Source organism: Pholcus phalangioides, unplaced genomic scaffold, assembly GCF_987345545.1.
Source record: "Pholcus phalangioides strain wild (caught in Gottingen) unplaced genomic scaffold, Ppha-v1.0 ptg000007l_1, whole genome shotgun sequence".
NCBI classification, from domain to species: domain Eukaryota; kingdom Metazoa; phylum Arthropoda; class Arachnida; order Araneae; family Pholcidae; genus Pholcus; species Pholcus phalangioides.
Genome location: NW_028301600.1, coordinates 46,042,125 through 46,164,020, shown reverse-complemented (window position 1 = coordinate 46,164,020; position 121,896 = coordinate 46,042,125). Strand labels below are relative to the sequence as shown.

Here is a 121,896-nt window from a genome sequence, read left to right as displayed (position 1 = left end):
GAAGTTGGGAACCACAGAAAACCACCTTCAGCCGACTACCAACTGTGCGACTGATGGGGTAATTTGTTGAATTTGGTAACTCTATACATACGGGAAAGTACGAAAGACCACGGTAATCCTCACTAGTGTGACCATATGACTCATACTTTTCTGTAGTTGTGTGCCTATCCCGTTTTTTCCGTAGCTACTTTCAACGAAGTCTATTTAATTTTTTTTCCCTTACTGAAAACAAGTTTTAAAATTATTCTCCCACCTTATAAATTATATTATGACTATAAATATGGATATTCATCACAAATTTTTGTCATGTTGAATGTTTTTGATTTATTTATTTTTTTGGTGAATTCATTTTATAATCTACATACTACGATTTGCAGTAGTGGTTTGTTTTCTGTCATTGGCAATTTTTCAGTGATTTAGCAACTTTGTTTACCTTTGGCATCATTTTTGATTATAACTACCGATATTTCTCTTATATTCTTTCACGTATTTAGAACTTGGAGAAGGTAGAGGACCCTCTTTTGTACTCCTCTAATATTTAGGATCCCAATTTCTTCCAGAGAAATATGGTCAGCCTCAACATGTCAAATATGTGAGATGGACATTTATAGTGAATGTGACAATTATCATAACGTAATTTACAAGAAATAAAAATTATCTTTATTCGTAAACTCTCTGACCATATTTCTTCGAGAAAACTGCGATAAATTGGGATCCCAAAAACAAGAAAAATTCCCAGTTGTCACCAAAAATCATGCGAAAGGTAAACAAAGTTTGAGTGAACTCTTACAACGTTGTAAAAGTTCACATTAGACATCTTCGAGGTCCCGGGAACGGATTTACTCATTCTACATTGAATACAATGGGAGAAATTAAACTGAGGGTCGACTATATAAATGTATATTCATATTCATAGTCGTACCATAAAACATGAAACAAATTACAGTATGACACTGTCATTAATGCATTAAACGTGTGCGGAATTTGTTATATATATGCGACTTTTTTCCCTATTTTCTACACGTTTCACACGCATAATTCAATTTTTTAGATAGTTGAAAGAGGATAATTTCTAAATTATTTCGTAGAAATAACAAGGCAAGAAAAAATGAGTAGTATTAGTTAAAAGCAAAGTTTGAAAATAATGATTTGGCATTTATAATATGGATATGGATTGCACTCGTACTTTGTTTCGCGTATACATTTAATATTAAACGAAGATACGTTGCTATAGAAACGAAACTCGGACATTAGGTCATCATCGACCGGTATCTGATGAAACAACAAAAATTCCACAGCTGTTGAAATTCAATTTTCAAGCAAAGATCGTTTTATCAAGGTGAGTTCTTAATCAATTTGTCTGATTCTTCCTATTTGAGAAGGTTCAAAATATTGTGTCACATGTATAAGTTTTATAAATTAAATTATTTTTTTTTGTCATTTACTATAAACTTAAGTACAGTGTTTGATACTACTCCTTAAAATAGTTTTACTGGAATAATTTTGTAAATAGAAGAGAATGAGAAGTACCATATATTCTCCGTCTATATTACCATAAAACGTATATACCATACCCATATTACCCATACCGTATATTACTGTAAGTATCGTTTTTCTCAGAAATCGTTATCATTACTATTATAATCGTCCATGTAAAAACACTTCCAAAAAAAAGTCGTTTCACTCAGTTTAAGAAGTGTAAAATATCATTTACTTTCAAACAAAAAATAATGACATATCCCATACTTGAAATCCTTTACCCAGTGCTATATTATGAATTTTCGAGAGATTCTGCCATTCATCCAAATCTAAATTTATTTATTATTCAACCAAAGATTCCAACGAATGCTCAAGTAAATATAGGCTACTAGTGAGCGGGAATTTTTTCAAGTAAAAAAAAAGTAATTGAAGTAAATAATTAATTCTAAAGTGTATAAGATTGTTTTTGGGGTGGACTCTCAATATACTGTAATAGAGTATAACACATAAATAACATAATTTTTTTTTAAATTACCTATTAGTGGAACAATGACCCATATACTATTATAGAATAGCAGAAAATTATGTAGTTTTATTTAACACTCTAAGATAACGTTTCAACCAGGACTACTATCTCAAACACTGTAATAAATTTTTAGGTTCTCACCAAAGTGACCTTGTACGTATGTGAAAAAATTCTTAGATAACCGTTTATGAATATTATTTTTCTTAGTGCAAAATGGAAAAAGTCCGTGAATTCTGCTTAGCACGTGGAGCACGTGGCATTATAGGTCTTTCTAGGTAAGTTGCGCGACATTTAAAGCATAGAATTAAAACTTACTGTTCAATGTTTAGATGATTAGTTTCCAATCCGAAACATATATGAATAAACAATAATACAAATACAAATACAAGACCACAACAGGCTGAATGCCCAACGAGGTGGCTAAGAAAAAGATGCCCATAACAAGTATGGATGTCATATATTACTAAAATACAGCAATCCAATTAAAAATTCAATCACAAAAATTATAAACAATATATATACATGATAAAATATTATACAATACAATTATTATTGTAATGTTATTTATGGTTGTCTTATTCTAAGTATGGATAGCTCCTCGATTTACCTCAACACGTTTGTCGTATTTCTTTTTAAGCGTGTCAATTGTGTTAGAATTTACTACCTCCGAGGGTAAGCTATTCCATTTATTAACAACCCTATTAGAGAAAAATTCCCTGCGACACCATAACCTTGCATTGTCCCTCACCAATCGATACTGGTGTCCCCTTGTAAAAGCAGTCGATTGGCGGTGTACTAAAAGTTCATGGTCCATCCTATCCATCCCATTGAAAATTTTGAACACTTCGATCATATCTCCCCGACATTTGCGTTCATCCAATGTAAACATATTCAAAAAATGAAGTCTCTCTTCATAACTCAAGCTGCATGTGCCAACGAGGACACACCTAGCTCTTCTCTGCACCCCTTCAACCAAGTCTATGTCCCTCCGTGGGTATTGTCTCTAAAACCTTACAGCATATTCCAGTCCAGGACGAACTAAGCCTCAGAAAAGCGGAAGAATGACTTTAAGAGAACGCGAAGACACCTTTTGAAAAATGAAACCAAGCATTCTCTCTATTCGATTTTTTACCACCGCTGAACGATGTTCAGAAAACCTAAGCCGCTCGTCAATGAGAATTCTCAAATCGGTCACCCTATAGTTGCATCCAGGATAGTGACACCATTAAACTCGTAAGAGAAACGTGGGTTGTTCGAACCAAAATGAGCGACCATGCAGTTGTCAACGATAAAAGACATGCTCCATACTGTCCCCTTACATTCATTATTGACGTACCTAAAAATGATTTTGGGTTAGAGCCAATGTTATCTGCCAACCTAGATTCTACTCCCCTTTTTACTAACCTTTATCGCTTTCTTCAATGCCTTTCTTTTTTCAGTAAACAATACATCACCTGGTACACTTTTATGCTCTCTGAATGTTCTTTTCTTTTCAAGATAAAGGTGACGCTATCCGTGAACCATACATGATGTACAAACACGCTTTTTTTGAACAAAGAGTATATATAATGAGATAGATGAGTAAATTTCTCTTAACTTCAGCCCGAGATATCAAGGAAACAGTTATTTTCCGGATATTATGCTGAGGTGAACTCGGAAAGAAACGTCATCACGTCTCCGCCGGGACTCGAGCTCAGGCCCTCTTACATAACGGGCAAGCATGCTACCATCTACACCACTGGAGACATGACCCCGCCTTCCTTATTTCACGCCCTGTGGCGTGAGGCGCTGAAGTGGAGGCGCAGTAGCCTCTCTTAACTTCAGGAAATGGCCCCCGGGTGGGACGGTTTAGAGTGAGATATAGATGGCTTTTTTCTCAACCCGAGATATCAAGGAAACAGTTATTTTCCGGATATTATGCTGAGGCTACTAATGCCTCTACTTCAGCGCCTCATGCCACAGGGCGTGAAATAAGGAAGGCAGGGTCATGTCTCCAGTGGCGTAGATGGTAGCATGCTTGCCCGGTATGTAAAAGGGCCTGGGTTCGAGTCCCGGCGGAGACGTGATGACTTTTCTTTCCGAGTTCACCTCCGCATAATATCCGGAAAATAACTGTTTCCTTGAAAGAGTATGATGTCGTGCAAAACAGAGGACAGCTTCGTACTAAATTCTTACCATTGACTTATCACCCCGACTGATTCCAACCGATCTCTTTGAAACTTCTGCTAACTTTTCTCTCAAAACATCAAAGGTAGTTCTCCGAAAACAAGGAACCATTCTTTTGATATCAACCTTACCCGAAGAAAACGTATAGAAAAAACTGACGACCCGATGACTATACTGGAAGGAAATTCGTTCTCCACCCAAACATATTCAATAAGATCTTCTTAACTAGTGAGAACTAAATCCAAAATAGCCGTATCCCTAGTGGCTTCTGATACACACATGCTGATACAAAACATTATCGAGCACCAACTTAAGGAAGTCCCCTCCATATTGATCTCTAGCTGAAAGATTCTCCCATTCCATACCCGGGTAATTGAAATCCCTTAGTATTACAACCCTTTTACGCTTACACATATAGGAAATTTCATCATAAAGTTTGGCGATGTAGTTTGGATCCCTATTCGGTGGATTGCAACAAACCCCAACAATAAGTTTACGACGTCTTTAGTTTTCAAGCTCAACCCACATGTAGTTGCAATATCACTTCTTTGCACATCACACTCTCTAGCCTTCACAAACATGATTTCACGTATATCAACACTTCACACTCTTTCCTATCTGATCTATTTCTTAAAAAAGTATCGCATTCTGAGGTGTGTAAGAAAGATTCATCTCCATCGTTTTTCCAAGATTCTGTAATGGCTATAAGATCTAGGCCCTCCACAGCTATCAGTTTCTAAAAAATCTTTCTTATTACCCAAGCTCCTGGCATTTATTAGCACACACTTTAATTTGCCCTGTGATTTAGTGTCAATCGAGAAGCCTTCCAAGTCAGAGGTGGATAATTCCCCGTTAATACTGTTGTTATTATTATTAAATAACCCACACGCATATTTATTGCTCTTTACAAAGTTTCATGCTTTCGTGGCAGTTTTTGCCCCTCGGTAATGATGATATGTTTTTAATTAACATTTAATTAAAAATAACAGTAGCCTATTATGAAATAATAAAGCAGTGATACTTTTATAATCACTCCCCGCGTTGTGTAGGACTTTCAAGTTTCTCGATGAAAATGAAGATAGAAAACTGAGTAAGCAAGAATTGAAAGATGGTTTAACACAATATGGTGTGGATATCGAAGATGAAGAAGTTGACGAAATTTTCGAAACATTCGATAGAGATGAAAATGGCACTATCATCTTTGATGAATTTCTGACTGGAATACGGGTGTGAGAATATGCTTTAATATTAATTTTATTATATTTCAGAATAATTGGGATTTTTTTCAATGTTGTCGTCTACTGATTAATTTTTTTTGCAGCCTCCTATGTCACAGGTGAGGTTGGATTGGATTGATCAAGCATTTTCTAAAATGGATAAGACAGGGGAAGGGATAGTGACGACTGATGACCTTAGAGATGTATACTCTGCGGCACAACACCCAAAGTTCCTTAGTGGCGAAATGACAGAGGAAGAGATTTTCGAAAAGTTTCTTCGAAATTTCGACAGCCCCACAGAGCACGATGGAACAGTAACGAAAAACTTTTTCTTAAATATTCTATTTATACCGGAGGTGTAAAACTTTTTGGACTTCCTGGGGTACATTAGAAAAAAAGGTTGTTTTGAGCCTCATTGGGAGAAAAAAAGGTGTTTGAGCTACACTCAAATACACACCGCAGCAGATGAAAGACACTTTAAAGCAAAACTTACTGTTCCGAGTCGAAAAGTAACCGAGCTTAAATCTCTTTTCCTTTTCTTCGTGGCAAAAGTTCTAGCTAAAACACACAACATTGAAATCTAGGTAAAATACAGGGGTTGGACAAAATAATGTGACACCTGTGCAAAAAACAACACTCTAGGGAACCTGTCGTATACGCCCGCCCTTTAGTGTGGAAGAATTCCACTTAGTGGGCGATAATGTGCACACATCAGTTTAGTCGTAGCAGTGCTAGCGTTCGGATGGGATGCATATTGGAGCGTTAAAACTTCGTTATGGCTGACCTCACAGATTTCGAAAGAGGCATGATTGTTGGATCCCGTCTTGCCGGGGCCACAGTAATGGAAACGGTCACCCTTGTTGGTGTCGGGAGAAGTACTGTGTCGATGGTAATGACAGCCTATAGCAAACAGGGAAAGACATCATCTACCAAGCATAACAGTGGCCGAAAGTCGAAGATGACTGATAGACCCAGAAGGGTTTTGAAGCGAATTGTGGCCAGAAAGCACAAGATAACAGCATCCCAGATAATATCTGAGATGAACACACATCTACAGGAAGGTGTATCGACAAAAACTATCCACCGTGAACTGCATGCAGCAAACATACAAGGTAGAGCGACTATTTAAAAATCATTGGTGACACCATGCAATGCCTTGAAACGACAAACATGGTGTCACGAACATAAGAATTGGACACAACAACTATGGTAGAATGTCATCTGGTCAGACGAATCGTCGTTCACATTATTCCAGATTAACGGATGTGTTTACGTTTGGAGAACGCCAGCGCAAGCTTATGATGTTGACCGTCTCCTTTCTACTGTTAAGCATGGAGGGGGATCAGTGATGCTGTGGGGCGTCATGTCTTACCATGGTATCATCCCACTTGTTGTCCTGGATGGGCGGGTTAAAGCATTGGTTTATGTCAGTATTCTGGCCAACCATCTACATTCAATGGTGCAATATTAGTTCCCTGATTCTCGACCCGCGTTCCAAGATGTAATTCGCCGGTTCACACTGCTGGAATTGTCAAAGACTGGCTTGATGAACACGATGATGAACTGCAACACCTCGTGTGGCCTGCTCAGTTCCCTGATCTTAAGATAATTGAACCTTTGTGGGGTATTTTGGAGGCCAAACTGCACAGTAGGTTTCAACCTCCAAAGACACGTTCTGAATTAGTGACCTTTTTGCAGGAGGAGTGACTACGTATCCCCGTGACTGTGGTGCATGACTTGTATTTGTCCATCCCACGACGGATACAAGCTGTAATTAATGCAAAAGGAGGGCCAACAGCCTATTAATAAAAACTTTGTCTCATTTCACAGGTGCCCATATCATTTTGTCCAACCCCTGTATATACAGTATACAATTTTTAATATATATATAAAAACAGTATATTAAAAAAAACAAAAAACATGATAATCACTTATTCCAAAGAGATCGTTAAGATCTGTCCACGGAATTTGTTAGTAGTTTGTTAGTAGGCAGAACCCAGACCTGCAGAGTCAGTGACTCCCAAGTGGGAAGTCCAGTGTTTCGAGTTATTTGGACGTTTAAAATTGCTTGTCGGGCTGCATACGGCCTATGGGCATCCACATAGGCACCCCTGATTTAGAAAATTATATTTTATCCTGACTCTTTATCATCCAGGATGGAAATAAGTAGCCCATTTTTGTAAAATATTTGATGGCTCAAACATTTCCATTCATTTGATCATTTTTGTCACACCACGGTCATTTTCTGCGCACGAGGGATAATCAGACCAAGACCTACAATTTATTGCCGATTCCGAACGGCAGCCTATTTTTTATACTCATCGAAATGATGGTGCGATAACCCCTCGATGAGGGACTCCCTGCGGTAGCAATTTTTTATGCGGTCGTGCTAGCGTTTCTGTTGTACCCCTGTGTTAGGAAAGTTTTCTGACAAGGACGAACCGGGTATCGAACTCGCGACACCTCTAAACATCCTTTGGTACTCGAGGCGAGTATCTTATCGACCTGGGCTACCACGCCCCCAAACATTTCCGTACTGCAAGGATTCCCAAATTTTTGAAGCGGGACCCCCTTTTGACAAAAATTTTATAGGCAACCTCCTACATCCCGTGACCTTGTGTCCCGTATTTATGGGACATTCCTTACTTTTTGTTAATAAAAGTGCTTTAATTTCCGTAATCAATGTTGCAAAATCAAATTATTTTTTAATATTCAATTGGCAGAACTGTTTTATTATGAAATTTGAAATAGCCCATACGTTTTTTAGCTTTGAATCCTGCGGACGGTGTCATCAACACAGTCGCAAATTAGAATGGAATGAGTATTTTTTGCATTGTAAAAGTGTGAAGTGGATAACTTGGTAGCCAAACTCAGTGTTACCATTATGCAGGGCCCAGTGCAAAAATATTCGCGGGTTCTTTTGTAGGAAGATTAATTTTAGTTGATTTTTTATATTAGTTTTGAATATTCATAACATTTTCATGGTTGTGGCATAGATATCCTTGCTTTATTACATGCAAAATTATTGTTCAACTACAGCAATATCTTCATAGCGAGTACCCGGTTGTACTCCCAAAAATATATTCAACCTTACCCCCTCCTTCTTTCCGATATTTTGTGTGAGCCCTCAATATTTTCAGTAATTTCACTTCATCAAAAGAGCTTCATAAACGATACCCCAGAGTTGTTAAACATAAGTTCATAATTTAAAATGTAGAGAAATTACCCTTATACATTCACTTATTATTCATCATTATGTGTTTTTAATTTTCTTTCTGAATCCCCCTGTTCAAATATTAACTTGATGTATTGGTTATTATACCAATGTAAAATACATTGTTGATATACATGTAGCATTAGATAAAATTACATTGTATGGTATGTTATATGTATGGTATATGGTATGGCTGTTCACAGTTGAGTTGATTTATTTTGACATATTTTTACTTTCGTTGAGAAAAATAAAAATAAATTTTATTTGAACATTTTTTTGAGAATCTCTCGTAATCCTCCTAGTTCATCATTGTGGTGGATTACGAATATGGTGGATGAATGTGGGTGTCGCGATGATGATGTAGGTCACGACTCACAATTTGGAAACCACTGAAGTACTATACCTTTTCAAAATAATGCTGTGGAGAAAAAAGTTTGGAGTAAGAAGGAAAAATATTTTATTTTCAAATTAAAGGAAGTTTTTTGTTTCAAAGTAACTGAAACTTTTGAAATAAATGATTTTAGAATCAATAAATGTTTCGTTCTTAACAGAACCACATACAGTGAAAGCTCGTCTGGCACACTAGAGATAATATGGCGGTGTCTATCTGTAGTATTGTGTTGCTTTGGCCCGGTAGCCACTAACCAGGGTCGTAAATCGCCTATGAAAAATAATATTTTTCTATAAAAATAGAGTTTTTATTCCTTTGAAACGTTCTTCTTGAAACATTTCGCATACTTTGGCTAAATTTGATAAAAATCCACATCAAAATACATCCCAGATCCTTGACGGAACCCCCTTTACAGTTAATTTATGGTGTAAAAAAACAAAAAATAATAATAACAATCGTCCCAGGCCTGGAGGCCTGCCAGTGAGCTCCCCTTCCCGTGGGGGCCCCGAATACAGAATACTGAGTTGGTTTTCCTTTGAACTCGATGTTACATTCTTCGTATGAGGCTTTTCACATAGACGTCATTATCATCATCAGCATCATTTTGAGGGACAGAACAGACCGAGCACGGCCAGGCTCTGTCACTTACGCGATATAAGCTCATTGACCCGGAGGGTATGGTTTTGCCGGAGAAAATTCTGAGTTACAAGGAGAAAAGAAAATAATTGGGGTCCCTATCATGGGATCTAACTAATCCCTAGTCATGTATGTGCATTCATATACAGTTAAAAAAAAACCAAAAAAAACCAAAAAAACATGGGTGATGTCAGACATATAACGAAGAGAACCAGATTACACAACGAGTCCATGTGTCCCTATTTCAGGATACCTAGAGGACCCATAGACTATATGCATTCAAATATGAGATTCAGTAAAAGGGACAGACACAGGATGATCCCCCATATATATATACACTGAAGAGCCAAAAAAACTGGTACACCTGCCTAATATCGTGTAGGGCCCCCGCGAGCCCGCAGAAGTGCCGCAAAATGACGTGGCATGGACTCGACTAATGTCTGAAGTAGTGCTGGAGGTAATTGACACCATGAATCCTGCAGGGCTGTCCATAAATCCGTAGGAGTAAGAGGGGGTGGAGATCTCTTCTGAACAGCACGTTGCAAGGCTTCCCAGATATGTTCAATAATGTTCATGTCTGGGGATTTAGGTGGCCAGCGGAAGTGTCTAAAGTCAGAAGAGTGTTCCTGGAGCCACTTTGTAGCAATTCTGGACGTGTGGGGTGTCGCATTGTCCTGCTGAAATTGTCCAAGTCCGTCGGAATGCACAATGGACATGAATGGGTGCAGGTGATCAGACCGGATGCTTACGTACCTGTCACCTGTCAGAGTCGTATCTAGACGTATCAGGGGTCCTATATCACGTCAACAGGGGTCCCCTGTTGACATGTAGGGTCCATGGATTCATGAGGTTGTCTCCATACCCGTACACGTCCATCAGCTCGAAGCAATTGGAACCGAGACTCGTCAGACCCGGCAACGTGTTTCCAGTCCTCAACAGTCCAATGTCGGTGTTGTCGGGCCCAGGCGAGGCGTAAAGCTTTGTGTCGTGCAGTCATCAAGGGTACACGAGTGGGCCTTCGGCTCCGAAAGCCCATATCGATGATGTTTCGTTGAATGGTTCGCACGCTGACACTTGTTGATGGCCCAGCATTGCAATCTGCAGCAATTTGTGGAAGGGTTGCACGTCTGTGACGTTTAATGATTCTCGTCAGTCGTCGTTGGTCCCGTTTTTACATGATCTTTTTCCGGCCGCATGTCGTAGATTTAATTTTTTACCGGATTCCCGATATTCACGGTACACTCGTGAAATGGTCGTACGTGAAAATCCAAATTTCATCGCTACCTCGGAGATGCTATGTCCCATCTCTAGTGCGCCGACTATAACACCACGTTCAACTCACTTAAATCTCGATAACCTGCCATTGTAGCAGCAGTAACCGATCTAACAACTAAGCCAGACACTTGTTGTGTTATATAGGCGTTGCCGACCGCAGCGCCGTACTCTGATTGGTTCCATATCTCTTTATTTGCATACTCATGCCTGTACCAGTTTTTTTGGCTCTTCAGTTTAGAACTCAATGCTAAAGTGCCGATTTTACTGTAGAAATGGCGAAAATATTAGTGAGGTTTTCCACCACATCAATAATTTTAAAAATTGAATTTTTCACTCTCGAAATATTCACACTTAGAGATATGAAGCTCAGAAAACACACAGGGCCGGATTAACCAAAGCAAAATAAACACGTGGTTAGGGCATCAGGGAAAAAAGGGGCACCACAAAAAAGTTATCGAATGCACATTTTTTTCCAGCATCAGCATCCTGCATAATCCTAGAATTTTCAATTGTATAGTTGAAGACCTTATCAAAAGGATAGCAAAAATGCACAAAAACTAATAATATTCCAAACTAGAAACCACGTTGATGCTGAGCTTTAGGAATGAGATTTCATGAAATTTTCATAAAGTAAGCTTGGGCCTTCTTAACAGATCATGGGGCCTTTGGACAAACTGATTTTTTCGAGGCCCCACCCCCCAATCAAGCTAAAATTACCTGCCCACCAATTTGTCACAAATTGTAAACAGATCTAATTCTCCTGAGGTCGTCGGGCTGTATCAACACTTTCTAGAGCAAGCCCATACGTCCAAACGCCCTTCTGCTTTAGAAGGTATTGGCTGTATCCGGATGAGACCCAAGTACTAAGAGTAATTCAAGTTCTACAGAATATAAGGACGTGAACTTAAAAATATGCAAATCTTTATGCTTAAGCGGATCCGCTGCATGGTTTCAGGGCGATGCAATGAATAACTGCGATGAATGGGGTGCGAATGGGTGATGATGAATTTAGGAGCGGTAGTGTATCATTAATTATTATTGCTTGTGCTAGTCAGTTTCGGCGCCCCTCTGGCGTGTAAAATGCACCAGTAAAATAATCCAGCAAATTCGTTGCTACTTTCCCAGCCGGATGAAATGCGTCAAAAATCATGGTTTTCACTGTGAATCATTCAGTCCACTACGTTGCCGTTAAGGTGGACGAGTGGTCATAGTGACGGACTCGCATCACGAGGACCCGGGTTCGAACCCCACCGTCGCCATAGTGGTGGTCGGATGAAGTTGGTTTTCTGTGGTTCCCAACTTCGAGGTGCGAATGCGAGCCGATCTTTCATATCTTCAAAAAGGGGTGGTTGATGACATAAGCAACCTTCAAACCCCCTTCCCCTTGTCATCAAAAGTCAGCAAATCCGAAATTCCCTCCTCGATGCTGACGTAATACTTGAATGACCCCTTACTTCTGAAATATAAGATTTCATTTTTTTTAAAATTTATATATTCAATTTAGAGTAAAATATATTTGTATGGACCGGGATGGGGGGGGTGCACCAATATTCAAGTGCTTAGGGCCTTCGAACGTCTTAATCCGGCCCTGTAAACACACCAAGTATAAAATAATAAGCCGAACTTAATTTTGAGTTGGATATCCATGCAATATACACTGCTCAAAACAATTAGGGGAGCAAGCAAAAAAGTGAAGAAAACCGTGCGAGACAGCCACGTATTGGCATACAATGGATAGTACACGCGTATCAATGCGCAATACAGAAAAAAGACGTAAAAAAATTTGGAATTAAGCTTTAATTCTTTGAAAATATGGAAAAAAACATGAAAAGATGATTTAGGGCAACAATTTGGTTACATGTAAACGATAAAAAAAAAGTACTGTTTAGACATGATGCATGAGTTTTAATAGGGCGTGTGGTCTCCTCGAACAGCTAAGACTGCTGCACACCTGTTTGCCATGGATGCGATGAGGTTATCGATCAGACTTTGGGGAATACTGTTCCACTCCTCAAGAAGTGCAACAATCTGCAAGTCTCGGACAGTAACAGGCGCCCTTGGTCGCGCAGCAATGCGTCGTCCAAACATGCTCGATTGGATTCAGGTCAGGAGAGCACGCTGGCCATTCCATACGCTGTATTGTTTCAGCTTCAAGCATGTTCTCCACCAGACGAGCTCTATGCGGTCGGGCATTATCATCCTGGAAAACAAAGGAATCTCCAATGGCTCCAGCGTAAGGGATGACTTGAGGTCTCAGTATCTCGTCTGCATACCTTCGGGCCGTCAAAGTGCCATTCCGAATGATATGCAGGTCCGTACGTCCGCCTATGCTGATTCCACCCCATACCATCCAACCAGCTCGTCTGTATTGTGACCTTTCACGAACGAATGCGGGGTTATTTCGAGTGCCCCTGTCCCTCCATACCAGAACACGTCGGGTGTCACACTCCAGACTGAATCGGGACTCGTCTGTAAACAGCACTTGGCTCCAATCATGTTGCTCCCAATCTCGATGTTCAGCAGCCCATCTTCTTCGGGCCGCACGGTGGCGTGGTGTCAACGGAATGCAGACCATTGGCTTACGTGCATAGAGCCCTCCCTCATGAAGCCAATTACGTACTGTTTGGCTGGACACCCTTCGTCCTGTTGCCAAGAGCAACCGTCTTTGCAGCTTCGTAGCATTCTCTGTTCTGTTTCGACGGGTTGTTAACCGTATATACCGGTCATCAGTTGCTGTAGTGGCGCGTGACCGACCTTGCCCTGGTCGACGTCTAACATTTCCTGTTTCTTGGAATCGATTCCACAGCCTTGCAACAACACTTCTGGCGACTCCAACAGCGTCCGCGACACTACGTTGTGTTTGCCCAGATTCCAGTCTGCCTATAACACGCCATGCCATGGATTCCGGTAAATCACGTTGTTGAGACATCCTCAAGTCACCTTGTCTCAAAAAAAAATACTGCGCAATCGAATTTCACAGTTACGGCAGTAAAACAGACGTTTCTGCAACATCCCGATTTCTGCCCTTATCTCCTTTTTCTGGTTTTTGACGTCATGAACTTTGATTTGCATATGAAGTATTCTTCTTCCGTTTCCTGCTAGGCTTTAAATTATGGATGATTCATTTTATGTTACTTATCAGTATACATCTTTGCGTAATTTTGTTAAAACCATGTGCTCCCCTAATTGTTTTGAGCAGTGTATATAACATTGATTTTTCACGTTTTTTTAATTTATTTTATTTATTTCAACTTCATTTCAACTTATTTATACCTTATCAAGTTTGAAAATGAAAATTAGGGTCTCCATATTGTCTTTTAATATTCACATGCATCAATTCATATAGTTCAAGCTGTTTTAAAATTAATAAAATGGGCCCATGAACTACATTGAGAAAATTCCACGGCTTTTTTTTTTTTTGAAGGGCATTTTTTTGAAGTAAAAACAGGCAGATTGATAACTTGAAGTTCACAAAAAATTTCCGAAATACGGTGTTTAGCACCCTCATTTCTGTTTCTTTGATCTAGATTTGTTTCTTTCATGAGCCCCGCAGGAAATCACCATGTTGGTTACTTAGGGTACGGTTTTGTATGTCCCTCAAACCCAAGGTTTCAAACCCTTCAGAGAGAAATATCAAGCCATCCAAAAAAAGCCTCTCTCATTAGAGTATTTATTTTTTATTTCAGGTGCTATGAAAAATGTAAAATCTGGTTTCGCTGTAAGTAGAAAAATTTTTGAATGGACATGAATTTATTTACGCATGTATCGTTTTTTCCCCCTGCAGATAACTAAAGAAGATTTCATCAATTATTATGCAGGAGTGAGTGCGTCTATTGATGATGATGATTATTTTGGATCAGTTATGAAGAGAGCTTGGCAGCTTTAACCACGTTAACCACTGTGTAAAACCAATATTGTATCCATTTCAGGTCGAATTCTTGTTTGCATTATGAAACTTAATGCCTGACAAACAAATGCACAATATTTTTAATATACTACTTCATTTACTGGTGGTTACACGCGAGTGATATGCTTTTTAACGTTTCGTTTTTGGAAGGTCCAGACGGTTTAAAATTACTGGAGATGAACATTTTACATGTTATAAAATATCGTTTGTGATTATTGTATTTGCTGCAGGATGTACTGAAATTAAAAAAAGAAAAAAAGAAAGTCTCTTCCTCTTAGAAAGTCATCACACTCACAAAATTAATTTTCTCATACGGCATGTTTTACGCTTATACAAAGTATGCCTACAGAAAATGTAATAGAATTCAGAGCAAGCTCCTTCAACCGTTGGCACAGTGCAGGCCACATTTTACATTTATGAGGCTTCTGAGCCAAGTTTTGCTACACAAATATTATCAAAGAATTTATCGGGCTATGTGTTGAAGGCCCCTGATGTAGAGGATACAGAAACCGGCTACTGTGAAACAAAAGAATATATATACAGTATTATTATATTACATTTTAACTGTAACTACCCAAAAAAAAAAAAAATTACACCCTTTTACCAGCGATTCCCAAACGGTGCTTAACAAGATATTTTTCAGAGGAAATAAAAAATTGAAGTGGACAATAATTATATATATATTGGATGGAATGCTGTTGCAGTTTATACAGAGTGGTAACTATCGACCGCCCAATAATTACACACGTGATTCCTTGTGAAAAACTAATAAGGAAAAGTGTTTTCCGTTTTTCGATCCGACGAATATTGAATGAGGTATAAGCTTTTCAAATTTTGTGACGTCATTTTTCTAACGGCCAGTTATATGCCAAACACCGAACCAAAGTGCATTTCTCCGCTAGCAGCGGGTTGTCACTTTTTAAAAATGAACTGAAATATTCAATCCCATTAGAAGCCAAGTTCAGCCTTCGTCCTTCACGATTGGCACTTTTTCTCTTCATGTAGTGTGATACTATAACTATAACCTTGCTATTACGTATCGCTTAAGTGTTAACTTCGTCTTCTATGTTGGCAAATTTATCGCAAGATTTGTACCATGTTAGCCAAATGAGATCTGTTTGAAAAATTTTTTAGCCAAATCAACACTTTGCCAAAATGTGAAATTTTTTTACCTTCTCTATATTAAGTCTAATTTTCTGAGGGAAGGTGCATACAGTGCGTACGTGTTTACTGCACGATCATTATTTTACGTTGTTGTTTTAATTAGATTACAATGTTGATCAATAAAAAACAGTATTTTTTTTTGGTTTTTTTGAACTTTCATCGAAACGGTCACTTGTAAAAAGCTTCAACGAGGGATGTAAAAATGGTAACTTGACGAAGGTGTGACTTAGTGGAAACATTAAAATAATAACAACGATTCAATCAGAAACTTTTAATCAAACTTATTACGTTACGAACTGACGTATTCAAAATAATTTTTGGTTTCGAAGTTTTCTGTTGATTCACACTATTCAACTCTGATTTTTTTTTCAAGGATAGTTCAGTGATTTTAGGGTGTTTTTGGAGCACTGATTCTGAATCTGACACTGGTTTTATCAGATCAGCTCTAGTTTTTGAGTGAATGAAAGTTGAATTTCGATGGTAATACCATAAGCAAAACGTATATCTATTGGGGGGGGGGGGCGAAGCAAAATGCGATAATTCATGAAATTTTCGGAACTTCTATATGATAATATTGCATTCAATCAATCCGTTGAAAATTACCTGTATCAACGTTTTTGATTAAATAACAAATTCAAGAAAACTTTGACTAAAAAATAGAAAAAACCACTACATTTTTTTAAAAAAAATTCGGGACGGAGAAAAAACAGAAATAACGAGACTATTCTGGAAAATACGAGACAAAATGAAGGAGGTATGGTCACCCTATTCACACAGTGACTGGCTCATTTTATTTATTTTTATTTTTTATATCATAAAAAATCTTATTTTTAAATCCTCCTCTCCCAACAGCGAGCTCTCGATCCGCTCAGGCCATAAGCCAGCATGCAAATCACATTGGAACTGTACTATATGTATGTGTGTGTGTGAATCATTATAAACTTAAATCATCATTTGATCATTTTTGTCGCACCACGGTCATTTTCTGCATACGAGGGCTAATTAGACCGGGCAATTTATTGCCGTTTCCGAACGGTGGCCTTTTTTTTATACTCACCGAGAGATTGGTGGGCTAACTCCTCGATGTGGGACTCCCTGCTATAGCAATCTTTTTCTGCGGTCATATGTCGCTGTTTCTGTTGTACCCCTGCGTCAGGAAAGTGTTTGACGAGAACGAACCGGGTATCGAACTCGCGACACCTTTAAATATTCTTTGGTACTTTTAGGCGAGTACCTTATCGACCTGGGCTACCGCGCCCACTAAACTTAATATCAATTCTTAAAAATCACTGATGTCTGGTAATGATATAAATGTGATAATGTGTTGAATAAAATAGGAAAGAGTGAATAAAAATTGGAAAGAAAAATTTCTACGTAAAAATTAGTGTCTGCAGACTACATTGAAATATTGATACTGTACCGAAACCATCAGCAGTTTTGAAATCAGCCGCCCTTATATACCCTAAAACCATTAAAATTCCCTTGGAAACATGAAAATGTTTTATTTTTAGGCCTAAAATTTTGATATTTTAATCACAACGTTTAATTCCCAAACGTTTAGTTTTATGGTAGTTATTAGAGCCAGTATTATTCGAAAAAGCAACTTTGAAGAATTCATCACTCTCAAAATTTTTTAAGGTCAGTTTGGTAAGAGACGTTTCTTTCTCTCAAACCGAACAAAACTTCGATCTATCGCTGTGGCCAAATTACTACCGAGTGAGTTCTGCCGGGAATGTGAGTGTGTGTGCCTGACAGTCTGATGGAGTATCTAGCGTTGTGTCTGACGTTTCAATGCTGTCATCTATATTTCAAATTGTGAGTGAAGTGTAATGATTGAATATTTGTACCGTTTTAGGTCTGTTGCTGTTATGTTTCTATGTTGTCCATCATCTGACCCCTGACCTCTTTAGCCTTTATAATGGCTATATCCATACATGACATCCCTCTCTTAAGCTTTTAGGTTACATAGTCATTCAAATATATTGGGCGTTTACAAATTCTCCCCACTCGAGTAATCTTTTGATTAACGTCTATATGCAGTGTAGGAATGTTTTGGGTATGTTCATAGTTTCCAGAGCCAATGTTCAGGTCATCAAACTCCTGTGACGCATTGTATTTGAAAGTTTGGCACTGTGATGGTCGAATATGACTTCTGTTTCTTCGCAGAATTCTACCACAGGGTGTTTTCACTATGTATGATCTTGGAGATCCATGAGCTGAAACTATCTGTGCTGGTTGCCCTTGTTTCTTATTGAAATTCCAAATTCTTACTCTTTCACCATTGTTTAGAATTCCTAAGGGGTGAGCATTTCTGTCATAATATAGTTTCTGCTTTCTTTGCTTTTCTTTCAAAAGGTGGGTCACATTCTTGTTTAACTTAGTTTTGAGCAATTCTTCTGAAATAAGTAATTTTGTTTTCAGCCGACGATTAAACATTAATTGAGCGGGAGCTAAGTTCACATCAGGAAGAGGCGTGTTCCGATATTCCATTAAACTAACCAAAATCTTCTCTTCATCGCCATTGGATTTCCTAAACATGCTCTTGGCTATTCCTACTGATTTTTCTGCCATTCGTTACTTTTGGGATACCTGGGACTTGCGAAAATGAACTCAAAATTCCATCTATCAGCAAATTGTTTGTAATGTAAGCTATTGAAAGGGTTATTGTCTGAGACAACTCGGTTTGGTACCCCGAATGTTGAAACTGAATTGTTTCAGTTTCCTCTCACTAATAGGCAGTGATCTGGAAATTTCATGTACAACATGCAACATTTCTGGATCGTCTACACCCGTGTCTTTAATGTAAGCCCTTGACAATGCATCAGCAATATGCATTTGACAGCCTGGCAAGTATTCAACAGTGAAATCATACTTAAGTAATTTGAGAAGCATTCTTTGTAATCGAGTTAAGATCTTGCCGATGGGCTTATGAACTATTGAAATCAATGGTTTGTGGTCACTTTTGACAAGTACTTTGTGGCCATAAATCAAGTTGAGAAATTTTTCAAATGCAAAGACCATGGCAAGTAATTCTTTCTCAATCTGGGCATAGTTTTTTTCAGTTTCTGACAGGCTCCTGGATGCAAAAGAAACTGGATGATCTTGCAATAAGCAAACACCGAGCCCATCTTTGGAACTGTCACACTGAATAACAATAGGCAAGGAGTCGTTAAATACTTTCAACACAGGAGTTGAACTGATCAATCTTTTCACATTCACGAAGCTTCGATCTTGCTCCTGGTTCCACTGAAGCTCAATGTCTTTCTTTAGCAGTTCTCTTAGAGGAGATGTCACAACAGACACGTTTGGAATGAACTTTGCTAAAAAATTAACCATACCAAGCAATCTCTGTATGTCATTCTTGTTGGATGGTTTTTCAAACTCCATAATTGCCTTCACGTGGCTTGGATCAGCTTTTATTCCATCCTTAGAAATTAAGAGGCCCATATACTTGACTCCATTAACCCTAAATTGAAACTTATCAGGGTTGAATTTCACATTGCTTGTTTTTGCCCTTTCTAAGACTTTCAGCAAGATTTGATCATGTTCTTTCTTGTCATTGCCTGCTACTATCAAGTCATCGAAATAGATCTCAACCCCATTTATGTCACCAAACAGTTTTTGATTGGCTTTCTGAAAAACCTCTGGAGCAGAGCTAATTCCAAATGGCAACCTGTTAAATTTAAACCGCCCAAAAGGCGAATTGAAAGTGCATAGTTCTGAACTGGCCTCGTCCAAAGGTATCTGCCAAAATCCTTCTTTCAAGTCAAGCACAGAATAAAACTGTTTACCTTCTAACTTACTGATAATTTCATCAGCTGATGGGATAATGTGATATTCCCGCTTTATGGATTTGTTGAGATGTCTGGGGTCAAGACAAATTCGTAATTTCCCATTTGGTTTTTCTATTATTACTAGGCTATTGATCCAATCAGTTGGTTTGTGAACTGGCGATATAACACCGGATTGTACCAGCTCGTCTAATGTTTTGCCCAATTTTTTATATAGCGACTGGGGTACTCTTCTGGGGGCATTTATTACAGGCACTACTTCATTCTTTACAACTATGTTATGAGGCTCTCCCGGAAATTTTCCCAAACCAGTAAATACACCTTCATATGTTTCAATGGCCTTTACTTTAGAATCAATAGTTACAAGATCTATCAACTGTATAAGATTCAATTGTTTGCATGCTTCTAAACCTAGAATAGGTTTGGCCTGAACATCTACAATTACAAAAGGGAGTTTCAGCTTAGAACATTTTTCAGTATTACAAGATAATGAAATGACTCCTTCGGGAGTTAATTTTTGATTGCCATACGAAACTAGAACAACATCAGTTGGCGATAAGTTCTGTTCACATTCGACATTTAGAGATTTGAATACTTTGAGTGGAATGATGTTGACTTGTGCCCCAGTATCAAGCTTGAATTCCACTACTTTTCCTTCAACTGATATAGCCTTGAGCCATTCATTTCTGGAACTGATCATATTAATTTCCAAGACACAATGTATAAACTTTCGATGTCGTTGTTGCTGTATGGAAGGTAGTTGTCTCTGTGGAGGACCTCATCAATCCGTCTATGATTACCAGCAGATTGTGGCTTAGGAAAACAATTTTCATTGCACATTACCGCAAAGTGATTTTTCTTTTTGCACAGATTGCACAACTTATTGAATGCAGGACAATGCCCTCTCTTGTGTTTTCGACCACAGGAATTACAGTTTTTCTCAGGCATGAATATACTTTTACCTCTGTACCTTATAGCATCAACTTCAGGACCCACATGAGGCTCATGGATTTTCTCCATCTGTCGTCGGCTAATCTCACAAGCACGTATGCTATCAACTGCTCTGCTTACTGTAAGATCAGGTTCTCGAAGCAGTCTTTCTTTGCAGATTAGAATCACGAATGTGCAAGACAATCCTATCCCGAATTAAGCTGTTTTCTTGCTCTCCAAAGTCACATGAGGCTGCCAAAGTTTTCAGTTCGGTAAGGTATACATCTATACCTTGGTTCTCTTTCTGAGAACATGAAAAGAACTTGAAACGTTCGAACACAACGTTACGTCTAGGAAGACAATATCTATCAAACTTTGCTAAGACATCATCATATTTTGTAGCACTTTCAGCAGCTGCATACTGGAATGTATTAAATACACCCACACCTTCATCACCAATGACGTTCAACAAAATTGCGATTTTAACCTCATCAGGCTTCTCAATCTTCTCCGAAGCAAGCATGAAATTCGCGAACTTTTGTTTCCATTTCACCCATTAATCAGACAGGTTTATGGAGCTGAATATCAACTCTCCAGGTGGCTTAAATGTCTCCATTGGTTCAACTTTTAACTTCTAGAACACAACAGTTCCCAGCAGCACCACACATCTAAGAAGCAATAAGAGTGGGACCTATCTCAAATCATCTTAGAAAGCTCTTCTTTCCTGACACCATGTTATGTACCTATGTTGTCCATCATCTGACCCCTGACCTCTTTAGCCTTTATAATGGCTATATCCATACATGACAGTTGCTATCTTTTGCGAGACTTTTTAACGGGAGATCGGCTCGCATTCGAAGTTGGGAACCCCAGAAAACTAACTACAGCCGACCACCACTGTGGTGACGGTGGGGTTTGAACCCGGGACCTCGTGATGCGAGTCCGTCACTATGATCACTCAACCACCACAGTGGCTAAAAGAAAGATTGCATCTTACAGTGCTCCGTCCATTGAGATGCATGAAGCACGGCGAGAGATGGAGAGCTGAACCCACTCCAGCATGGACGGTGTCACTGCCGCATGCAAGGCGGCTACGAGGTCTTCTTGCGAGTCAAGCCTATGCTTATACACAAGCGCTTTAAGATGGCCCATACAAAAATCTAAATGGTTTAGGTCAGGGGATCTAACAGGCCACTGTATTGGGCCACCGCGGCCATTCCACCGATTTGGGTATTCTTGATTTAACCGCTCATATTCGATGCGTAATGGGCCGGTGCCCCATCATGCTGCAGACAAAGATTTCGCAAGATAGCCAAGGGAAGGTCGTCAAGGAAGTCTGGGAGGCAATCTCTCAAGAAAACGAGGTCGTTTTCAGCAATCAGACGTTGTGGAAGCAGATATGGCCAAAGAATATTATTGTTTATAATGCCGCACCAAACATCAATTCCCCAACGAACCTGATGAGCATTTGGACGTGTTGCATAGGGATTTGAAAAATCCCAGATATGGCTGTCATTGGAATGCTGTTGAAGCAACCATTGACAGAATTCTTTCCTTCGCGGATAATCTTCTGATGAAAGTGCTTGCACCCGTGTGTAATGATACGGATGAAAAAACTCATCGTGCAAAACGTTTAAGACCGTTACGTGACTTGAATTTAATTCTCGTGCGATCGCTCGACTGCTGGTCGTTGGATCCGATTCAACCAACGACAACACGTTATCTTCGAAAGCCGGTGTTCTTAACGACGATACTGGCCCAGCGTCTACGTTTGGTTGTGGTAATACACACCCTGACTCGCGCAATCGGCGGTCCAGTCGCAAAATAACTTTATGGTCTGGGTGCTTTCGCGTTGGATACCGTTGACTGTATAACCTTGCTGCTTGCAAGGCTGATCCGTGGCACTCATCTAGTATAAAGTGCATGTCACAATATTCTTGTATGCTGAATGCTATCAAATTAGAGAAATTATAACAATAAATAATTAGACACAGTACTTTCTGGAGAATAAAACAAAACTACTAACACACACACACGCTTATCTATATATAACCTCTGTGAAGCTAGCTTTGTGAGATGCAAACAACCTGTTCTGGCTTGTAAAAAATTTTTTTCTCTTTCCTGAAAAGTGCGAGGGAAAAAATTTGGCCGGATTTTTAAGTGATGTCATCAATTTTTAAAGCGTTATAACTTATTAATTATAGGTCAGATCAAAAAACGGAAAACACTTTTCCATATTAGTTTTTCATAAGGAATCACGTATGTAATTATTGGGCGGTCGATAGTTACCACCCTGTATAAAGTACCTCTAGATCATTTACGAGTGCCATGAGAGAAAAAGCATAGAATTAGAATAAAATAAATTCGTAATTTTTCGCCTATATGGCAGCGAACCTAAAATGTTTGGTAATTTATTTTCTTTGATATAAACTACCAGAAAAATGCAATTATGTCTGTAACTCGTATTTTCGGAGGACACCAACATTTGCTAAGAGGATAGGCTTTAAAAAATGTCAAATCCAGAGACATACCCTTAGAATTAGAGCACAACCTTTTTGTAATGTACGGGGTAAATGTAGTTGATTATCACTCACCAAATACGAACTGGTGTACGTGTGTTATAGAGACATCTATTTTTTTACACCTTTCGTGGGTCACCCGGAGGTATATATATATATATTAGTCCGAACAAATTCTTAGTTTAATATACGAAAAGTATGACATGGATTCATATATATATATACTTTCATGTTTTTCTCCACTTCTTACTAACAGCAGATAAATTCATCAGCATAACAATGTAGTTTATAATAACAGTAAAAAAAATGTTTTAACGAATTCATTATAACATTCATTCTCAGCCACCTCGTTGGGCATCTTGCCTGTTGTAGCGTTTTATTTGTGTTTTAATATATTCACTACCGGAAAATAAAAATGCAACACCTTGAAAAAGATGCTTTTGATCTGAAATTTCAGACACCTAAGTTAAAGTGAAAGATGCAATTGATGTGGCTTTTGTCGAAATCCGTCTAAACACTTGCGAAGGGACGTTTAAGTTAGAGACATGGCAGTGGATAAAAGCGCATGCAGGATTTCGTATTTCAACTTTTGCGTCATTTCTTCTAGTCATCAATTACAATACCTTTCCAAAGAAGTAGAAGTCCCAACAATGTGCAAATAACGAAAAAGGCAGAATTAATGGCATACGTGAAAATGGTCTATTGTGCGGGGAAATTGAGCCCCGCAAACACCAAAATAAGAACACTATTCAGAGATTGTGACTGAAGAATGAGAACACTATTCACAGATTGTGACTGAAGAATGAGAACACTATTCACAGATTGTGACTGAAGAATGAGAACACTATTCACAGATTGTGACTGAAGAATGAGAACACTATTCACAGATTGTGACTGAAGAATGAGAACACTATTCACAGATTGTGACTGAAGAATGAGAACACTATTCACAGATTGTGACTGAAGAATGAGAACACTATTCACAGATTGTGACTGAAGAATGAGAACACTATTCACAGATTGTGACTGAAGAATGAGAACACTATTCACGCTATTCAGAGTTAGGTTTGCCGCTACATCCCAGCTGACAGTGTATTACACCATCGCTCGTCGCAATTAGAGATGGCTTTGGCGCACGCGGACGGTTCAAATTTTGCTACCCTTCTCACGTTATAATTTAATGTTCTTGACCGCAATTACTTAAATTTGCCGCCCCTCCTGACTTTCCGCGTTGGGATATATAGCCCTCCTATAAATACGTTATTGGACACAACCCGGATTGTACGCAATAGACTTCTGCAATTCTTGTGGCGGTATAATCGTGCATCACAGAGTTTGACTCTGCCCAGAAGCAAATTTATGGCTTTGCTGTCCTTCTACAGATCTTGTTTAATGTTCTTAATCACCAGTTGCCAAAATTTTCCTTTCTTTTGAACTTGCCACCATGGGCTGGCCATATAGACCGCTTCACAACCCTGTGAATACGCCTCTGACAGATTCCCAAACGATATCGTTTGCATTGGTGTAGAGCTAAGACATACGGAAAGATGTCTTTAATGATGAATCTCACTTTTGCCTAGTTCAAACTGAGGGTAGACAGCTGGTCATGGCCCTCATCAGGGCCGAAACTAGATGTTGGGTCAGCCGGGGCACTCACTTGTAATGTTAAAGGAGAGGTTAAACTTCGTCTCTCTGCTCCCCTCTAGTTGCGGCGCTGGCCCCCAATACTGCAACAGGGCCCCGGTATAGTAAATTCATAGGGCGGAAAATAAAAAATTGTAATAGTTGTTCCAGGGCTCCGGGCTGGATCCCTGTCAGCTCCATCTTTGTGGGGGTCATGCTTTGGGAACGACGCCTGTTCAGCAGACTCTCACGTCTGATCCATGGTGCGAGCCCAAGAACTACAATGAAACTAGAATCCATCAGCAATATTAATATAGATTTCGAGCATTGTCTTATTCAAATATAGCGTGATGCAGCCGAACAACGCATAGAAGCACTATCTCTATCACAGACTTCCGCTCAAGTGTGGATTCAAGACGATGTGTCGGCGCGGTAGCCCAGGTCGATAAGATACTCCTAAAGTACCAAAGGATGTTTAGAGGTGTCACGAGTTCGATATCCGGTTCGTCCTTGCAAGAAAACTTTCCTGACACGGGTACAACAAAAAATGGTGACATGACCGCAGCAAAAAATTACTACCGCAGGGAGTCCCCCATCGAGGGTTTAGCGCATCAACCTCTCGATGAGTATAAAAAATAAGCCTGCCGTTCGGAATCGGCAATAAATTGTTGGTCCCGGTCTAATTAGCCCTCGTGTGCAGAAAATGACCGTGGTGCGACGAAAACGATCAAGACGATGTGTCGGGAGGGACGATTTACTGTGTAGATTCGTACAAACATCTCGTATTTTACAGGACAGGCCAATATTTCCCAAATTATAAGGTCCTTGGGAAGAGCGGTCACTCCCCTCTGGATGCGTATCTGCTTTCGCTACGCACGGCAGCTCGCATTGGTGCACAACGGGGACGTCCTATAAGTTACTGATATTTTTACTATTTTTCTTTGCAAAACATGAAATAAAGCATATTAATTTTGATTTTTGCTATATATATCATTTATTCATCTACTTATGCACTTTCTCTGGTAAAAATTCCATACATACAGCGCATTGCGTTCAACCTGTTGCATTTTTATTTTCCTGTAGCGTAAATATGTATTAAAAATTTACTATATGTACAACGTGAGCATAAAATAAGTTGACCTATTTATAGCTTTCAACCTTAAAAGAGAAATAAGGAATTACAGGAGAATATTTCTTCTCAATGCCTTTCAACAGCTAAAACCAATAGTTGGATTGATAATAAAAGTTGTATTATTTTTTCTGTTATTATATTTTGTCATTAATACTTTTTTTAATGTCTCAAAAACTTTTATTCAGTGAATTTTTGATGCAGTGAAAATACTGTATAGCGATACTCAAGGGACCTTACTTACTAACCGAAACGGCGACCCACTCTACTCAAAGGACCGGAGAAAAATATCGTAGATATAATATATTTACATTGAAAGGCGTATCTGGACCAGTGATATTGTTACAAAGCATTTTCACTGTAAACTAAGCCAATATATACAGGACAGTAGCCAAAAATTTATTTCAGAGGGGGACAACTGGCATTTCGGGGGGAGGGAACAAAAGTGATAGTACAATAGATTTAATCGTTATTCCATTTTATCAGTCATTTTCTAACATTTTAAAATCGTACATCGGTTCAAATATCGTACGAGAAATTCAGAATTTGAAAGGTCAATAATGCATTTTTGAGGCTTTAAAATTAAAAACCATTTTTGTTAAAATCGTGATAAAAAAATTGCATGCTATCTCTGAAATCAGTGTCGAACAGTCGTAGTAAATTGAAAGTTTCATACAATAAAATGCTGTGATGGGGACCTTAGCCTACTTTTAGATCGCCAGCAATGTAAAAAAAAACAAATTGTAATCCACATCCATACTTGACCCAGGCCAACACCCTCTTCTTTGGGGGAGGGGGTGTTGCCGAGGCTCGTCTAAGCGCGCTTACGTTGCCTGCAGGGTGATGCCTCTAGTCAAGGCGTCTTCAACCCGTTGCTCGCGAGCGCCACGGTGCTCCCTGAAGCACTCACTCACAGCTCACGAGCACTTGATCAACTTTCCAACACCTTGTTCAAATTGCATTCAAGGACTAAATCACCGATTTAATGCATTCGTATGCCAAACTATCTATCAGGGTGCTCTTCTTTTGATGGTCACAAGGAGGGCTCGTGAGTAGAAAAAGGTTGAAGACCTCTGCTCTAGTCCCTTGGCTACAAATTACCGGGGGAACTGTTGATGCTAGAGGCATACTTTCAATTAGAAAAATTATCCAAATAACGTTATATTCATATTGCAAGGGGGTTGTATAGCTCTATTAAAATAAAAAATTAGCTTATTATTTGGTCACTCTGCCCTAAAATATCCAATTAGAAAGTTGTTCTGTTTTTTCTGAGGTTAACACAAAAAAATTCCATGTTTTCAAGGGAAAACATGGAATACATGGAAAACATTCGTTGAGATATTTTAATTCGTAAATCGCTGAAAACGAGGAAAAGCTCATTATGTTGTTCTTTCCTACCTCACATATTTTTTGAATTCAAATACCTCAGCGAATGTCAAATCGGCGTTTTAGGTGTCATTCACTTTGTAATTTACGCATTCATATCCGATTTTCGGAATTCTGGTTGTACTTTGCCCTCGTGTCACATTTTAAGAAAATCGGGAAATTTTCAAACTTTTTCAAATTCACAACCTCGTATGTTTTTGAGTTTTCAAGATACAGACTTGTAACACATACACTTCTCTTGAAAACAACACATGGTTCACTCGAATCGGATTATGTATCTGAGACGTGATCTCGTTTATGGACAAGTGTCGAATCCGGAAAGTCAAAAATCGCGAGTTCTTTCCGCGCAGTTCGCGACGTCCGGCTGTCAAACTTTCATCTCTCCTCTTTAAAAGGAGATCAAGATGGCGGCGCTATGTCTATTTTCAGCCGAATTATTGAAGTTTGAAATTACTTCGACAGAAATTGTAGCTCATTTGGGTGCGATTGCCCCCGATTTAAGACGCTTTTCACGTCAAAAACGCCACACTCAGATGATGTTCCACAACTTGAAACTTGCAGGCAATGTTGCCTCTAACTGGGTCAGTCGTATCGTTAGAACTTTTTAGCATCACATTAAATTAATTTGATTTATTAATTAAATTTATTAAAAGCTTGGTAGGCCCTCCACGACTAGTGTTTTAAGTATTGGACACCTTATAAATGTCCCCATCCAAACCAGATTTAGCACTTAAAACCTTGCTAGTATATTTTCTACACAAAAGTTAATTTTCTAACCTTTTTATATTTTTCCCTTTTGTTATTGATTTATATCTTAGAGGCATAATACAAGAGAGATTTTAAATAAAAAAAAAACCTTTATTAAAACATAACTATACATTGTTTCACATCAAATTTTTCATATACGAGAATTAATCTCCACATTATGAGATTTGAAATGGCCAAGTATAACATAAATACTAAAGCATATGCGATAAAAGAACAAACAAAAGCTAAATAAAGAATTTGAAAAAAAAAAATCATTATATAAATTAAAATACTCTTCAAATACACTGGGTTTTTTAATATCTTCTGATATTGCAACAAACAATTTTTACTAAAAACATCAAAAAGCTCTTTATAAAAATGATCCCCCATAAAAATTTAATCCCCATACACAATATACAGTAAAATTGGAGTATATTTCATCACTTATGTCTTGAAAACCAGTAATAATAATAATCATACTTGAAAAAATTCAATTGAAACGTAAAAAAATAATAACTGCACTACACCACACATGATAGTCAAACCTCGTTAAGACTCAGGTCACACAAGTTCTCTCATAAACTGAATTTTATACTGGCCAACAGCAAGTTAAGAGAATGATACTGACGGGTGCTGCATAGGTCTGAGCAGTGTCAGTATACTGAAATTACTCAGACCTATATAGCACACATTGCATTGAAACTTGGCATATTTGCTATATGGACCACGGGAAAAAGGAAAATGAAATAAAAAGTGCTACTTTTTCACCCGGTCTGGTCAAAAACTGAACTATTTTTATTGTATAAATTTCTGTTCCCTGGTCTCATTAAGATATCCTGAAAATTTGGCTGTGTTCGGATTAGTTTTTGAAAAAAACTATTACGAGTATGGGAACTTTAATTATAAACACCCTGTACATACATTTTTGAATACATTAAACAGTGGAAGAACTTATGTATTCAAATGGTGAATGGTATGTGTGTGTGTATGCATGTTCCAGAGGATAGTCTGTCTATCCACTAGGGCAGTGGTTCTCAAAGCGCGTGTTGCAGCTCCCAAGGGTGTCACCAACTGTTGCTTGGGGCATCGCGATGAGTTGGGGATATGTGTCTGTTTGGTGATTTGGAGGGTTCTTCGTTGAACTATTCTGGGGAGCCGTAGGTTAATGTTGACTAGGGCAAGGGAGTCATGGGAGACAAAATTTTGAGAACCACTGTACTAGTAGATAAAGACAGAGTGTCTGGGACATATGTAGCAGTGAAAAGAGCTCTTTTCACTGCTAAATGAGATAACCCTCAACTACAAACATTGAGTCTATATATTGTAAAGTATAAATACCCGACCTTTAGAAAACAATCCAGCTTCCCTTATTCTCAAATTTAGGAAATTAGGTAATCTAACTTAGTAATAAAGCAAAATAGGAAAAAAGTCCATGAGCACAGGACCATCTTAACAGAATCATGTCCCCCAGGCAAAGATATGTTCTGAGGCCCCTACCTAGCTGGGGAGAACCTGTCTACTTAATTACATTCGCACTCTTAAAAATCATAGTACTAAATCCCATTATCACTATAGGGTCTCCTATACATTTGAGGTCCATGACCTAAGATGCTAGAACATTGTCAAATAATAGGTAATTGACAACAAAAAAGACAAAGGTGACCACCTGTCAGCGAGAAGCTCTGTATCCTGGACTTGCTTATGAAGGAACATTTGAGAGAACTACCAGGCTTGCTTTATTTGAGTTAGAACTATCATTTTGTATTAAATGGAATATCATGGTTTACATGTTCATATTAACTTTTTTTCAGAGATTAGTGTAGAAATCCCTAAAAAAATTCCTTCAAAATGTTATCTTTTTTAATGAAGTAGGCTTTTTCTGATTTTCAGCAGGTGCAAACTAAGGGGTATAGGGAAAAAGTTTTCTATTGAGAAATCAGCTTTATAAAATATCTGGGTTTGTCAATGCTAAAATAAGAGGCTTTTAAGGAGGCAAGATATCTTGTCAATGCCACCGAGAGGGTTAAACAAAGATATTACTATTGCATCATTTGTCCCAATGACATCTGATGTGACAACTACCGTATATACTCGTGTATAAGCCGAGTTTTTTTGTGGAAAAATTCGTTCTTCAAGTGGGGGGGGGGGGGGTCGGCTTATACTCGGGTCAGTTTTTGATGAGAAAATTTCGACCCCACAATCAGTAGTCATTTTTGTAGTAGTGTTCGAGAAACCGGCATTATTGGTATGGGATATGTTTAAAACCCCGATAATGTCATAAACGAGGCAAAGAAATCGAAAACATCATTGGCTTTGATACCAGGTGGGCTAATGTCGATTGTAAAGCCTTATGTGAGCATCAACAAGTCTTTCAAAGACCATTTGAGGAATTTATGGATCCGAACGGATGAGTTCCGATGATAAAAAAACTACAAAAAGTGGTGCCTTGAAGAAACCTGACATTGTCCTAGTTGCCAATGGGTACATGAAGAGTGGAATTCTGTTTCCACCGATCCTTCAAAAAGTGTTGCATCAGCAATGCTATGGACGGAACTGAAGATGATATCCTCTTTGAAAGTGACAATGGCGATGATTAAAAATTTTGAATCGTTTACTATTGTAAATTTTCGTAAACTATTCATTTTGCATGAAAATATAAGAATTTATTTTCTCTGAAATGCATGGATTTTTTGGGGTCGGCTTATACACGGGTTTTCAATTTATTGCGATTTTGGTGGTCCTGAAGTGGGGGGGGGGGGGGTGGGCTTATATACGAGTCGGCTTATACACGAGTATATACAGTATTTAATTTTTATCAAGTAAGTTCATCTTAACCAGGTTCGACTACAAATAAAATCACTAACAAACTGGGCCATAACTAGGCGGAGGGAAACAAGAGGGGACACAGGCTCGGAATAATAATCTTAAAGCAGCTAATTCTAAGAAATAACATTGAATTATAAGATTTTTACTTTAAAAGAATACAAAAATTTATTTTAGATATATCATTTCTTATGGAATGATATAGTTTTATAGTTTGGCGGGTGGGGGGGGGGGATTGAAGAGATGACTTCCATAGATGAAATTATACCAATTTAGGAGCTTCATATTTACTTTTTCACAGTAAGAAGAAAACGTGATATAAGGCACAGATGATCGGATGACAAATACGCATTTGGCATTCCACCAATGTCCTGGATATCTTTAGAACACAGCAGCTTATATTTACTGATAAGTTTCAACTCTCCTTCCAATTTGTTAGCATGCATGGTACATTTTCCACGAAGTTTGAGACAACGCTTGTGCTTCAAAGTATAGAATATGAAATCGACTGCAGCTGTAGAATTTTTACACTGTGCTGTTACCTCATTATGGTCCGGGATTTGGTGTATGTTTCGATAAACAGACCTAAAATGAAAAGGATGTGATAAATAACACTTTTTAGGCCTATCTTGAGGTGTGTAATGAGTAATGGTATCAAAAACCATATTGGAGCGAGCACCACCATCATTTTTTGTGGCAGTTTCCACTTCAATTTTCTCAGGATTAGATGAATTTTGCTGACTTATTGAAGAGCTTGGTTGAGAAACGCTCTTATCTGAGTTATTTTCAGGCTGACTTACAGGAGGATTGACTTGACCATCAGCTGAGCTGATGAAATTAGCAGTTTTCTTTACAAATTGAGTTTCGCTGTTCACACCAATGTCCGTCAAATCCAATGAATCCATAGTCATTATCTTTCCTTTATTATACCCTTCATCTTGACCAGAAACATTGCCTGTAAGCATTCCTTCATAACGAATTTCTCCACAACTAACAAAATTGTATAAGGGTGAGAACGGCTCACAATTCATATCGCCACATAAAATGACAGGGCTGTAAACACGGAGGCCTTCTGTTGTATTAACATATGTCAGCTTTTCAATTTCTGCAATAAGCAATCGAAGCTGTGACAATTTGATGTCCCCTCGCTTTGGATTAAACAGAAGATGGGTTGTAGCAACACAAACTCGAGTGTTACAAAATGTTTCATCTTTAGGTTTTAAAAATGCAATAACTCCTACATTGTCTCTATTTAATGAAGCAACATTAGCTTTTCTGAATTCAACTGTTATGGAGGTATCAAGAGTAAAAACTTGTGACTTGAAAAATATTGCACAACCATCAGGTTTACTTCCAGATCTCTTTTTATAGATGCATTCATATCCTGTAACAAATATTAGATAAAACATACACAATTGAATATATAGATGAATCAAAATAAATATAAACAGTGAAACCTGTCTAAGATGGACACTATATGAGATGAGAACCTCCCTTGAATGGAATCAAAAGATAGTCTCATTTATGATTGATGCTTTAATGCGTCCCTATATAAAGCAGAAACCAGTCTAAAATGAATATTATTTCGTTATTTTGACATTCCGTTTCATACACAGGTTCTACTATAATTCCATATGGCGCATAACTATAATAAAAATGTTTAAAATGTGCAATTATTTTTTAGTGCTTATAGAATATCATAAAAATAAGGAAGTCAACTACTGAATTGGAAAGAAAGTAATATCTGATAATAAGACATTGTTTTTTAGATCATGTAATTCATTGGAAAACACAGATTTTGGTCCTCTCTTGAACTCACGTGTAAAACTAGACAATAAAGAACTTGAGTGTGGCGCGATAGCCAAAAAAGCTATGAACAAAGCTGAGATAACTTGCATAAATGTAAATGCAGAAAAGACAGTGCATGTTCGGCTATGTAATATTTATCTGGGAGTGTGTAAGGGGCGATATGATGGGTTAAAAACTGATAAGAAGCATAGTCTTCGTCCCAGATTTGAAAAAGAATGATTAACATAAAGTAATTAAATTTTTTATCATGGTTAAAAGACAACTTCAACAATTTTATATAGGGAAAGATAAAAATTGAGAAGAACAGAGACACAGTGTTGTGTCGAATCACCAGAGAGGTTTCAAAAACACTAAATCTTGTTTCAGATGCTATGGAGCAGATTGGCATTGCTCAGCATAACATGAAGATTATTATTTGTCCTAACTGGTGCATGGAATTGCTGTAATATGACTAGTTCGATATCAAAGAATCTCAAAACCAGTGCAGAGACAAGACTTTCCAGTTAACCCTTGATAAAAAGTTATGATGATTGGACTATATATGCATGCAAACCTGTCAGTTATAACCCTTCAACAAAACAGCATCATTGAGCCAGTTTTTAATGATGCTAAGGTCACAAGAGTAAGTAGTAACACACACTTGAAACAAGGAAAAAAAATTTTCTGATGAAAGCCACTTAATGGCTGGACTCTAGACGTAGAAAAATATTTAATTCACAATAAGCAAACATTTTTATTGAGTGAGTTCACCTTAACAAAGTTTGGCCACGGTATGCAGCAAATGCGAAAGAATGTGAGCTATATGTGACAGTACAGGAGTAGTGGTATCATCATTTGATTATTTTTGACGCACCACGGTCATTTTCTGCACACGAGGGCTAATTAGACTGGGACCTACAATTTATTGCCTATTCTGAATTGCAGGCTTGTTTTTTATACTCATCAAGAGGCTGGTGCGCTAACCCCTCGATGGGGACTCCCTGCGGTAGCAATTTTTTGCTGCGGTCAAGTCACTGTTTTTTTGTTGTACCCCTGTGCCAGGAAAGTTTTCTGACAAGGACAAACCGGGTATCGAACTCGCGACACCTCTACACATTCTTTGGTACTTTAGGCAATTACTTATCGACCGGGCTACCACGCCCGAGTAGTGGTATTGCAAGGCATCATGGTCAATTGTTGCACTGAGCTGCAGGCACTGAAATCCATTGCAACGATGGGCACGCACACTATTAAAAAGTTATGTGTCCTATTTGCTTATTTTGCGGCCACACTTTAATTTTATGGATGGCAATGTATCCATTCATCACAGTCCCTGAGATTCAGACTGAGGATATTTGGCAGATGGATTGTCCCTCATGCTCCTTAGACTTCAATTCTGTAGAACATAATCAGGATGCTGTAGATGGAGAATTTGAAAGAAAACAAACAGAGCTTCTTTATTTTTCAAGAAGAGTGGTTTGATTTGCCTCAAGAACTCATAAATCACTTGGATCAGCGTTATGATAAGACAAGGTACGATTGCTGCATATTTGTTTGAGCTGGACATATTCCATATCAATCAGTTTTCTTCAAAATCAATGTTTTTCATCCATTTCCTACTTCAAGTCAATTATGTGCCTTTAACAAAAACGCAACATCTGTGTGACATTCGCTGTAATAAACTATAACAAATGTTTGACCTCAATGAAAGTTCTCTGGGTGATTTCAAGACACAAATTTTGATTTTCCAGATATTCCAAAAAAGTAGTAAAACGTTATCTAACAATGTAGAAGAGTTAGAGATATTAGTGTAGTCCAATTAATGCGCAAGCACTTGAAAGTCAGTTGAAAATGTAGGAATTACTCGCACGAGCAGGTTCGTAACTAGAAGGAGGCAAAGGGGCCAACTGCTCTGGGTGGCAAATTTTAGAAGGTAACACAGATCATTTCCTAAAATAAAATTTTACAGTGGTGGAGGAGACAAAATCATGTTTGTCCCACCCCCTCCACCTTATAAAAATCCTAGTTACAGCCCTGAGCACAAGCATGGAAATTTACTCAGATCAAGTTGATAAAAGTGCTAAATACCTTAAAAAAAACACCTGGAAAACCCATTACCTAACAAAAGTAAATGCTGACAAAATCTGAGCTGAGAACTTCTGCTGCATAAGGCATGTGCTCAAAACATTGTCCCTATCAATAACCACCTTTTCTGGATAATAACTTTTGAGTTGAACCATCTTTTCTGGATTTAATGAACTGAAGTGATGTAGAACAAGTTTATACTGACTTCTACATTATACAAATGAAAATAAATTATATATGAAAATGAATTATTTTAAAACATCACTTTCTTTCCAACTCAATAATTTCATTCAACTTAGTCTAAGCTAAACCCTGGAAGGAAACTCAAAATTTAATTTTTCATACACTGGAAAATTAACACTGTAACATCTGAAAATAAATACTTTTCAGAGAGATGTAACCAAAAAAAACCAAAAAAATACTTCACAGAAAAAGGAAAAAATGGTAGTACAACAAAAGATCAAAATTACCTATCTCTTTCATGAATGGTTTGAAATTATCATTTAAATGATTTTCTTGCAATTCTTGGAGACAAACAACCTTAAAGAAATTGAAATTAGTATGACTAGATAGTTCTGTAACTATGGAAAATGTAATAAAAACTGGTAAAGAATGAGAAATAAATAAAATTTCTTTTTTCAAAATTTAAAGTATGCGTAACTAATGTGCCCTCTACCTGTTAACTCTGCACGCAACATTTTGACATCTGTATAGAATGACAAAACAGCATGTCTTTGCACATACTATATAGTAAATTTCTTCAGCGCAGAAAAATTTTTAGTCATGCATGGCCATATAGACACACAACTTAGAAATTTAGAGGAAACACAATGCAAGTAACCAATAGTTATATCACACATGCTTAGAGACAAAGAAAAAGCATAATGTATTAAAAAAAGTGTAATACAACTATCAACTTTATTTAAATTCTGATTTGAGTTATATTTTTGTTTTGATTGAATTTCATGTTGAAAATAAATTTAATCAAGAACATAGATAAAATCATCAAAGTGAATAATATTATTAGCAAATATGGAAAAAAAAAGTCATGAACATTAAAGGTAATCAATGCATTACTCTATACCAGTTTCTATTTTGCGAGAACATTCTTGACTTATACTTACATCTGCAGAATGGTCAGATATTTCATTTTTAAGGTTCTCAAACCTGTAATTCCACTTGAGAAATTCTTTTTTGCAATGTGGATATAAATAGAGATGATTTTCTAAGAGCTCTTGAGCAAGGATATTGTAAGACATGATGGTAAAGTCTAACCCTTTATCAAATATTTTTCCTTCAGTGTACTTTTTACCAAAAGATGACAGTTGCCATTGCCGTTTCTGAGAGATTTGATCTTTTATTTTCTCTACAAAAAAAAAATCATGAAATGAATAGGAAAAAAAAAAAAATGCCACAATTGAATCTCAAATAATATAAAACTTAATTTTATATATATTTTTCTCCCATTGCAACATTTTTTCAAAAAAATATGCAACAGTTTCTAGGTAAAATAGCAGGCAAGAGATACTTTGATAATAGACCAGACCAACAGGCTATAGACCAGCCCTACAGCTCATAGCCAATTCAGGAAGAGTAGATAAACTCACCCATACAGATAAGGTTGCATTTATAGAGTTTATTGAAGGTTACCCTTAAAGAACTATTTTGCTTTTTTCAGAAAAACAATTTATATAAAACAAGAGGATTCGCTAAGACTAACAAGACTTAACAAAAAATAACACAATTATTTTAATACTGAGGGAGGGGTACATTTCAAGATGAAACTTGGACAGTCTTAAAAAATATTTCGCAAACTCATTGATTACAGCTATGCAAAAATGTACAGACACATGTGGGAGAAAAACAGCCCGTGATTATTAGAAAACATAATGCACTGTATAAAACTGAGCTTGTTAGTCACTTAAGGTATCCGACTACGTTGAAAACACGTCATTTTGGAAGAAAATATAGATTTTCATTTTTTTTAGTTTTTATAAAAGCCCTGTTTGTTACGATATCAAAACAGACCTTGTTTTGTTTATATGATGCTTAGAATCAAAGTTACGTTCACTTTAGTGTTGCGTTTTTACATACAAGTAATACGCGAATAAAGATTTTGAACATGTTTTACGAAGAATATTATTTTTGACATTTTACTTGAATTTGTGACATGATTTGCAAAAATTGATTCATTGTATCCTTACAAAATTTTAATGTGATAATTTGCTATACATTGTTGAGGTTATGAACCCAAAATCTAAGGTCTATCACATATATTTTTTGAACTACAGTGTTTTATAGAGAAAATGTAGGATGAAATTTCAAAAAATTCACACATACATAAACATATTTTGGTGTAACTTATGAGCATATCATGCAATCCTTTAAATTTTGGTACATAACCTGTAACAGTACTGGCTAAATGCATTGTGAAAATCACAAAGCATTTCATTAACAAAATCTTTTGCAATCATGTTTCGAATATTACATGAATTTTGCCATGGATTTTGCCTAAAATTTGACATAAAAACGACGTTTTCATAGAAAATGTCATAAGTAGCGCCGCTGTGGTGGTCGAGTGGTTATAGTGCCGGACTCGTGATGCGAGGATCCGGGTTCGAACCCCACAGTGGTGGTCGGCTGAAGTTGGTTTTCTGTGGTTCCCAACTTCAAGGCGCAAATGCGAGCCGATCTCCCCGTTAAAAAGTCTCGCCACAGAGAGCAACAGTCCTACAACGGTAAATCATTCAACCATAACACTTCACTCATAGTTAGTAAAACTGGGGGCAGATGACAGCACTACACATAACAAGCATTACACAAGAAACAAAAACTTTACATCAGGTTGCACTACACGTACACGCACATTCCCGCATGTACCGATTCATTGGGGGGTTCCGTGGGGGGGGGGGTGCATGTGTGGGTGTAGCAGTAGTAGGTAGGGGCTCGGGGATCCATGATGTCTTAAGTCAGCCACCTCGTTGGGCAATTTGCCTGTTGTGGCGTTGTAATTGTATTTGTATTTGTATTAGACCAAAATTTATCACAGTTTTTCCCATTTCAAGACATTTTCTATCAAAAAATGTTATTACAGTTCACTCCAGTACCATTTTAAAGAAAAGTGACAAGAAAGGTAGTCGGATACCTTAAAAATGCAGGCTGACCAAAGAAACAGAATGGAAATGTAAATATGGATGCAGAGGTCAAAACAAATGACACTTTGTATTCAAATTTTACCCTGAATGTCTCTTATGACAAGTCCATTTTATTTGAACAAGATGTTTATTTACGTAAATATATCTTTACATAACATTTCTATATATCCCAATGTTTAAATTTTTTAGACAATTAGAGAATTTTAAAAAAAGTTCAGCATACTTCTAATTTTATGAAACAAAGGGGCAAAACTGTTTTTATAATTTTGGGAAACATGAATCAAATCTAGATTATGCAAACATTTTTATACTATTATGTTCAAAAGCCTCAAAACTATTGAAATGCAAATAGAAGACATAGGAACTAAAGTAAAATTTGATTTTTTAATTTGAGCATTGAATGAACTACACTTGCTATCTCAGATTTCGTATCTAAAAATAACGAAAAATATAACGAAAAAAAAAAATATTCCAAAAGGTTACCTTTCAAAACCGGGTCAATTAGACTAGAATCAGCAGCATCTCCGTTCATTGGAGTAGCAATTGCTTTTTCATATTTTGAAACATCGTTTTCTTCTTCATTCTTTGAAACAGTTGTTTCTTCATTTTTTGAAGCAGTTGTTTCTTCATTCTTTGAAACAGTTGTTTCTTCATTCTTTGAAACAGTTCTTTCTTCTTCGTTCTTTGAAACAGCTGTTTCTTCATTCTTAAAAATAGATGTTTCTTCTTCATTCTTTGAAACAATTGTTTCTTCATTGTTCTTTGAAACATTTGTTACTTCATTTTTTAAACTAGTAGTTTCTTCATCCATTGCAGTAACAGTTTCCTCATTTTTGGTTACAGCAATTTCTTTTTCCTCCATTAGAACATCGGTTATTTCTTTGTCATTTGGAACATTTTCTTGGTCATCAATTGAATCTGCACACTTCATCCTTTTTGATTCCCGGGACTCATCCAAGACACTTCCACACAGATACTGCTTTTTAGGATTTAGCAGCAAATCTGATCTGGAGAAACCAGTGATTGTGCCCTTTTTTTTAGGCACAGAAGTGATGCATCGCCTGATCAAAGTTAGACATTTGAATCTAGTGCTGCGAAACATTTGATACAAGTACTGGTTACTTTATTTTGACAAGACAAAAAATATTCAAGTGGTGGTGTCAGCTGTTTTTTCACTCTTCAATTACACAGAGCTCAACCCTTCAAGGCCATGTTGAGAAAATATGCAAAATCTATAAAAAAAAAAAAAAAAAAAATTAGAAGAAAACTGTTGAAAGTTGTCTTTTCGAATATAATGCAAGAGTTATGTTGGAAAATAATTACTAAAAAAAAGCATAAAGAAAGAACAAAGCTGGGATTGACTATTAATGTCTTCCATGGTTGACAAGGACTCTATGACAAATATAGTTTTAAGAAATTATTTGGTAGAAAGAGGAATAGAAAGAAAAACAAATATATGAAAATATTGCAGAATAAATTTTACTATAAATTATACAGTGAAACCTGTTTAAGGCAAGCACTGTATGAGACGGAAACCTGTTTAAAATGGAATCAAAATACAGTCAGTCATCAATGATTAGTTTTTTGATTTGAACCTTTATAAAACAAAAATGTCTACAACGAAATATTATTTCAGTTTCTTGATATTCCGTTTCGTACAGGTTTTACTGTATATTAGTAATTCCTAAAAAATTTAAAATAAACTAATAAAACAAGAAATATAAATAGCTGAAAATACACCATAAAATTCATGAAATGAGATTTGTTTTTTGGTTTCATATTTAAACAGGGTTGTTTGGTTCAAACCTTTTTTAATCACGTCGTAAAAAAAAAAGAAAAAACACAAAATTGCCCGAATGTATTTTTCTTCTTCTAAAATATATCAGTTCTTGATTGGCAGAAACTTTTCATCCTTACCGCATTTTCTGATCTTGGGGTACATTCTGATGGTATACTTTTAAGTGGTGTAAGATGGTATAAGTGTTTTTTTTCAAAAAATTGCATAAAAGCAGTCTGAAAAAAAAAATATATATATTACCGCCAAAGCTCAAAATCGCCCAATTAGTGACAGGGCGGGCCAGTTTGTGAAGTGGCCGGTGATCCCCGGCCAAAGTCGGATAACAAAAGATATGATTCTGGACCATCATCAAGTAGGCATATTTTTTTGTAATAATTATGTCCACGTTAGTTATGGCAACTCATCAAACTGCAGTCACAATGCAGTAATCATTTCTTTTCCTCTCCAAAATTTGGCAGAAAAACGATATGTTTACATAATTATTCACTCCCGCTGGAAGTGATCAGAGAATCTACATCAATGAAAATCTATCGCCTTATTACAGCAATTTGCATTGGAAATGTAGAATGTGGGCCAAGGAATCGGGATATTGCTATATGTGGACTCGGGACGGAAAACTGTTTGTTAGGAGAACTGAAAAATCTCTGGCTTTGAGAATCCGGTCAACCGAGGATTTCCTAACATTGACACTGAGAGATACTGACTTCACGCACATTTAAAGTTTTTTTTAAATAATATTTTTATCTCACGGCCAGTCAATTTACTTGTAACTACACCATTAACCATCTGAAATCCAACAATCAGTACATAATAAATAAATTCCTTGATTATACATCCACTGAAAAAAATTCTTATAATTTAATTCATGTCAACAATGGAAGTATTCAAAATAAGCATGAAATTTTCGATTGTTTTGTCCTTGATACAAAATATCATATTGATCTCTTTTGCATTACTGAGACATGGACCAAGGTCACACTCAATATAACATTAATGGCTATTACAGTTTGAATTATAATCACACAAACTGGCATGGTAGTGGCATTGCAATTTATATTAAAAATTCAATTTCTAACTTTACCATAATTTCTGATCTCTGGAAATTCTGCCAATATCAGCGTTCTTGTAATTGAAAATTCTGAATTAACCTTAGCTGTGTGTCATTGCCCTCCGTCCCTCTGGAAATGTTAATTTTAGGAGTCCCTTGAGTGCATCTTAAATCATAATAGTGATAAAATAAAAATTATAACAGGTGATTTTAATATTGATGTGTCGGTCTGTACACCAAAACGTGAATCCCTTCTAGATACTATGATTTCGTGTGGTTTCAAAAATTGTATTTCACAACCTACGTATGTAACTGAACATAGTGCAACAACAATAGATTTGTGCTTCACTAACATAAATATAGATAAATGTGGTGAGATTGATTACCACATCAGTGATAACCTTCCTATTTTTGCTTTGTGTCCCACTAAAAGTCATAAACAAATGTATAATATAGATAGATGGCTTTTTTCAGCCCAAGATATCAAGGAATCATGGGGGTGGGGGGTCTGGGTTCATGTCCTGGCGGAGACAAGATGACTTTTTCTTTCTGAGTTCACCTCAGAATATCCAGAAAATAAATGTTTCCTTAAATGTATAACTCTCTCTCTCTCTCTCTCTCTCATACTTCTACCATAAATTCAATCCTTATTTAATTTCTAGTTTTAGAGATAAAGCATTGTTTTCTGCTGATACAGTATAGGGCTTACAATAAATGGAAAAAACCATGGATGAATCTGCACATATACAAGGCAATTGGAAAGAAAAACAAACTTTTCCGTCGTTTCATTAGAACACACAGTTGTTGAAGATTTAAGGGATTTCTGCAGATTTAGAAATAAGCTGAATATTGAAATAGAACGAGCTAAACATTTTTTTCCAACTTTTGAGCATAACGACACAAACAGTTTGGACTAGTGTTAAAATTTTGACAGGTAAACTCGCCCACATGGCACCTATTACCTCTATTTCAATCAACAACAACACTACTAATGATCTTAGAGGGATAGCTGACGGTTTTAACAGTTTCTTTACTGACTCGAATCAATTTTTAAACTCTGATTCCGCTCAAAACGGTGTACATATCTAAAATTCCAATAGTCGTACTATTTATTTCCCAATGATCAGTACTCAAGAATTTGTGCAAGCATCCAAGATGGTAAGATATGACACAGGCCAGGGATATACGACGGCTTAATGCAGAAAGCCATAAAATGTGTGATTGATATTCTCTCAACCATTTTAATTGAAATTTTTAATTGCTACATCACCAATTCAGCTTTTCCAAAGGCGCTCAAGCTTGCCAAAGTTACTCCAATCTATAAGAACAAAGGTGATTCTTCAGTTATGAGTAACTATAGACCAGTATACAATCTTCTAATTTTTGCTAAAATTTTTGAAAAAATAGTTGCTCTACGACTTAATATAATTTCTTTGGAAAATTCAATCTAATTCATCACAACCAAAATGGATTTTGTGTGGGTAGATAGACTGAAACTGCCATTCATGGGCTTCTGGAAGATGTTTGGAAAAATCTTGGCAATCACCAATTTACCTTGGGGGTGTTCATTGATCTATCCAAGGCATTTTATACAGTTCAGCAGGATATATTGTTAGAAAAACTATAATTGTGGCATACGTAGACCTGCCCATAATTTGCTGAAGTCATACCTCAGCAATTGCAAACAATATGTATCTATTCAGGGCATCTCCTCAGTCTGCCTCCCTGTTAAAATTAGTGTACCTTCTTTCCCGACGTTACAATATTGATACTCTCTGCAGAAACCTTTAACTTATCTCCCATCATATATTTGATGGTTTCAAAGTTATAATTTGAAATTTAATCCCTCTGAAACCTAGTGCATGCTGTTTTATGCTGGACCACATATAAATTTTAAAGACTTGTCACTGACTCATATGCTCTCTAAATCACTAACTCTATTAAATTTCTTGCAATCACCTTGCAACATAATCTAAGTTGGACAATTTATATACATAACCTTTGGGTCAATCTCAGAAAAATATCTGGACTTTTTTATAACAAAAATTACATGAACAAAAAGATTTTCAATGCTTTACCATTCACATGTCCAATCTCACATTAATTATTGTATATCTGTGTGGGGTAATCCTAATTACAGTTGCTTTCATTGTTTTCGTAGAATCCAGCGCTGATTCATGAAACTCTATTCAGAAATGGGATCACTCTAACACAAATGAAACTAATCTTCTGGTCGTGGATAGCCTTTATGCCTGAGATATGTATAATAATGTTTCAATGAATTAAAATGAACAGATATCATGACATTATCATATGCAACAACTCTCAACAAAACTACACCACAAGGAATCGTAACATACTCATCCCACTCCAAATATATGAGATGCAGTCTATATTTTGTTGGTCCAGTGATATGGAACAAACTCCCCAATGGTCTCAGAAATCTTAATAGCCTTTCAATTTTCAGGAAACATTTGAAAACATGGTTACTCAATGGAAAAACGCTCTTACAAATTAATATAGATATCGCAAAACATATTCAATATCTATTTTGGACCTTCTAATCATTTTTTATGCTTTTTCCCCCTTGTTTGGAATGAAGTCATGTATAATGCTGGAAATTGAGAAAAAATCGAGCCTTTCTCTCTCTTGGCTAAATTTATTTGTAACATTTTAAGACCTCTCAATCCCGGAGTTCATTGTTACCAAACATGGCAGTAGGAACCAGTCAAGGGGATATAATTGCCCTTTTTTCCCCTCTGCCAGCTCAACGACACACACATAAAAAAAATAATCATGATCAAGTTTCTTTTTTATTTCATTAGCATTGGTTTGTGAATTGTCCGCTCACCTAAATGAATCTGACTTTTTTGTCTTTGCCTAATTAATTAACGATTTTGTCTATATTATACATAAAATGAATGCTGGGTATAAATCTCTGGTTTTCAAAGGAGGGTGTGATACATGTTTATATAGCAGCTGTACTGGATTAGTTCCATGTGACGAGAGAAAAAAAGTGAAACTTTAGAGAAAACACTATAAGATAGATTTGTGTTCACATCAAAAAGATGAATACAAGTTCATCTGTGTTGATGTGAACACAAATCTATGAATTGCAGCTGTATTGAACTAATCCAATACAGCTGCTATATAAACATGTATCACATGAAGATTAAAAAAAACTGAATTTGGCTCCTACCGGGACATCTTACATCAACACATTGAGCTTTGGCCAGGGATCTCTGGCCACTTTGCGAAACGGATGGCCAAAGTCTGAATCATTTCTGCAATTCAGGCTGACCAATTTGCGAAGTGGCTGGCCCCATCACAAATTGGTTGCACTTCAGGCTTTGGCAGTGTAACATATATTTCATATTAAGTATCTTAGTTACCTAAAAGTTATATACAGTATGTAAAATTTTTCATTCTTACCATATTTTCTAACATTGGGGTACATTCTGATGCTCTGTCTTTAGAAAGTGCATGAATGAGGATAGCATCATACATTTTACATGTAGTGGCATATACATATATATACATAAGTGTCTTGTAACACTTTTTTTTCTTCCCAAAGAAGCATCCACAGTGATTTAAACATTATCAATTCCTAGAGATAGATGGTCTTATAACCTAATAGATACAAGTTGCCTCTAAAGAACAAAGACAAGTGTAGGGTGGCTGGAACAGAGTCTGGGCCATGTATGGTTTTACAGTGTAGGGCGGTTAATTTTTATCTCACAGACATTTCCATTTTCCTTCCATAAGAAATAGCCCATCTCATACTGTACATCACCACCAGACTTGATATTCAATAGTTATACTTTCATGCCCCTTCAAGTAAATCAAGGTTCTACTATACTGTACCAAGTGATTCCTGCAAAATAATCAACTATGTACAGGGTGATTATAATTTAAGTGTTCCGATTCCAAAACACTGTAAAATAAGAACCACTCATCAGAATTTTGAAAATTTACATGAAGCAATAGAATTTTGTTTAGCAAAAAAAAAAAAACTTGAGAATGTTCCCATAGATGATGCTGTACTCTGTCAGTGATGTAATCTTTTTTTGCACACCCATATCATTTTAGCACTTCTCACACAACAGCATCATTGTGTTGGCAGCACAACTTTTATCATGCATATTGCAACACCAGAAAACCACCTGCTGAAGAACAATTTCTGGAATAACAAATTACAACACCTGGGCACCATGTTCGCCTGACCTTAACCTTTGCAACTTTTGACTTTGGCAGTAGATCAAGAATGTTGTATACAGTGGTTGGATAGCAAACTTGGCTGAATTGAAAGCAAATTCACAGGATAAATATGACACTCCATTCTATTGTTGAAAAAGCATTATTTTTCTACTTTAAACGGAACACTGTGGACAACATATTGAACATTTTCTGTGTGTTGTTGTTTGTTCAATGACTTCATTTTTGTGATGGTTTACATGAAATCATGCTATAATGAAAATATCTTTTGAGCACAGCGCAGAAAGATGAAGACTTTCCAACCATATTAGCTCAAAATACCAAAATTAAGCACCAGACAGATGTTTCAAGGTTACTTCCCTTCGTCAGTGGAAATGGCCTATTACACGGTTCAGCAAGTGGCCGTGCAGGCCACTTGCTGAAATCAAAGCATGAGGTCGGTTCAACAAGTGGCCTGCATAGGGGTGGGAAGGGATGAAGTTTATTTCGGAGCAGCAAAAATTAAGTTTTAGAGCAAAGATGTATAAATTAGAGCAACAAAATTAATGTAAAAGAAAAACGAATTAAAGCAACAGTATTTGGGATTGATAAAAATAAAAAAAAAGTAAAATCACAAAAATTTATAATAAAAAAAAGCAGCCACATTTTCTTGACAAACACCAGTTTGATTGATTTCACGAAAGTCATATTTAGCTAACCACCACTGGGAAGTGTGCAGGTGTCAAGCTGCACCTTAAAAAGTCCTAGAAATGCTGCAGACTTTCACCCACGCTCAATATATTGATGTATTCTATATTTTATTCTGTTAAAATTACATTACAGAATCATTACATTGTAAATAGAACTTTAAAGACAATTTTTTTCACACTTTTTTGACAATCATTTTCTCTAGTCACCCCAGATATATTTGGTGCCACTCATATAATAGTACCTGTCCCATGCAGAGGACGGCCCTTGCGCTGCCCCTGTTGACAAGGAGTGAATGAATATGATTTTGAAACCATAAAACCTTGAATGTTCTTCGGTAAATTTGGCATTATGTGCTTAGGAGGTGCTACCACTTATGTCCCAAATTGGAAGTGAGAAACTGATGATGAATGAATATAAACAATTGATTTTTTCCCCTTCAATTTTATGGGCATTATTCCTGCTGGGTTGTTAGAAAAAAATTGTTGCAAAATGGGAGAAAATTTCAGAAGAATCAACACAATGTTTGGCGATTTAGCACTTGTTATTTAACAACATTGGCAACTTAACAATTGTTATTTGGCGACATTTGTGATTTAGCACTCATTATTTGGCAAGTCGACAAATTAGCATTTGTGCCGCTGTGGTGGTTGAGTGGTCATGGTGACAGACTCGCATTGCGGGGACCCGGGTTTGAGCTCCACCGTCACCACAGTGGTGGTCAGCTGAAGTTGATTTTCTGTGGTTCCCAACTTCGAGGTGCAAATGCTTCACTTCTGAAATATAGATGGCAGCACAGAAAAATTAGGCACAACACTAGATACGTACTCAAAATGTTAGGTATACACACTTACACCTCTGGCACAACTCACAAGGTAGTAAATTGTCCAAGGTGATAGACCTGAGTTGTGCTCAGTTTGAAAAAAAAACTAGCATTTGTAATTTCGCAGACTAGCTCTTTTACTCGTGGAAAGGAATACTGTTTCACGAGACATCTGGATATGGCACAGTGACGATCAATCATAGTAATTTTTGCTGCTTGCGCGCAGTGCCAACTTTTTTCCTTTCCTTTTATTTGAAAATGGAAACTGACTCACATGTGCGCTTTGAAGCTGAAAGACCACTATAAACCATCTTTAACTGCATAATCACAGATATTATCAGGGTTTCATGAGGGAAAGCCAGATGAGAGGGGCAGCCGATAATTTAAATAAGGGGCAGTGGTTATCCCTATCCGATTTTCAGGGATAAAGTGGAGAGCGGGAACTTGCTGTGAAAATCTGAAAATAAATTCAAAAAAGAATAAATCTGTGACCTTATATCTGTAATTTCATAAATTTTTTCTGGACTTCCAACAACTTTTTCAAGGAGTGATTGGATGGACTACCGATTCAACATGTTTGTGGCACTTCAAAAAAAAAATTGAAAAACTTTTTGGATTGAAAATTTCCACATTTGAGTGGAAAAATATCTTTGTAGTGCTTGCAAAGCGTGAAAGCACACGTTTAGCTCACAAGTTTTTTTTCCCCAATACAGTACTGTACTTTACAGTAGTCAAATTATTTTCCAACAGAGACCTCTATTTTTCAAGGTCACGATATAGTGCGACTATGGAAGTTGGGAAAGTGGTGCTGAAACACGGAGGAATAAAACATGCTCTTGGAAATAATCATTTCGCGGCACGTGGGAACAAAATTTTTTGCCGTCCTTTCCAAAATTCTATGCAAAATTAGCTATTTTGGCACAATAAAATACAAAAACACACTATTGGAGCAAGGTGGCGCAGGATGCTAATTTTGATGCAGTGAGGTGTAGAGTTCCCACCTCTGCCTGCACTAGAACAGGCTATTTCCACTGACTGGTGCTATATTAGCTTTGAAACAGTTGTCTGGTGCTTAATATTGGTATTTTGAGCTAATATCATTGGTCTTCATCTTTCTACATGCGATGCTAATTAAATTGTCATTTTGCCTTGACTGGCTATCCCTTCCATTCTGTAAGCAAATTTCCCACGGGTTAAATGAGCACAGCGCTGTCTATTTTGCATTTTTAAGTAATTTTTTTTTCCTTAGCCAAATATATATAATTATATTATTGATTATCAATTGCTTCAGGAATATTCATGTGTGCATTTTGAAATTGAAACTTTAGTTATAATCACCCTGTATATCGTAAATCGTCGCTAACTAATCTGCATTAATTATGCTTCATTAAACATATTTTGTATTTCTACTTAGTTTTTATCAGTTTTTGGAAACTAGCTCCCTAATTAAGCATATTGAAAATAAAAGGAGAAAACATATGTAACTTATTATATGGTTAAACATCTCTAACTATTAACATGATAAACAGGGCCCGGATGTTGATGACATTTGCATTTTTTGTCCCTTTTTGACTTTAAGGTATTTTTTCAAGTTTCGGGGCATCTTTTGGTATTTTTAACTTTTCTAAAATTATTTTCAGAGTATAAAAGATGAAAGAACTAAAATGTGTGTGCGCTAATTACATTGAGTAATATTATTGAATATATTATTTATCACTTCAAACCACTTTAAACAATTACATTAAGACTTCAGTCGTGATGAAGAAATTCAATTTAAATAAAAAGCAAAGTACACATTACAAAAAAAAAAAATCTTTGTTCAAATGTGGGAACCTGACAGAAGAGAGCATGTTTACAATTTGGCCGCAGTCACCGAGTAAAAAATACAACATATCACATTAGTATATGAACTTCAGAAGTCTTTCGCCGAAGACAAGAAGTCAGTCAAGCCGTTGTTCATCGGCAAAAGAAAGCAAAGGAAAAGAAGTGTTGGATTTTAAATTAATACATCAAAAGGAAATTAAAAACATTACTACTTGGAAAGAAACTAATGTTGGAGCCCGCCCTGTTGCTAATGTCATCATAAGTATTCCAGAGCCGGATAATCCAGAAAAAAGTTTTCTATATTAATTTCTGACTCTACAGGAAAAAATCATTCCACTATCTGAAGACCAGACAAGACCCAGATTCTGTCCTTTAAGGGATAAAAGCCCTTTACCCTGTTGGGTTGGGTTATGCTGTAGAGGGGCCCCCACAGGATTTCATCCCATAGGTGCACCGCACTGCTCCCCCAACAACAAAGTGATACGAACAGCACGCAGGGTTCCCAGGTGGTCACCATATCATTCCACGAATGATATGGTGGAAATATAGTGGACTTATTACCCTCAGAGAAATTTCTGTCTCGATGGGAAAGTATGAAAATTTTGAGATTGAAGAGAAACGAACTCAATGAATCTGTTTCTTTTATATGCCCTATATCATCAGTTTATGTTGAGAAAAGTTTCTCTCGGTATAAGAGTTGCAGATCTTTAATTTTGAAAACATGAAAAAACATCTGATATTGCTATGTAATTCAGATACATTTTGAATTAATCAATTTTTTGAAAAGGTGAAAAATTTAAATATATATATTATTTTTTATTCATTAAGTGGATAAATACATTTTTTTTAAATGTGATCACCACCTATTCCCAAGAAATCTTAACGATCTGTCCAGGGAATTTGTTAGTGTGTTAGTAGACATCCACGCCCGAACAGGGATTCGAGACAGTCAGAAGCTAGAAAGTTGCTTAAAATATACAAATAAGTACTTTTGCAGTACATATTTGTATATTTTTGTTTCCAGATTGCACAACCAATTCAAAAATTACAAATTTTTTATTCGGAAAATTCTATTGGTAATTTTTGATGAACTGTAATGTTAAGAGGAGTGGGGAAAAAAACGAAAGAAAAAAATCAGATTGTTTTTCTTGAAACATTTTCCTTAGACTTTTGAACATAACCAGTTTTCAAGAACTTTGTTTTGTTATTCTGATGAATATTTTGTCATTTTTAGCAAATTCGTTTCAAGTTTTCACAGCATTTTTTTGAATTTTCACAATCATTTTTTAGAATCTTTTAGGTCAACATCATCTGGGAATTGGTAATAACATTAAAACAATTTTCAAACACAAAATAGTTCTTTTTGTTCAGGTATAAAACAATTTGAATTACAAAAGTTGGTCTTTGTTAAAATGTCAGAAATATTTATAGATTAATTAATATGGGAAGTGTTAATTACATTAATAATTTTTTCATTAATTATAAGTTTGAATGATTTTTCAGACTTATAATTGTTTTTAATGTGAATGCCATTTAAACCAAAAAACCTGTTTTTTTTTGTCAGCGGCTTAACTCTCTCACTTATACTAATGAGATATCTTGCCTCTTTAAAAGTATCTCATTTTGGGGAATAACAAGCTCAGATAGACATAGAGCATTTGTCAAAGAGAACATTTTCTCCTATCCCTGGTGTTTTGCATCAGCTGAAAACCTCCATTTATCCTTTTTTTAAAAATTTTCTCCATTTTTTAATTCGAATATTTCAGCAAATATTACACTTACAAACATGGAATTTTTTGTTAGCCTCGGGAGACAGGGCAGCAACTTTCTGATTGGGTTTTTGGGAACATGGTGCCCGTATGAAAAGTTTTTTAAATTTTAATAAGTATACGACCCCTTGCAAATTATATGATGTATTTGAGTTTTACACGTTATTTGGATACTTTTTTTAATTTGAAGTATGCCTCTAGGATCAATGGTTCCGAGTAATTTGTGGTGCCTGCTGTTAGCTATGCACACCCTGTATATCAGCTATTTCCTTTTTTTGGGGGGTCCGACACCCTTGTACCTTCTTCCTCACCACACACACACACAGGACAGGTTGCCTTGGACTTTTTATATAAATAACATTAGCATAAACGACTCACCTTATATGAAGCTATATTTATGTGAATACCAATTATGTGATTACCAATTTTTACTTTATTCTTGTTTTCTTTATCACAATATAATTTATATAACTATAAATGCCTTAGTATAGGATCATAAGAAAAAATATGAATAATATTCTGTAGTTTCACTTCCAAAATCACCAGCTAATTTCTGGAAGCAATGCATTTCATAATTGAATGTCTATTAATTTCTGATTCTTGTAAAACCACAATATAAAAGAGAAAAAAAAATTTAAATTATGGTTTTACATCTGTGTGACTTTATTACCAGTAGCAGGTTGGTGCATAATCTAGACTTTCCATGTTTTATTATAGGAAAAAATAGCGTCTTTGAGAAGCATTTAAAAATTTTAATTTTACTTTAGACCAGTGTTTCCCAAAGTGGGCAATGGAATGGTCCAGAGAGGACAATAGAAGCTATTTATTTAACATAGGATCCTATGGGTTTACTTGAGTTGGAAGGGCGATGAGAGAGAAAAAAAAATCTGATGGGTGGGAGATAGAACAAAAAAAGTTTGGGAAACTATGCACTAGAACCACTATGAATGACGGTAGTGATCATTTTGACAGCTATAGGAAAAAATTGACAAAATTTATTCTTAACTTCTTAAAACATTATCTATTGTCTTTCTGACTTAGTTTTGCAATAAACCTTTATTTATGTACCAATTTTTTTTTTTGGAAATTTTGGACAAAAAGACTTATGACAAAGACAGTTTTGTTACTTTAAAAAGAGGGTTGACTATGATTTTTTTGAGTTCTTGTGATTTATTGCTTCATATTCACTTGATAGTCTATTGAAAAAATTAGAAGTATAATAAGCTAAGAAATTTGCAAAGAAATTGCATGTGCAGAATGAAAAAACCGTGAATAGCTGCCAAATCCTGAGCAATGTAGAATACATAGGTAAGATATCTCTTCGATGCTGATTGCATTATGTACTGAATGAGTTGATTTTGTCAAATACATCAATAACACTAAGAAACAGAGTAAAATTTCATAATTTCTGGTAGAAATTTCCATTGTTTGCAATTTCAATGTTGTGCGTGCATGGTACTGAAGACCTACATTTTCTCTACTAACCAACTGTAGAATTGTTTTGCTCAGTGGAAAACATATGTTGTAAAATAATGGTTCCCCACGTCGTCCAACAGGACCCCCAGGATGAAATCTTTGGTGGGGCCATCGAGGCCCCTGAATAGCGAATTTATAATGTAAAGATACAAAAAATAATAAAAATGATGAATCGTCTTGGCCTCCAGGCTGGAGCCCTGTCCTTAGGTAAAATAGTGAAAAATATTCTTTTTGCCAAGCGACATTGTACCAGCGATTGCAATACATAGAAGTGCAATGATCCATAAAAAGGTTAAATCAACTGAATAATGTACAATGACAAGCTTTTTCAAAAGTGTACTTTTGAATCATACAAGATGAGCACAAAATGGGCATTTTCTTACAAAACTAAGGGAAATTTAACACATTTATATTTTAGGAATTTAAGAGGGTTAACAAGATGAGAAAAGTCATGAAATATCAGCAACCTGAGATAAACCATTCGGGTATAATTGCATGTCTAAGTGGGTGTGTAATCAAAAGGACCGCTTCCATTGTTCTAGTGTTAATTGAAAACCATAGCATATGTAATGTATAATGCTAGTATTTTATATTAAAAATACTTTTGGTACAGGTGGAACCAAAATTCAAACGCTGTTAGACGTAGAAAAGTTTAAAGCATTTAAAAATGAGTGTGTTTGAAATTTTTCATGCACCTACCCCGGGGATTGACAAATGCGAAAAAAATTTAAGAACCTGACAAATTCCGTAAAAGATAGAGTTTTTTTAAAAAATTTTCTGGGACTTGATGACCCCTTCCCATGTTGGAAGACAGTTTACTATGAAATCAGAAAATTTTGAGCTATTCCTGGACTCGGATTTAATAATCATGTATACAAAATTTTAGGCGCCAATACCGATTTTCTAGTCGCCATGGCGACCTGAGATTTTTCCAGCCCCGACTCTCTTATCCCCTAAACAAAATTATTCTACCGAAACTTTGCAAAAGTAGGCCAATTATCGAAGTTCCTGAATGCATCTGCAAAAAAAAAAAAAATGTTGATGGGAAAATAAAGCTCCTATTTTCGAAAAATAAATAAAATTAATAAACCTCTGAGCAAACAATTTAATTTTTTTTCTAAGCTGAGCATGAAATCAACAGAATATACAAAACTACGCTAAAACCAATATTTGTAATTATACAAATAAAATATAAAACAATCTTTACACAAAATGACAAATTTGAATATCAACAAAAACTTCAAAATAAACCATCAATGAAACTGCTCGAGTTGCCGGCTAGAAAACACGGAGACGGACACACAAGTGTTTCAGTATTAATTACACATGGCTTTATGTACCGAAAGTTCTGATCAAAGCGGGGTTAAGAGTAACACTAACTTTATGTGACCATATTTTCTAGAGAAAAATACAGGAAATTTGCTTCGCTAATACGGGAAAATACGGGATATCTCCAATGACCCTTTTTGGATCACGTGATGTTTTGAGGGACATACAAGATAACCAATATGGCGACTTCCATAGGCGGAGATTGAATAATTGATAGAATAGTTTTTTTACGAGCCTCGATGAGTCATCTCTCTGGCCTATAGTATTTAGGAAAATAATCACTTGGGCTGTTTTTTTTCTTCTTCATTTTGTACCTATTACTTTGCTTTTAAAGTGGTATGAGTACGAAAATTTGACAAAAAAAACAAAAAACAAAAAAACCACAGTTTCGAATTGAATAATTTCAATTCGAAACTGTGACATTTAAAATTGGCTGTGTTCGAGTTTTTGTTCAACCTTAACTGGAAGTATTTCTACAATATTTTAATATAAACAGCTGGAAGACATTATATATGCTAATATTTTGCATTAAAATGCTCTTTTCACAAAAAAACGTCAGATTTTTTCAAAACACTGCTTGTTCAATTATCTTTAAACATTGTCTCTCTTTCAGCACCGAGGTGTTACATGCTTTGGCAGAATTTTTTTTAGAATTAAAAATGCTGAAAAATTTCGTGCCACAAGATATGGGTAAATTTTGATTATTTTTGCAAAAGGTTCCATGTTTTGGAGTTAATATTCGAAAACAAACAGGGGCGTAGCCAGAAATTTCGTTCGGGGGGGGGACCACTTTCATTTTGGGGGGACCAAAGTGACAGAACAATGGATTTGGCCATCTTTTTCCCTTTTTTCGGTCATTTTCTCACATTTCGGGGGGGGGGGGGCAGACCCCCAAGTCCCCCCCCCCCCCCCCCGCTATGCCCTTGAAAACAAATAACTACTAAAATTGTAAAAGCTCTCGATCAATTGTATAAATATACCCACAGAATTTGAGGGAAAACAATCGACTACCTAAAGTGAATAGTAAATTTTTAAATGATTTTTAAAAACGGGGATGTTTTTCATAGAAAAGCATGGGAAGCCACGGTTTGTTTGGGCTTACTTGGTCCCTTTAATAGAGCGATCATTGGCTTCATCTGGCAACCCAGTTGATTCCTCACGCTTTCTCAACGGACGCGCTAGTCACGTCACCTCCTGTTATTCTTCCCTCCATGGCTGAGAACGGTGTCCCCCAACATCTTTCATCGGAAGATCACGTGACTCGGTGAAAACAAACACAATCCCCCGTTATTTTTTATGGCATCCACAGGAATTTAAAACAATAAATGAAAGAAATAATTTCAGCATCGATGAGATAATTCCAATATTAATGAAAGAGATAAGTCCAGAATTAATGAAAGAAAATATTATAGAATTAATGTAAGAGATAATTTAAGCATTGACAAAAAACTGACAATTCCAAAATTAATGAGATAATTTCAGCATTGATGAAAGAGATAATAATAAAATTAATGAAAGATAATTCCAGAATGAAGGAAAGAGATAATTCCGAAATTAATGAAAGCAAGAATTCCAGAATTAAGGAAAAGAGATGATTCCAAAATATGAAGGAAAAGAGATAATTCTAATGAAAGAAAAATTATAGAATTAATTAAAGATATAATTCAAGAATTAAGGAAAAGAGATAATTCCAAAATTAATGAAAGAAAAATTGTAGAATTAATTAAAGAGATGATTTCAAAATCAATGAAAGAGGTAATTTCAGCATTAATGAAGTGATAATTCCAGCATTAATGAAAGATAATTTCAGATTGATGAAAGTGATAATTCCAAAATTAATGAAAGAAAAAATTTTAGAATTAATGAAAGAAAAAATTTTAGAATTAATGAAAGAAAAAATTTTAGAATTAATGAAAAAAGAAAGAAATAATTTCAGCATTGATGAAAGTGATAATTCCAAAATTAATGAAAGAGATAATTCCAAAATTAATGAAAGAGATAATTCCAAAATTAATAAAAGAGATAATTCCAAAATTAATGAAAGAGATAATTCCAAAATTATTGAAAGAGATAATTCCAAAATTAATGAAAGAGATAATTCCAAAATTATTGAAAGAGATAATTCCAAAATTAATGAAAGAGATAATTCCACAATTAATGAGATATAATTAATCAATGAGATATAATTTCAGAATCAATGAAAGAAATATTTTCAGCATTAATGAAAGTGATAATTCCAAAATTAATGAAAGAGATAATTTCAAAATTAATGAAAGAGATAATTCCAAAATTAATGAAAGAGGTGATTCTAGAATTAATGAGATATAATTTCAGAATTAATGAGATATAATTTCAGAATTAATGAGATATAATTTCAGAATCAATGAAAGAAATAGTTCCAGCATTAATAAAAGAAATATTTTCAGCATTAATAAAAGAAATAATTTCAGCATTAATGAAAGAAACAAATCCAGAATTTATGAAAAAATCAAATACAGAATTGATGAAAGAAATTATTCCAGAAGTAATGAAAGAAATAATAATTAATTTTAACCGTTAATTTTAACCACTCGGGTGTTGTGTTCGAGGGGGGTGTAGCAGTAGTAGGTAGGGCCTCCAAAAAATGGCTCGGGGATCCATGATGTTCTTAAGTCAGCCACCTCGTTGGGCAATTTGCCTGTTGTGGCGTTGTATTTGTATTGTATTGTATTAATAAAGGAAATAATTCCAGAATTTGATGAAGGAAAATTCCAGAATTAATGAAGGAAAATTAATAAAGGACAATCCAGAATTAATGAAGGAAAATTAATAAAGGACAATCCAGAATTAATGAAGGGAAATTAATGAAGGACAATAAGTAATTAATGAAGGACAATAAGTAATTAATGAAGGACAATAAGTAATTAATGAAGGACAATAAGTAATTAATGAAGGACAATAAGTAATTAATGAAGGACAATAAATAATTAATGAAGGAAAATTAAAGAATTGATGGAAGAAGTTTTTCAGCATTAATGAAAGAAGTTTTTCAGCATTAATGAAAAATTATTCCAGCATTAATGAAAGAAGTTTTTCAGCATTAATGAAAAATTATTCCAGCATTAATGAAAGAAATGATTCCAGTATTAATGAAAAATAAATAATTTAATCTTTTTTCATCTTTACATGAGTTCTCTATCCTTTTTTTCAATCTTTATAAACCTAATAATGTACAGACCAAACTGTACATTTCTATGGCCAAACGAACTTTGTTTTCACCGAGTCACGTGATTTCCTTGCATTTCAGGCCATTTTATAAAAAATTTTCACTGGTGGGGCACTTGGGAAAAATGAGCACTCAACGAGGAATCTAGTCCAGTCAGAGGCATACACGTGAGAGGGGGCATAGGGTACCGTTCCACTCCCCCACAGAGACAAAAAAAAATTAAAACATTCTTAAATATTTCATTACAAAAAAAAATCGAATGAAAATGTCTTTTTATGCTACCTTAACAAATTTTTGTTTATTTAATACTATATGCTTTTTGAAGGTTAGAAACTCAAATTCTTTGAAAGAGCTTACTTGTGCCCTCTCCAAATCCTGTGTGCTCCCTCCAATGATCAATCCTGCTTATGCCCCTGACTCTAGTGTGTTTGTGAAAATGTGAATATCGGGCAAAATATCAAATTTTACGAATTTAACTTTAATTTTCTCAGCACTGTTATGTATTTAAATAAATATTATTATCGTTGTGCACTACTGATGCCCAAAAAGAATTTAATTATTTGTCGAGTCTCTGTACCTTGGAGGCTAAATACCCGTCAGCATGGATAAAAAAAAAGTTAAAAACAGTTACTCTCTTTCCCGACATACTTTTAGAACATACCTATAGAATCATGAAGTTTGTGCCTAGTTGGGCAGTTGAGTTAAACATTAAATGATTTAATTCAATGGAATGATTTAGTTGCGATGCATTTAAAAAAATTGAGGATAAATAACAACATGAAATCCTTTCTAGGTTAGATACATTGGCTTTAGAGCACCTTGAAATACTAGGCTGACTCATCTGCCATTTTTAAAAAGAGTGTGAGGTCAGTATTATCGCTATGCTTACCCTATCCTGCTTTTTTTTCAACAATTTCTGAGACATCACTTATAGCAGCAAACATGTTTTTTTTTTAAACATGGGTGACGAGTTCACTCTTTTTTATAGGGGAGGGGGGGCTTAAGACACCCTGATGTATCGCCTTGGTATATCGGGGGTTCAGTAGGACATTAATTTGCTTCGGATATGGTGACGTAAAAATGAACTACAATTAGTGTATATTGTAGCTGCTCGCATGTTGAAAATTGGGTTGTTATGAACGTCGTGATTACCTGTGTTTGTCATAGTGGGCAGTATCAGAAGTACTGACATGAAGAAAACATTGAGGAGGGAGCGGGGGGTTGAAAGTCGTTCGGTGTATATGGGACTTGAGCACATACTCAGGGAGGGAGGCGTTGCATCGCGTTTTATATTCACTAATTATTGGAAGGGCAGTAAAGCAGTTCTAAAACTTTTGCTCTCCTGTGCTATGTTTATCCAATGCTCCCCAGAAAAAGAACCAATTCAAAGCACTGGATACGCAAACATCAATGCAGCCAGCTCACTATGACACACTTGACAAATTTTACGAATTTAACTTCAATTATTGGCAAAAAGACTACTACCATCATCTCTAAAGGATGGTAGTAGAACCAGGGCCGCAACTAGGGGAAGAGCAGGTGGGTCTGATGCCCCGGGCGCTGGACCAGAAGGGGCGACGAATTCACTCTTTAACTGTTTCTTCTACTTGGCAAGGGCGCCGAAATGCCTGTTTGCTCCGGGTGACAATGTATCTAGTTGCAGCCCTGAGTAGTAGAACCAATGCGTTTCGAACACTAATCCAGACCTGATTCTTTAGAGGCCCCTGGAATATTCTAAGGAGGCTGATGAGTAAAAACCAAGTAGAAGTAAAGCCACGGCAAGTTATGAATGGGGGCCGAAAAAAATAGTCTGAGGTTATGACACTGAGGTATTTGATTTGAGAAACTTGGGGTAACGTTAAATTATTGATGGAGTACGAGTATTCAAGAGGAAGTAATTTACAGGTAACTTTCATATGAACCGTTTTTATGATATTGATTGACATTTGCCATAAAGAGCATCAGTCCGCGATGGAAGCCAGGTTATGTTGGAGAAGTTCTTGATCAGATTCATGGTGAATGATACGGTAAATTACACAGTCATCAACAAATAATCTAGTGGTGCAGTTGAGGAATTCTGGGAGGTTATTGATGTAAATCAAGAAAAGAGTAACAGGGGAGGACCGATTCTTGAGGGGTTCCAGACTTTACGAGAGCGGATGGGGAGTTATAATTAAAATGGACAAACTGTTAACGATGTTTTAGGAAAGCCTTCACCCAATTAAGTAATTGTACCCAGGGTCACAACTAGATAGTCTTTCAGCCTGGCAAGCATGAATAATGCCTCCCTTGTGTAATTTTGAATAATTAAAAAAAAGAATTTAGCGTCTCTATCTGGTCTAGCGCCCGGGGTACTAGATTTATCTGCATCCTTCTCTTGGTTTGGCGGAGAAGAGGGGGTTCTGTGGAAATCCTAGGCCAGAGGGATCGATGCCTGAATTTTAGAGTTCTTGGACAGAATTTTTAGCTATTTGCTTTGTTAGAAGCGTTTAAGTTAAAATGCAATCAAAGTATTTTTCTTCCGTTTTGCGGCCCCTAAAATTTAAGGGCCCGGTGCGCTCACATCCTTCGCACCTGTGTAAGTCCTGCCCTGCAAAAGAATAATGCAGAAAAATTAGCTAAAATAACTAAAGGTACAATACGCTGCCCATAAAAGTATGGCTGTCATTCATTCAAGCATGAATGAATACGAATATAAATAATTTGATTCTTGATGGCTCCCACCAAACTTACCTTGGGGGAAGGGGGCATGACAGTGCTTCCACTAAGTAGAGCAAAACAAGCACCGTCGCAATATGCTTGTTTTGGAAATGACTCGAAGAACTTTTCAGACCCCCATATCTCCGAATTGGAGTTGCTCAGATACCTGGAACTAGGCATATCTGGAGCATTGTAAAAACTGAATTGAACCTCTACTATTGTTTTACTAATGTTTAGTTTAAGTTTATTTTTTGTCATCCACTGATTGATATTTCTAAAGTCATTTTCAGTTTCTATTAAAAGATTAGTTATATCGTCATCTTTTATATATAATGCTATATCGTCTGCAAATGAGATTAGCTGTCCGTTCAGGTGCATTTTGCAAAAGTCATTTATATAAATTAAGAATAATGTGGGACCCAACACTGATCCCTGGGGAACACCTTTTTTGGTTTCGTGGTAATCACTAACTTTCTTATTTATAGTAACAGCTTCGTGTCTATGTAAATAATAAGTTCTGAAACATTCAAGTACATGTCCCCTGACTCCAGCCTTATGTAATTTTATTGTTAATATATTTAAGTCTACCGTTATATCAAATGCTTGTTTTAAATCCAGATAGACTATTATGCAATATTTGTTATTATTATAACCATTATTTAGATAATTACAGACTTTTAATAAAACCATTTCAGTATTTTTGTTTTGCTGGAATCTATACTGGTTGCATGCAATAAAGTTGTTATGGTTTAAGAAGCTAATTAGTTGCCCATTCATATGCTTTTCAATAACTTTTGAAAATATTGGAAGAACTGAGATTGGTCTGTAGTTGGCCATATTGTTAGTATCTCCTTTTTTGTAGATTGGATGTACGAGAGAGAAAAGTTCATCGTAAAAATGACTTTCACTTACTGAAGAATCAATTACGTTTTTCAAGATATCAATGTGGTATAGTGCAATAATTTTCAACATTTTTGGTGTTAGCCCGTCATACCCACTTGATTTATGTTCATTTAAATAATTTATTAATTTTTTCAAAGGGACCAGGTAAAATAGATGCTTGCTCTCCTGGGAAAGATGCTCATTTATATATACCCTGTTAGGTTTGAAGTTGGGATCAATTTTGTCAGCTTTCCGGTCATACATTCTTAAGTGATTTTGTTTTGTGTTTTTTGTGTTTTCTACCTCCCCTAAAAGTTTGTACGATGAGTTTCGAATCACCCTGTATGTACGTGTATACGCTATATACGTATACAGTATATACACCTTAAAGAATTTTGGAATCTCTTGCAGTGTTGTAGTTGGAATCTACTTGAACTAATGTATTCGAACGAGAGAACGAGAACAGTCAACTTCTACAATCAATTACTTGAGTGTAGAAAACACAAAAACAATAGCTATTAAAATTAATTATAACTTATGAGAGAGAGACAGACAGGTAGGTGCAAATTGATGTTTCCAACATCATTTTCGGCCGTATTCACCGATACAGTTTACACTACAATCGCAGGAGAAAGGATTGAAGATCGAAACGGATTGGTTAAAATAAGGACTTTAACCAATCCTTGTCGACCGTTAATCCTTTAACCTGCGATTGTAGTTTAAACTCTTTCGGTGAATATGGTCATTAGTATGTTTCTACCTTCGTAATCAGATATAATCGTTCTTTTATATATAACTTCGATATTTTATTTTACTATATTTATACCAACGAATCGATTGAATTATGAATTAATTGGATCTACTTTAATTCATTACGCTCGATTCATTAAGGTACAAACTTGTCACTGCATCAAATTCGACGCGTCATTACGTCTGTTTACGTGGTTCTCACTTTTTATCAGCAGATGGCAGCATAAGTCCTGTCATATCGGTGCAAATTTTTGAGTCATTAATCTTCAAAAAGCATTTAAATTAACAGAAATTTATTAAAATGAGTACTTTGGATGACGCTATGAAAATTTTTTTATAAAGATATATAAATGAATAGTAATATAAAGGTATTTTCTTTTTTTCAATGCTATAATTTTTTTGCGAAAATATATAAAAATATTTTCAATGTTTGAACGTTTAGAGAGGTGGGGGTGTGTACCTTATGCCCTTCTCCCCACCTGCTAATGCCTCTGGGGAATTTAAAATAGGAAACTATATATATATATATATTCCACTGCTAAGAAAAGTTATGCCTATCTTCGGGGTTTTGAGCTCCTATCAGACATTCCCTTGTGGGGGAAATTCCCACTCCCATTTTATCCTCAAAGAGATGATTCCAATGATTCATCTGGGTCAGAATTTTCAAATCGTGAAATAAAATAACTCGTATATGTGTATGTTGAATGTCTTGTCTTCCAAATTGGAAGTGAGAAAATGCAAAATTCAGTGAAGGATTATGAAGAAAATTTTCAAAGAAAGACTAGCCAACACACACTAGTTATCTCTAGTGTGGTGTTGAACAGGATCGCGTGCAAATTTGGTATTCATAACACTTATGGGATATTTCCGAATTTTTCTTCGCAAATTTATTTATTTTTCATGCTTTTCAAAAGAGAACGGAGGAAAAAAAAGTAAAACTCATTATATTACTTACATTACTCTTTTGATAATATGAATAGTTAAATTTTTTTAATTAGAGAAAAAAAATCAATGTACTTAAAAGAAATCATCGTTTATTGGAGTAATTGTGAACGCAAGAGCATCGGAAGTGTTTCGATTTTTGAATCAATAGAGTGTGTGGTCAGATCCATGCCATAAATTATCAAGAATGCTCGAGCACCCACAGCAACTACTGACTGGAACATATTGTTTTCCTAAAATATAATTTCTTGATCACGAATCTCGTCTACTTTTATCACCATTCCCTTGGACGTAGCCGACTTCAGTGGTATTGACTTAATACTTAGCATCTAAGCTTTGTTGAAGCAAAACAAAATTGTCGCTTTTTAGTTTAGACTTAAATGGTATGTACTCTTCCCGTAACGGTTTGAAGTTTCTATTTTGATCAGAGGATTTCGTAATAAGCTAATCTTGCCGTATTCACTGTCATGCAATATAAAGAGAATAAGAATTGATACAACCAACAACGACAGTTCCCTCCCCCCCCCCAAAAAAAACCCGAACATATCTTGAAACTCGTTAATCCGGACGCTGAAAAGTTAGTCTCGACCTTGTATATAACCATACTCCTTTATACGAAACCCCACGGGAACCAAAATATTATTTAGCAACAGTGGACCATTAATTATTGTTATTCCCGTGGGGCTGTATTATTCAAAATACAGTAAACCCCTCTTAACAGACATCCTTCAGATGCAGTCACCCCTTTTTTACGGACAAATGGTGATTCCCACTTGTATAATAAAAGTATGCATTTTGTACCTGATAAACGGTCACCCCTCTTTTACGGACGATTTATTTTTGTCCCGTCAGTGTCCGCAAAAGAGATTTACTGTAATAATTAAATGCTTTCTTAGAACTTGTCGTCGGCATAGTCGGGCGCACAACATGGAGGCGTGTCGTATTATCAGTTGCCCAAAACATTTTTCTGATTCTCGTCAGGCTTATCTTGAAACAAAAAAATTTAAATGAATGTACATTAATTTTTTTTATAATATATATATAAACGAAGCCTCACGGGAACCACTAAATTTCAACAAAGGTAGGCCTACTCCAGTTCTCCACTGGGAATATTCCATTGCAGTCTTCATGTTCAGGTATTAATTTCAGTGGGGTAAAGTTGGACCTTATAAAGTTCAATTGTTGTGTGTTTGTGCCCTGAAAAAAAGTGTCGCGTGCAATTATTTCTTCATTCTGCGCTCTCTTTGTGATTTTGGAACGCCGCATTCTAATTTGGGGGACCTGGACGGCCACTTTTGTTCTTGTTTGATGGCCTGGACGGCCGCTTTCGTTCTGATTCTTAGAATTGTTGTGGGTCTGCACTTCAAGTTCATTTCGCACATTGTTAATGTAAAAGTAAGTGTAAGTTTAACAGGGGCTATCGTAAAACGGGGTGAATAGGAACATAGGCGATGATAGACTTGGAAGTCTGGGGGGGGGGCACGATGATAATGATGCCAATCCATATACAGAGTGTCCCATCAAGACCGCCCAAAATCTGAATTCTGTCTACTAGTAAACTTGAAAAACAATAAGCTTATGAACTGTAAAACGAATATTTGCATGAATCTGGTAAAATACAAAGTAATTCGCAATCTGAAATTCGGTTAATTTCGAACAGTTCTAAATATGTAGACATTCTGAAAAAATTTCCAAAATTCATAAATTCCACACCGAATTTTCGCAAAGCAGTCAAGCACGACACTGTCCATTACATACAAAAAAAAAAAAAAAAGATCCGCCACTGTACTCTAAACCGAGGAGATAACATTCAAAGGTCATAAAAGAGGTGAAAAAAAGAGTTTAAATATCTTATGGAACAAGGGATACGCGTAGATCATCAAGATCGCTTTGGTCATCGCCGATCCACGCGGTTCAGAAACCAGATCACTTATACAGGGTATGTGTGGAAATTATCGTTTCTAAATGTGGTTACTTTGCCCGATAGATATCCTATCCCACATATTCACGATTTGACGAATGTATTGCACGGCAAAAAGATATTCACGAAATTGGACATCGTCCATGCGTATTTACATATTCCTAGTTCTAAAGACGATATTCTTAAAACAGCCCTCGTGACCCCTTTCGGAAGTTTCGAATTTTTGTATCTAAATTTCGGACTTAAATGTGCCACACAAACCTTCCAAAGGTTTGTGAACGAAGTTTTGCATTCTTTCGATTTTGCCATGTACTACTTAGACAATGTTCTCATTTTTTCTGAAAACGAGCGACAACACATGCAACATGTAGGAAAAGTTCTCGAGAGACTCGGTGCCTATGGTCTAAATATTAATGTTTCAAAATGCGTTTATGGCCAACCTAAAGTCACTTTCCTAGGTCACGAAATTAGTGATGATGGCAAACGACTACCCGAATCCAAGAGAGAGATCACTTCTATTCAAAATTTTCCTAAACCCATTTGCGTTGCCAAACTCAGAAATTATCTTGGATTAATAAATTTCTATAACCGATTCATTAAAGATGCCGCTCAAATTTTAGCACCTTTAACCAACCTACTCAAAGGGTCAATAAAAAAGAATGATCAGATGAAAATCGAGTGGAATGCAGAACTAAATACTGCATTCGAAAATTCCAAAGTTTCTCTACTAATAGTAACACTGGTAGCATTTCCTAGTGTTGACGGGAAATTAATACTCCAGTGTGACGACAAAGCAATTGGTGCAATATTGAACACTCTTGAAAATAACGAGCTAAAACCATTCGCATTTTTTTCTAAGCATTTAGATAAACCACAATAAAAATATTCGAGATAGACAATTACTTGCCATTTACGAATCAGTAAAAAATTTTAAGCATATGCTAAAAGCACAACTATGACAAATCCAAACCGAGCATAAACCGATCATCTATGCTTTTTTGAAAGGCAGGTGGTAATTATTCAGAGAGACAGTCTCTCTCTCTCTCGGTGGCTTTCTTACATATCCGAATTCACAACCGACATAGTCCACTTGACCGATGAAAGAAATACGGCAGCATTATCACGCATAGTGGAAATACGAATGCCAAGTCCTTCGAATTACGACGAACTCGCTTCAGAACAAAATAATGATACTGAATTAAAAGAGTATCTTGATGACGAAAATTCAGTGCTAAAATGAGAAAATATTTCTAGGCCAAATTCAAATACTATGGTTTATTGCGACATATGCACGGGTAAAGCATGACCATATGTAACAAAATCGTTGCACAAAAGTGTCTTCCCCAATCTGTATTGTTTAGCACACCCGGGAATCAAGAAATCCCTGAATTTGGTGAAAGAAAGATTTGTCTGGTCATCAATCAATAAAGACTATCGTGAGTGGTCCAAGACATGCCTTGACTGTCAGCGAAGTAAAATGGTGAAACATACGAAATCCGAACTGGGTAAATACGATTTACCAACATCACGGTTCAAACATATACACTGTGACTTGGTAGGCCCTTTACCAGAATCTGAAGGCAAGACGATAGTTTAACAGCCATAGATCGATCAACTCGCTGGCCTGAGGCGTATCCAATAGTGGATATGACAGCACAAACGGTAGCTAAAACGCTTTTCACAGAAGGGGTGTCTAGATTCGGAGTTCCTGAGCGCATCACGACCGACCAGGATAGGCAGTGCGAATCATGCCTGTTCGATGAATTGACTAAACTGTTGGGGATCGAAGAAAACGAACTTCTCCGTATACAACATATGATGAAGAATCTAACATTTAAATTCCAGACACTCATAGAATACCTGAGATTTGTCAGGGCCGTCTTAAGAGCATCATGGGCCCCGGGCCAAGTGATTTTTCTAAGGCCCTTGTCTGGCAAATTCCAACGACATCTCATTTTTGTGAGGCCTCTCTCTTCTTTGGAGGCCCCCCGAGCCGTGCCCGGGTTTACCCATGCGTTAAGACGATACAGGGTAAGGTTATAGTCCTGGAAACTTCCTACTAGTCACAAAGTGTATGGTGTGTATGATAAGACCACAGTGAAGAATTGTGTTTATCTTACATTTAAAAAAGGGGGGGGGGAAGGAAAATAAATTCACAAAACCCTAACCATAAGTTAACTGACCACTTGCCACCTGACTGACAGATAATAGACTATTCTTATAGACTTGCTGGAAGGACACCCTAGTCCCTTGGGGTCACAGTGAATGTTCTAATTTTATGTTTATTTTTATCTTTATGTATACAACCCTGTATATCTATTTTTGTTCTGTGTTACTGTTTTTGTTTTCTTTACTAATTTGCCATGTTGTTGTCACATATAATAAGAATTAAAAAGTATACTACTTATTTCTAGGAATATAGAAGTATCATACACACGCATTGTAAAGAGTACGCACGTCTCTCTACGCATTTCAAGTGGCACGCATATTGCGTACGCGCATTCAGGGGTAAACAATCCTCCTACACATTTCAATGGTTATGCACTTTCACGTGTTTCGAGGATAAAGTCAATCTCCTACCCTTTTCAAGGGGTAGGCTTGCTTAAGGCGACTGGATTAAGGATTTAAGGTACTATTTCTATTGGCTGTAGGCCCGCTCATATCTTGAACACATTTTCAGGTACGCAATTATGCCTCTCTCGCTCTTACGCATGTCTAAAACCAAATTTTCCCAGAACAGGTTTCTGCGCCGGGTGCAACGTGAGCGCTACGTCGGAAGTGATTGGCCGACTGCTTCTGGGGGAGTCGAATGCGTCGTGCGCTGTGCGTTTCGCCAATGTTCTTTTCACTTTGTTTGTTTTCTTTCCGTCTCCCTTTTTTATTGTGCGAAATGGCAAAAATGCGAGGATATGAGACGATAGAACAGATGACGTGCCACGCTAGGAAAACACAAACGCGTAGTTGAGTTGTGCAATGTGAAAAAGTTACGCATTTGTTACACGAAATGACCCTATTCGGTTCATGTGGCACTGCTCCTAGGGAAACCCAACCTGAATTTCAGGTTTTTAACCAATCAGCATTTTCACGCTGCACACGGCGCAGAAATTCTGCTCCTAGAAAAACCCGGCTTAAGGGATAAGCACGAATTATACGCATTTCTATATTATCTATATGACTGAAAAATTTTGAACTGAATTTACGATTTAATAGGACAATTTGAAATTTAATTCCAGCATGGAGGATTTTAGCTACAGCATTAGGTATTTAAGTAGGTACGGGTTTCATTAGATCTACGCTGAACTGATTCACGTGTACATAAAAGGACTGCACAGTGAAACTTATTGATCTTACAAGGGGTAGATTTTAAATTCGCAGAAATTATGCGTTTCTTCAAAAGTCTAATTAAAGCATCTTAAAAATGAGGACATATTAATATTTTTTATGTGTGTGTTTTAAATTCCTTTTATATTAATTTTTAGTGGTACAAACTAATACTTGGTTTCCATGGCAGCGGAAATCAATTGAAAAATAAATTTCCAAGGTTGTATGAATTTTTTTGTGGCTCATTAAAATTTTTTAAATTTAATACTATTGAAAAGTTTTCTTTTCCATATCAATCATGATTTTTTTCCCTCCAACGTTGCTTACGAGGTTGTAATGCCAAAAAACTTCGAATTATTTTAATATGCAAATATTTTATAACGTATCATTCAATATACAGAGTGTCCTGTAAGTGCTAATGCGGCCTTTATCTCTCCAACTTTCCGTCGTAGAGGTATGATTCCAATTTAAAAAATGCTCAAAAGGTGCGCGAAAATTACCCTGTACCAGTTTTGAGAGTGGAAATACAGTGTCACAAAATAAAAAATCTGAATTTTTATACGGTCCCCTTGACCTCTGACTTCCAATTATACGTTGCTACTCTGTATCTCGTGAGGCTAATGGAAAAAATTCCATATTTTTAATCTGCAATATTCGCTGAGATATTGGAATTCAAAAATCGGAGAAAAGTTATGAAAGAACAGCAAACAGACAACGCTCCCTTCCCAACTTTTCTGAAATTTTGAATTCGAATATCTCAGCGAATATTGCACTTAGAAATTTTGAATTTTTTTGCTAGCCTCATAAAAGACGAGTAACAACTCTCTGATTGGGAGTTGGAGAACAGTGGGGAGATACACCGTATAAAAAAGTGCAAAGGCGAGACGAAAGAAAAACGTTGTTACGCGGGTAGTCTACACTAGTAAGGGGATGGTGTTGGATTATCTCCGTACGAACTCCATCTAAAATTTGTTAAGTGTTCATGTTTAATTTCGACAATAATCTAGAATTGTGAATAATATTAGTTTTATAATTATGTGTAAATTAATTGTTAATAAACCGAAGATTAGGATTATCTTCGACATACGTACTCTTTAACCTAAACATAGAGGTAGGTATTCTCTACGACGGACGATTGATGAAATAAAAGCCGTATTAACAAAGCCACATAAAATCCTCATATACAGATATACAGGATGCCCTGTATATGAGGACAACGACTTTTATATTATTACGTTATAATTTGAAGCAGAACGACGAATATTAGATTACTTCGTGTTTGATATTCATATATTATGATCCCTCCGCTCACGAATGAAAAAATTAATATTTTAGTCGTTTGTGATAACACTTTAGTGTCTCTCTGATCAGAGCTCATCAATTGAAGCAGACATCATTACTGCATATTACTGAACTGAATGAAGTGTTTCAGTGTTTTAATTTTCAGTTTTTCAATGCAGTCTACGTTTCTTATAGAATTATGACAATTTTTCCGGCACATAATATCCGTATCAAATTTAAAAGAGAAGCTTATAAAATCAACTAATAAATCATATGAATGTAATTAAATTAACTTAAATTTAAAACCAAATGAACGCAAGAAATGCAAAAACAAAATAAAAACAAACTTTTAATGGAGAATATAGTAGTTTTTCTACTTACGAAAATATATTTTTCCGTAATATATCTGTCCGATGAGCTTGTGGATATTCGCGTTATTCTACAAAAGAAAGTGAAACTTGACGAAACCTTTGCATTGTTTTTACTCTGATAGAATCAATCAATCTTTGTCAGGAAACGCGTCTCGGGAAGTGTCCGTAGCTATTCAGATAGAAAATTCTGTATGCATTTTTTTCCCTGATTCCTGAAGTGTTAGGGCAAAGGAAATTTTCGGAAGTTTTAAGAGGAGTATGGCAAGAGACCTAAAATCTCGGAGAAAAAATAATCGTTTGACAGCTCAAGCAATGGCTAATTAATATCCACCTGTGACACGTTTCAGCTCAAGGAAGCTCAGCTAAACGATATGCTTTAAATTTTCTCAAGAGCAAAAAAGAAAATGGTGATCGCGCATAAAATTAAAAAAAAAAAAAAAAAACTTTGATATATGTATTTTTCTCAAAATAACTTTTTGAACTCACAACTATCTTGAGTAGGGTGAACAAATTTTAATGTAAGGTAAGCAAATTTCTGAGAAAATTATAACTCATTATTATCACCATTGTAAACGTTCAGTGTCATTTAGATTTCAATCGCATTCAATAATTTACTTCAATCGTATAATTTACACAGTTTTCGTTGCCTTTATCATATCATCAGTATTCTATTATCTACAAGCGAAAATTTGTTGATTTTTTCATTCCACACACTTTGAAAGAAATTTTTTTTATTTAAATACGGATTGGTAGCTATATAATATATATCAAAGGAGGCTAAAATTCTGGCTTATACAGGATAATTCAAATTGTTTGTCCATAGGGCTATCTTTGCAACTGTTAACTTTAGAAGTATACTTCCAATTACAAGAAGTTTTCAAATGATATGCGGTTTCTTAAAATGTCTTTTTTTGTGAGTCGTATTCTTAAATTTTTTTAAAAAACATCGTTTTATACTTTCTACGTGTGCTAAAACTTCCAATAAGGGAAATGCAGAACCTTCTTCTTCAAAAAAAATATCCATATTTCTAAATGCAATATTTATGGAGATATTTGACTTTGAAGTTTTCAGCATTTATCGCGAATGATTGAGAGTGTGGATCACACAAATTACGGAAACGTAAGTTAAATTCAAAGTGTGAAAATTGCAAAAAAAGTATCGGAAACGGTGAGCGATGAAAAGTATTATTTATCTTTTGAATACCAAATAAAATAATCTAAATGAAATAACCATTGATGATTGAAATAACCGCTGAGATCATTCTATTCGTGAACAGTCCCCAAAATGGAAATTTTCAAGAAAAAATACAAACTTGCTAACACAATGATAAGTCGCCCAGACAAGATAATTTTTCCTCTCTAATATCTCAATGAATATTGAATTTAAAAATATAAAAGTTTTTGCAAATGACTTTTCGGAACTGTATTCATATTTCACTAATTGGAAGTTTTAGAACACGGGGGAACTGTATGAAGAGTTTCTTCTTAATTTTTTTTTTATTCATATGACCCCTTGAAAAACTCGTGTCATTTTAACCCTGCTGCACCGTTAGCATTTACCTTAAGCTGGGTTTTCCTAGAAGCAGGTTTTCTGTGCCGCGTGCAACGTGAATCGCCCAACGCGACACGCCGTCCACTCATCAATAAGAAAAACAATATGACGGCTTTCCTACAGAGTGCAATACGGCTCACGACAGCGCTTTACGTCGGGCGTGATGGGCCGATTGCTTCTGGAGGAGTTAAATGCGTCGTGGGCCGAGCGTTTTGTCTGTGTTTTGTTTCGCTTCCCTTCAAACCGGAGCATGCAGAAGACAGAGTAGCTGACGCCAAGAGGCCATTATATAGATGCCTTGATCTGATGCGCCACGCTAGGAAAACAAACGCATAGCGTGATTATGTAACACGTTTCTGCCGGCGCGAAATGGTCTAATTCGGTTCACACGGCGCAAAAAACCTATTCCTAGGAAAACTCGGCTTTACAGTGGTAATGTTCAGGTCAATATGTCCCGAATCATTTGGCCTCACTTTAATGCTCGTTTATTATTGAAAAAAAACAAAGAACTTCATACCTTTGAAACAATAATACATAAATCAAACACTTTTCAATTTTCTCATTAAAATTTTACTTTACATTGCATTAATTAATTTCAATTATAGATAGATAGTTAGTTCCCCTTTAGTGTAGATAATGAAAATGCCCTGAACTACTGCTTTCACTGCAAAAAATTACTTGCTTTCAACACACACCAACATTGTACAGTAAGAAATCAGTATAATGAGAACAACTTTTTTAAAGTCACTCAACTTATAAGGTCAATTTTGAAAGGTGAGTTCTTTCGGCAAAATAGCATGTTGGCATTACTTGTTTTTGAGTCGCTCCGCTTATGAAGTCATTTTATTCAATCTCTAGTGGTTACGTTATACCAAGGTCAGACAGTATCATGCAGGAGATGTCATGCCACCTTCAACATATGAAGGGGGGGGGGGGGTTGTGATAGACCCGTGGGCCCAAGGATGAAATTATTGTTTTTAAGCATATTTTACCCCATATATTTACTATGGTAATTATGTGTGAGCTACGAAAATCGTTCATATATTTTAATATGCTAGGCCTATTTAACAATTTTTTAAGGTGCCAACACGAACATGTAACTAATCGGTCGTCCACTGTACAATTTTCAAGAAGGATATTACAGTGTAGGAAAGTTCTACTCTCGATTTTACTACCAAATATTAAGAGTTGCAGCTGATCCAATATATATATATATATACAGGGTGCATGGAAAACGGGGGGGGGACGTTTTACTTACGAACTGTTGATCCTAGAGGTATACTTCCAATTAAAAAAGTTTCTAAATAACGTATAGTACTCAGATATGTTATTCATGTTTCAAGACGTTGTATAGTTATTAAAATACAAAAATTAACTTTTTATATAGTTCCCGTGTGCCTCAAAAAACCAATTAGAAAGTTATTGCTCTGTCTCTCCCGATGCCAAAAAAAAACAAAAAACAAATTGCACATTTCTAAATGCATTACTCACTGAGATATTCGAATTCGAAAAACGGAGAAAATTTGGGGGAAAACAGCGTTGAATGCGGGTAAAACGGTTTTTACCCACATTTAGCGGTTAAAAAAAATATTGCAACGGTGAGAGCTTCGATTTGCATGGAGAAATAATTATTTAGAAAGAACGGTGAATAAATACCATTATTTTATAGCACAGAGAAAAAAACTGGTTAGTACTTCGGTTATAGAAATAGCAAAAAATGAAATGCATATTACCTTTCTTTTGAAACACATTTTTTGATGAATTCCGATAAGGTTTTCATTAGTAATTATCATATTGTTTCTATAGATATTGGTTATACATAATCAGTGTTTGAAAAACTTATAACATGAAAATAAAAGTAGTAATTATTATATATATACAATAATTGATTAAGTCAAATGATTTATTAAGCTATAATTATGTATAAAGTACGGGGTGATTATAAAAAAACTATCCCGACATATGGGCCCCCTAACTAGCATACCATTCACAGAAACTGAATGAAATTTTGGCATAAGGTATTTTGAGGTATGCGCTCAAGAATGATATGAAAAACAACAGTGTCACTCTAACAGTTACGGTTACAGTGAGAAAATTTCGAAAATATCAAATGGCAACACCAAGTTTTTTGTATTGGAATGCGATCTCCATACTGAAAAACACTAAATAGCGTTGGAATGGCACCTGTAGCGCGAAAATCCTTGGAGCTAGGCAAGGAAAAAGTAAAAAGGACTTTGCCGTGCACCAGAGCATTAATGTTCATTTCATTCGTCACACCGTTTCTTCGGCTGAGATCCCAGCCTGATTAGTCCTCCACAAGGTCATGTGGAAAATTTGTGAAACACAATCAAATGCTTTATTTTATGCTGCTTCTCTGTCCTTATTGGTTGTCCTCACTTTTAGCCTATCTATCGCTGGTGATTTTCATGCCACAGTTGCTGTTCGAACGCTATTTAGGGTTTTTCACAATGGAGATCACATTCCAATACAAAAAACTTGGTGTTGCCATTTGATATTTTCGAAATTTTCTCACTGTAACCGTAACTGTTAGAGTGACACTGTTGTTTTCCATATCATTCTTGAGCGCATACCTCAAAATACCTTATGCCAAAATTTCATTCAGTTTCTGTGAATGGTATGATAGTTAGGGGCCGATATGTCGGGATAGTTTTTTTATAATCACCCTGTATATGTATGCTATTATTAAATTAAAAAGTAAATGAGTTTTATTTCTTTTTCTCTGTTCATGAATTTTCATCTCAGCTTTCTGGTATTATTGCAATGCCTTTTTAAATAAAAAATTAATATATACATTGTGTGTGCATAATATTAAATAGTATAAAATACACCCATATCTCAGATGGATGTATTTTATTTATTGATATTTTCTGAGTCCTGGTGAAACAGCAGCTATTCTGCAACACACTAATCTCTAAGTTGTTTCTGACAACAGTGTCAAAATGACTGGCCTACAGCGTTTAGTGAGGAAGACGACTCTAACGAATGGGGTTCAGATGATGAAACACTTGCTGACAAGAGCAGCATAAATAAAAAAGCCAACGAATTCATATTGAAAAAAAAAAAATTGGCATTCGCCTGCGATAGTCAAAGCCTATAATACATCCATGGGAAAAATAGATCTGTGCGATAGCTACTCGATATATTACAGGTGTGTGCTAAGGACAAACAAAAATGGCCTATTAGACTTTTCACTCACTTTGTCGATCTTGTTATTTTGAATTGTTGGGTGAGGTACGTTGAGTATCAGAAGAAAAAAAAAAGATGAGTGCTTATATGAAAGGTCTCCAGTTTTGGATAGTTCTGAAGATGAGGAAAAACCTGAGCAAAAGCAGGGGAAAGTTATTCCCCAACCCATGAGAAAGATGTTCGCCTGGATGGAATGAATCACTTTCCCCCGATACATGGAAGATGAAAATGCAATCGAAATGGAGATTACCATGATGCAAATCAAGAACCAGAGTGATCTATACAAAATATCAAATGTATTTGCGAGATTTGAAAAATAATTGTTTCGAAATGTATACCATTTTTGATGTAAAAAAAAAAAAATAGTATATATATATTTCTCCATTTGATAATTAACAGTGTGTAATAAAGCTAACACATGTCAATTCCTGATGTCTGTTGTGAGTTAATGTCATTTAAAGTGTTTTAAATTTGCAAATAATAAGTATACATCTAACTCTATACATTTCACTACTGTTAAAATATTAAGTGTTTCTACTCATTTGATCCTGAGTTACACATGTGTACCTAAAATTTCTAGGCTCCCCGAGAATACTTAGAGAAAAATTTTATTTTCTATTACAGTCTACAAACACTGAAGAAACAAAATCGACAAATACTGTCTTTAGCTGTTTTTGAAACTTCGGAGTTGAAGAGAGAGGATATTGAAGTTTACATTGAGATCGTTTTGTAAACTTAAATATAATATGTATGTATTTTGTATTTAAAGGATTTTATTTTCATTTTCGTCCCAAGCCCGCAGTGAAATCACGTCACTGTACATATGTATTAAGAGATTTCTGTTATCCGGCTATTCGTCACAGCTCTGGTCCGGACGGTGACGGTTAATCGAAGTTTTACTGTATGTTCATTTTACGAAATCTGAATTTCTGTATTGCGTTTGTATAGTTTAATGCACATAGGCTTGGTTCGGGCATTGTACAGCATATTAATTATGCGATAATTATTTATATTATGACTCATTATTTAAATTAATAATAAAAACGTGATCAGCACGTATTCCCAAGAGATCGTTAGGATCTGTCCAGGGAATTTGTTAGTGTTAACAGACATCCATGTCCGACCCGGGATTCGGCCCAGACCTGCGCAGTCAGAAGCTAGTTCCCTAACCGCTGGACGACCAGATTACTACTTCACAATTATCATTTACATTACAGAAATTCTGATTAAAAAAAAAACTTGTGCGAGTTTTCTCACTTTTCTCGAGAACAAGAAAAATAGAAATGTAAGAATTGTTTGTGGTGTTAGGGTAGTACCAATGAATTAATATTGATGTAAAAAAATTGATATAAATTAAAAATTAAGTTAATATTAATTGAGCTCATCGTCATACGAAACACGTGAGGATGAACTTTTATCACGTGAGGATGAACACTTGCGTTTCAGTTAAAAACTCACATGCTGTAAATGAAAAAATAAACAGTATGATAAATATTGGGTGTCCCAAGTTCTAATCTCATCCACCGTTCATCACTGAGGTATAGATTCAATTTAAAAAATGCCCAAAATGTGTTCAGAAATCACCCTGTATAGGTTTCGAGAGCGAAAGTAAACTAACAGATAAGCCTATTATATATATATTCCGTTCTTTCCCCTTTTTCCTATAGTTTTTTAATCCTATATATAATATTTTAACGAATATTGCACTCAGAAACGTGGATTTTTTTTTTCGGTGGGCTCAGAAGAGATAAAAATTTAGATTTTTTTTATATTGTGACACTATATTTTTATTCGCAAAACTATTACAGGGTGATTTCTAAACACATTTTGAGCATTTTCTAAATTAAAACCATTCCTCTACGCCGGACGGTTAATGAGATAAAGGTCGAATTATGATTTACTGGACACTGTTTATGAGAGGAAACATACGTTGGTTACAACAAAATCATGATGGTATAACAAAAAAATGTGTTCCCATCAAAGTTATCTGTAATTGCAACAGGGGAATCAGTCAATAATACCTATATATATTTTTGAAAACTAAATCCAACTAGCGAGTAATCTGAACGTTCCGTTAAATTTCTCTCGTATCTGGGAACAGCATATTTATATAAAAATTCATATCAGTAAATACATATAATTGTATTTCGAACTGAATTGATAGGATATTTCTGGTTTTTGAGCAGTCAGCAAATAATCTCGAAATGAAATGACCCTCTCAAAGTAACTAAATTATAAGAGCTCAAGTAAAAGATGTGATGCAAAACGAAGCAGAGTGTGTGGTGTATTTATATATATTTTTTTACCTTATTTTTTGTTGTTAATTTCCTACTCTTTTACTAAAACCGTATGGCGAGAAGTACTTACGAAGCACTTTTCTTAAGATCACCTGGAAGGTATTTTTGTTGATTTCTGCTACATCACAAGCGCAAATGTTAGCTGAATCTTGAAAAAAAAATTCCTCTCCCGTGGTGCGAAAAATAATCCAGTTAAAAGATTTTATCAATTAAAATTTTCCTTCTACGCAATATAAAATAATATATTACAGACTAGCTGTTACCTGCGGCTTCACGCGTGGATTTGGTAATCTGAAAATTACTTTGCGATGATTTTCCTATACAATATTTGAACGCCTCATGACCCCCATGGGGGATGAATTTTCAGAAATCCCATCTTAGTGGTTATCTGCATTATAAAATATAATACTAACCAAATTTCATATTTATAGCTTCAACGATTTCGGCTCGGCCCCATATAACCTTTGAACCGCCTAATGACAACACCTCCTATAGAACAATGCCACACGAAGTTTGTGACGTCAATGAAGGCCATTTCTCCTATTGCCATTGGATATACCGGTAAAGATATCTCATGCGTCGGCCTGCTATATCCAATGGCAATAAGTGAAACGGATTTCTTTAGTGACGTCACGAGTTCGTGCGGAGGTCTTGTTCTATAGGTGGTGTTGCTTAGGTTGTTGAATAGGTTGAAATTCAAAAAGTATCTTCTTTAATCAGTCTTTAGATAGTAAAATAAAACTACTGACTAAATTTTTATTATTTATTGCTTCAGCGATTTCGGCTAAGCGATGATTGCTCCAGATAACCGTGATTGCTCGGTCTGATTTCTCTACGTAACCTTTGAATACGAATTTGAATTCGAATTTCGAAAATCCCCTTCTAAAGCCGGGTTTTCCTAGGAGCAGGTTACCTGCACCGTGTTCAGCGTGAAAACGCTGATTGGTTAAAAACTTGAAATTCGGGTTTTTTGACCAATCACAGTTTTCACGCTGGACGCGCAGCAGAAAGCCTGCTCCTAGGAAAACCCGGCTTTAATGAGCCTTTACGTCATAAAATAAAACTACTGACTAAATTTCATATTCGTAGCTCCATTGGTTTCGGTTCGGCGTGATTTCTCTATGCATCCTTTGAACCCCCCCCCGTATGACCACCTTAGGGATTGAATTTCGAAAACCCCCTTCTTAGTGAGTCTTTTGCAATTATATATACAGGGTGTTTCACGAAGGACCCCAAACTTTGAAAATAAATAACTCGGAAACGGTGATAGATAGAAGCATGAAACCAGTGGTATGTTTATTAAAAACTTTAAGAATCTGATATAGAAACCTCAAAAATTTAGTTACAAATTGCGCCGATAGATGGCGCCGCAGGCGGCATTACCATAAGTAGGCTGTACATAGTGGGTAATGCAAGCAGACCTCGTTGCATTCACTTCAAAAGCGATTCAAAATGTGCACCTTTCACACAACACACATGTCGCAAACGAAGAATGAAATTGTCAGTGACTCTCTGTAGTGTGTCACCGGAAATCGACACACAATAGCCTTCTCCAGCTCGTCGAGTGTTAAAGGATTCTTGTTGCTGTAAACAATGTCCTTCAGTGTGCCCCGGGGTGAGGACGGGTGAATATGGAGACCAGTCCATGCCTTATCCCTTAACTGTCGAATAGTTCATCGCAATAACTCTATCATCGAAGTATTCGCCCAGAAAGTCAAAAACGGCTTGTGTACGGTGTGGGCGAGCCCCATCTTTCATGAACCACGCCGTGCATGGTCGATCGTCCTACACTTGTTGGGTAGTGACAAATTGTTTCAAAAGTGCAATATACCGGTCAGTCGTCACCGTTTCTCGCAAGAAAAAGGGCCCAATGATGCCGTTGCGGGAGATTGCAGCCCAAACGGTAAGTTTTGGGCAATGGAGTGGTCGTGCGTGAGACAAATGTGGATTTTCGGTACCCCAAAATCGCCAATTGTGTCTGTTAACGACACCCTCCAGATGAAAATGCGCCTCGTCTGTAAACCATATTCGGGTGACATCGAAACCAGAACCATTAATCATTTTAATCATCTCGTTAGCGAAATCCTCTCGTTGTCGTTCAGTTCGAACTGGTATGGCGTGCCGGCATTGAATCTTGTACGGAAACATGTGTAATGTTTTCCACACGATTCTGTACTTGCTGGATGGCGTGATTCCGGATTCAGCTGCAAGTCTGCGGACAGATTTATTCGGATGACGCTCAATAACTGCAGCAAGTACCGTTGCATTTTCAGGTGTAACGACGGAGTGGGTGGGACCCACATTTCGGACTAACGCATCGGCGACGTTGCCTGTCTGTTGAAATTTTTTAAATAGCTCACGAATTGTTTTCCCATCTGGGCCTTTTGCTACTTCAAATCGCGTTTGAAAACTTCTCCTTGTGGCAGTAGGGCTGTGATTTAATCGGGGGTACTCCAACACAATAAACACACGTTCTTCCATGGAATACATCACTTCCGGAATTTCTTTCACTATACGCCAATAATGGTCACGTTTCAATGGCGAAATCTTCGACGACTGATCGCTCTCGGCGTCTGAGCTCTATTTATAAAAATCTGTAATGCTGCCTTTGGCGCTATCTATCGGCGCAATTTGTAACTAAATTTTTGAGGTTCCTGTATCAGATTCTTACGGTTTCTTTAATAAACATACCACTGGTTTCATGCTTCTATCTATCACCGTTTCCGAGTTATTTATTTTCAAAGTTAGGGGTCCTTCGTGAAACACCCTGTATATACAGTATAGATAAAAATGAAACTTTCGAATCCAAAACGAAAAGTTATTAGAAATTTTCTGCACTTGAAGTAGCTTCATATATTATATATAAAAAAAATCGATTATAACAGATTCGGATTCATTTTGCCACGCCACGGTAATTTTATGCACGCGAGAGCCAATTAAGTTGAAACCTATAGTTTGAAGCCGATTTGTGTGGAACGGGTACGAAAACGTTTATACCAAAGATTGATGCACTAACCATCCAGTGTAGTGAAGCACACACAGTTTTTATTTTAATCATACTCATAATTGAAGTTCATGTATCAAATGGCACAAAAAATATGATTTTCATCGATAATATTTTTAGATAAAAATTTAATCGTGATCGATTTAATAGTACTTACACGTCCTTCCATACGATTTCTAACCATTTGCATTGAAATTAAGAGGGTGTAACCAGAGTAGAAACTTAGTGTAATTTCATCATCGAGCTTATATTACTGGAGGGAGTATGACGTCAGCGGTCTCCACCTTGGTAGTGCTGAGAACGGTGTCCCCCCTAACATCTCCGTCGGAAGATCACGTGATTCGGTGAAAACAAACACAATCCCCCATAGAGATCAATGCTAAAATTGCCGATTTTAGCGTAGAAATGCGGAAATTTTTAGTGGGGTTTTCCGCCACATCAATAATTTTAAAAATTGAATTTTTGATTGTCGAAATATTGAGCTCGCTTAGAGATACGAAGCCTAGAAGATTAAATATAAAATAATGAGCTAGACCCCCCCCCCCTTTTGAGGTGGATATCCCATGCAATAACATTAAAATTCAGCTTTTTATTTATATCTTCTCAAACGGGAAAATGAGAATTAATGTCTCCGTATTGTCTTATATTATCCAATTGCATCTCAATCCATATAGTTTTGTTTTTGAATGGTTGTTTTGTTATGTTGGATGTTTTGAAATTAATTATGGGCCCATATAAATTACATTGAAGAAATTCCGCAGCTTTAATCAAGCATTTTTTGAAGCAAAAACAGGCAGATTGATTCATTTCTATGTTACTTTAATTTAGATTTGTTCCTTTCATGAGTCGCATGTGGCATTTCTTTCATGAGAATAATTAAAGATAATTCCAGAATTAATGAGATATAATTTCAGAATCAATGAAAGAAATTATTTCAGCATTAATGAAAGAAATTATTTCAGCATTAATGAAAGAAACAAATCCAGAATTGATGAAAGCAATTATTCCAGAATTAATGAAAGAAATAATAATTATTCCAGAATTAATGAAAGAAATAAAAATTATTCCAGAATTAATGAAAGAAATAATAATTATTCCAGAATTAATGAAAGAAATAATAATTATTCCAGAATTAATGAAGGAAAATTCCAGAATTAATGGAGGAAAATTCAAGAATTAATGGAGGAAAATTCAAGAATTGATGAAAGAAATTTTTCAGCATTAACGAAAAAACTATTCCAGCATTAATGAAAGAAATTTTTCAGCATTAACGAAAAAACTATTCCAGCATTAATGAAAGAAATTTTTCAGCATTAACGAAAAAACTATTCCACATTAATGAAATAAATTATTCCACATTAATGAAATAAATTATTCCACATTAATGAAATAAATTATTCCACATTAATGAAATAAATTATTCCACATTAATGAAATAAATTATTCCACATTAATGAAATAAATTATTCCACATTAATGAAAAAGAAATGATTCCAATTATTATTAATGAAATAAATAATTTAATCTTTTTTAATCTTTAGAGATGAGTTTCTCTATATATTTTTTTTAATCTTTAAAACCCAATATTTAGAGACCGAACTGTACATTTCTATGGGCAAACGAACTTTGCTTTCACCGAGTCACGTGGTTCATTTGATGTCTAATGCTGTCTGGATGCTCCCTTCAGTAATATAAGCTCGATGAATTTCACGAAATCGACGAATTTTTGAAAACATTAATCATGTAAATAATTTCGTGATCATCTTCACGAAAATTTAATAAATGTTGAAGAAGCTTTTTTGTAGTAATATTTTACCCGAATGTTCTACTGTAGGAAAAATTAAGAATAAATAATTACTGTAGGAAAAATATCAACGTTGTGTGTACATCCTTAATTAAGGCAGTTGCTTGAAGAAAATAGAGTAAACATTTCCAACAGGGTATAAGATTACTTTCAAGTCGAAGTATAATACGATCTAATTGTAATAAGCAGCAACATATTTTAGCTCATGGTTTATTTGACTTCCATAGTTGCCAAGGTTATCTTAACTATAGTTTAGGGAAATCCCACCACGCGTGTACTAGATCATTTTTGAAGAAGAACTTAATTGAGTGGGTTTGTATTGATACCAATTAGGGAAGATGGAACGGAACTTGATGAGACCATTGAAGTTTTTTTGAGAGCACATACAGCAGAATAAAAAATATTTAAAAAAATGATTGAGTATAGGGAGATATTATAAACGAAAATATTTGAAGCACCGTCAACCGGGGCGACTTAATCTCAATTTTCAGTACCCTTTTATGAATTTTGCTCATTTATGATGTGAACTCCTGCATTTGTTTTTTGGTTTGAAACCTTTTCAGTAAGGGTGAGATCCCAACGATTAATTTTCACACCTTTTTTTATCAAGTTCAATCAGTTATTCGGTTAAATTTTTCTAGTTTGTTTTTTAGTGGGACAGTGACACCCCGGCTTGGGGTGGCTTTGTCTTTTAGGTAAAAGTCTTATTCTTTTCACGAAATATCCCTTTTGAGACAAAGTCATCCTTCCAGAATAAAGCTGAATGTGTTTATATATATAGTGTGTATTTTAATACACAACAGGTGCTGTCATCTGGACAACGCTGAATTTCGATTAGTTCTGTGTCACACATTGAAGACTTGGATGCACACTGTCAAATAGTTCCGTTATTAGTTTAATTGCCAACATGTTTAACAGACAGCGCTAATTTGAAACTTTTCCCTCAGACGGGACAAAGTCATCTCGGAGTGGACAATCTCACCCCGGTTGAGATGGTAATACTCTTTTTTATTCAGTAATATAAATTATTTTTAAGAGTATTGTGAAAGGTTAGGCCCATGCATATTACAAACATATAACTTTTGAACTTTTGATGCGTCTATCTGGAAACATCTGAATATCTATATTATGGATATATTGTATTGGTTTTTCACTGTCAAAAAACTACGAAGAAGAGATATCAGTTGTCAAAAATCCGAAATACTTTCGTGGTTGTTTCTTATTTGGTCATGATGTCAAAACATAGATGGATATTTTTCATTTTCCGGGATGACGCTCCTGTTTTGTGGCAGGTTTTTTTTTGTTGAAAAATTCGGGAAGATGTGTCTTGTGAGTCAATTTTTTTTAAATATTTTAAATCAGATGAAATTAAATGCATTTTGTGATACGATTGTAAATGTTTCAAGCGTGGGTTTTTCAAACACACTCATCTATCTTTGAAAATTTTCCTGGGGATCAATGCAAATAGAAACCATTTTCAATACGATTTAATACTCCAGCAGCAAAGAAAATATGTTATATATGAATAAATTTCGGCAATACTATCGGAATGTCGATCGTTATTGTGCTAGTAAGAACTAAGATTTGATCTTGGTATTTGCCAAATACAAAAGAAATTCCGTTCACTATCCATTCTTAGTTTACGTTCAGAGATAAGAACGAAGAGAAATCACTGTAAAAGTATGTATGCTCTTTCAATCTGGAGATGATGATGTACGTGCTGTTGTCGTGGCAACTTTGCTTTCACCATCCTCATATTTGTCTGCATAACAAGTTTGGAGACGAAGGTGATTCTTCGATATTTCATTCTTTCTATGCATTCAACTCGGTCCTTCTCAGAAGATTTCTTCGTGTTTGATGACAGTTTGGAAGAGATTAAAATCGAGTTGAAGAGCTTTTCTATACTGGTATTTGCTATTGAAACATACGCAATTTTTCAATTAAATAATGATTGATTTTAATGATTTTTTTATATTCGTAGAATAAATTAATCCTTTCTTTTATGAAAATCACCTCTTTCGTTTTGCTATTAACGAAAGACTGGCATTAATATACTTATTCGGATTTTTTTACTACCTGTTAATAACATGAGTCAATAATCCACTGCATATGTTTAATATCTTTAGTATCTTATAAAATGTGATTATTATACAATATTAATCAATCCCCCGGATTGAATTTTGGACACGCGTCACTCTCCCCCCTCTCTCTCTTTTCTCACAATATATTGTTTTTTCTAAATATTAGGTATTTAGAATTGTTTATTCTCACTCATAACAGTCTATTCTCACTTGACAACACAAAACTAAAAATCGGATCTAAAATTATCGAAAACTCTTATATGGATCAAATTTAATATCATAGTTTTTTAACAAGTTGATGATGGATTATTTCATTTCAGTGCAAAAAGGGCCGCCTCCATACACGTTCTGGTAATTCTCTGAGGAAAAATTGATCCGGCCGTCCTGTCGAGATTTCCGAATTCGGCCTGAATACCCCTTCCGCCACATACGCTCCGGAATACCTTTCAGTTCGCTGCTGAGAGATGTACGAGAGAAATTCCCGGCTCATGTTGTGACCTCAACCAAACTGAACTGACGCAGCGCCACACACACACTCCAGTTGGCCTGTACAGTTCGAGATTGCAGATTGCGCAGTTATTCAGAATCGTTTTTTGATCAGGCCGCCTGAACAGTCCACCAAATCTGCGCAGTTTTCCACCACACACGTTCTGGAAATACCGAAGACCAGGATTGAACAGTTTTTCCTCAGAGGATTTTTAGAACCCCTAAGTTTTTATATACTCGTCCATCTTATTACCAATTCGATTTTTTCCTTCCCCATAAATGTGAATGGAAATTAGATCGGAACAATGGGGTAATTGATTATGAAGTTGTTGTATTCGGCCTAGCAACAATACTGTTGAAATTTGTTTCGTTACTGTACAAAAGTAACAAAGAAATCTTTGCACGCACTCTTTGAAATCTCAAAGAGTGCGTGCACCTTGGAAACACATGATAAATAATTATCTATTAATGTACACATGCTAATTTTTCATTTCATGTCATTTTAAAGTTAACATCGCATTTTAAAATTTTCTTAGCAGGACCGTTTTAAAGCATCGGGAAACCCGGGCGGTGTCCGATCTTGCATATCAATAATGGTGAGGTTGATACCAGGGGCCATGAAGCTATTAAGCTGTTCCAGTAACGGTAGTAGTGGTCGGCTGAAGTTGGTTCTCTGTCGTTCCCAACGAGGTATGAATACGAGACGATATATCCCCATTAAAAAATCTCACCACAGAGAGTATCAGGCCGGTACAAATATTCAATCATTACACTTCACTCAGTTTGAAAAATACATCAAAATACTTTAAAAATTCCATCACAATTCTTGATACGCACTCAAGCTGTTAGGTACACATGCACAGTTCCAGTAAAACTCTTTGGGTAGTAAATTGCCCTTGTCGATAGACCGGAGTTGTGATCGGTTTGAAAGAAAGGAAGTAGTGGTAGTAATTAGCGTATATAAAAAACTTTCGCCTAGATTAAAACGTTGGTGTATTTGTTTGGCTGTTTGGAATTTTTCTAACCAACCACTTTACGATCAAGGACGTAATATTGTGTCCGACGAAAGTGGAATAAATTCAAACAAATTCTGTCTGTTTTCTTCCCTCTCTCATCATCGCGAAGCTTTGTTGTGTGTATATAAGCCTATAATTTTTTTTCCTCTTCGTTTTTTTCTATACCTCGATAGTGATTTTTTTTCACATACACGGTGGGCATAAAGGATGAAGCTGAAAAGTTGAGGTCGAGTATTCTTTACGGATGAAAGCAGATTTAGTCTGACTATTCTGGATGCATACACATCATCTAGAGAAAGCGGGGAACACACGGAATAACCACTCCAACATCATCGAAAGGGACCGGTTTGGAGGTGGCGGAGTACTCGTTTGGGGAGGTATCATGCTTGGTACCAGTACACCTTCCAATGTGGTTGTCACTGGTGCCCGCTATCATTACCGTATATTTTCCTTTTTCACGTGCGTGCGTCTTTTTAGAGGTGCTATGGGTCCTCAGTCCATTTTCTTGTACGGCAACGCTACACCTCATCGTGCAGTGGTTGCCGCAGAGCTGTTAGAGAGTGAAGATATTCAACGCATCGATTGGCCGGCAATGTCCCCGGATCTAAATCCAATCTAGCACGTGTGGGACATTCTAAGGAGACGCTTGGCAGTAGGCCTACGTCACCAGCAACGATCCAGGAGCTGCGATTGGCACTGCAACAGGAATGGGCAGCAATACCTGAACAGCTCGTTAACAACCTTGTACTCAGAATGGGCAGACGATGTAAATCCTGTATAGCAGTCAGGGGTGATCATATTCCCTACTAAAGGCTGGGTTCTTCTTGCCAGTCACTTGTTACATGGACGTTTCGGTCTTCTGTTCAATTGTGTCCGAAGCTGATTTTTCAATAAAGTTCATTTTTATCCTTTGGATTTCTTTTTTGGGAAGTTTCGTTTACTTTTTCCATGTTCTTACGTCTTGGGGATCTTATGCTATTATTTATGTCGATTTGGAACACTTTTGCCTTTCAGTTACTTTTTGCATCACTTGCCTTTTAAATATATTGCTTCACACTTTCTACTATAAACATACAAGCGTGAAAAAGAATAAGTAGGTTGAAGGTGTGAAAAGAGAGAAAAATCTACTTTATACCCTACTCTTATCCGTTTATAAATACAAATATGCAAGGCCACAACAGACAAAACGCCCAACGAGGTGGCTGAAAAAAGATGCCCATAGCAAATATGGATGTCATATTTCTAAAATACAGCAACTTAATTAAATGCAATTACAAAAACTAGTGTGTGTATACACACACACACTAGTTTTTGTAATTGCATTTAATTAAGTTGCTGTATACAATGTATCTTGCTGTATACAATGATATATTATATACAATATATCTTGTGTATACACACACAAGATTGAATATAATATACTGTCCATAAAATTGTGGATTTAAATTTATGGTTGTTTATCTAAGAATGGATAGCTTCTCGATTTACCCCAATATGTTTATCGTATCTTTTTAAACGTGTCAATAGTGTTAGAATTCACTACCCCGGGGTAAGCCATTTCATTTGTTCACAATCCTATTACAGAAATATTTCATGTGACACAGCAACCTTTAGGTGTCCCTCGCCAATCGATACTGGTGTCGCATTGTCGAAGCAGTCGATTGACGGCGCATTAAAAATTCGTGGTCCAGTCTATCCATCCCGTTGAAAATTTTAAACACTTCAATCATGTCCCCTTGACATCTACGCGTTCTTCCAATGTAAACATATATTCATATTCTGTTTTATTCTATCTTTTTTATTTTCCTTCCCCTTTTTCACTTCTTTTTCCCCTTCTCCTTTCGTGCGGTTAGAACTAGGTTACCATTTTTATTGCCGATTAGGCAAACAGATCATCCGATTTTTTTGCCAATCGCTTGTAAGAGAAGGGGGTTAAGGACTTTCATCGAATCATCTCATTCACTTATTCAAAATCACTATGGTGAAAAATAGATTAAAATATACATTTTATGAATCTGTCAGCTGGTCAGGCAGTTTGCTTAACGCTCAAGCTTTTCTATCCAACGTGATTAAAGTTATAACAGTAATGAATGATTATATTATGCGTTGTATATTTTGATTATACGCCCATGTGTGTGTGCAGATAGTCACCAAGCAATATTTTACTCGAAATATGGACCTAATTTTCCCACTGAGCAACTGGGGGTTGAAGTTTGGCAACTAACCCCGGGTGAAATCCTCGATCAATGTGTTGTTGGTTATACCGCATCGATCATACCGAAAATTCTGAAGATGATTCCGATAGTGTATCGAAACGTGTTTTTAACTTGCTAGTTACCTGTATCGTTGGTTTCTTTTTTATTGTGCTAGTATCAGGCTAAGGATTTCAATTTACCCACAGAAATAATCTCTATGATAAAAACAATTTTCTTTCTATGACTGTATGCTACTATTCAGAAATGCGTGGTAAAAAGCTTTACAAAAATTGGTAACAGCTGTAATACGTGGCTGCTACCTGTCTTTCTCTGAATGTAAACTTAAATGAACATTTTAGGGTTGGCTCTTTAACACGTTCACTGCGGGGCCTAAATTGCTTGTCGAGTCCGTGGGGCGCATTTTTTTTTTAGATTAAAACTAGTTTTAGTCCCCTAGTACAAGTCCTTCATGACGCCACCATGGCGTCATTAGCAGTGAACGTATTAAGCTAATAAAATCTGGTTACTGGTATGTGAAGTTAATGGCTTTTTAGGATTCCTAAAATATTTTATGTAACATCAGTAGGTATTAATAGAATTGTAATGTTATAAAACTTATGTACAGCACTTCGCAAAATTTTAGACACTACATGAGATCACATCGTATCTGAAAACTACTAATTACAAAATCACAAATTAATTACCACTTATAATTGTGAAAATATGTACTTTATTTTTAAACTAATAAAATTAGACAATACACTTTATAGACAACATAATGACAAAAACACCATGTAAAACAATCCCAAAAGTTTAGACAAATTAACGTTTTCAGCATAAAATCTGGTTGGATGCCCCTTTTCCTTAATAAGTTCGATAATGAAGGTTTCCATCGAAGAAATTAAGTCTAGCATTATTTGCGGCTCAAAATTATGCCAACTCTGAATGGGGAAGCTCTAAGACCTTTTACAGACGAATACTATCGATTATATTGCCATAAACCTGTTGAAACCCCAAAGGTTTCTAAATAGCTTTGAGATGGAGCTACATGCTGCCCAGTCGAAAACTTCAATATTTTGCGCACTAAACTAGCCTTTTGGTTGACCTTCTGGGTGCACGATCTGCCCTCGAATACGACCTGCCTGAATTACTTTGCTGAAACTCCCACTGGTGACCAGCTAGAGGCTCAATTGATAGTAATAAATCATACTCTAGTGCAGAGGTGGTCAACCCGCGTCCCACAAGTGGCATACCATGGTATCACGCATCTTGAACGATTTTTCAAAATTAAAGTAGGCCTACTATTCGATTTTTCTGTCAAAGAAATTCTCTCCAGCTTTTAAACAATCCTATTCTTAGGCCGGGATTACACTATAAAAGTTTGATAAAAGTTCTTTTATGAAACTTGAAACCAATAAGCATATCGGTTACATTCGAGCGTTTTTTCCATATTCAGGAATCATACCAATTTCATCTGGGAATTGTACATAATCACCGATAAAAGTGATAAATGTGAAATTTAGCAAATTTACCGAGACGAAGGTGATTATATATAATAACCAGTGATTTTGCATAATTACCGAGAGGGAGAGAGATTTATCATTTTAGTTTAACATATATATTCCGAGATATTTGTATGCAGATATAGAATTACAGTAATTGATGGGAAATTTTTCCCATTTTTGGCTCTCACTAATTATCTTAAAGGGTTTTGCCACACTACGAGTGACCATTAATCTACAATAAAGGAGCTTATTTATTGAAGAATCGGCTGAAGGGATCATTTCGAGAATAGTTCCAGAGTGATTAGAACCTCAACAGCAAGCTGCAAGTGAAATAAAGTGTTCTTATTCAGATGTTTCGAAGACATCCAGAAACGATTTCGATTCTCAGATATTAATAAAGCTTTTTTATTGCGACAAAAAATTGCAAATCTCAAAGGAGCAGATCTTCCTCTTTATTTTCAGAGCACCTTTCTTACCCGATAGTTGTTGGAGCTTGCTACTTTTCAATTTGTCTTAGATGAAGAAGAGATTTTAATGTATAAACTGATTTAGAGAGAGAGAAAAACAATAAAATGTGACCACATTATGAAATGAAACGCACGTCCGCACATCCGACATCAAAGACTGGATAGTTTCTGATAGGAAAAAGAAAACAAAAACAAGAAAATTTCGATAAATGATCAGTTTAGAAAAATATAATCGGCTTACAGATGATAAGACTTAGAATATATTTATTGTGCTTAAATACGTATATAGCCATCAAACTTAAAACTAATGCATTAAATGCATCCAAGGAATTTGCAATTAGGTTGCGAAACTCTATAGAGTTTAAGCTTGTTTTGTTTCCGTCTAATAAATTATCTCTAAACGGTATAGGTATGATGGTTCAAAGCGCATTTCGCGTGGTTACGCAAGGAAAGATAGATTAGGAAGCTTTTCAAATAAAGTAAGGTTTCAAATAAATAGAATATTGTTTAATATGTGGAGTAGAGAATATACCACCACCATTATTACTTTGAAGAAATATTGAGAAATAACTACTGATTCATGCCATCGCGGGAAACTTTAACAGGTTTATTTAACGTAAAACTTAAAAATAAAACAAACTAAAAAAACACGTTATTGCAGCAACAAAAGGGGGGAAAAGCAATCAACTGAACAATACATTCAATATTTATAGGATCGAGTGGGCTACGTCACAGGTACGTTATCAGACACTAGCACCACACTCGTATTCCCATAAATAAATAAAAAAATACAGTTTTTAAACTAAAAATAAAACATACACTATATTTTGCCGTAAGTTAGTGTTCACTTTGGAGTTTTGAAAAAATTTTTGAATTTAAAAAATGATACACCAGGATGAATCGTTCTGAAATTTCGGGCATGTAAACATAATACTTGAACTTACACTTTTCAATGAAAATTTGGTCACGAGTGTTTTTAGGAGACCGACAAAAAATTAATGAGAGAAAAAGTTTTTGATCAACTCGGTATCATAGAAAGTTACAAATTATTTGTAACTTTCATAAAATATTTTGCTTGCTTTGTGAAATATTTTTGTGTATGTCCGTAAAAATATCATGTGTATATTCACGAAGATATAAATGTTACTTCCATAAATTCCAATTTTCATCGCATGTGTTTTGCCTATGAATATTCGAAGTTTTCAAACAATTTTTTCTAAATTTACAGAAAATTTGACAACAAACGTTAGTCAGATTGTAGTTGAATTCAAAATGAAATTGAAATTTAATTAACACATCAAGACAAATACAGAACACAAATACAAAAACACTATTACATTCCAATATTAATCCAAGGGATCATACGATCCGTTCAGGGTTCATTAATTGGTAATACTTGACAACAGACCAACCAGGTAAAAAACGGCACTCATATCTTGACTTGAGTACATAAAAATTAGTATTCGCTATCCTTGCACTTTGAGGAATTGATGTTATTAATTTGCAACCATAAATTTTTCATGCTCACTGAAATTTAAAATTGATCAGATTACAAAAACACTCAAATATAGTTAAATATAAGATACCCAAATAAATAAGAGTAAAAAAGTTTAATATTCGATGAGATATGAGCATTTTAAGAAAATTATTTTCAAGTACGCATGCGCAGAAAATTTCAATTTTATTAATTATTATTATTTTAATGATTCTCAAGTTTTCCCAAGAGTAATGTTCCCAATGTAATGCTAATCTGTTCAGGGAACCATTTTTTCCTAACTTCGTAGTCAAATATAAAGTGAAACTTATATGAAAATTCCAGTTGAATGTCGTGAAAATGAAGAAAGATGTCGGCAATATAGTGAGCTGTAATTTAAGTTACTTGCGCTGAAAATAGTTGGATGAAAAAGGATCTTACACATATTGGTGTTTTATTATTTTCTGTCATTTGACTATTTTCAGTTTGTTTATTTTATCATCATACCAGTGCTGGCTGTCTAAAAGCATAGGCCTACTCAGGTAAGGCCCGTGGGCATTCAAGAGCAGAGGTGGGCTCATAAAAATGAGATCCGGTAAAATGAGTAAGCGTGTAAATTGGTACGGACAAGCCAGGTTGGAATTCAAAAATATCGCTTCGCCTGGAGTTCTTAAGACGGCCCTGCATCATACACGTGTGTTGTGCTGAAGCACTTCTCTTATATGGCATTAGACACACGTCTTTGTTCATTCGCATAACGCCGGGGAATTATTCTCGAAATATTCAAATGACAGAAAATGATATAGATTTCAATTGTGTGGGAAATCCCCTGAATATATATAGTAGGATAAAATACAAGAGAAATGAAGATAAAAATGAAGAGGAAGCGAAAAAATATCTTTTTGAATGACAAAAGTTCTAGTGCTGCTCTAATATATTTTAATCTGAAGCTCTGCATATATTTCTGAAATATTGTATTTTTTAACATTTTTTTCATTATCTTTTTTTCGTCCAACATGTTTTTGGGAAGGCATGCGTCAGGGAACAAGGGTTAGCATTTTCAATGCAATTAGGCATAGCCACCCTTCACAAACGCCTACACTTTTCGAACCATGCATGGGGTTCCCCCGATGACGACCCACTGCATGCATAGGTTCTTTTTCACTTTCATAAAATTCATTTTTGTTTTCCTTTTTCTTAAAATATTTTTTTTGCACATATATATATGTGCAGGTCGCGTCCATAATTAAAACACCCTATTTTAAAGTAGCCTACAGGCGAAACCAGTAATCAGAAAAGTGTGAAATTTTGTGGAGGACTTCGTGAAGTGATGGAATTTGTTTCAGGGGGAAACAACTTAGTTTCCCATGTCGCCACTAGACGGCGTTTCACTTTGAATACCTGTAGAAAACATGTAAATTTACGTGATGTCACATAGCAGCTGTTATAAAACCTAAAAACATTCGCGGAGATCTTGTTTCTCAAACTGCTTTACCAAAACAGCAATTCCGCAGTAACTGCTCTACGGAAATATTGGACTTGGAAGAAGATTCGAAAGGGTCCAATGAATGTTAAAACCTTCGGAGTATGATAACGAAATTTGAAACCACAGGATCGTTGGCTGTTTGTCCTAGAAGAGGAAGAAAGCCCTTTTTTATAGACGCAGTACAGAAGGTTTCGCTTCAGGTGGAACAGGACAGAGCTTCAAATTCTCGTGGTAGCACTAGTGTCAGGCGTGTAGCACAGGCGTTGGATAGGTCACGTTCAATTGTCCATAAGATCATGCGGAATATCCTCCTATATTATCCATACAAACTTTCACCTGTGTAGCGGTTGCTTCCACACGATTATGACGCTCGACTCGGATTCTCACCGCAGTTTCTAGCTCGCGTTGAGGTCGATTCAGAATGGTCTTGGAATATCCTCTGGGCAGACGAAGTACATTTTCAATTAGATGGTGCAGTCAATACTCACAACTGCCGAATTTGGGAACCAGAAAATCCGCACGTTATCTTATAGGTTCCGTTGCATTCACCAAAAGTGACGATATGGTGTGGATTTACTGCATCATTTATTCTCGGTCCCAACTTTTACGAGGAGTTACGTTCGTTCCACAGGTTCAGTTACATGTTCGATCACCGCGAAGCGATATGCATTGCTGTTACAGAACGAAATTGTTCCGGCTCTGCAAGCACGTCACTGCCTTATAGACATAATCTTTATGCAAGATGGAGCTCCTACACACATTGCAGTGTGCATTAATAATGTTCTTAAAACACATTTTACAGAAAAACGTGTCATCAGCCGGCACTTCCCTAATCTATGGCCTCCCCGATCCCCGGATCTTAATCCATTTGATTTTTGGCTTTGGGGGCATTTGAAACGTCTGGTAAGTCGTGACAATCCAAGAACTTTACCTGACCTTAAAGGCAGCGTTTCACGCCACGTGCTGAACATTTCCCCGCACACACTTCGGTCAGTTGTGGAACATGACATCTTGCGATTTCACATGGTATCTGAAAATGATGAACATCATGTGGAACATGTTTTGTGGCAGTAACAATTGTAAAAGCGTTTAACAATTATTAAAATTGTAAATGTTTGTTTAAATGTGCCATTTCTTAATAAAACGCCCTCTGGTGGCGACACGTGCAACTAATTTCCCCCCCGAAATAAATTCCCATCACTTCATGAAGTCCTCCACAAAATTTCACACTTTTCTGATGACTGGTTTCGCCTGTAGGCTACTTTAAAATAGGAACTTTTAATTATGAATGCCCTGTATACACAATGCTGCTTTCAGCGCAAGTAACTTAAATTACAGCTCACTATATTGCCGACACTTTTTTTTAATTTTGACGATATTCAACTGGAATTTTTAAAAGTTGTCATATATTTGGCTACAAAATTATTATAGTTTTGTAGCCATTTATATTCGTAAAAAGCACACAACCATTTAACTTCGTAAAAAATGGTTGAAAACTCTACATATTTATAGGCAAAACACATGCGATGAAAATTTGAATTTTTTGAAGTTTTTAGATCTTTTTTTTGTGAATATACAGGCTATTTTTTTGTAAATGCACAAAATATTTCACAAAGCAAGCAAAATATTTTGTTAAAGTTACAAATCATTTGCAGTTTTCTTCGAAGCAGGGTTGATGTAAACATTTTTTCCTGATTTAATTTTTTATCAGTCCAATAAAAACACTAGCGACGAATCTTCACTGGAAGGGGATAGTTCAAATACTATGTTTACATACTTGAATTTACGGAATCTCGACTCGTCGAGGATTTTTCTGGAAACCCGAAAAAAAGGCCCAAGCTCCAAAGTGAATACTGACTTATGGCTATATAGTTGTATATCTTCAATGTATCTAAAAAAATAATGCTTCATTAAACACAGTAGATTTTCACACGATTTTTTAAAAAAATTAATAATAATAACCACGGAAAGAACAATATATAGCAAGGAAAAGAAAATGTGAAGAAAATTTATTAAATACAGTATAACATTGAGATTCTTTGTTACTTATGATTGCAAAACATCGCAAAAAATGAAGATATTTTTGATACGCATGAACCATAAAAAAAATGTGTGTTCATTTCTATTTTGTCGGTTATTTTTAAGAATAAGTACAATTAGCAATTTTAAAATAAATTTATTTCAAAGATTTGACTAAAACGTTGAAATTTTTCTTCCTTTGTATGAGTGTCCTCGAAAGATTATCAAAAAAAATTCTTAGCTTCCATTTTTGTATAATGTTGCATATCTTACACATTTGTTCTGGAAGGAATTTTTAATACGAATTTTTTTAAATTAAATATAGCTTATTTACCTGTTTTAGTTTTTGTAATTTGTCGAAATGAAAAAAAAAAGTGCTATTAGTGCTCCGGAATTATTTCAAAATATATATTCATTTATATTACTCTTTGTACCGAAATGTTTACTCAGGATAATCATTGTGAAAACATGTGAATGAAAATGTACGATTTTAATGAACATCCTCAACATATAGGCTTTTATCAGTAGCAGCGATAGATGACCTTTGAAAGAAATCCAAATAAGAGATCATTACCCATTTCTCATTAAAAAAAACCAGCAGATTAATCATTGAAGGTGAAAAAAAAAAAAGAAACAAAATCATGGATCGTGCTTATTGTAAGATAAGGCTAATTATTTTACGTATGTTGCATCAAACTCTGCACACACGCATTTTAATTGAGCCTTTCGTTAGAATACTATGAAAACATTAGCAAGATCCAGAAAAAGAAGCAATAAATATATCTAGGTTCAGCATTTTGCTTTCACGATCGATATTTCGGGCTGAAGTTTTGTCTGCCGAAATATTCGCAACAGCGAGTTATTTGTATCGTTCACACGAAACCAATTACCAATGTGAGGGAACTCAGTACCACTCGATGCTCTTAAGCCCCAGTGTACGCATAGTTGGAACCTCCCTCCTTCCTTACGGTAAAGCTGGTGGTGTGTCTGTTAATGGCGAAAACACCTAAGGGACATTCCATGCAAACTTTCATCGCTTGCGACTGGCTTTTAGATAATTAACAAGTACAATAATCTTTACTTCACGATTATTCAAACTTTTCCTTCAACGTGCCTCCGTTGGGTTAAAAGTATTTCTCAAAGACGATATTATGCAGAGGTGTCTTATAAAATTTCACCAAACTTGGTGTTCACGTTGATATTTTTAAGGTCATTCGATTCAAAAGAATATTTCTGTAATCAGGCTTGTAAAAATCTATTTTTAGGCAAAACATATTTTTGTTTTGCACAATTATTGTGTTATGCATGGCAAGTTTAACTACAGCTGAATTTCACAAACGTTTACTTAAAAAATTCGGCTCTCGCTTGCTGCATCAATTTACATTACCCACGAATATGACTCACACAAGAAACAAATATTTTGTACTCGTTTGGAAGTTTCATATTTTTAAGAAGCAGTGAAAAATCATTAAAAAAAATTATGTTCAGAAGGTCTAGCTTCTAATCCCAGTTAAGACATTGTCAGTTTTCTTAATCGTTTGGAATTGTCCCTGAACTGTATGTCCTGTTTAAGTTATTCTATCTGCTTCCACACACACATTAAGTCACCATGATGCGATATAGACCACTCATCCCTATATGTCTATTATGTGTGGTTGGCTTATGTGATTCTGTACATTTGATGTAAGCTGATGATTTAGTAAGCCCAAATGCGCCATTAATACTGTGTTCCTGAGTGACCTAGAATCTCGACCATTTTCGAAATATTTTCGAGTACTGGCTTTTTTTCAATTCCAACGATTCATCAGTGGACCTCGTTGTCATATCAGCTTATTGTCGCGACATTTGCATCGATGATGAAAGTTCTATGATTAGCCACCACTGGCGCACTGGCGTGTAACGTGAATCGCATAGTTACGTTTTGGTATCACTGCACGTAAGCCTGTAGATAAAGCAGGGGGTATTGATAATGAAATATCAGTGTAACTTACGTTGTATATAAAATCAAAATGAAAATTATAAATGCAAAACACGAGAAATTAAATAATGAATTTGTCCGTATTTTAGAAGTTTTATGCATACTAAAATAAACAAGTAAAAATGCGGGCATGCACATACACACACACAAAATTCCCATGGAAGAATTTCAAAGTAAACGATTACAGTATACAGGGTGTCTCATAAATTCGTAAATAGTTTTAAAATTCATAAAAAATTGGAGAAATTGGTATATTTGAATGCGGTTTGTGAAAAAATTATTCTCACGAAGGGGGATTTTTTTTGGTACAGAAAAAAAAAATTAGTTACATTTTTGTTGATAGGTGGCGCTGCACGAAAGCAAATCACGTAAATATGCAAATCAGAGTACTGTAAACTGCGGGGTGTACGATTTAGCCGATCTCTCCATTAAAAAGTCTCGCCACAGAGAGGCCTACAACGATAAATTATTCAATCATTACACTTCACTCATAGTTAGAAAAGCTGGTGGGAGGGAGATGGCAGCAACACACATAACAAGCATTACACAGAAACAAACTTCACGTCAGGTTTCGCTACACGTACACGCACGTTCCAACATGTGCCGATTCGTTAGAGGTTCCGCAAAGGAATATGGACGAGGTGCATGTGTGGTTTAGTAGTAGCATGTACGATTAACAACTGATTTCTGAACTTTCCTGTTACTAGCGCTCACATAACGTTTTCATTGCGTTGTTGACATTGGTGGATGAAGCATTATTGGGGAAGTTGTTTCACCTCAGCCACATCACCGGCTGAAGCTTTACGAACGTTTCAGACCCAGAATAAGTTGAAGAAAGGTTTATGTCTAGATCTCTGTTACAGGCAGCGCCCTATATCGACAAAAATTTGATATAATTTCTTTCTGTACCAAAAGAAAAAAAAATCCCCCTTCGTGAGAATAACTTTATGGCAAACCGCATTCAAATATACCAATCCCTTCACTTTTTATGAATTTTGAATCTTATTCATAGAAACGATTTGAGACATTCCTCTATATCAGGCATCTTCAACTCGTTATTCACGAGCACCACTGTGCTCCCTGACGTACCCAGAGTGCTCTATGCTTCGTGCTCGCGAGCACTTAATCAACGTTTCAATTAAACACCTTGGAGGAATTGCATTCGGGGATTGCAATCATCGTCATTTCAGCATTCGTAAGTTAAACTCGCCGTAAATGTGCTCTTCTTTTGATGACGGATACAGGAGGTGCTCGTGACTGGAAAAAGGTTGAAGACCTCTGCTCTATATAATGGTATCACTCAAACTTAATATTTCATCTCACAGACAATATGTCGAACAAAAGCCCTCCTAAAAAGACACAGTTATACAATAAAATGATATTATACCTTAGTTTTTTTTATTTATTTTATTTAAATGCACTAATTCACCCCTCTTCGTTCCAAAATACACATTCACATTTGAATACTATGCAATCATTCATCACTATATATCACTTTAAATACTAGTACTGCTTGGTACTAAAATTGCATATTCGGTTAGTTTTCATTTCATAATTCACTTCTAATAGACCGTTCATCAAGTTATGCTTGACACAATAATCAAACCTGTGTGATACATGTTCTACAAATCACTTCCCGTGAGAAACCTCTGTTATGAAAATGACCTTTTCTTGAAGCGCAACCTCTGCCCAGTGACTCAGAGATGTTTGCTTGTGATTGATGTTTCGATACAGAAGATTTGAAAACCGTGCGGTGCGAGTTGAGACTGAGTTTGTTCGGATTCTTCTGAGTTATTCAAAATGAAACATTTGTCATTAAAAGACAAGTACACTTTTGCAGTCAACAAATAATCAATTATTTCAGTAGCTATATTTGGAAACATTATCATTACTTACTGCTTTCACGAAGATCTCCAAAATGATCACGAAGACTTCAAGATTTTATGCATTTAACCACTTGAGACATATGCGGAAATTTTAGATGTCAAAAGTAAAAATATTTACCGTATTCACTCGCATATAGGACGAAGCACAATTTTAGGAATCAAAATAAGGAAAACTAGATTTATTAGTTCCACTCCTTTCGTTTATTCACAGATAACAGCATGAGATTTTTAGGGCGAGACGGCATAAATGCAGAGTAAACGTAAGTCAGAGTATTATTTTTCCGAATAATTTTGCCGCTTTCATTTGAAAATTGGGATATGAACTGAGGGGCAAGTCTTGAAGAGTTTTTACGTGATTAGTCATTTATATAGTCACGTGAAAAGTTAAATTTCTTTCTTTTCAATGTTGGAAGGTGCAAATTCAACTAATTTGCGGTTTTGATCGGGAAACGAGTAAAAACTTTTATTTTTATATCCTTCCTTTCCCGAATTATATTATTATAAAAAATATCACAACTGAATTTAAGCTAGTACAGTGGAACCTCCAATAGCGGACACTGCCAATTAGCAGACACCTTTCGTTAACGGACACTTTCGTTAACGGACACTTTCGTTAACGGGACAATTTTACAATCTATTAACAGACACTCCTCAAAATTTTCGGTGTCTGTTATCAAGAGGTTCTACAATAATTTTCCATATGGAACTTCACATCGGAAACGAATCACAGAATTTTATCACTGTCGCACGATATTCGTGAAACACCTTGTATATACGTATCGACGGCCGCCTGGCAGTCGAGTGCGTAGGGAACTAGCTTCTCACTGTGCAGGTCTGGGTTCCAATCCCGGTTCGGGCATGGATGTTTACTAACACTAACAAATTCCCTGGACGGATCACGCTGATCCCTTGGGAATACGTGAGGATAACGTTATTATTATTACATGACACCAACGTATAAGTTAAGTGCGGTCAAAATTAGTGCTCCGTGATGAAGTTTTCTTTTGAAAAGTGGTCCACACGAGGTAAAAAGTTTGGGAACGACTGCTATATAAAGTAAAGGAACTCCAATAAAAATATCTAGAATACACCTAGACGATGCTTACCATTTTCCTGCCGGAAAATTTCGAGTAATAATAGCGAATTTCGCGTCACATATATTTTACTCGAGGTTTACTTCATATAAACGTTCTTATGTGTCTCATAAAACTATTTCTAAAAAAAGTACCTTACCGTTGCCATAAGTTTATTTTATAGTAAATTTGATTATTTGCTCTCTACTACTCACGATTCTTTTCTTTTTTTGCAATGAAAATTTTGTATCTACACATCTAGGTAATAATAGTAAGTATAAAAAAAAAATTAAATTCTTTGAGTGCATATAAGAAACACTTTGCACGTACGTAACATTATGTTAGTGATGTCTATGACTTTTACAAGTAAATGGAAAGTATTTTTAGATACTGAAAGCTTTGGCTTTTGAAACCTCTAAAAAAAAAGTGTCTTGAGTGAGCAACTGCCCCAAAATTTATTGATGCATCAAATTTTTATCATTTCTTCCTTTTTTTTTTTGTGTGGTGCTTTTTGTATATTTTTTTGGATGAGAAGAATCTTCTTGTGATGTCTCTTTAAAAATGTTCCCCCGCGTTAGTGAGCGTTTTTATATATATATATACATATATACTCTTTTTTGAAAATAAGGAAAGAGAAAAGAAATCTGTACAGCAAACACTTCTCTTTCTCTCACTTGAGTCTAAAGTTCACGAAAGCAAATCATCGCGCAGAAAATTGAATTTTCTTCGCTGGTATTTTACTTTAGGGTTCAAAGAAATGTCAGACGAAAATATGGGGGGAAAAAAAAAATATATATATATTATTTTAAGATCATGTCAATAGCTTTCAACGAGAATATAAATTGTTAGAATGGTAAACACATACGTGTATTTTATTGAGAATGATAGCGACCAATATTTTAATAAATTGGCGATAAACATGCATAAAAACTTGTTTTCAAAATTATGAATGCTGATTTTTTTGTATTTGAAAGAAATGCCAAAAAAAAAAAAAAATCAGTGATAGATGATATTGTATATGAATGTTCTTAATTTATCGTATTTTTCTTTAGGCAAAAATTTCGTAAATAAAGGTTTTGTGAGAAAATTGATAAACTATGTAATATGATTATTCATGGTTGGAACTTACGTTAGAATGTAAAGAAAAATGCTGAGTATCGAACGCAAAAACTATAGAACCAAATATTTATTTTAATAAAATATTTTAATTAATTCTCTCTCTATGTAGTAAACAGAACAGTGAGAGAGTGTTTATTCTTGGTTTTTTTTTTAATTCTCTAAATTTTTGAGATCTCACTATACAAATTAGTAAACCATTGAAACGGCCATTATCCGAAGATATATATATATATACCAAATAAGTTTCTCAAAACTATACTATAAAATTTAAAATTTAATAAAAAACTGATAGCTGTGATACACAATGTTCTCACACACATAACATGCAACTTTTCAAAAATTACAAAAATTTACCCATATTTTGGGGCATAAACTTTTTCAAATAATTTTAATAAAAAATCGTCGTGTTAAAGTACGTAACACCATAGTATTGGGAGACACAAAGTTTCAAGGCATTTTAATGAATAATGTTCCTTATCTAACAAAAAACAGTTTTGAAAAGAGAGCGTTTCAGTGGAAAACATTAGCACACATATGCAATGCTTGCCAGCAATTTATATTAAAATATTTTAAAAATATTTCTAGTACAGGTAGAACAAAAAATTGAACACAGTTGGACGAAAAAATTTCAAAAAAATAATTTACGTGCATCAACCCTCTAAGAGACTCGGCTCACTCACGAAGTAGCCAACCTTGTAACGCCCAGCGTCTTTTAACTACTCTAGGCATCGCCCTAACACGCAGTCGATGTTAAAAATTTGAGGTGGTCACATTAATGTGTGGCTCGACAAGTTTTCTCATCAGATATTTATTTTATAAAATGTTAAAGTATTTGGTGATTATTTTTGAAGCACAAATATTTACTGAATAAATACAAATTAAGTTTAAGTTTTAATGGAATGTTTATGCAAATCGAAAAAAAAAAATGTGTTTCATACAGGAATTTAACGATTCCCAAGGATGTATATGAACAAAGATATGAGAAATGCAGTACTTATTTTATAAGCATAAAAATACATTTTCAATTATTCAGTTCGGCGTTTTGCATCAGAGTATCATGACAATGGAATTCACCTCCGCGTGCATTGACATTTCAATCGACTCACCTGCTTTTGACTAGAGGCCAATAACAAGGTTCGGGAAAAATATATCCTCGGGAATATAAGCTGCAGAGACAAAAAATAAATAAAAGTAAATTGCTATCTCTCGAATGAGAGACGCGCTTCACTTTACTGCATGTCTTCAGGTATATCAGAAGGGCTGTAAAAAAAAAAATAAATAAGGATTTCAATTTGTTCTTGTAAGTAATGAAAAGAATTTATGCGGCTGAAAGACATCTTTGCATTTCAAGCTCCCCAATTTCTTTTATATAAAATTTGTAAGTCATATGTATAAAAAAAGGAAAGAAATACTCACCCTTTATATTATACATTCTTCCCAACATAAGCTTTTTTAAAAAATAAATAAATTAAAATAATACTTTACATTCAAAATATTCGCCCTTTTGTTGTAGATCCCAAGTATTCACTTGCGACTATGGATCCCATGATACTGCCACTTTTTTTTTGTAATTTCGTGGAAAATATGAATATCTGTATACATATAGGTATTTTTGAATGACGTAACACTTGGTTCTCCTAAAAAAAATAAACTCGTAAAATATTCTTCTTTATTCAATATTCAATGCTTATTTATGTAGAAATTTTTTTTTTATTCGCTCTTAAAAGAAACCATAATATGAGCCTAATAAAAGAATTTTAAAACAGGGATATGCTAATGTTTGAGGAGGAAAAATCGCTGGCAGGTATTTTTATAATAAACGATGTCTCTTTTTTTAAGGATAAGTATGCAAATAATGTTTATTTCGATCTTTTATGTATATATATATATATTTTGCCATATACTTTATAAACGTTGAAAATATTAGAAATCTAACTGAAAAATTATATTAAAAAATGTGTTTAAATATACGTATACAGATTCAGTTGAAAATTCATATTAATATTATTCTTTTGATGAAAATTTGATAAACTTACATACAACGCACGTAATCGCAGTCTGCAGTTTCAACGAACACGTGTGCAAAACGAAAAAATGCATAAATGGAGACAAAAATTGATTAAATTTGAAGTAAACTGTTTTCTTGTGTGTGTTAATATAAATATCGAGTTTGGTGGTTGTTTCACAAAGAAACTTTATTTAAGTTCATCGTAAGGTATATAAGTGATATATTTTTGTGAATATATGAATTTGACTTTGATTTCTGTTCTAAATATGAATGCATAAATGTTTCCAAGCTGTTGGGTTTAAGTTAAATACATTTGTTTCAAGTCAACAGCCTTTAAAGCGTTACTTTCCAAGGAAAAAGATGCAAAAACGAAATCTAAAAACTAAAAGTAGTATGTATATGAACGTCACAGTCCAAAAAAACACTGGATCTTTTTACTCCGATCTTTGTCGTTGAACCTCGAAGTACTTAAATGCCACGTAGAGGATTGCCAGTAAAATTTGCATGTAGAACCTAGGAAGCTACAGCAGAAGATATGTGTGGTATTTATTCTCTGGAGACAGACTCACAGTAAAATGTTCTTGTGAGTCGTTGATACTTTAAACTCTTCTCAATGACATTTCTAAACATCTCAGAGTGCAAAATATTTTTGCTTGTTCGAAGAAAATTTTCATTAAAACATTTTCTTGCAATAAAAAACGAAACATAAGATATTATAAAACATGTGCAAATCGTATCTTGTAGCTATAGATATAGCAACAGCTTAAAATATTTCCATTTAACAGTAATAATATTCTCATATATGCTGTAAAGAAATTTGTTTTTCTATTAAAATGTTCTTTTTTTTAAACATCTAATGCATTGAAAATAATTCTTACGTATCAACCTGTTCGTTCACCTAATATCACGTTCAGTATCATGCAATGCGGATTAATCTCATACAAGATCTGTAAAATGTACTGCATCAAAGTGCATATATGTAGAATAGAGAATTTTATACAATAACCATGAACAGAAAAAAAAGTCTTTATTTCTTTTAAATAAAATATAAAATACTCTTTCAATCAGAAAACTATGCTCTGCATTTTTCAATTTTTAATTCCTTTGAATAGAAGTCATTTAGACATCGGTTTTAATAAAATTACCTCCGGAGGTGGAACAAAAAAAAAAAAAAAACCTTTATCTCATTATTAGAAAGATAGTTACAGCAAGAATTTCCAGTTTTTGAATAGAAATTTCCGTTGACTGAAATTCTAAAAATTAAGTACTGAAATAGAAAAATCATACTGAAAATAACATAAACGTAGTTTACTTTAGTTTGACTGACGTTTTAGTTCAAGTTTGGGGGTGCCAGTAATTTAAAAAAGGTAGCAGAGCATTGCTATAAAGAACAAATAATTGACAATATAAATGAAGAATATGCGAACAATATAACCTAAAGTAAAAAATTTGTTTGTCAAGTATTTCTTGTATAAGATCTAAATATTTATTATTTTGCATCAGTGTTCTCTTTCAAACAGATAAACTTCATCCAATAGATGAAAACTTATACCTAATACAGAATATGATATGCACATACTACGAAATGTTTCTTCCTTTAGGAGAGCATTAAACTCACTTAGCTGGCTTTCACAAATTTCTCAGCTGATGTTCTCTTATTAAGAACCTTTAAGAGCACATTTGCTTCGCTCATCAGTTTGATGTTTTAGATAAGGTTTTCTTTTGCTCTCTATACAAGTCTCCTCGGAATCCTCTATCACGAAAAGAAGTAAAGTGCGAAAAGTTCAGATAGCCAATCAAACCCATTAGATTAATCTATTCTAGATATCTATTAGACACGAGGATATTCTGATGAGATTTTATGCAAACTTCTCTGCAAGGGAAATGAACTTCATTACAAATGATTTGTAGAATTCGTGAAATCATCCCTTCCCCCTATCTCTCTGTTCCTCTCTCTCTCTCTTGAGAGTTAATTTCGTATATTTATTGAAATTTTATCACAATTGCCCGTCTCTGATGTACCGCTACATACCCGTATTTAGATTCACCGTGGAATAAAACTTCAAGTTATTTAATGAAACATTTGCTCCGTAATATCTGCTGACATTGCAAACATTTCATGGCTATTTACGGACAGTGTTTTCGGCAATTCCATAAGACAAAGGGATTGAGAGAACAATAGTAATATACCACACTAGATATGAGCAAATTTTCGATCTTAATATTGTGTTGCAAACTTTGAAAACAATGAAATCACTGCTGTCTAAATAATAACGACTAATAGAAGCAACTACGCTTCTAATTGTAATATATTTTAGAGGTTTCAAACACACAAACATAATAATGATTATTGAAAATAAACGGTACAGATTTTGGAATTTAGTTACGGAAAATGAGTTTGATATAAAGTAATTCAAATTCATCAAATACATTGCAATACTATTAATAAAGTAAGCTATGCATAGCTTATGCAAAAACGATCTATTTTATATCAACAGCTGTTACTAGTTATTCAGCGACAATATTATTTTTACAATATATTGCAATTAAGAGCATTTTCATTGAAAATTAATAATATTCATGCACCTGCGTTTACTCTTGTATCTGATTTAGTGAACATTGGAGAAAAAGATTCGATTGAAATACTGTGTTAACTTATATTTGATAAAAACCAGATGCCACTTGAATTTTTCGCTTTTAATATTTGGCTAAAATCACGAGTTTACGAGCAAAGAGCAATTTCAAACGCATACATTTGCGAAATGATTTCTGTGTCATCAGCAGGTATAGAAGCAATTTCAATTGTATTTCTTTAAAGCCGTTACAATTTGATAAAATCCCGGACTTTTAATAATGTTTAAATTAGACTCTTTTTGAATGATTTGCCTGAAGATGACAGCTAATTATTTCAAGTCAGGCCAAAGATACTATAACATGACAGAAATGTTCACACTGCGTTACAGAAGTACATTGTTTAATCACAGCTCAGAAAATTTTGATAAATGAAATAATCAAAATACTCCGCGTTAAAAGTTCCACAGGTACGATAAATCCGTCTTTACTTCGGAGATAAATCCTGTATAAATGCAATGCATAATTTACACAAGGCGACAACTGGCTATACATATAACTAAATTATCATAAATTGAGAAACTACTGCGATATAATAAGATAATTTTAACCCTCTATATTACCATGTATATTTAAATATGCATGGCAAATGCACGAGACATCTCGATCTCCGCTTGGTTATCCAGGCTTTCGTACTTCGTATGAACAGCAGAGAGTGACATCGTTTCTGCCTATTATACCTATTTCTTTTCTCAATTTTTTTGGTATTTTAAAAAAGTTCTTTAGTGCCATTTCAGTACAAAACACATCTACACTCAGTGGCCAAGAAATTAGGAACATCTTTCACTAAAACTTCGACTCGTCCGTGCGGCACGTGCGCTGATGTAATAAACCAGATTTGCTGATTAAAAACTTTCTTCTGATCAGAAGCATTAGTTAACATTGCAATTTGCCTGTTCATAGGGAAAACAATAAATTTGAGTGACTTGAATTGTAGGGGCCTGAAGGGGGTGGGTCCAGTATCTCCGAAGCCACTAACATTCTCGGTTTTTCTTGTGCAATAGTATCTCGAGTCCTCAAAGAATAGCAGCTACGCCAAAAAACTTCGAGCGGAAAGCGGAATAGTGGGAGCAAATCGCTTGTGAACGAACTAGGTGCCAGGCGATTGACACGCATTGTGTGTGGCAAGAGAAGAGCTACAACGCAACAAATTGCAGTGCAATACAACTCAGGATCATCGCAAAGTATATCCATACACTCTACAAGATGGATCTTAAAACGAATTGGTTTTGATAACCAGTGACCAACAAGAGTCCCTTTGATTTCGCTGCAAAATCTAAGAAAACGGCTTTTGTGGGCTAAAGAACTCCAAAATTGGACACTTGATGAATGGAAGAAGGTCGTCTGGTCTGACGAGTCAAGATTTCTTCATGATGTTGATGGCAGAATCTGTGTGTGGCGTAAGCAGCACAAAGCCACGGATCCGGCATGCCATGAATGAAAGAACGCCAGAACTTTGACACTGGACTTATCCCGTTGCCGAGATCTCTTCCAGCCCAGCTTCGTGACAGAGTGCGGAACACTTTCTTTTGTGTCAAAAAAACAAAAACACACATACAAAATTTTACAACATATTTTCCCCGGACAATTGGGTACTGTCGCGATTAACAAATTTTGTGGTGATTTCAGACGAGATGGGGTTGGGAGTTGGAGAAAAGTTTCTGGGTTTCGTTAGACGGATGAATGTGCACATATTAGGATGGAGGTATATTTTAAAAGCAATGAAATGGAGGGCCATGCCATCTCATCTGTTATCTTACACTTGTCATATTATATACACAAGATACAAAAAAAACAAACGAAATGAGAATTTTATTGTGAAATATAAAATATCCATCGGAGCGAGTTAGTTTAGCCGGCAGCGTAATTACAATCCCTACTTGCTTAGTAACACAGGAAGCATTAGCACGCCGGTGATTGGTTACTGCGAGCAAAAAGTTTTGGGTGAAACTGAATTTCAAAGTTCATTAACGAAAAATGAAAGCATTTTTATTGAATCAGTAAATGACAGTTGGGTCCAACTTCGCAAGACGTTATTATTGTCTTCTCGATGCACGTGAACTGCATTCGATTAAATTTTTTAGTAAATCAGAGCAAAGATGGGTTTCAGACCGAATCGGTCACACAACCTTCGGTACTTAGGTTCATTACTCCAACGGTGGATACCGGATTCAAATGCAATTAAATGTACCTATTGTTAAAAGACGCCATGAAAAAATTTCACCATGAGTGACTTAATGGTTCATCACTTATTTCGGCCAATCACGATGCGCTAAATTTCTACAATGTAGCTAGAAATGTAGGGATTGTTTATAAGCTGTCCGGCATGCAGCATGACAACTGTTCAAGCGGGTGGTAGTGGAATCACGATCTGGGGAACATTTTCCCGGTATACTCTTGGTCCCTTATTTCCATTGGAAACATACGTCAATGCCAACGTCTACCTCCATATCGTTATTGCCCACGTGCACCCGTTTATGGTCATAATGTTTCCTGATGATGATGGCCATTTCCAGCAGCACAATTCACCCTCTTACGGGGCTGGAATTATCTCAGATTGGTTTGAGAAACATGATTCAGAGTTTCAATTGCCTCAATGGCGTATCAGGCACCCGATCTCAACTCAATTGAGCATTTGAGGGACGAGGTTGAAAGGTCTGTTAAAAGCTCCGAAACACCACCTTTTCTAATCTGAGGGAATTAAGAGCTGCCATTTTGTTAGCATGAGCTAATATTTCCCCTCAACGGTTTCAGCAACTTGTACAGTCTACGCCTAGACGAATATCTGCTGTCATCAAAGCCAGAGAAGGTCCCACACAATATTAGTGGTGAGTAGTAGGATGTTCCTAATTTTTTTGCCGCTGGGTGTATTTGAATATAATACTTTTTTGTCTAGAAAGAGTTGATTCTTTGTTGGCGTAATTTTTCGCTGATTTTTCAATTTTACATATTCAGGGACTTATAAAATCACACAAAATTGAGGGGATAGAAAATATAATTCAAGGTAAAAAAAAATCTATATTCAACTTTGTTAATCAAGATTTGTTTATAAATAACAATCTGTTTATAAATAACATTAAAGTCCAAGGAAAACTGTGTATTTTACCATAAATTAACCATTTTAGCTAATTAGAAAAAAAATCCACTCTAATTAATAAAATTACCGTGATGATTGGTAATTATCTTAGAATATAAAAATAAAACTGCTTGTTAACTATATTACTGACTACGTTTCTGAGACGTAGAATTAGTATTCTAGGGTTAAAAATATGCTAACAGCATCTATGTACATCCGTATTTTCTGAAGAAAATTCTTTCAATTCATTTTTATGGGGGTAAACCATAGGGAGTTGATATTTATTTTATTTTCAAGTATTTTATTAAATTTTTTAGATTTATTTATTTATTTCTACATCTCAACAGGCTCAGCCCAATTACAGGGATGGAAAACCACCGTGGACATGAAAATACCGAAAATTCAATAAAGTAATGAAAATACAAAAGAAAAGTAAAATAATAACAATAATAATTCATCAAATTTCCCCTTTAAAAATTAAATCGTCAAACAAACACATATATAATACAAATATATATATATATATATATTGAAATACAATTGAAAAATATACTAATGAAAATACAAATGAAAAATATACTAATGAAAATACAAATTGATATACAATGGTGTACAAAAATTAATGACGAAGATAAAAAATTTAAGATCGAGTACTCTTTACGGACGCATACACATCTGGCGAGAGCGAGGAACACGCAATAACCTCCTCCAACATCATCGAAAGTGACCGGTGTGGAGGTGGCGGAGTTCTCGTTTTTGCAGGTATCATGCTAGGCACGAGTACAGCACGTCTCCTGCTGCCAGCAACGATTCTAGAGCTGCGATTGGCGCTACAACAGGAATGGGCAACAATGTCTCAACAACTCGTTGACAAGCTTCGCAGACGATGCAAATCCTGCATAGCATTCAGGGGTGATCACATCCCCTACTAAAGCCTGCATTTTCTTTGCCAGTCACTTGTCACGTGTACGCTTCGGTCTTCTGTCCAATTGTGCTCGAAGCTAATTTTTCAATTAAGTTCCTTTTTTATACTTTGGATTTCTTTTTTGGAAAGTTTTGTTTACTTTTCCCATGTTCTTACGTTTTGGGGATCTTATGGTATTATTTGTGTTGGTTTGGAACACTTGCACAACGTTACATTAGAAAAACCGTCTGGTCCTTAAGTTTTGCACACCAGTGTAATTCGAAACAAGGAAGACAACGCCACGTCTACCAAAAAAAAAAATAGTTGAATTGAACGAAAATACAATGTACAAAGATAAGTAAACGGAAGGAAATTAATATGAGGAACCAAGAGAACAATGAAACAAGAAGGAACAATGAAAACAACAGAAAAAAAATCACGTTGCCAAAAGTACTCTTTTAGATAAAAAGAAACATTGATGAGAAATATGTACATTACGTAGTAGAATGAGGAAACTTTATGAAAAATATCGGGGAATTCACCCATATTATAATTTTTACATGCTAGCAAAATCGATGAATTATCCAAAATATACATAATTGAGGGTAAGACATGTGCGAAATACAGTCGTACCATCGCTGGAACAAAAGTGAATGGTCCAGATGACCTAAAGCATGGGCGGAGACACACCCCCAGCGTCAAAGGTGGAATCGACTGATCTAATGTATATATGTGTATATGAACTGACATCATCATCGTGCCCCCCAGCAATAATGACCGTGCCCCCCCGACTTCCAAGTCTACCTCCGCCAATGACCTAAAGATAAAGCAGAGTGACTTGTCGAACTTCGAAAGACTTTCTGCGGGAGTGCTGAAGTTCAGATCACTTTTGAAAACTTCACCTAAATCCATTACTATGCTTTTTCTTCCTATAGCTGTTGCACATCTACGGTGGAATTCTACGTAAAGCAATGGATGCAATTTTCGCGTGAATGATATGACACACTGCTCTTTGAAACATTCAGACTTAGATTGTTGTCGCGACACCAATCATTCAGACGGAATATAACATTTTGAACCACCAAGCAGTCTTTTACGGATTAAATTGAACGATGAAATTTTAGGTCATCTGTGAACATGAGGAAACGTATAAATTAGATAAGAACTAATTTATGCGGTTCGTTTAGTTGCTCCAGCATTCACTCCAAAACGTCGGGGTTAGAATCCCAGTAAGGTAAAATAACTATTGTGACACAACAGTGAGTGTATATAAAACTTTGAGTTGTCGCTCCCGCCTCGAATATGTAAAGTAGATCCGCTTCTTTTTTTCTTTTGCTTCAAGTTCGAGTGAAAGCATTGCCAAAATTTATCAAACACGCAAACAGACGTCGATGTGATCATTTTGTTTTTAGCTCGATATTTTCTATACGTATGGAGAGCATGAATTTCTTTAAAATATCTCGGAAAAGAATTCAGTGAAAGGAGCAAATGAAATTATCCAGCTTACACCACGAAAGAAGAGCAAGACCCTCAAAGAAAATTGTGTTAGAAAAAAGGTAAATAGATAGCTGAAAGATGAATGGTTATTTCACGTTCACTGTCACAAGGCACTATTTTTTCTAAATTTTCTGACAGTTAAAATAAGTTCATTTTCTGCACTCTTCTTCCGCTTTGTCCTTTTTAAGTCTTCTTTCATATTTTTTGACAAAGTAACGAAAAAATACAGTTTATTTTTCTTGAGATCTTACGTTTTTGGCAACAGAATAACAAGAGATGGATTTTTTTCTAATTAAGCTTGTGTATCGTATGATTGCTGTTTTTAAATTTTTTTAATTCTTCAATAGGATTATGTATGTGTATTTAATGGGATTATAATGTATAGCATATATATGTATGTAATATTATATTAGGTTACGTATGCATGTAAATATACCTAATAGAATCCATTAACAACTCGAAAAACGTGGAATTTTTTTAAAGGATTTTTCAAGCATTTGAATAAACTTTTCTGTTTGGAAACAGCAATGACAATTAAATCGAGAAACAAAACATGATTTCCATATGATTTTAACCTTGAATAACATGTAAAATAGCAAAGTGACTGCAGTACCGTACACTTTTGGAACGGTATCTTCAATAGTATTGTATATAGACTTTCATCAATATAGACTTGAACGAAATGTCTTTCGTTATAGACATTTAATAGATTTTCGAGTATTCATTGAAAGAATAGTTGTATTCGTTCCGAGTTTCGATAAATCTAGAAGCATAAGGAACGTGATAAAATGAAATTGTCATGCTTAAGTTATACAGTATTTTTATTACTTCTCATAAAAATTCATGGTGCTGGGCACAATTTCATGTTATCGTTCAGTTTGTTCTTATTCAAATTCAAGATCACTTACCAATGAATTCAATTCCGAATACTAACGTGTTTATGAATAAATTCATTGTATATCTTGAAAGAGTAGAATGTTCTCACCCCCCCAATAATTTAATATATGAAATCAACAGGCTATCTGAATATTATGCCGAGGTGAACTTGGAAAAAAGTGTCATCCTCTCCACTGGGAATGGAGACTGGTCGATTTCTTGCATACCGGACGATCCGCAATGACCATCATACCACTGAGAGGCAATCGCGTCGAAAGGAAAAAAGATCGTCTCTCTGTGGTATAATGCACAGTGTGCTTGCCCGGTATGAAAGAGGTCGTGGATTCAATTTCTGGTGGAGAGAACGAAACTTTTCTCCAAGTTCACTTTGGCATAATATCCCGATAGCCTATTGATTTCATGTATCTTGGTCGAGCAAAAATCATCATCCAACAATTTATATAATTTGAAAATCTGGGTCTTGCGCATTTTATCTAGTGCGCTCGAGTACTTGTTCTTCAGCAATGATAAAGAAAAAATAAGTCATTCCATCTTTGCTGGAAAAGAATTAAAATACATTAATTCTATATCATGACTATTTAATAATAATAAATGTCAGTTGTGCAAAGTGGTTATACACTCATGTCCATAAATTGAGGATAATGCCAGCTCCGGCAAATAAAGGTTCAGAAACAAAACAAACGTTACTTATTCATAAAGCCCATTTATTAAACAAAATATAAAGAACAAAAACGATGGTGTATGTATGATACCATTCGTAAAAACTACGATTTTTGCACACTGGAGCAATTGTAAAAAACATCGCCTTTACAAAAACTTACTATTACATGGTTGGTATGATGGTTAATACATTGTATGTCTCCCATGCGATGAAATACAGTCCGTACAACGCCTAGGCATGCTGAGTATCAAATTATCGATCTGATCTTGGGGAAGATCACTCCGCTCAGCAAGCAATGCTCTCCGAAGTTCCGGTACACATGTGGGAGGTGGTTGACGGGCTGCAACTCGTCGGCCAAGCATGTCCCACACATGCTCTATCGGATTTAAGTCAGGTGAGAATGCTGGCCATTCCATACGGGTTATATCCTCAGATTCAAGGCATTCGTTTACGACGTTTGCTCGGTGAGGGCGGGCATTGTCATCCATAAACACAAATTCTGCGCCCATGGCACCCCTAAACAAACGTACATGTTGTTCCAGAATGATGTCCCGATAAATTTGGGCTTTCACGGTTCCGGTTTGAACATGAAGATCTGTTCTGGAACCCAGTATAATTCCACCCCAAACGAGCAATGCTGCACCACCGTAACGGTGTCGTTCAATGATGTTGTCTTGGTGGTAACGGGTACCTGGCGTTCTCCATATGAAAGTCCGACGTGAATCAGACTGCAAGCTAAACCTGGACTCGTCGGAAAACATCACACAAGCCCACTGTGACGATGTCCACATTGTATGTTCTCTACTCCAGGCTAATTGCTGCCGACAGTGAGTTGCCGTGAGCGGAACACATCTGACAGGCCTGCGAGCATATAGACCAATATCTCCCAAACGTCTGTACACGGTTTGCCTTGAAACTGTGGTACCCGTGGCTGCAGATAGCTGACGAGACAGGTCGGATGCTGTGCTCAGTCTGCTTCTTTTGGCAGTTACTGCCAAATACCGGTCTTCATTCCGCGTTGGAACTCGGGGGCGACCTGTACTGTAACGTCTACTGACATTTCCGTTATCTTGGAATCGTTGCCAAAGCCTAGAGATGACACTTTGGGCAATTCCAAGTTCCTCGGATACTTCCATCTGAGTTCGCCCACATTCCAGGCGACCGATAATTCTACCACGTAAAAAATCATCCACATGCGTCTTCTGTGTCATAACTATTAGCTTATGGCACTGAGCGCCTTACAGAACTCTTGTGAACAATTTTACTTCTTTGCCACCATTCCTTATATACCCCTCTCTTACTCTCGTCATTGTGACATACTATCGGCATCATCTGGTGGCTTCCTGAAATTTGCATCTCATTCTTGCAGCTGTGTGTGATAATTCTACAGGTGAAATTTTTACTTTAGACTTCGATTTCCGTGTGATTCTGAATTAACCTTAATTTATGGACATGAGTGTAAATAAACTGACACTATTCAGGCGTATGTATAGCCCATTCCGCGATGAAACTTGCTACATAGGATATAATATGGGCTACGGGGAAAAGAAAGAATCAATTAAAAAAAAGTTCAATTATTGACCACCAGGTGGAAAAGTTGCGTTTTTTTAGTCGCATTATTTTTTTTTCACGATCCAAACAACGTATATATCAAGTTTCAATGAAATACGTCCACCACAATGGGTACCTATAGTCATTGGATATACTGCCAAAAAAAGGTAAAAATATCGCATGCGTCGGACTGCTATATCCAATGGCTACAGGTGAAATGGACTTCTTCAGTGACGTCAAAGCTTCGCGCGGTGGCCTTCTGTAATAGATTGTGCTGACCAAGCTCGCGGCCCACTTTTGAAACGAAATTGTTTTACGCCATATCTCGAAAGGTTAGCAACGCAGATGGAAGCCCATGGTGTCGTCTCATAGACATTTGTTAGACAAATCCAATGATGCCACTCTGGTTTTAATACCTCTTCCGGTCTGAGCACTAGACCCGCGGCCAGTATTCGTCACGAAATTGTTTCAAGCTATATTTCGGGAGGTTCGCAACGCAAATAAAAGACAATGAGCCTGGAAGAAAATATCGCCTGGTACATTCTCCAAAGATAATTCCCATGATATCCTATGGATGTTATACCCAGCCAACAAGCCAACGAGGGAAGACGTGGTCCAGGACCTGGCGCTTGGCCGCAGAGAACAACAAAGGGCTCAAGCTCAATAGAGCTACAAAGACATCATAAGAGCTCATCGAAATAAATTGTATAATAGAAATATTTAAATCTGTATATACCCCCTTTTTTTTTAATAATGTGTTTATATTCATGTATTTTATATGCATAATAAAGCACCCGACACCACCCAACCCCCTAATCCGGGGCAATGGCTAAAATTGACAATGGTCGATAGAGCCTGGGCGGTGCACGGTATGAAATGAAATGAAATGGGTGTTAATACGTCTTCCAGTCTGGGCCTCAGGCTCGTGGCCCGCATTCGTAACGAAATTGCTTTACGCTATATTTCAAGAAGTTCACAACTCAAATAAACGACATTAGTATCGTCTGTGTTAGCTATTCTAAAGGCAAATCTAACGATATGATTGCAACCACGCGATTTAAAGCACAAATAACGTAGTCCCGTCGAAACGTGTGGCCATGTCCATGACACAGCCAACTCATTCCCATTTTTTTGTTGCGTGGTGTTATTGACGTTATAGCAAAGGTGTCGTTACAACCGAGGTCGTTATAACGAAGTTTGACTGTAATTTTACGTAATATTGGAATATTACGTTGCATTGGAAATTTTTTTTTTTTCATTTTTCATATATAGAAATACTACGTGGTCTAAGTAAATTCATTACGAGAAGATTTTTATTGTTGCGAGACTTGTCTAAGGAGAACACTGAGAGGGAGAGTGCGAGAAGTAAACCTGTCTCTAAAAGGAGAAAATACAGGAAGAGAGAGTCTCTTCTAAGCTTGGAGACATTGAATTAATCCGCTGTTGCGATTGGTCGAATTGAAGGAGCAATGCAACCATGTGACCGGAGAGAAGATCCAAAAATAGATTCATCGATTTCCCGGAGGAGCAACAAGACTCGACATAACTCAATGCAACGATGACGATGGACGCAAAATAAATACGTACATACATGCATACTTGTAAACATATAAAAAATCAACAATGAATTAAAAAATTAAATATACGTGTTACGGTAAATGTGATATTTGCATAAAATGTATGATATATATGCATAAAATGTAATTATGTATTATTGTTATTATACATAATAACCAGTTATTAGGCATACTTACCAAGCATTTTGGTAAGTGATAAATTTCCCTAAATTTGTCACTTTTACCGGCGATTATGCATAGTACCCAAGCGTCTTTGGTAAATTTGATGAATTTCAATAAATTAATCACTTTTACCGGCGATTATGCATAATACACAAGCTTCGCATCGTTGGCAAACATATCGTACTATATGATATACTATACATGATAATTCATACATGTATTGCATCATTATATCGGGGTACAATAGTAAAATTCGTTATCATTATATCGGGATCCGACTATATTCATAACACATACTATACTCATTTGTAATTTTTTTCATATTTATCAAAGACACCAATTACGCTAGGCTATTATGCATAATCACAGATAGAGGCGATAAAATTCAAGCATTTATGAAATTCACCTACGACACTCGGTTGTTATGCATAATCACCGGTGAAAGTGATAATTTTTCTCGTATTTATCAAATTTACCAACGATGTTTGTGAAATTATGCATATTCACCGGTGAAAGTGATAATTTTTCTCGTATTTATCAAATTTACCAACGATGTTTGTGAAATTATGCATATTCACCGGTGAAAGTGATAAATTTATCAAACTTACCAAGACGACTGTTAAGTATGCACAATAGCCGGCTATTATTCATAATCGCCAATCGTCTCGGTAAGTTTGATAAATTTATCACTCTTACCTGCGATTATGCATGACACCCACACAAGCGTCGTTGGTAAATTTGATAAATACTAAAAAAATTATCATTTTTACCAACGATTATGCATAATACCTGTGACGATGCAAAGCAAAAAAAAATGTTCATATATAATTTGCATATTTTGTTGGACTGTTTTGTAAGCTATATATTTCACTTGCTTTGTTGTGTGAACACACACTTTCCCAGCAGCTGGCTGCCCTAACATATTGACTTGTGTATGTGTGTGTTATTTTTTATCCTTAATTTTTTTTTTAAAGATTGAATAATGTTTTCCTAATGTTGAAACGAATGTTAAAATTATATTCTGATCGCATCGATTATTGATTGGGAGTATTTCTATTAAATTGTAAAGTCGGATAACTAGTCACCGCATAAAGATGGATAAATATCTCAAGTGTTGATAATTTAGTAACGGCCCTCAAATTACAGTGGTGAACTAAACACCCAAGCGTCGTTGGCAAATTTGATGAATATTAAAAAACTATTACTTTTACCGGTGAATATGCATAATACCCAAGCATCACTGGTAAATTTGATAAATACTAAAAATATTATTACTTAATTTTTAGGTGATTATGCAGAAATTCCTCGCTCACACACATGGGTGTACCACATTTTCAACGGTTTTAAATGCTTTTAAATGGTTTTTAATGATCCTTTTTTCAAGTTAAGACCTAAGGTACACATATGCGTAGCTGACTCAAATGGTCCTAGTCAAGATATTGACCCAAATTCATTAAATTGTTTTTCTTTTTAAAATGCATTTAGACATGCAAAAACACAAAAATTTATGATAGAAATAATTCCGGAATTAGTGTACGATTTCTCAATAATTTACCACCCCACCCACTTTAATTCGGGGTCCTGTGCTCAGGCCCTGCCGGCCCACCTGTTAGAGTGTCATGAACTGGTTTCACTAATTTCGAAAAATAAACATTGCGTTAATCATCAGAAATACTTAACAGGAATTTTTGAATTAGTTAAACTCATCAAGTGAACAATGTTGTTGATATTAAGTCGCGTCTGAAACAGCTAAGAACTCCTGCTTTCGCTGATATTCATCGAATTTCTTAAATAGCCTGTTGTAAAAATTTATTTCTACATACATTCTTCAAGTTAGAGAGAATCCCTAATTTTTCTTATCAAATCCTCCTCTGCCTAACGTTTTTGAATTACACTAATGATATATATGTATTATTTATATAAATTAAAAATTTATTTATTTAAATTTATTGACTTTATTTATTTAAATTTATTGAATTTATTTATTTAAATTTATTGAATTTATTTATTTAAGTTTATTAAATTTATGTATTAAATTTATTTATTAAATTTATTAAAAGTTAGTTAATTATTGAGTCTTGACTCTTCGTGTGTGAATACCTAACAATGTTCTTTATCAATATTTTATCGTTTAAAATGTTTAAAAATGATTAAATAAAAACTACATTTCTGCTAATTATTTTGAGCAGTATATCTGAAAATACTGATCCAATTCAGCTAAGAAATTTTTTAAGCTAAACATTTTCAAACTGACATCAAAAAATTTTGCAAATGTCTTTATTTTCCCTCCTAATTATTGTAACATTCGAAAATCGAAAATATTTTTTTATCCTTTTATGCTTGAGTTATTTTGCGATTGTTGAATTTATCTGTTTTCATTAAAAAATTTAATTTTCTGCCATTGTTTGATGAAATCTTCATCTTAATGTTTTTATTATCTTTCATGTAATTAAGGATGATTAATGTCTATGAAGAATGAATTTAATTTAATTCATAATACTGATAAAAATGTAATGAATTGAGATTAGTACCCATTAATTAAATAACACCGGGTAAATTACTTCATTTTTGTAAGTTAGTAAAGTGTGATTGTTCTACAAATTCAACTCGCAATTTCTATAGATTGTTACGATTTATATGTCCTCGCTATTACGTGAGAATGTCTGCATATGTTTTTATAAAGCGTCCCTGTATGCTTTGTCCGTCTCTATTAATAGCCATGAACATTCCTTTTCTTCCAATAATCCCCAAATAAATATACATCGAGAAAGAAATACTACCGAGATATCTCAAATAGCATAACAATATCTCACGTGTAATACGGCTACTTATCCATTTTTTTTTAGTTATCGTGCAACAATTGTAATTCCTATACAATCAAGGGAAAAAAATCTCGGTGATAAAACTTGGCCATGTGTGATAGTGTTATAGCTCAATGTGTGAAAGTTCACTTCACAACATTTCTATCTACGTAATATTCGTAGAGAATATAATTTGCTTAAAAAAAAAACTTGAAAAACATTTGAGTTTCTTAAATCATTACACCTCAAGTATGATTAAAATACGTATTTTAAAATGTCTATTTCCAATGAATTAAATAAATTTGTTGACCATATGAAGACAGTCAATGAAAAGCTTGAAAAAATTGAAGGCGAAAACGTGCAGGTGAGTTTTTCCCATGTATGGCGTGTCTTCGTAGTTTAAACATCTTTAATAGAGTTTCCTTAATCAAGGTTCTTCGTGCTACGTTCACGTTATATTAAGGTTATTAGTGCAAAAAAAAAAAGAAAGAAGAAAGAACGTTTAATACAACTTTAGTTATTCCACTTGAATTTTTGGAGATGCTGAAAGAGACAGTTCGGGGATTTGGACGGGCATCGTGGCGTGTTACGAGACATTTCGTGAACAGAGAGCTTTTTTTTTCATGAATAGTGAAATTTTCTCGTCGTTTCTCTACCGTTTTCAATTTATTTGACATCTACACGCTTTGAAAGTACACTACTACTACTACTAAACCACACATGTACCTCGTTCATATTCCTCTGCGGAACCTCTAACGAATTGGTACATGCGGGAATGTGTGCGTGTACGTGTAGTGAAACCTGGTGTAAAGTTTGTTTCTGTGTAATGCTTGTTATGTGTAGTGCTGCCATCTGCCATCAGTTTTTCTAAATACGAGTGAAGTGTAATGATTGAATAATTAATCGTTGTAGGCCTGTTGCTCTCTGTGGCGACACTTTTTAATGGGGAGATCGGCTCGCATTTGCGCCTCGAAGTTGGGAACCACAGGAAACCAACTTCAGCCGACCACCACTGTGGCGACGTGGGGTTCGAACTCGGATCCTCGGGATGCGAGTCCGTCATTATGACCACTTGACCACCACAGCGGCTTGAAAGTACACTGGTGTCCAGAAATTAAGGACGAGACGGTATTTCTAATGTAACGCCATGCAAAAGCGTTCCAAATCGACACAAATAATACCATGAGATCCCCAAGACGTAAAAACAAATTCCCTGGACGGATCATGCTGATCCCTTGGGAATACGTGAAGATCACGTTATTATTATTATTAAGTAAACAAAACTTTTCAGAGAAGAAATCCAAACGATAAAAAGGAACTTTATTGAAAAATTAGCTTCGAACATAATTGGACAGAAGACAGAAGCGTATATGTGACAACTGAATGGCAAGGAAAATGCAGGTTTTAGTAGGGGATGTGATCACTCCTGAATGCTATGCAGGATTTGCATCGTCCGCCCAGCTTGTCAACGAACTGTTAAGGCATTGCTGCCCATTCCTGTTTTTCGCCAATCGCAGCTCCGGAATCGTTGCTGGCAGCAGGAGACGTGCTGCCAAGCGTCTCCCTATAATAGAGTGTCCCACACGTGTTCGATTGGATTTAGATCCGGGGACCTTGACGGCCAATCGATGCGTTGAATATTTTTACTCTCGAACAGCTTTGCAACAGCCACTGTACAATGAGGTGTAGCGTTATCGTCCATGAAGAGGAACTGAGGACGCATAGCACCTTTAAAAAAGACGCACGTGAGGAAGGTGAAACTCGGTACAATAGCGGACATCAGTGACTGAGAAGCTTTGGTACATGTACTCGTGCCAAGCATGATACCTGCCCGAACGAGAACTCCACCACCTCCACATCTGTCACTTTCGATGATGTTGGAGGGGGTTATTTCGTGTTCCTCGCTCTCTCTAGATGTCCATGCGCCCAGAATCGCTAGTCAATACTGAATCTGCTTTCATCCGTAAAGAGTACTCGACCTCAATTTTTCAGCTTCGTCCTTAGCTTTTGCACACCAGTGTGCTAATGTTGAGTCATAGAGTAAAAACATAAGTCCCTCAAATTACTCGTAAACAGTTGGCTATAGAAACATACTTATAACTAGAGCCCGGATTATATGCACTAAAAAAGTGGCAAAATATGCTCTAAAAATATGCAAATACACACTTAAAAATGCAAAAATATGCACTTAAAATGCAAAAAATATGCACTTAAAAATGCAAAAAATATGCACACACACATTTAAAAATGCAAAAATTTGTACTTAAAGTACAAAATATGCACTTGAAATACCAAAATGTGCATCAAACAAACCAGAATATGCATTAGAAATCTCGAAAAGTCAAAAATTCCGAAATATGTATAAAAAAATAAGAAAATCATGCAAAAAATAAGCCGATGTGTTTGTACAATGCATCTTTTCTATTTCTTAGTGCATATGCATTTACTTACAAAAAATACCCCCTCATATAGCTACATATATCGCATATGCAAATATCTTCATATTTTTACTCAAGCCTTTTTCTAATTTTCAGTTTGTTGCAGCTGCTCAATAACGAAAATAGCATTAACCAAAGAATTTCGACACTATTTCTAAAAAAATTTAACACTTTGACATATCTCTAGAAATAGCCTTTACAATAAAACGGTTAATATTATTCGTAAAATACTTCATAAATTTCACCTGCGGGGTGGAAAAAAAAACCCCAAAAAATTATTTAAAAAAATTGAGTGAGCTTAAACAAACCTTCAAAAATATGCACTTATACTGAAAATTCTTTGATTTTATGCATTTATATGCATTAATGCTAAAAAAGGCCAAAATATGCAAATGCATATGCACATATGCATTTTCATATAATCCGAGCTCTACCGTTATTTAAAGTATTTAAATAACGTGTCCATCTTAGATGTGTAATTTATTCTACTTTGGTCCGTATATCTGTACAGAAATACAAATACAATTACAAACACAAAGGCGAGAACAGACGAATTGTCCAACGAGGTGCAGGAAAAAGATGTCCATAAAAAATATGGATGTCAAATGTAACTAAAATGCATCAACCCGATATAAAAGCATGCATTTCGAAATAATTAATAATATATAATACACCGCTGAGATGCAAAATTTAATTTTTATACTGCCCCCCCCCCCCGCTTACTTCCAATTAAAAAATTGCTGCTCCGTCTTTCCTGAGCCCAACAAAAAAGTTCCATGATTCTAAAAGTGCTATTTGTAGTACTAGTGTTTTCTAAGTACTATTCGCTGAGATATTACTATTCAAAAATCACTGAAAATGAAAGGAAGAACAACATATGAAAAGCGTAGAATGAGCTTGTTTGTTAGTTTATGCATTTCCCCCTCATTTTCAGTGAAACTCAAACCTCCTCTTGAGTAGCTCCGCGTTCCAACACGAAAATTCTCAGGTTTTTAAGATAATCAGAAATATGTTTTGGGAGCGTTTCTCTTAGTGCTTCAGAGAAAAATTATGAGGATGAAAAACCCCCGGTTCCATTCTTTTTTTTATACATTTCCTGATTATCCTGCAACTGCGCAAACATTATTTCATTCTCATATTTCCAGCCAACATGTTTTTATAACACACAGTAATCGAATACTTATTTCCCACCAAAGTGTTGATAGAACACATTTTTCCAGGGTGTTACCAGTTGATAAATCGATTTTTAAGGTCACAGTGGATAGCTTCTCGATTTATCCCAGTATGTTTATCGTACAATTTTTTTAAACGCGCCAGTCGTGTTAGAATTCACGATCCCTGGAGCCGAGCTATTTGATTTATTCACAACCCTGCTAGAGAAAAACTCCCTGTGATACTACAACCTAGAATTGTCCCTTGCCAATCGATACTGGTGTCCCCTTGTCGAAGCAGTTTATTAATAACTCATGGTCCTATCCTTCCCGTTAAAAATTTTGAACACTTCAATCATACCCCCCCCCCCCCGACACCACAGAGTACCTCCAATGCAGGCATATTTAAGAGAGAGAGAAATCAAGTCTTCTTTCACACAAAAGCGTAGCTCTTCTCTGCACCCCCTCAACCAAGTCCATATCCCTCTGTAAGTATGGTCTTCATAAACCTTGCGGCATACTCCAGTACAGGTCAAACTAAGCCTCGGAAAAGCGGAAGAATGACTTTGGTAGAACGCAAAGAGACATTTTTGAGAATGAAAAACCGAGCATTCTCTACGCTTTTTTAACCATTGCTGAGCAATATACAGAAAACCTAAGCCGCTCGTCAATCAGGATTCCCAAATCGGTGATCCTAGCTGCATCCGAAATCAGAGATGGGACAAATATTCGGCTGCTATTCGGTATTCGGCCTATTAGGCCCTTTTGCCTAATATTTGGTTTGGCCTAAAGAGGAAAAATAAGGAAATTAGTCATAAATTTTATGATGCATTTCTTGTTGAGAGTAAATAATGGTTGACATCATCTTAATTAGGTGTAAAATTTTACCAAGTGTTGAAAAAAAAAATTGATTCTGTAATAATATTAAAAACAACATATCTCATCGTGAAATTTGATGATAGCAATAAAAAATTTTCAATTCTTCAGTGTTTTTGGTATTTATTTAAATAATAAATTGCATAATTAAAATTCAACTATCTATCATTGGAAATTACCAATAAAATCATTTTTAATTAAAACACCAATTTTATTTATAATTATGATGAATTTCAAGAAAATTCACCTTTGACCAAAACATTAGCCGAACATCCGGTATTCGGTTTTTCGGCCAAATCACTATTCGTCTCATCTCTATCCAAAATGATACTACCATTCGTAAGTGAAACGTAAGTGTTGTTCGAACCAAAATGAGTGACCATGCACTTATCTCTCAACGCTAAAGATAATGCTCCAATTTTTTGCTCATGCTTTCTTTCAAACCAAGCACAATTCCGGTATAACGACATGGGCAATTTGCTACTGCGTGAGTTGTGCCGGGAGTGTGAGTGTGTGTACCTAACAGTCTGAGTGCGTATATAGTGTTGTGTCTGCTTCTTCATTGCTGCCATTTATATTTCAGAAGTGAAGTGTAATGATTGAATATTTGTATCATTGTAGGCCTGTTTCTCTCGGTGTCGAGACTTTTTAACGGGGAGATCGGCTCGCAGCCGCCTGGCAGTCCAGTGGTTAGGGAGCTAGCTTCTGACTGTGCAGGTCTAGG

At 35.7% G+C, this 121,896-nt stretch overlaps 2 protein-coding genes across 5 annotated transcripts; one reads left to right on the top strand and one right to left on the bottom strand.

Annotated features, from left to right (window-relative positions):
• The first annotated feature begins 1,116 nt into the window (after nucleotides 1–1,116).
• On the top strand, nucleotides 1,117–15,064 carry LOC149085371 (calcyphosin-like protein). 2 transcript variants are annotated; one of them, XM_089233358.1, is made up of 5 exons: nucleotides 1,117–1,339; nucleotides 2,213–2,280; nucleotides 5,221–5,398; nucleotides 5,493–5,507; nucleotides 14,689–15,064. In XM_089233358.1, the coding sequence occupies exons 2-5, from the start codon at nucleotides 2,219–2,221 to the stop codon at nucleotides 14,788–14,790; spliced, it is 357 nt and encodes a 118-aa protein (XP_089089484.1). In that variant the 5' UTR covers nucleotides 1,117–1,339; nucleotides 2,213–2,218; the 3' UTR covers nucleotides 14,791–15,064. The 2 variants fall into 2 exon arrangements, with proteins under 2 accessions (XP_089089484.1, XP_089089483.1); XM_089233357.1 differs by having other exon boundaries at nucleotides 1,124–1,339; nucleotides 5,493–5,702.
• A 13,132-nt stretch (nucleotides 15,065–28,196) lies between these two features.
• LOC149085370 (RNA 2',3'-cyclic phosphatase ANGEL2-like) lies at nucleotides 28,197–52,933 on the bottom strand. 3 transcript variants are annotated; one of them, XM_089233353.1, is made up of 5 exons: nucleotides 52,799–52,933; nucleotides 38,435–39,183; nucleotides 35,921–36,162; nucleotides 35,267–35,336; nucleotides 28,197–32,307 (listed from the first exon to the last, which is right to left on the bottom strand). In XM_089233353.1, the coding sequence occupies exons 2-5, from the start codon at nucleotides 39,051–39,053 to the stop codon at nucleotides 31,211–31,213; spliced, it is 2,028 nt and encodes a 675-aa protein (XP_089089479.1). In that variant the 5' UTR covers nucleotides 39,054–39,183; nucleotides 52,799–52,933; the 3' UTR covers nucleotides 28,197–31,210. The 3 variants fall into 3 exon arrangements, with proteins under 3 accessions (XP_089089479.1, XP_089089481.1, XP_089089482.1); XM_089233355.1 differs by having other exon boundaries at nucleotides 30,883–32,307; nucleotides 52,843–52,933; XM_089233356.1 differs by lacking the exon at nucleotides 52,799–52,933 and adding an exon at nucleotides 52,488–52,756 and having other exon boundaries at nucleotides 30,883–32,307.
• Between the last annotated feature and the right edge of the window lie 68,963 nt (nucleotides 52,934–121,896).

Excerpts from the sequence above, each read along its gene's own strand:
- LOC149085371 (XM_089233357.1), top strand. The coding sequence starts at position 2,219 with ATGGAAAAAGTCCGTGAATTCTGCTTAGCACGTGGAGCACGTGGCATT. Across the intron at positions 2,281-5,220 it reads GGCATTATAGGTCTTTCTAG|GACTTTCAAGTTTCTCGATG; the intron begins GTAAGTTGCGCG and ends CGCGTTGTGTAG. Across the intron at positions 5,703-14,688 it reads CCACAGAGCACGATGGAACA|ATAACTAAAGAAGATTTCAT; the intron begins GTAACGAAAAAC and ends TTCCCCCTGCAG.
- LOC149085370 (XM_089233353.1), bottom strand. The coding sequence starts at position 39,053 with ATGTTTCGCAGCACTAGATTCAAATGTCTAACTTTGATCAGGCGATGC. Across the intron at positions 36,163-38,434 it reads AATTGACCCGGTTTTGAAAG|AGAAAATAAAAGATCAAATC; the intron begins GTAACCTTTTGG and ends TTTTTTTTGTAG. Across the intron at positions 35,337-35,920 it reads TATCTGACCATTCTGCAGAT|GTTGTTTGTCTCCAAGAATT; the intron begins GTAAGTATAAGT and ends AATTTCTTTAAG.